The sequence below is a fragment of the Nicotiana sylvestris genome, chromosome 9 (assembly GCF_000393655.2).
Source record: "Nicotiana sylvestris chromosome 9, ASM39365v2, whole genome shotgun sequence".
NCBI classification, from domain to species: domain Eukaryota; kingdom Viridiplantae; phylum Streptophyta; class Magnoliopsida; order Solanales; family Solanaceae; genus Nicotiana; species Nicotiana sylvestris.
The window spans coordinates 144553389-144697567 of record NC_091065.1 but is presented as its reverse complement, the minus strand read 5'-3'; the positions used below and the strand labels follow the sequence as shown (position 1 = coordinate 144697567).

Genomic DNA, 144179 nt, shown 5'->3' with positions numbered 1-144179 from the left:
TCACCCACCACCAACTTAATAGTCATCAGCCTATCATTCACCTGCCTGACCTCTACCACGGACTCCCTAAGATGGCTATCTACCAGGATACCCATTCCATTCTTACCCCTCAGGACACCAGAGTACCACAACTTATACTCATCCACGTTTTTCGCCCTCGATCCGACCCACCTAGTCTCCTGGACACACGCTATATTAATCTTCCTCTTCTGCAGAATTTTCGCCAACTCTATGGATTTACTCGTTAGTGAACCTATGTTCCATGACCCGATTCTCAACCTATAGGCTCTCTTGCCCCCTCTACCTCCCCTGCTACCCGACCCACCCCCTGAACCCCACCCCACCCTCTGCCCCACCCGAGGACATGCCCTTATTCTATCATCCGAGACTGCAGCCACTACACCTACAACAATCTAGAGAACACTCGCTAGTGCACAACGTACACAAATCAAACTAGAAGGAAACACGTGGTAACTAGTATCCTATGTGAAAGGTTTAACTATTGCGAAGTAAAGTAACAGTAATTTAGCTAACACCAAAAGGGAAACAGTAAAACAGGAGGTACCAACTCCCGATAACAAAACCTGTGACTGATTTGCTGTTGAATAGGAGGTACTGTTGAATACTTTGCTTCCACGAAATGGAGGAAGTTTCGAGCCGAGTTACTGAGTCGAATCGGCGGTCTAGCTGAGAACGGAATTTTACACGGAGATCCAAAGTTGAACTGTTGAATCAGCTGAAAATCTGTCTTTGACTCCTTTCGTTGATCACACGTACGGTACTTTGAGAGAGCTCGACGCAGCACACTGCACAGTACTGTAAACTGCAGACAGAGAGATAGTGGAAAGAGGAGCTAGATCTGTGAGTCTGTAAACTGCAAACCAATTTGACTCTTAATTGGTTATCTTTAGCTAAGACTATATTAATTTCTCTAGTTTGTAGATGTTTTGGGACGACTTCCATGTAATTTTAGGTCTATATTAGGAAACTTTCTCTCATTTTATCATCAATGTGTGCGAATAAGAAAAAAAATTAGAAATTAGTTTCTCTAATTTTACTTTTGAGGCTACAAATTTTAGAAAATGATAATTAGCCAAGGAATTTTTATTTTTGTGGCTATTGTTATAGGTACTATCCACAATCTTCTTATCTGTAGTAGAGAATTTATAGTTATATACGCACAATGTTGTAGTGTATCATACAGTCATATTAATTCCCAAAGCTCAAACTACTACGTACTCTCTACATCCCTATTTATGGGACGTAAATTAACTCGTCAGAGGTCTAATAAACAAAGGAAGACTTCTAAATTTAATGGTATTTGGCATTTTATAACACCTGTAATACAAAGATATGTTTAATTTACTAAGTAATATAGATTACTTTGGTTTATTTCGGTAATAGTTTGATGTCTTATATAAAATGCAAGTATTGTTCTATGAGGTTATTGATGCAGTGCAATGTATTTATGGAAAAAAAGAATAGTACTGGATTTGATTAGGCTCAACAAAATTTGGTTAAGTCAATTATTTGAATTTGGTTCTGTCTATTGCCATGTATGTACGATGTCAGGTAATTGTTGTTAGTACACATTTTAGCTTTTCTTTTTCTCAAGTTCCGATCGCCTGTCAGCTTTCCTTTTCTAGTTTCTTCATTTCACGTGCTTTGCCTTTTCTCGGAGCTGTTGGCTTGGCTCCTTTCGGGGCAAATCATATCTTTCCTTGCTATGTTTAACTATGAATCAACTTAAAATAAATAAATGTCTCAAATTCTAGATGTGCTGCGGCATGCACTTCAGGTATATAACAAATCCATTGTGGTATAAATGCTGAGGCGTGCAAAAACGAAGAGAGAGAGTTCACTAAATTATTTTGTAATTAGTTTCATAATCACTGTAATATTCCTATAATTGTCCAATCAGCTATCTCGTTGGATAGTTGGCATCGCCCGTGTTTTTTTTTAGGCGTGTACATAGATCGGGTTGGTTCGGATTTTTACAATACCAAATCGAACCAATTATGTCGGGTTATTAAATCTAAAGACCAAACTAAACCAATAAAAGTCGGGTTTTTCAATCTTGGGTTTTTTCGGGTTTTTTCGGATTTTTTTCCAGTAAAATCTTCGTAGAACAAAATATATAACTTGTGCTCAAAATATTTCTTTAATCCTAGTAAGATACAACTATATAAAGTATTTTCCAAGAAAATAATACAAAATATGAGATGTGTCATGGCATTATCCTAAAATATTCAACAATAAAGACAATAAAATTATGTAATAAAAATATTTCTAATTAAAAAGTCATAATAAAAATAAACATAATCTAAAAGTATTAGGTCAAGCTAAAATAAGTAGACTAATTAGGGAGTATTAATTACATGACTAAAAGCTAAAGAAAAAATAAAAATAGGTTATGCATTTTTATCTAAATTATTGCAAAACAAAAAAAAGATATTCAATACATTCTCGTTCGTAGTATTGAATTGAATGTCTTTTGTTAGCATTAGTATTGTTTTGATTTTGGTTTTGGATTTTGTTAGCATTATTTAATATTATACTAATATTAATCGCTATAAAACTTATTGAAACATTCAAAAGTTCTAAGTCCAACCTTGAAATAATACCTTAAAAGATAAAATTATAAATACTTTTAAGAAATATTTAGAAATTACATCACAATAAGTATACTTTATATATTAAATATATCTAAAAAATTTATATATTTAATGTCGGGTTGGTTTGATTTCGGTTTGACTTTCTTTAGTTAAAACCAAATCAAACCATAATCGGGTTTTTTTTGTCGGTTTGACTCGAATTATCGGGTTGATGCGATTTGTCGGTTTCCTTTGTACACCCCTAATTTTTATGTGTGTTCCTTGGGCATTTACTCAATTGGACCGTTGCTTGGGAGCAACTACAATTATTGCGTTAATTAGCGTCATCCTACGCCATAACGTGATGCAATATTTGAAAATATATACCGTGAAATATTTATTTTGTAAAGTATATAAACACTCATTTTATTACAAAACAGGGAACTACATACCAAATCAATATCTATATATTTTTGTGTCAAATTTTGTAAATATTTATGCAAATACTGAATGAAACTCATGGTTCAAGACTTACGAAAAAAGAGATTGAGAATGCCTTCTTAAGACATGATTGTTTAAACAACACTACAAGAAAATGTCAGATTTCCGACCACCAAATCCATCGAAATTTCCTTTGGATTTCCGACGGATTTCGAGTGGTAAAAAAAATGATGGTCGTAAAATATTTGTGACTATATCGGTCAAAAACATCCAACCGTTTTGATCGCAAGAGGAAAATGTGCAATTGACCGTATAAAATTAAGGATTGCGACCGTTTTGGTCGGTAAATTTGCGACCAATTCTTTCGCACAATTAACAATAAATATGTAACGATCCGATCGGTGATTTTGAGCAATTGCACTTCGCATGGTTGTTTGAGGGAATGAGTAGCTCTGTAGGAAGTATTATGACTTATGTGAATCACCGATTTTGGTTTTCAGGTTATTCAGAATTGATTTGGAAGAACGATTCTCACCTACAAGCTTTAAATTTGAAAGGTTTGACCAAGTTTTGACTTTTTAGAATTTGACTTCGGATTGGATTTCTGATGGTTCCGTTAGCTCCATTGGGTGATTTTGGACTTAGGACCGAATCCGGAATATAATTTGGAGGTCCGTAGTAGAATTTGGTTTAAAATAGCGAAAGTTGGAATTTTGGAAAGTTTAATCGGGTGTGAACTTCTTGATATCAGGGTCGGATTCCGATTTCGAAAGTTGGAGCAGGTCCATAATGTCAAATGTGACTTGCGTGCAAAATTTGAGGTCAATCAGACATGATTTGATAGATTTCGGCATCGGTTGTGGAAGTTTGAAATTTCAAGTTCATTGATTTCGAATTGAGGTGTGATTCGTTGTTTCGATGTTGTTGTGTGTGTTTTGAGGCCTTAAGTAGGTCCATGTTATGATATGAGACTTGTTGGTAAGTTCGAATAGGGTCCCGAGGGGCTCGGGTGAGTTTCGGATAGGTTTGGGTTGTGTTGCGCTTGTTTTTTATGTTTCGACGTCGTTTTTCAAGCATAAATAGTACTATATTAAGCAAATGAGCTCCAATTTCTGTTTTTATTGAATCATTACATCCGAATCGTAACTACGGAGCTATAGCAAAAAGAATCGTCGCATTTGGACATCGTATGAGGATTTTATGGTCATTTTACTAATAATTGGGTTGTGAGATTTTTTTAGATTAATTACGAAATTGCCACTGAATTCGTATTTAAAGATCTGCACTATTTTCAAATATTAAAACCAACATATCTCCTTCAATATAAGGTCAAATGGAGTGATTCAAGAGCCTAACGTGAATAAAATTTCATAAGGAATCCATTGGACGCCTCCAAAGTGAGTTTCGGAATCTTGTGGCATGAGAATTGAGGCAGAATAGCTGGCAGAAAAATATATAAAATAAGGGTTTGTTCATTTGATCATTTTGAGTTGGGGAGTTCGCATTTGGGCGATTTTGGAGGCGATTTTCACCAAATGTATTGGGGTAAGTGTTCTCTACTCGATTTTGGTTATATTTCTTGAATCCATCTTCGTTTTTGGCATTTGATTGATGATTTCAAAGTGAAATTTGGGGACTTTTGCCTAAAGTTTCATAAAGTAAATTTTAAAGTTTTGAACATCGATTCAGAGTCGGAATTGGATTAAACTAGTATGGTTGGACTCATAATAGAATGAGTTGTTGGATTTTGTGAATTTTATCAGGTTCCGAGATGCGGGACCAAGTTAGGCTTTTTGGCCGATTTTGGCTTTTTCAATTGGGATTGGTTGCTTTAGCATTGTTTGATGTATTTGAGTTGTTTTTGGTTAGTTTTGAGACGTTTGAAGGTCGGAACGCGCGAGATAACATTTTTGGAGCATGGCTTGGCTCGCTCAGTATTGGAATTGGCTTGTTTGAGGTAAGTAATGATTGTAAATCTAGTCCTGAGGGTATGTAACCTCGGATTTCATATTACTTTACTATTCTGAGGTGACACATATGCTAGGTGACGGGCGTGTGGGCGTGCATCGTTAGGGATTGTGACTTGGTCCATCTCATAATAACTATAAAGTTGCGTATTTGACTTAAATTATATGATACTTATGTGTTCTAGAAAGAATTTCCTATAAATTGGGATAAATGCCATATTTGGGCCTTATGTGTGACGATCCGGCCAGTCGTCTCATGAGTTATCGCTCCGTTTCTCCCCCATTTCAGCTCTCTACGCTTCGGATTAGTTTGAGTTCGGAGATGATTTTGGTAAAAAATGAGACACTTAGTCTCTTTTAAGAAGGCTTAAGTTGGAAAAGTCAACCAGACGTTGACTTAGGTGTTAGAAGGCTCGGATGTGAGTTCCGATCATTCGGTTAGCTTCGGGAGGTGATTCGTGACTTAGGAGTGCGACCAGAATGAGTTTTGGAGTTGTAAAGAAGATTTAGGCTTGAATTGGCGAAGTTGATAGTTTGGCGATTTCCGGTTGATAGGCGAGATTTTGATATAGGGATCAGAAAGGAATTCCGAGAGTTGCAGTAGCTTCGTTGTATCATTTGGGATGTGTGTACAAAATTTTAGGCCATTCGAGTGAGATTTGATAGACTTTTGATCGAAAGCATAGTTTAAGTTTTCTTGGAGTTCTTAGACTTGAATCCCCTGTTAAATTAGTGATTTGATGTTGTTGTGAGCGTCTCGAGGTTTTGAACAAGTTTGAACGATGTCATGGGATGTGTTGGTGCAATTGGTTTGGAATTCCAGGATTTCCGGGTAGGTTCCGGGATGTTTTAGGCCAAAATCATAGCTGTAGCAGGTCCAGAAGGGTTGGAGGCCTCGGAACCCACCCGCGCGGACCGCACAAAAGGAAGTGCGGTCGCGGTATGTGCTATGCGGACCGCACAAAATGAAGTGCGACCGCGGTGGTTTTGTGCGGGACACGGTGGTTTTGTTCGGACCACGGTACTTTTGCGCGGACCGCGGAGGCTGAAATCTGAAGGGTACTCTATAAATACGAGGTTTTGGGTTTTATTTAATATTTTGACCTAGAGAGCTCGGATTTTGGCGATTTTTTGAAGGTTTTTCAAGAAATTCATCGAGGTAAGTGATTCTAACTCAGATTTGGCTAGAGTACATGAATCTATCATTAAATTTCATCATTTAATTCATGATTTGGGATGAAATTTGGGAAGAAAATTGTGAAACCTTTCAAAAATATAAAATGATGATTTGAAGGACCAAATGGTATCAGAATTGGATAATTTTGGTATGGTTAGACTTGTGAGGGTATGAGGATTCTGAAAATATAAATTTTACCCGATTCCGAGACGTGGGCCCGGGGTTCGGGTTTTGCTAAGTTCAAGATTTTTGATATTTTTCAAATGTTTTCGCTTGGGCTTTATTTCCTTAGCATATTGTGACGTATTCGTTCTGATTTTGGATAGATTCGACGCGCGTGGAGGCCAATTCGAGGGGCAAAGGCGTTGCGAGCTAGAGAATTAGCCGTGAGTAATGGTTGTAAATGATGTCTTGAGGGTTTGAGACCACGGATTGCACATCGTAGTGTTATATTGAGGTGAGACACGCACTGGATGATGAGCGTGGGGTCTTTTACTACTGGGGATTGTGACTTGGTCCGTCCCGATTGATGATTTTTACCGTGTATTTGACTGAAATTTTATTTGTTATCATCATGATTTGGGCTGATTGCCTTATTTGGGCTTCGTACCAACTATCTGAACCCTTCGGGGATTTTGACTGATTTTCCTCGCTATACTTGTTAAAAATCCTATCCTCAGTCATGTTTCTATTTGTTTTAAATGATTCGAGATGGTTTTATCATACTATTCCTAAATTAGTGGAATTTGTGGGCTGAGATCCCTATCTCATGTTATTATGCCCGAGAGGCTGTAAGGTTAATGACTGAGAGGGGTTGAGAACCCAATGGTGAGGATATTATATATGTTATGGATCGGGTTGCACGCCGCAGCAATACTTATATGGATCGGGCTACACACCACAGCAATATAGAGCTAGGGCTGTAGGAGACCCTCCGGAGTCTGCACACCCCCAGTGAGCGCAGTCGACTATCTATATGGATCGGGCTACATGCCGCAGCGATGTATGGATCGGGCTGCACGCTGCAACGGTTATTCTGATTACTGTTATTATGAGAGATACATGGGCCGAGAGCTTAGAATGAGCACTAGTGATCCTCCCAGTCCAGGCAGTGATTCGGAGACAACGAGGTATCTGTTGGCGTCCGCAGCCTCGTGCCTCCCTTATCTTATCATTTTCATATTCTTAGAACTATTGTATCAGATTTAGTGTTCAGTAGACTTGTATCCGGATTTCTTAGTTGCTCGTGACTTGTGATACCTCGGTTTGGGCTGTGTCGGAATGGTTCTTACTGAGGTTATCGTTAATTCCGCAAATTAGGGATATTATATCATGCTTTAGAACTATTTATGATATTTAACTGTTTAAAAGAGGTGTTCTGTTTGGTCTGGCTGGTCTTGTCTTCACGAGAGGCGCCATCACAACCGGGTTCGAGAATTGGGTCATGACAAGTTGGTATCAGAGCCTATGTTACATAGGTCTCATCAGTCATGAGCGGGTTTAGTAGAGTCTCACAGATCGGTACGGAGACGTCTGTATTTATCCTTTAGAGGCTGCAGAACCCTTTTAGGAAAAACTTCATATTCTTGAAATTCTTGTCGTGCGACGTTGTTGATCCGAGGACTAAACTTCTGTTATTTTATTCTCTCACAGATGGTAAGGACGCGAGCTACCGGACGAGGTGGACGTCCACCAGTGCCACCCACTGAGGCCACCGGAGGCCGTGGATGCGGTCGTGGTCGTGGTAGAGGCAGAGCAGCGAGGGCAGCGCCTGTTGATCCACCAGTTGCCCCAGCTCTAGATCAGGCTCCAGCAGCACTAGTTTAGGCACCAACTGTGCCCATCGTGATCGCGGGTCTACAAGAGGCCTTGGCACAAATCTTGACAGTTTGCACTAGCTTGGCTCAGGCAGTTTCAGCCACCCCAACATCAGCAGCTACTTCACAGGCCAGGGGAGGGAATTAGACCCCCGCTGCCCGCACACCTGAGTAGGTAGTGCAGGGACTACAGACACCGAGGGCACCTCCAGCCCAGCCGGTTGCGCCAGCTCAAGAGTTCGTAATACCAGTTATGCCAGAAGATGAGCAGCATCGTCTTGAGAGATTTGGTAGACTCCAGCATCCGTCATTTAGTGGTGCTGAGGGCAAGGATGCCCAGGGTTTTCTTGATAAGTGTCAACGGATTCTCCGTACAATAGGGATTCTTGAGACTAGTGGTATGGCATTTACCACCTTTCAGTTTACTGGGGCTGCCTTCACATGGTGGGAGGCGTATGAGAGGCGTAGGCGGGTTGCAGCAGCGCCCCTTACTTGGCAACAGTTCTCCACTCTCTTCTTGGAGAAGTATGTACTGCAGTCTCGCAGAGAGGAGCTGCGTAGACAGTTTGAGTGGTTGAGATAGGGGGATATGACTGTGTCACAGTATGAGTCAAGGTTTTCTGAGTTGTCTTGTCATGCCGTCTGGAAGGTTCTGACAGATCGTGAGAGGATCAGGAGATTTGTTGATGGCCTTAACTATCATCTCCGTATTCTTATGAGCCGAGAGACAGTGTAGGGTGCTACGTTCAAGGAGGTGGTTGATATCGCTCGTGCGATTGAGACGGTTCGCCATCAGGATCGAGAGGAGAGGGAGGCCAAGAAGCCTCGAGGATCGGACAGTTATAGTGGTGCTCCTTTGAGGGGCCAGTTCCAGCATGGTAGAGGTCATTCTTTCAGGCCTGCTCAGCCAGCCTGTCCAGAGTATCGCGGGGCATCTTCGGGTCATGGTCATTATGGATCTCAGCGGACCCAGTCATCAATCAGTGCCCTACCAGCCTAGAGCTTGTCACGTGCCCTATCAGTCCAGGGTTCTTCCATGCCAGGTCCTTCTACTGGTCATTCTGGTGCCAGGGGTTCCCTTCACTCCCCATCTCCAGCACCGCGTAGTTGTTATGAGTGCGGAGAGTTTGGACATATGAGGAGGCAGTGCCCTCAACTTCGTGATGGTCAGCTTCAGTAGAGGGGTCAGCCCTCGACTTCTGCACCAGTTACTTCACCACCTGCCCAGCTAGCTAGGGGTGAGGGTCAGGCAGCCAGGGTCACCCTAGAGGGGGAGGTCGATCAGGCGGTGGCCAAGCTCGTTTCTATGCACTTCCCGGTAGGCCAGATGCCATTGCTTTAGATGCTGTCATTACACGTATTGTTTCAGTCTGCCACAGAGATGCCTTTGTATTATTTGATCCCAGTTCTACCTTTTATTATGTGTCATCATATTTTGCTCATTATTTGGGTCTCCCCGTGAGTTTCTTGTTTTACCTGTTCATGTATCTATCCCGGTGGGCGATACTGTTATTGTAGATCATGTGTACCGGTCATGTGTGGTGACTATTGGGGGTCTGGAGACCCGAGTGGATCTATTGCTATTAAGCATGGTGTATTTTGATGTCATTTTTGGGCATGGACTAGCTATCTCCATGTCGTGCTATTCTAGACTGTCATGCTAAGACAGTCACTTTGGCTATGCCGGGGGTACCGTGGATCGAATGACGTGGTGTGACTGATTATACTCCTAGTAGGGTGATATCTTTCTTCAAGGCCCAGCGTATGGTTGGGAAGGGTTGCCTTTCATATTTAGCGTTTGTGAGGGATGTGGGAGCTGAGACTCTTAGCATTGATTCTGCTCCAGTTGTGAGGGATTTTCCTGATGTGTTTCCTGCAGACCTGCCGAGCATGCCACCGGACAGGGATATTGATTTTGGTATTGACCTGGTGCCGGGCACTCAGCCTATTTCTATTCCTCCGTATCATATGGCACCAGCAAAGTTGAAAGAATTGAAAGAACAGCTTCAGGAACTCCTAGATAAAGGGTTAATTCGGCCTAGTGTGTCACCTTGGGGTGTGCCCATTCTGTTTGTGAAGAAGAAGGATGACACAATGAGAATGTGCATCGATTATAGGCAATTGAACAATGTAACATTTAAGAACAAGTATCTTTTTCCTCGCATTGATGATTTATTTGACCAACTTCAGGGAGCGAGGTTGTTCTCCAAAATTGATCTCCGTTTGGGTTATCACCAGTTGAAGATCAGGGATTCAGATATTCTTAAAACTGCTTTCAGGACCAGATATGGTCATTATGAGTTCCTTGTTATGTCTTTCGGGCTGGCCAATGCCCCAGTAGCGTTCATGCATTTGATGAATAATGTGTTTCAGCCTTATCTTGATTCGTTCGTTATAGTATTCATTGATGAAATTCTAGTGTACTCGCGTAGACAGGAGGAGCACGCGGAGCATTTGAGAGTTGTATTGAAGATATTGAGGGAGGAGAAGCTTTATGAAAATTCCCCAAGTGTGAGTTTTGTCTTGGTTTAGTAGCTTTCTTGGGGCACGTGGTGTCCAACGAGGGTATTCAGGTGGATCCAAAGAAGATAGAGGCGGTTCAGAGTTGGCCTAGACCGTCCTCAGCCACAACGATTCGTAGCTTTCTCCAGCACCTAGGAGTTGCTATGAGTGTGGAGAGATGGGTCATATGTGGAGGCAGTGTCCTCGTTGTCTTGCAGGTTCATCTCAGCAGAGGAGTCAGCCATCGACTTTAGTGCTGGTTACTTCATGACCACCCACCCACCCAGCTAGGGGTGGAGGTTAGTCAGCTAGGGGTTGCACTAGAGGGGGAGGTCGATTATGTGCGGTCAGACCCATTTTTATGCATTTCCAACTAGACCCGATGCTATTGCTTCAGATGCTGTTATTACAGGTATTGTCTCAGTCTTCCACAGAGATGCCTCTGTATTATTTGATCTCAGTTCCACTTATTCTTATGTGGTATCATACTTTGCTCGTTATCTACTCCGGTGGGCGATACTATTATAGTAGACCGTGTGTACCGATCGTGTGTGGTGACAATTGGGGGTCTGGAGACCTGAGTGGATATTTTGTTGTTATGTATGGTGGATTTCAATGTTATACTGGGCATGGATTGGCTGTCTCCGTGTCGTGCTATTTTGGACTGTCATGCTAAGACAGTGACATTGGCTATACCGGGTGTGCCATAGATTGAGTGGTGAGGTTCGACTGATTATGTACCCAGTAGGGTAATTTCATTTTTGAAGGCTCAACGTATAGTTGGGAAGGGTTTTCTTTCGTATTTAGCCTTTGTGAGGGATGTCGGTACAAAGACTCCCAGTATTGATTTTGTTCCAATTGTGAGGGATTTTCCCGATATGTCTCTTGCAGATATGTCGGGCATGCCGCCGGATAGGGATATTGATTTTGGTATTAATCTGGTGTCGGGAACTCAGACTATTTCTATTCCGTCGTATTGTATGACACCAGTGGAGTTGAAGGAGTTAAAGGAGCAGCTTTAAGAACTCCTTGATAAGGGGTTTATTTGTCCTATTGTTTCTCCTTGGGGTGCGCTGGTTCTATTTGTGAAGAAGAAGGACGACACTATGAGGATGTGCGTTTATTATAGGAAGTTGAACAAAGTAACAGTTAAGAACAAATATCCTTTGCCTCGTATTGATGATTTATTCGACTATCTTCAGGGAGCGAGAGTGTTCTCCAAGATTGATCTCCATTCAGGTTATCACCAGTTGAAGATCAGGGGCTCGGATTTTTTTAAAACGGCTTTCAGGATCTGATATGGTCATTATAAGTTCTTGTGATGTCTTTTGGGGTGACCAATGCCCCAACAACGTTCATGCATTTGATGAATAGCGTGTTCCAGCCTTATCTCGACTTGTTTGTCATAGTCTTCATTGATGATATTCTAGTGTATTCACGTAGTTAGGAGGAGCACATGGAGCATTTGAGAGTTATGTTGCATAGATTGAGGGAGGAGAAGCTTTATGCAAAGTTCTCCAAGTGTGAGTTTTGGCTCAGTTCAGTGGCTTTCTTGGGGCACGTGGTGTACATCGAGGGTATTCAGGTCGATCCGAAGAAGATAGAGGCGATTCAGAGTTGGCCTAGACTGTCCTCAGCCACAGAGATTCACAGCTTTCTTAGTTTGGCGGGTTATTACCGCCGATTCGTTTAGGGATTCTTATCTATTGCATTTCTCTTGACCAAGTTGACTTAGAAGGGTGCTTCATTTGTATGGTCGGATGAGTGTGAGGAGAGCTTTTAGAAGCTCAAGACTGCCTTGACCATAACTCTAGTGTTAGTTTTGCCATCAGCTTCAGGTTCATATACCGTGTATTGTGATGCTTCAATAGTTGGTATTGGGTGTGTATTGATGCAGGAGGGTAGAGTCTTTTCTTATACTTCTCTTCAGTTGAAGCCCCATGAGAAGAACTACCCTGTCCATGATTTGGAGTTGGCTGCCATTTTTCACGCATTGAAGATTTGGAGGCATTATTTGTATGGTGTGTCTTGTGAGGTGTTTACTGATCATCGTAGCCTCTAGCATTTGTTCAAGCAGAAGGATCTCAATTTGAGGTAGCAGAGATGGTTGGAGTTGCTAAAGGATTATGATATTACTTTCTTGTACCATCTTGGGAAGGCCAATGTGGTAGCCGATGCCTTGAGTAGGAAGGCGGTGAGTATGGGGAGTTTGGCATATATTCTAGTTGGGGAGAGACCTCTTGCAGTTGATGTTTAGGCCTTGGCCAATCGGTTCGTGAGGTTAGATATTTCGGAGCCCAGTCGGGTATTGGCTTGTGTGATTTCTCGGTCTTCCTTATATGATCACATCAGAGAGCGCCAGTATGATGATCCTCATTTTCTTGTCCTTAAGGACAGAGTTCAGCACAATGATTCCAAAGATATAACTATTAGTGATGATGGGGTGTTGAGGATGCATGGCCGGATATGTGTGCCCAATGTGGATGGGCTTCAGGAGTTGATTTTGGAGGAGGCCCATAGCTCACGGTATTCTTTTCATCCGGGTGTCATAAAGATGTATCAGGATCTGAGACAACATTATTGGTGGATAAGAATGAAGAAGGACATTGTGGGATTTGTAGCTCGGTGTCTCAATTGTCAGCAGGTGAAATATGAGCATCAAAAACTGGGTGGCTTGCTTCAGCAGATGGATATTCTAGTGTAGAAGTGGGAGCGGATCACCATGGACTTTGTAGTTGGGCTCCCATGGACTTTGAAGAAGTTCGATGCTATTTGGGTGATTGTGGATCAGTTGACCAAGTCCGCGCACTTCATTCCTGTGTGTACTACCTATTCTTCCGAGCGGTTGGCAGAGATCTATATCCGGGGATTGTTTGTTTGTATGGTGTCCCAGTTTCCTTCATTTCAGATAGGGGCACTCAGTTTACTTCGTAGTTTTGGAGGTCTGTGCAGCGAGAGTTGGGTACTCAGGTTGAGTTGAGCATAGCTTTTCACCCTCAGACGGACGGGTAGTTCGAGCGCACCCTACAGATATTGGAGGACATGTTGCATGCCTGTGTCATTGATTTCAGAGGGTCATAGGATCAGTTTCTACCGCTTGCAGAGTTTGCTTATAACAACAGCTACCATTCGAGTATTCAGATGGCTCCATATGAGGCTTTGTATGAGAGACGGTGTAAATCTCCAGTTGGTTGGTTTGAGACGGGTGAGGCTAGGCTATTAGGAACAGACTTGGTATAAGATGCTTTAGAAAAGGTGAAGGTAATTCAGAAGAGTCTTCGTACAGCTCAGTAGAGACAGAACCGTTATGCAGACAGGAAGGTTCGGGATGTGTCTTACATGGTTGGTGAGAAGGTTTTGTTGAAGGTTTCATCCATGAAGGGTGTTATGAGATTTGGAAAGAAGGGTAAATTGAGTCCTCGGTTCTTTGGGCCTTTTGAGGTGCTTTGAAGGATTGGGGAGGTGACTTATGAGCTTGCTTTGCCACCCAGCTTGTCGAGTGTATATCCGGTATTTCATGTTTCTTTGCTCCGGAAGTATATTGGGTATCCGTCTCATGCTCTAGATTTCAGCACGGTTCAGTTAGATGGTGATTTGACTTATGATGTGGAGCTAGTAGCTATTTTGGGACGTTAGGTTCGAAAGTTGAGATTGAAAAATATAGCTTCAGTGAAAGTGCCGTGGATAGGTCGGCCCATGGAGGAGGCTACTTGGGAGACCGAGCGGGAGATGCAGAGCAGATATCCTCACCTGTTTGAGGCTTCAGGTATGTTTCTTGACTCGTTCAAGGACGAACGTTTGTTTAAGAGGGGGAGGATGTAACGACCCGACCGATCGTTTCATGAGTTACAGCTCTGTTTCCCCCATTTATGCTTTTTATTTCTTTGTTTAGCGGTTCTATTTGTGATCGGGTTGGTTGGCTCGGGATCAGAAATGTTTTGGTAAGGTTTGAGACACTTTGTCTCTTTTGAGGAAGCTTAAGTTGGAAAAGTCAACCGGATGTTGACTTATGTGTTAGAGGGCTCAGATGTGAGTTCTGATAGCTTTGGGAGGTTATTTGAGGATTAGGAGCATGATCGGAATGTGTTTTGGAGGTCTGGAGTAGATTTAGGCTTGAATTGGCGAAATTGAAATTTTGGCGTTTTTCGATTGATAGGTGAGATTTTGATATAGGGGTCGGAATGGAATTCCGAAAGTTGTAGTAGGTTCGTTGTGTCATTTGGGACGTGTGTGCAAAATTTCAGGTCATTCGGACGTGGTTTGGAAGAATTTTTGATGAAAAGCGTAATTCGGAAGATTTTGGAACCATAGGCTTGAATTCGATGTGTTTTGGTTTATTCGATGTTGTTTGAGGTGTTTCGAAGATTGGTATAAGTTTGGATGGTGGTATGCGACTTGTTTGTGCTTTTGGTTGAGGTCCCAGGGACCTCGGGGCATTTTCGGATGGTTGATGGAAAGATAGGAATTTGGAAATGGTAGCTGAAGTGTTGGGGATGCTGTCATAACCGCATATGCGGTTGGGAGGCCGCATGTGCGACCCCCGAAGATGCGAAAAGGAGTCACAAAAGCGGAAAGGGCCAATGAGAGCTGGAGCCGCAGAAGCGGTTGAGTTGGCGCACGTGCGATGGCACAGGTGCGGGGTATTCTTTTCAGATGCGGCGCCTGGAATTTTAAGTGGTGACCGCAAAAGCAGTGCTCGGACCACAGAAGAGATTGCGCAGGAGCGAGATGTGGTCTGCAGGTGCGAAAAGCCTTGGCCAGAAGGTATAAAAGAATTTCTTCGCGATTGTTGAGTTGTTCTTTACCATTTCAAGTCGGTTTTGGAGCTTTTTGGGAGATTTTGAAGAGGGATTCAACGGATATCGTTTGGAGATAAGATTTTTGAGCCTAATAATTGATCCTATGGCATTATTTCAATGATTTGGCCTAAGATTAATGGAAATTAAGGGTTAAAAATTGGGAAACTAGAGCTTGGTATTGGAAACCTTGACTTGAGGATTTGAGGGGTCATTTGTGGTTGGATTTTGGGACTTTTGATATGTATAAACTCGTGGGGAGATAAGAAATCTATTGATGTAAGTTTTATCGAATTCCGAGACGTGGGCCCGGGGGGGGGGTTTGGTTAATTTCAGGTTTTATGTTGTAAATTGATTATTTTCATACGGGCTTCGTTCCCTTAGCATATTTTGGCGTCGTGATTCTGATTTTGGATAGATTCGACGCGAGTGGATGCCAATTCGAGGGGCAATGGCATCGCGGGCTAGAGTTTGAACTGGATTGAGGTGAGTAATGATTTTAAATGTTGTCCTGAGAGTATGAAACCTCGGATTTCACATCGTTGTGCTATATTGAGGTGACACACATGCTAGATGACGAGCGCGGGGTCATGCACCATTGGGGATTGTGACTTAGTCCATCCCGAATGAGATTTTACCGCGTATTTGATTAAAAACTATTTGCTATGATCATGTTTTGGGCTGAATACCATATTTGGGCCTCGTGCCAACTATTTGGACCCTTAGGGGATTTTTACTGCTATTTCCTCACTATTTTGATTTTATATCTATACTTAGTCATGCAATATTATACTGTTTTTATAACTCAGCCATGTTTACTCTATTTTAATACTTTAAATGATATTTGGGGCTGAACATCATATTTTACTATGCCCGAGCGGCTTTTTGAGATTTCTAACTGAGTAAGGCCTAGGGACTATGTTGTGAGGATACTTTTGGGTCGGGCTGTACGCCGCAACAGTGATACTCTGATTTATAATTATGAGGCCGAGGGCCTGAGATTGTACGCCATGATGTGGCTTGTTAGTATGAGGCCGATGCCTATTGATTATGCCATGAGATGGCTTGATATTGCGCTTGGGCCGTAAGCGTTCCCTCCTGGAGTCTGTACATCTCTAGTGAGCGCGGGTACCCATTGTGATATGAGATATAGCTCGTGGGGCGGTTTTTATATGTTTATCTTTTCTACCTGCATGTCATTTACTTGTTTAACTATTCAAAAGGTATTTTAAAGAAGCTTAAACTGAACTAAGGTGTTTCATGAGATTTCACTGCTTTATTGCACTTTACTAGTGTTACTCTGCCTCTTTATATCATGTTGTTGTGTTTTTATGTGATATCTTAACACTCAATCTTCATTTATTATTGTTACTCACTGAGTTGGAGTACTCACTTTACTACCTACACCCTGTGTGCAGATTCAGGCGCTTCAGGTCCCGCTAGCGAGTGTTGATTTCTTCTAGCTCAGGCAGTTTCGGAGATTCACTAGGTAGTTGCTCGTCGTTTGCAGCCTAGTGCTTCTTCCCCTATCTTATTTTCTCTTGTTTTATGTCTATAATAGACTATGTAGACTCTTCCTATTTTTAATCGGTTAGTAGATATTCATGACTGGTGACACCCCAATGTCGGGCTATGTCTATTCCGCAAATTGTATTATTCACCTTTATTTTGGGATTATTATTATGTTAAAGTCTTAATTTGTATTATTTTAATTACTTAAAATGAATTGGGTGTGTGTCGGCTGGTCTTATCTTCACTAGAGGCGCCATCACAATCGGGTCTGGGTTTAGGGTCGTGACATCCAGGTATTTCTAAACCCAATAGCAGGTGTTGATTACTTAGTGGCAGGTCCAATAGAGTTAGTAAGGTAGCTGCCTGGCGATCGCAACCCTGTTTTTCTCCCCCCTTATCCTCCCTTAGTTGTATTCAGTTATTTCCAGGCTATGTTAGTCTTGATGTTGTTAGACGGTCATACTAGATGCTCATGAGTAGTGATACCCCAATGCCGGTCATATTAGTTTTGATTTAAACTCCTTATGCAGGTTTATTGTTAAATAGCTTTGGTTTTGTTTTAAAAATTAAAATATTGATTGGTTTTGGTAGTGTGTTGGCTTGCCTAGCACCACGTTAAGTGCCATCATGATAGGGTTAGTTTTGGGTCGTGACAAGTTGGTATCAGAGCATAGGTTACATATGTCTCACGAGTCATGAGAAGATTTAGTAGAGTCTCGCGGATCAGTACGGAGACATCTGTACTTATCTTTGAGAGGTTGCAGAACCTTTAGGAAATCCCATATTCTTGAATTCTTATCATGCGATATTGATTCAGCTTGAAATGTAGCTCTTGAAATTCCTTCCACATGTTCATATGCGCGCATGAACGCTCGATATCAGCTATGCATCCAAAACTTGTGATTCCATGATTAAGAGGCGAGATGTGTTTTCTGTGTGTTGATGTTGGGTCAGTCTGGAGGACTTGGAGCTGGGCTTTGCTTGTAGCTTGAGCACTGAGGTGTTGATTGTGTGAGCACGTGCTTTTGGATTTATATGTTCGGTAGTGTCCCTATTAGTGGAAGTGATGGCTACGTGATGAGTATGATGTGACTGTGAGATGTGTTCATATGATTTGGATGTGACGAGGACGGTTTACTTAAGGGTAGAATGAACTATTTGGTGCTTGATTTCCATCTTGATTTGACGTATAGCCCCGAGTTATGGGTGTGTTGAAGGATTTTTTCATGTTGTTTAGTTGGGGAATAAAGTAGATTTCATGTCGTGATATGAGTTCAGACTCAGGAAAATTAAGTGATTGCGTGATGTTTATGACGGTGGAAGGGTATAAAGAGATGGTAGTTTGAGACGAAGTAGGTAGGTTATCTCCTGCGGGGTGTCCTGAGGGCGTGTGATCCCTATGCTGTTTTGTAGCGAGTCCTCCTTTACCAGTGAATTATATGTGCTACAGATTGAGTTTGGATCGCGAATGAGAGTTGTCTTGACTGTTACGAGTGTGAATGCGAGATTTGCAGATGATTTGAAGTACTAGATGGTTTGTGTTGCACGAGCTTATGAAGGATTTAGTTCAATCTCACTATGGTATTATGACAGTAATAGAGTATGGGTATTGTGAGTTTTTGTGTGCTTTGATCTATGGTTTTAAGCCAAGTGGGGGAGTTTGCTATTGATAAGCTGATTGCACGACTAAGTGTCGTATTACTTTTAGTTTGAGGTATACTGGTGAATCAGTTATGACTTGCAGAGGTTGAGATCAAGGATGACTCGAGTAAAGGGAATTTCTAGATACGAGTTGTATTAGGTTTTATGAGTATATGAGAATCATGGAATGATTTGAGTTGTTATTGGTGAAGGATGTAATGTGCGTAGAGCAAAAATTTATCTGGTTGCATTAAGGTGGGGTTACATCCTTGGGTGTTGGAGTGGTAATGGGGCTCAGGTCGATCGGCCCATTTGGTCTGTCGAATTGAGATTTGAGTAGAGTGGATAACTCTCAAGAACAGATCTAATGAATTCAAGATTTATATGTGGAAATTAAGAATTTTTGCGTGTTCGTATGTGGCTAGAAGCTGAGAGTTACATTGGATGGTGTTGAGGTTCGCAGTATTTCTACATCGTTGTGGATTCTACATTTCAGTATCAGGAAAGTAAGATGAACAACTTGAAATTCATAGAAGGTCTCTTCGGAGTGGGTATCTCGATTGTGGTACTTTTGTGGTGCTTAAGAGAGCATTCAACTGTTTATGAGCCTTAGGGCAGTGTGGTTTATATTAGGGTATCGTGTTGTGGGTCTGGGTTGAGAATTGAGGAACTATGGCAAGGAGAAGTATCAATGTGAATGCAATTTAGAAGGAACTCGGACAGATAAGACAGCTTGGTAGTAGGTTGGAAGCATGGTAATGAGTATGATTAGTTCTTTGGGTGTTTATGAGGTAATGAGTTTCTACAGGTGTTTCGTGGTAATGCTCTTGAGTTTTGGTGACCTGCGTAGCTTGGTTGGGTTAAAAGGATTCAATCTTGATGGTTGGGTTTTGAGCTAATGGGATTCGGAGAGTTCTTGATGGTTTCTACCATGGTTAGAGAGGTATATCTTCTACTGGCGTGAGGAGCATGTGATGTATAGTGATCTTCTCCTAGATGGGGTCAAATGGAAAGTTCTTGGCTAGTTGAGTACTTATTGCTTGTGACTCGGAGTGGATTATGCAGTTCTCATATTTATCATGGGATGGCATGGTATATGCGGTATGTTGTGTAGGGTTGGGATTTGCATGTGTAAGGTCACAGTTCAGTTCTAAAAGGAAGGTCATAAATTCTTAGGCAGCATGGACAGTTTTTGACAACTAGGTAAATGATATTACTAAATGGTATGGCTTGATGAGAGCATACATTTTAGAAAAGGAAATGTGTACGGGTTATGGATACTTAATTGGTATTACGACACTCTCTTATTTAATCGACTGCTGGAGTTCAATTTTACTTTGTGGAACAGAAGAATTTTAGAAGTATTCCTCGTAGGGTGACTGTATAATTGGAGAAGTGTGGGCATTCAGGCGGTGGAGTTGATATCAGAGATGGTGATTCATATGTTCTATGGATTTAGAGACTGGGAGTTCTCGTGAGTAGATTGTTTCATGGTTGTGGAACGTAAAAAGTAGCCCAAGGTTAGTCAAAGGTTAGTATATGTTATGATTCAGTCATTGTAGACTTTCGGAGGGTTATTTATCTATCGTGGGGGAGTAGAGCTGATTTGGGGTTCATTGGTAGTCCCAACATGGAGGTGTATTCTATACTTGGTCGGATTTGTTGACTCCGAACTGCTATTGTTGAGGGATATGCCATTCGATTGTTGTTGAGCTTATTTGTGTTCCGGAGTGATCTATGAGCTACTCTTCTATGCTCGAGGGGTTATGATTTGTTTGTTCTGTGCACATATGGTGCTGTTCTATTGGGGTGTTATAGCGGAATTTGAGTGGGATGAGTATTGGATATTGCTTGGTGGATGGCGTATTGGTTATGCTCTTTCGGGTTTTGCGTGGTGTTATGTCATTTGCTTCTCCATGGTTATGGTAATGCACTTTGAGTACTTGATATCATTGCACATGGTTATTGATTTTGAGCAAGGTGGCTTGAGGTATAAGCCATGGATTAGTGTTTGAATGGGGCACATATTGCTACAAAATTACGTTAAGGTATGAACCTTTGTGTTAGATTCGTGTGATGGTCCTATGGGGTGTGATGGATTTTTAATATTTTGTTGTGGCAGTACTTGTTAAGCTTGCGGGACAGTCCTCTAGTTTGAGTCATTTTTTTCATGATTTTAGTACATTTGGGATGTGCTATTGGGTGCACGAGTTGCACAAGTTATGGCTTTGGATTGTATTGATGTGTCATATCATCAGAGTGGTCGTGTTTTATGAGATAAAGTCAGTGGACCTAGAATGAGTACTATGAGAATTGGTTACAGCATGGTTGGAAGGATAATATCCGAAGTCGACTTAGAAATCTGCTATAGTTCATGTCGGAGAAGAGGGAGCTCCATGACTTGTTGATCTGACGAATGGTTATGAGTTTCTACGTGTTTCTTTTATCATTGGCAGTATATGAAAGTGTTGGAACGAGGCTTTGTTTGTTAAGAGGTGTATTACCGGTATTGGGTTGTTTTGAGCAGCTACTATGATTAGGAGGTATCGCCATGAGTGTTTGAGTTATGTGATATATCATATGATTACATCTTGGGTTACATATATGATTTGATACAGCTTGTTCAGACTTATACAGTATGTAGATGCGAGGTTCTAATCTTATTGAAAATTCCGGATGTTGGAAATTGGGCCCTAAGACTTATGGACTAGCTTGGATTAAGAAATTTCAGTCATATTGCGTTATCAGACTTATATGGATAGGGTGACGTGGGATCACACCCGGGTATGTGCATAGTGAGATTACACAGTGAGTTGATGGCTTTTAAAACAACTCTAGACACGTTCGAATACGAAAGTATGTTTAAGTGGGGGAGGATGTAACGACCTAGCCGGTCATTTTGAGCAATTGCACTTCGCTCGGTTGTTTGAGGGCATGAGTAGCTCCGTAGGAAGTATTATGACTTATGTGAATCATCAGTTTTGGTTTTCAGGTTATTCGGAATTGATTTGGAAGAATGATTCTCAGCTAGAAGCTTTAAATTTGAAAGGTTTGACCAAGTTTTGAATTTTTAGAATTTGACCTCGGATTGGATTTCTATTGGTTCCGCTAGCTCCATTGGGTAATTTTGGACTTAGGAACGCACCCGGAATGTAATTTGTAGGTCCGTAGTAGAATTTGGTTTAAAATAGCGAAAGTTAGAATTTTGAAAAGTTTGATCGGGAGTGGACTTCTTGATATCAGAGTAGGATTCTGATTCCGGAAGTTGGAGCAAGTCCATAATGTCAAATGTGAGTTGCATGCAAAATTTGAGGTCAATCAAACATGATTTGATAGGTTTCAACATCGGTTGTGGAAGTTTGAAGTTTCAAGTTCATCAATTTCGAATTGAGGTGTGATTCTTCGTTTTGATGTTTTTATGTGTGTTTTGAGGCCTTAAGTAGGTCCATGTTATGATATGAGACTTGTTGGTATGTTCGAACAGGGTCCCGAGGGGCTTGGGTGAGTTTCAGATAGGTTTGGGTTGTATTGCGCTCGTTTTTTATGTTTCGACGTCGTTTATCAAGCATAAATGGTACTACATTAAGTAAATTAGCTCTGATTTCTATTTTTATTGAAGCATTAGATCCGTATTGTAACTACAGAGCCATAGCAAAAAGAATCGTCGAATTTGGACATCGTATGAGGATTTTGTGGTCATTTTGCTAAGAATTGAGTTGCTAGATTTTTCAAATTAATTACGAAATTGCTACTGAATTCTTATTTAAAAATCTGCACTATTTTCAAATATTAAAGGCCAAATACATATCCAGGCCCTTAAAGTTTTCACTATTTTTCATTTTGACACTTTAACTAGGGCTTGTTCCTATTGGACCCTCCAACTTTATTTAAAATGTACCAATTAAACAAAATTTCTTAGGCCAAGATAAAAATCAGGCACGTGTTTGTAAGGCTTTCCACCTGTAAAAGCCATGAAATAAAATTCTGACACTTGCTTTTTAACTCCACATATTTTAAATTTGCATTAAAACAAAAAATTATCTATTTTAGCGAAAAAGTCCTCACTTCCTTATTCCTTTCCTGTTATCTCAAATTTGAGAAGTGTGAGTAAGAGTCCCGCAACGGAGGTGAAAAGGTTTCGTCCACTTATTTCTCCCTTATACTCCATAGTCACCATTTTCTTATGGTAAAAGACCTTATTTCAGTTTGATTCTAAAAGTTACAACAACGAGAAATCTTCAAAGAAGAAGACACAGTTTCATTTTGATTCTAAAAATTATGCTCTCAACTTTGATAAAGGAGATGACTATGGAAATGACAAATTTTTGTAAATTTCTCATCTCAATTTGCTGGTCCTTTTAGGAGAAAATGAGATAATGAGAAGAAGATATAGGGAATGTTTGAATTGCTTGATTTTGAAGTGAAGAGTCGATATTGATTTTGGGTAGGTGAATTATGTGTTTTTCTTACTGGGTTTCTTTATATTTTCTTGAATTTGGTTTGTCTCTGAATCCTTAACCCAACTAGGTTGATGTCTATTTGCTTTTGAAAATTGCTTGCTTGATGTGTCAAATCTAATTGCAAGAAGAAACAGAGAACCGATTAAGGGGTCAAATTTGAAATCCTCAAATTTTAATGTTTATGTTACTAAAAATATATGATCTTTGAAATATCGGGGTTGTACTTTTATAGTTATGGTTAGTAATGGAATGAATATTAGGAAACCGGGAGGTAAAATTAGGAGGAAGAAAATATAGTGGGAGATGGTAATGATGGCAGAGAAAATGAAGGAGAAAGTAAAGAAAGAAAAGTTGTTTGAAAATAAGGGAAAAAGTATTATTCGGATCAGTTCACGCGCCTAAGGAAAGTGTGGAACACCTCTTTTGCCATGTCAGCTAATTGTGTTTAATTGGGATACTTTACATTGTATTGAAGTGTCTAATAGGAACAAAATCTAGTTAAAGTGCTAAAATAAAAAATTGGGACAAGTTTAGGGGTCTGCCTATGTATTCGGCCAATATTAAAACCAATATATCTCCTTTAATACAAGGTCAAATGGAGTGATTCAAGAGCCTAACTTGACTAAAATTTCACAAGAAATTCATTGGATGCATCAAATGTAAGTTTGGGAATTATTTGGCATAAGAATCGAGGCAGAATAAATGGAAGAAAAATATATATAATAAGGGTTTGTTTATTTTGTCATTTTGAGTTTGGGAGCTCGCATTTGGGCGATTTTGGAGGCGCTTTTCACCATATGTATTGGGGTAAGTGTTCTCTACTCGGGTTTGGTTATATTTCATGAATCCATCATTATTTTCGGCCTTTGTTTGATAAAGTGAAATTTGGGGATTTTTGCCTAAAGATTCATAAAGTGAATTTTTAAGTTTTGAACATCGATTCAGAGTTGGAATTGGATGAAACCAGTATGGTTGAACTCATAATTGAATGGGTTGTCGGATTTTGTGAGTTTTATCGTGTTTCGAGATGCGGGCACAGGTTGGCTTCTTGGCCGATTTTGCGGTTTTGACTAAAGATTTGACCTTTTTCAATTGGGATTGGTTGCTTTAGCATTGTTTGATGTATTTGAGTTGTTTTTGATTAGGTTCGAGCCGTTCGGAGGTTGGAACACGGGGGATGGCATTATTGAAGCATCGCTTGGCTTGCTTGGTATTGGAATTGGCTTGCTTGAGGTAAGTAATGATTGTAAATCTTGTCTGAGGGTATGAAACCTCGGATTTCACATTGCTTTACTATTTTGAGGTGACACACATGCTAGGTGATGGGCGTGCATCGTTAGGGATTGTGACTTGGTCCATCTTGTAATAATTATAAAGTTGTGTATTTGACTTAAATTATATGATACTTATGTGTTTTAGAAAGAATTTCCTATAAATTGGGTTGAATGCCATATTTAGGCCTTGTGCTAGAGCTGTTTAGACCCTTAGGGATTTTCCTTATTATCCTCTCACTGTTTTTGATTTAAGATCTATACTCAGTCATACTGTGTTTACTGATTTCATAACTGAGTCTTTATTACTCCGTTTTGATGCATAAAATGATATTTTTGGGCTGAACACCCTATTTTACTGATAGCCCAAGTGTCTTGAGAGGTTTCTAATTGAGTGAGGCCGAGGGCCTGTGTTGTGAGGATATTATGGGATCGGGCTGCACGCCGCATCATGTTATTGATTCATGATTTTTGTGAGGCCACATGCATTATTGATTTATGCCACGAGGTGGCTTGTTATAAGGCCGAGGGCCTGATTGATTTATGCCATGAGGTGGCTTGTTATAGTGCTTGGGCTGTAGGGGCCCCATGTGAGTGCGAGTACCCTGAGAGAGTGATATGATGTTTTGCCCGAGGGGTTGTTATTGATTTATATTGTGCCCGAGGGGCTGTTTACTAGCGATTGTAAGGTAATGCCTGAGGGGCTGTATATGTGTGACTGTGAGGTTTGCCCGATGGGCTGTTTATGATTCATGTTTGCCCGAGGGAGCTGTTCACGAGTGATGTTCGTGGAGGGGTTATTCTTGATTTACGTTGTCCGAGGGGCTGTATACGAGTGACTTTTGCTTGAGGGGCTATTTATGTTTTCATCATTTTTACTCACTGTTTCATCACATCGTTGAAAGATGTTTTAAATGGTTTTACTAAGCTAGATTTAAATGAGCTAAGTTGATTTAAAACCCTGATTTTAAAAGCCTGCTGTATTTTACTGAGATTTCATGATATGAACTATATATGTTTTATTGCTCGTCACTACTGCTCAGTCTCAATTTACTTTTATTACTTACTGAGTTGGCGTACTCACATTACTCCCTGCACTTTATGTGCAGATCCAGGTATTTCTAAACCCGGTAACGGGTGTTGATTACTCAGTGGCAGGTCCATCAGAGTTAATAAGGTAGCTACCTGGCGATCGCAACCCTTCTTTTCTTCATCCCTATCCTCCTTTAGTTGTATTCAGTTATTTTCAGGCTAAGTTAGTCTTGATGTTGTCAGACGGTTATAGTAGATGCTCCTGACTAGTGACACCCCGATGTCGGGCTTTCTTTCTACACTGTTGTTTTGATTTAAACTCCTTATGCAGGTTTATTGTTAAATATCTTTGGTTTTGTCTTAAAATGAACATATTGATTGGTTTTGGTAGTGTGTCAGCTTGCCTAGTACCACGTTAGGCGCCGTCATGACAGGGTTAGTTTTGGGTCATGACAAAATATTAAATAAATAATTAATTTTCCTACCGATTTGGTCGTACTTTATATAATTAGTTGTTATTTTATTCAAATGTTCCGACCAAATCGGTTGGAGCATAAAAAATTTTCAAAAATAATTAATTAAATATTCCGACCACTTTAGTCGCAACACTAGGAATTTTCAGCTACAATTTCCGACCAAAGTAGTTGGAAATCAGTCACGAATTTTAGTAATATACAACAACATTCTGATGTATTTTAAGCTACACCTCCTGCGAAATCAAACAATCAATATACTACAACCATTATCATAAATGCTCAATCAATTGAGCCGAAAACATAAGTATCAAACTAGTTTAAACACAACAAAATCATTTAAGAAGTGTAAATTCCATTAAACCACATCAAAATCTAAAGTTTTCAACCAAAATGACATGAAACCAAGTCTATAACGAACAAAGTTGAAATCAATCAAGTCTAAATGTCATATTACACATTCTAAATTACTATTGACCCTCATCGGTTTCAGTCTCCTCATTGTTATATTCTTCCATTGTACGTTGATTTCATATTTTTCCATGAATATCCGCATCATACTTATTGTTTCTTGAGTATTATTCTATTGTTGTGACAATTCATTGATTTGCGTCCGCATAGTCTCAATTTCTTCGGGTGAAGTAGAAGCACCACTAAATAATGCGCCGGAACGATCGGACGACGGCTGCACCCTAATTTTATAGATTCTACCTTTATTTATTTTCATGATAAATTTAAAAAATACAACTTGTGCAAAATAATATTAAAATGAGTTTTACTAAAAAAAATTATACCTTTATTACTCCACCGACTGCCTGTGTCCTTATCGAAGTCATATCTTCGGACGTCGGTTGAGAATCGGGCTGAGTTTCTTGACATTCTCCATTCTTCTTTGATACCTTTCCTGAAATATGGATGATAAACATTATATAAACGAATTAATTGTAACCAAGAATATATGTAGTGTTGCATTTAGAATCTTACATATGTATTTGATGCACACAGGTCGACTCATCCTTCTCCTGTAGCATGAGACACATTTCCCCATGTGACTTTTCTTGTACAAATTAAAAATATGAGTTTAATACTTGAATCTCATATAAGTAAAGCTAAGTAAAATTTTATAAATAAATTATCAATCTCAATCGATCATCGACAAAACTAATTGAACCTCCATTGTGCAATGAGCCACCCATACTGGAGGCTCTGTTTGCATTCCCTTTTTCACCCATCCGCTTCCATTCATCGGTGTTCCACTTCTCTAATAGTTGAAGCCATACATCTTGATGCAAGCATTCCGGCTTGCTGCCACCTTTTCGAGAAATAAAATGAGTATCTTTAATCCTTTTCTAATGTACTAACTCGATCGGTCGTTTTGTATATTTGCTTCTCGTTTCCTCTTTTGATGCTTCACACATGTGCATTTGTGGGTTTCTGACTTGCGGGGTTGGTTAGTTTTGTTTTGGGAAGATTTTAGTTTGATTTGAACACTTTAATTCTTGGCTTCGAAGCATAAGGTTATTATGTTGAGCAATGTTTCATTTTTGTGAAAATGACCCCGGAAGGGTGTTCTGATGGCTCCGACGGTTTCATATCATGATTTTGGACTTGGGCATATGCCCAAAATCAAAATTGAACGTTCTTAGGTTGATTTGTGTTGTTTTGCCGAAAATGGCAATTTGAGGTTTAGTAGTTTGACCGTAGGATAACATTTGGCTATGGGGTTCAGAATTTGGTTTTGGGACATGGAATAGGTCTTGATACTATTTAGAACTTGTCTTCAAAATTTGGTATCATTTGGAGTTGATTCTATAGTATTCGAATGCTCGGTTGCAATTCTAGAAGTTCTCAAAGTTTACATTGAAATTCATGCGTTTTAATGTTCGATTCGTATTTCTAGATGTTATTTTTGTATTTTGATCATGCGAGCGATTTTGTACTTTATTTTTATACTTGTGCGGATATTTGGTTTGGAGCTCCAAAGGTTCGAATGAATTTCGAACGTGTTTCAAAAGGATTGGGATTGCAAATGGGATCTTCTGGTGTGCTGGTGCTATGATGTCGAAATTGCGAGCCCCAACCTTGCAATTGCGAACATGGCAGGAGAGGGTCAAGTATCGCAGTTACGATGCCTTACTCGCAATTGGGAAGTATGGGCTTAGGTAGCATAGTTCGAATTTGTGAAGTTTTTATCGCATTTGTGAGGAGGACAAACTTCACATTTGCGAAATCTGTGCTGTTATTGTGACATTTCCTCAATATGTCAGCGTCTGCAATTGCGAGTCATTCTTTGGAATTGTGAACTTAGTGCCGCAAATGGGACACCTGCAATTAATTAAAAGGGCTGGGAGTCAAGATTTTATCTCATTTTCTCACGTCTTAGAATCCTCGACTCGGTAGGAGGCGATTTGGAGAGGGGATTTTCATCTACAAACATTGGGATAATTGATTCTAATCAATTTCAACTATATTTCATGATTTTATCTTAGATTTAACATTAAATATATGAGAATCAAATAGGAAAATTGGGAGATTTTGGGATGTTTTTGAAAATGAAGATTTGAGTTTTGAGAGTTGATTTGAACTTGAATTTTGAAACAAAATACATATATGGACTTGTGGGGTTATGGGTAGTCGAAATCTACTCTTGAACTTGGATTTTGATCTGACAAGCCCGAGGTTGACTTTTGTTGACTTTTTGAGAAATGTGTAAAGATCATAGCATTATCTATTGTAATTGGTTTCTCTTACATTGTTTGATTTATGAAGTCATCTTTGGTTAGGTTTGCGCTATGTAGACGCAAATTTAAGTGAAAAAGCTATTTTCAAGGGTTGATTTTGCCTATTTTTGAGAAACTTTCTTCGTTGAGTATTCCTCATTCATCTTGTTGTTATTGAGACTATTGTAACATTGTGCTTGAGCCATGTTCTATTTGTTGTGGAAACATTAGTATTGTTGACTTTTTGGCAAGTTGTGGCATATAGGAACTTGTGGTGTGCATTGTAATTATGTTGTGATATTGATACATATTCGGTTATATAAGTCTAGGGGTTGATATGCATGCAGTGAGATATGGTGAGTTTTATACGCGTGTTGCTAGTAGGGAAACTACTTGAAGACACACGGTGAGATTAGGTGGGCTAAAATACGTGAAGCTATTTCAAAAAAAAAGATTTTAAAACTAAACGTAAGGCTCACGCAGTGATATAATAAAAGATTGTGATTGAAATTGTGAAATCTGGACATGAGGGGATACCCAGTTGTGATTTTTTGTTATGCATTCTATGTTAAAAATGCTTGTTGGTTGAATAGTTTTAGTTGTTTCTTCCGCCTTACTTGAAATTACCCGCATTTTTTTCATTGTTGTTTCATCATGTGTTTACTCTTTATTTCCTTTACCGCTCAAACTTCCATTGTTAGCTTACATTAAAGAATTGTTTTATTGTCATTTACTTCTTCGTCCATGTGAACCTTGCAAGTGTTGCAACCATGGTTTTTGTATCCAGAATTTCTTATTGATTTGCATCTTGGTCTATGAATCCTTTCCCAGAAAAAATTCTTTGTAGATTAGTAGTGTTATTGATGTAGAGCAGCTCCTTCATATCTAGCCAGAATATCCCATGCAAATGAATGAACTACCCTCCCTCGACCATATGAATCTAGGCAATGATATACCTGTGGTCTCTTGTGCCCGGAATTGCAGCTTAATCCTTGACCCCAAGTGTGACTCCTCCTCAAGATGTCCTTTGCATATCAGTAGTGTTGTTGGTATGCAGCAACTACATTTTTTCCCGCTTGTACATCTTGTATATTCCATTGGATAGCCCTGCCTTATGCATAAAAATCTGGGCATTGACGGTGTCCTATGTCTTCTTGAATCCTTGATAGCTTATATCTTGTAAACAATTGCTGAGTTAATTACATTCATGGTTAACAAGGAACCATACACTTTGAAATTTTCATGACAAAATTCCTTTAGAAGCACATAATAACTCGGTGTCTTGATGGAAATCTCCATTGTCATGCTTGTGCCTGCCCCTGAATCCCTCCTATTAGAATGAGTACATAGTACTAATACCACTAGATGAAAATTGTTCAAATGATCAGGCATGGACACAATAGCATTCCCTACAAAAAAGAAAACTAGGTTAGTAGAAGAAATGATCACCATACTCTCTTCCATATGGACTTGAGCATGATGATCAAGTGTGTTCCCAGCCTTACATCTGCTCTTGCTACTGCCTATCTCCTCTCCTCTTAACTTCTTGTAACCTTAACTCTTAAATATGGGCATTGTAATTTATCACTATTCATAATTTTCCTCCCCTTCACATCTAAATCTCAGAAAGAGTGACATTCTATTGGTCTTGTATATATGATCTGCTAGTTGGTTGCCTTCTTTAAGTGAGTGTGAGAGCTTCAAATTGCACCTTTCCATTAGTTCCTTTATCTTCTCCTCTTCTTCTGCAATTGTCCATGGTATAGACCATACCCCTTGTAACACATTCTTGATCATCATCGTGTCTGTATGCATTTCGATGAGTATGTAGTCATTGTCCACACAATACTTTAAAGCTTTTAAAATGGCCCTCACTTCAACTTATGTATTTGTTCCTTCTTGGATATATTTTCCACATGCATAGACAATATTCCCTTCCTCATTTCTCAGAACATAGCCAAATTAACTCATCCCTGGGTTGCCTCTCGTTGCACCATCTGTATTAAATTTTATCCAGCCTTGCTTATGAAGTTCCCATAGTACTTTAGTATATTTTAACTTAGGAGTATATTGTTCCATCATGCTTACTAAATCTGGCCATTTGTGTGGGATATTCTGCATGCTTGGTTTCCTATATTTCACCGGTGATTGAAGAATTGTTGAGATCTGATATATCACCCTATTGACAGAACCTAGATCCTCGTGCTTATAACCATTTTTCCTTTTCTATACTTCCCAAATAATGATCGAAGGCAACGCTTGAAGTATTGGTTACATCCTTGGAATAGACTGTACATTCCAACATTTCACAATAGCTTGATGGAAAGTCAATCCTTCCATACCAATTCCTGCAGCTGCTAGAAAATAATGCCACACTTTTCTGGCAACATATGAAGTAAAAAATAAGTCTGACATTGTTTCTTCTTGCGGTAGCACACAATACCAGCACTTTTATGCCATTAGATATCCAAACCTTTCGAAGAAGTCATCCAAAGGAAATTTATTCTTCCAAACCTTCCACGTGAAGAATGATACTTTGAATGGCAGCCCTTTTTTCCTTATATTCCTATATGCAGTGCTTGGATCTTTTCATCTCCTCACATAGTCCCATGCAGACTTAACATTAAATTCACCTCTTCTTTCAAGCTTCCACACAGGTATATACTACATCCCAACATGAACTGGAGGCTTTAGATTATGTTGAATATACTCAGCCAAATCTGTAAGCAATAGTCAATTCAAAAGACTTGCATTCCACCTATTCACATGGACTACTTCATACACATTCTACATTGTTTCATCACAAAAAAAGTCTAGTGGAGTTACAAAGTATAGATCACCTAATCCTGTCCAATACTCGAACCAGAAAAGAGATGAACCCATCCTTGGTCGCCATGTTATTTGATACTCTATATAGTTTCTACACTCAATCTTCTTCCTCCACACATGCGACCCATTTCTCCTCAAAGAAACTACAGTAGCATTCAACTTTTTGCAGTATTTTTGACTCATGAAAGAAGTCCACAGAGAAGGATTAGTTCTAAAATTCCACTAAAGTTTGCAAAACAATGCTTTAGATACATCGTGTAATGATCTAAAACATATTCCTCCTTCTTTGTATGCTAAGTTATCCCACAAAGCCCAATGTCTGCTCTTTCCATCTGCAGAATTGCTCCAAAAAAATCTTGCCAAAAGCTTATGAATTCTATTGATCACAGATGCTGGAGCATTGATAGCAGACAATAAATGTATGGGCATATTTTGTAGGACATGAGAAATAAGTACTTCTCGAACTCCTATATACAATAGTTTCCCCTTCTATGATTGTATCTTATCTAGGATTTTGTTGATTAATCCTTGATAATATTCCCGTTTTCTTCTAGTATAAAAGATTTGGCATCCCAAATAGGTGAAAAGAAAGTCTTGTCTCCCTATTCCAATTACTATTTCTACTTTCCATATCACATATTCATCAGTTAGATTGTGCAAGTATACATATCATTTAGCTTTTTTAATCAGTTGTCCAGATGCTACTTCATAAGCTACTAAGACTTCCATTATCAAGCGTAATGAAATTTCATTAGAGGAAGAAAATTGTTACGCTTCGCAATATTACGATAATGTTACGTCCTGCAATATTATATTACGATGATGTTACACCTTGCAGTATTACATTACGGTGATATTACGATTCACAGTATTAAGTTACGACAATGTTGCACCCTGCGATATTACATTGCGGTGATGTTACGCTTCACATTATTAAGTTACGATGATGTTGCACCCTGTTGTATTGTACGTTGAATTTGTCGTAAGGTAATTGACATTAGTCCAAGGAAAAGATTATTTGAAGATTATAATGATTATAAGTGATGAGTAAATTCGTGAAGGTGAGAGGGGAAGCAAGTCGAAGAAACTGAATTTCATTGAAATTTGGCATTTTTGGATAAAATATGGCCTGAGCTAAAATCCCCGGTATTTATGGACTAGTACCATACAAGGTAGTACATAGCCATGATAGTATGGTATATAAGGTATGTAAAAAGTGAGTAATATTTTAAGTAAGTGGTAATAATTCTCAATTATGCGGGTAATTGGTTATTTATTGGGTAACAGGACATTACCCAGTTAACTAATAAGTGGATAAAAATTAATAAATTACCCCCCAAAATGTGGCAAGAAGCCACAAATCAAGAGAATGACTAAGTAGTTATATAGTCCTATGTAGCTACCTAGGAATTATTGGAATTTAACAATTAAAAGGGTCTGTTCCATTCATTTGCAGAAAACAAGACAAAAGATGCCAAAATCCTAAAGTAAGGCATATTCCATTTTTCCTAGTTCAAAGTCTTCAAGGATAAGAAACTTAATTTGTTCCAAAAAGCTTCAAAGAAGCAGAAGCTAATTTCGTTCAAAAATTTCAAAGAGCAGAAGCTTAGTTATCTCAAATTGCTTCAAAGAGTAGAAGCTTAATCCATTAAAGACTTCAAGAACATAAACAAAATTCAATCTGATTTTTAAGGTTCTAAGTTCAATCCTTGAAGGTTTCCAATGGAATATTATACAGAGTTTTTCGTACTCCAGGTATGTTAAGGCTATCCCTTCTTTCTTTTGGCATTATCCATACGATGCAAATGAAACGTGCAAATGCACAACTTCAATAAATGAATCTATTCATAGAAATGCTAGAGACGCTTATGCTCTTGATTCTCCATGTGTCATATTATTCTATCATCTGTTCAGGGGTCACCAAAAAAATGTAAGTTGAAAAAAAAAGGTTTACTTCATGATATTATTCAAAGACATAATGATCTTATGACACTCCAAGAGATTTTATTGACGTACTTTTTATGCATTGCATTCATGTTCATTGACCTATGACCAGATGGTGTTATATATGCGCATATATGTATGTATATTTATATATATCGGATATGTAAAAGGTTATGGCGTTATATACGCACCACCACCTGATCAACTGGTATACGTTGAAAATTTGCCCATAGTGGCCAAGATGATATGATGGGATGCCCTTAGAGGTTTGATGATGTTATGAACACATATACCTATGCACTATTTTACATTAATACACATATGAATGACACTATCAGTATTTCATGATTTACAGAGTTAACCAGACTTACAGGTTGAGTCATTTACTCTATATTTTTTCCATGTCTGTTATGTACTTATTTATGTGCCTTACCTACTCAGTACATTATTCGTACTGATGTCCCTTTTTCCCGAGGATGCTACGTTTAATACCTGCAGGTCCCGATAAAGTAGTTGAGAGCCCTCCAAGTAGGCTATCAGCTCAGCGGGAGATGTTGGTGTGCTCCATTTGTTTCGAAGTTACTTATTTCGTTAGTATGATTTAGACGTGTATTGTTTGGTATGGAAGGACTCTGTTCTGACCTTTATGAAAATTACATATTCTTAGAGGCTTGTAGACAGATGTCATGTACGTAGAAGATTGTATGACCTTGTCGGCCTATATTTAGTACACAAGTAATTACTTTGGCCTTATAGGCCCGTACTTCATATGTATAAGTTTGTATTCCCTCATGCTTTACTCTGGTTCATTTACCTATGATAGAATAATATGAAAGTTATGTTACGTTGGTACTCAGTTGAGTAAGTTACCGGCTGCCCGCCACGGCCCATCGATTTGGGTCGTGACAAAAGTGGTATCAGAGCAGTTCTGTCCTATGGAGTCTACAAGCCGTGTCTAATAGAGTCTTGTTTATAGGTGTGTCTTGCACCACACTTATAAGTAGGAGGCTACAGGGCATTTAGAATTGTCATTCTTTCTTCTTACTCTAGATTGTGTGGTAGAGCTCACTTATAAGGATTCAAATTCCGAAATTCTATTTTATTCGTAATAAGACGATACCTATATCCGAAAAGAAGGGTGGAAATAGAGATAGTTGTGGAAGAGATGAGTCAAAGGAATTCGATTTTTGTATGATGCCTATGATAAGTAAATGTCTTTAGCAGATCATGAGTGTACTGAATGGTGTAAGCTTCCTAATAAGAAGCCTTAAGGTAAGAACGTGTATCCACCTTTATGGTGAAAGACAATGAGAGATTAAGAAGATAAATACAAGTTTGAACAAGTAAAAGAAGAAATATGAAGAAGGGTACGAGGCGCCCAGTTAATGAAGGTTAACAGTGTTTATAATTCAGGCAGAGGAACATAAGTTTTTTGAGTTATATTCAATATTAACAGAGGTATGTACAATTGGCCACACATATTTCAGTTATGCCCTATGAGGGATAACAAGTATAGTTATGAGAAGGACGGGATGTCAAGATCCGGTTGGGGTTAGGGTAACCCAAATTGGTGAATGGATTGCTTGTGTTAGTTGACATTGCCGAAAGATATTGCAAATGTGCTAATAGATCTCCTTGTGAGACACCTAGATGGTGCACTCTAGAATATTACAATTAGATGTGAATATTAGCATGATCAAATTTTTTTTAGATGATAGGAACTGAAAGCCTGGAAGGGATAAATATTACCTTAGTTTGACTCTCGTCCCTAGTAGAGTGAGGACGTTGAGCAACCCGAAGAGCCAATGAATGAATCAAGGAGAGCTAAAAGCGAAAGAATGTCGTGTTGAAGTTTTCACAAGAAAAAGGATATGCAGAAATATTAGTAGAGTAATGAGAAGAGAGATAAGGAAGCATTATGAATAAGGTGTGATACATGGATAACGACGGTAAGAAAAAAAGGAAGAAACGACAGTATTACAAAGTCTAGTCAAGCGAATGAAGAGACGAGAGGTGACAGGCCTTAGGACAACAAAAGAGTATATGCCATAAAGTCATAACCTCATTTCAACGAATAAGTTCGTGATTCTAATGTGATTACCAGAAGGGAGAATTAAACCCCAGAATAATAGAAATCAGTATGGGCTGGTGAACAAGATAAATTAAACATGAATTAGGGACTGAGTGATTTGATAATGATCGGCATCATGAGAATTTCAGATTGCTTTCCGGCAATAATATAATGGACAACAGAAGAAGATTCATGAGAAACTCAGAGAATGGTCATTCAGGAAAACGCTTCCCTAAATCAGACAATGTGAGCAAAGTTAAGCTTAAGCGACTGTATGTGCCAGTTAAACTAAGTGTCACCATCGCGAGTGACGAATTTTGTTATCCTTGGTACAAAAGGATTACCACAAGTGAGTAAGGGTCATCGATGATGTGAAAGGAAGCCAAAGATGAACAAAAACAAATATCTATAGGTAGGTTGTCATAGCTCCAAGTCTTAGTACTCTCCTAAAGGGGGGAAATATGGAATGATAAAGGAAGAATGCGATAAAAATGAAAAAGGGATGAGATTGCACTTATCCAAATGCTACAGATATGATATGATTCTCGGACGTTATGTAGGCACAAAATCAAAAGGGGGGAGGGAGTAAGGGTTCCTGCCCGGGATGTTTTTGATAGATAAGGAGCCAGCACGTGAGGTAAGCTAGGATAACAAAATACCCCAAGAAGGATTACGCAGAATATGAATATGAGAATGGGCCTACGAATAATTAGTAGTTGATTGATGAACAACCTAGTCATGACTAGACAAGAAGTTATAGACAAATCAGCAGATCATGCAATATAAATGTAGTAAACCCCAACATGGATAATTTAGCCTCGTAGTAATGTCATTATAATAATTGAGATATATTCAAATAAGAGTCGGGGTAGTAAAGGTACAGTATGAGTGTTAAGGGGATAAACGAAAGTGACACTGGGAAGGCAATCAAAATATCAGTTCAGAAGAAATCCTACAAGCACAAGGGCACAAAGGTAAGCAACTATAGATAATTATAGGCAAGAAAGGACATTAAAAGGTCCATAATAAGCTCACAGTTTTACGAGGGTCAAGGATTCTCCCTAAGTACTACAACGAAAGACTAGCTGAGAAAATAAGGAAGAAGGCTTCAACTTAAGCACAATGACCTAAAGAGGAAATGGTCATGTAACAATAGTCTCACAACAATATTATAAGTACTCCAAAGGAAAGTGGCACCTACCGTGACTAATGAACGGGAAGTAAAATTAAAAGTAATGTTCGAGATCATATGAGTTGCACAAAAACTCTACATGTGTGTGCACCAAGATAAGATAAGTATGGAAGCAACAAGGGAGCAGAAAGACCAAGAAAAGTAATAGCTTACATTGAAAGAAAGCTAAAATGGAACGAACAAAATTATTCAATTAATGATCCAGAGTTGGTTATGTTATCAACGCATTTAAGGGTTCAGAGTTTTATACATACAACATATACAGCCGTAGAAGATTTTGGTATACGTTAAAATAAAGAATTAAGTTGGTTATTAAAGGATTATATCATGCTTATTTATCAACGCCAATGAAAGATGAAACAGGATAACTAATACCATGAACCACAGATCGGAAGATAGCATAAGCCTATATAAAGGTTGATCAAAGGAAAGAGGAAACTGAAGAGTTACATCAACTAAGTAATCAGGAGTCTGATTATTGGACCCAGAAAATTAGAAATGTCGTGATCGAGAACATTGCAGGATCTCCCTTAAAATAAAAGGTATGACAGAGATAGTACAACAACCGTAGTCCATAACGACTCTACGATAAAGCAAGTTAAAAAGTAACAGCCTCATAAGAAGTAAGTATAAAGCTCTCAATGAATCATGTAAAAAGGTGCAAGTATAATAGAGCTTCAAGTGGTGTGAATCATACCTATGTGGAAGGGAGGTTATGAAAGAGATAGAAGATATGAGCGAGATTTTAAGTAAGTAAGGTAAAAGTGAACAACGTACGAGATACTCAAATGTAGAAAGTTGTGAATAGTCCATAGTTCGGATAGAAGGCTAGAAGCGCAAGGATCTAATAACCGGGAATGATAGAGGCATCGTCAGCGGCATGTCTTCCAGCCTATGGTTTCTAAGTACTGAGAATTCTAGTTATGAGAGTAGAGAAGAGTTAGAGACGATGTGATGTCTCGCTTGACATTCCAGAATAACATAAGGAAATCTATGGTGAAAACAAGTTGAAGGAAAGTTGCGAGTAGTATAAATGAATATATATAGGTCGCAAGCGAAAGTATTGTAGAGCGACAAAGTTTTAGGAAAACATGAGTAAGGATAAGGAAAGGCAAGTGAAAAGGTGACGAGAATGGATGAGTCCTCGGGATTAAGTCCATGAATACAAGAGAGATAATGGTTTCTCTAAGTCATTGAATGTTCAGTATAACCTGAATGAACTCAAAGGAGTCAAAAATTAATAGCATTAAGAAAGAATGAAATACTGACCTAGTTATAAAATGAGGGTGTAATTGTGATAGATAAAGGATGATGTTTGGGCCTTTGTTTGAATAATGATTTGAAGAAAAAATAAAACAAAAGAGAAAGAAAATATTTCGCTAACGACACGAGATTAGGATACCCCCATAAGGTGAATCACATTGAGACACTATGAAATACGATTATGGAAATCAGTTCAAATATTCCTCAATTCAACGTAAGCCCTAGCTGCAATGTATTACATAAGAAGTTTCAAGCCTTCAAGTGGAGGATTGTAGATCAATGTTGAGGTGAATCAATAATGGACAGATACAAGTTACAAAGTATGACATGAGATTAGGCCATGATTCTTAAAACGAACAGTAATGAAGGAGCATTAAATGACTGAGATTTATACCTAAAGGATAGGCAACAAAAGTAACTAGGAGTTTGGTAAGCATACCTCAGTAACGATAAATTGAAGTAAAAATTATGGTATAGTATGACCCATGTAGATGCAGTAAAGTCATACGAACGACCATATTTGCAAGTTCTACAAAGTACTGAGTGAAGAACTTCAGTACACCTATAGATGCCCAGGGAGGAATTTTATTAAGCCTTGTATAAGATTACAAAGTAAGGCCTAGAGATTGACTAAAAGTTAAAAGGAAAAATGAAAGATGAATCGTATAAGCGCACTTACAAAGCCAGGGTCATACAGGCTGCATGACAGGAGGTAGCAGCAATTGCGAGATTAGAAAGATTTCGACCACAAGTCATGATATGAGCAAAAAGACTAGGGGGGAATACCCTAGAGTTTGTATTTATTCATAGAGCAACTGCTAAAATGACAAGGGGAGTATTAAGGTATTCACAAGAGCTATAAGTTATGAAAGTGATAAGAGCATCAGCCAACATTCGAGGACGAATGTTCCAAAGGGGGGAATTATGTTACACCCTGCAATATTACGATGATGTTACGTCCTGCAACATTATATTACGATGATGTTACACCTTGCAGTATTACATTACGGTGATATTACGCTTTGGTAAACCATAACCACAAAAGTATAGATTCAAATGAAGAGCATTCAATTCTCTTGACAATGTCTATGCTACAATGCTGAATAATGCAGGTAATAGTGTATCATCCTACTTAACTCCCCTTGTCGACTTGAAAAAACCATAAGGTTGCCCATTTAAAAGTACAGAATACCAGTTATTCGATATTGTCCCAAATACTAAACCAATGAATCTCTCATCAAAGCCCATCCTTCTCAGCACTTTTGTCAAGAATAGCCATGATAGTCGATTGTATACGGTGAAATCGGAGGGTAAAATTCCTCATCATTAAGGTGTTTCAGGAAGTCATCTCGAGATCTTGAGGCTGCGAGGTTGCGGTTGAGTTCTCTCCCTCGATTTCCATTTAGGCTCGACCCAATGACAATGCCAAGGACAGGGAGTTCCCAAGGCGTGCAGATAGCACTGACAGAGCCTAGTCTCACGTCTAGTCGTCCCATCTCCATATCTTTACAATTAATGCATTTTGTACTATGTTGGGATTCCCCTCCTATATAAAGGGGATCCTTGCCATTTTGTAAGGCTCCTGCTGTTGTTCCAAAAATTCTACATAAAATAAATAACAGCTTTCTCTCTTTCTTTTCTCCCCAACATATTCTCTCGATACTACTGCTATAGCTTATTACTTTCATACTTGTTCTTCGTTTATTTCTTGTCATTGGCCATAAAGAGACTCCCTTGATTATATCCTAACTATTAGCCCTTCCCCGATTGTCCTTGATAGCTCGAGCCCAAGCATCGACCTCGTGGCCCTTCATCGGTCGGTCTGAGGCCCGAATAGCTAACCCATCGGTTTCATTATAACTCTATTTTTTATTTCATATTTCGTCTTTAAACTTTATATACATAACATCAACTGCATAACAACTATCATAAAAATAGATCACGTATTTTTATAGTCCCATCAACAAATTTAATTGTTAATACCTTTTTTATGGTAAACAGTTTGGCGCCCACCGTGGGGCTAAAAAGAATAGTGATTATTTTCTTGCTGGTTTTGTTACACAACACAAGTTATCTTTCACAATTTTTCTTGTCCAAGATCTTTGATTTCAAGTCAAAATGTCTGTCTCAGTGAACAGAGTTGAGAACGACAACCATGAAAACCACGTAGAAAACAGTGTGGCTATTCCAACTATTGGCGCGCCACCATAGAACCCCAATAACGCACCCGGACCGATTCAGCGGACGCGGGTTCGCAGGACGCACAGTAGGTCGATGAAATCTCACACACCGACAGGAGCATACAACGTGGCGACTAACAAGAAGCCCAAAAAACCCCAGCTCGGGAAGAATAGGAAGTTAGTCTTCATGTTATTTTTGAAATGTTGTAGTCACAACAGCTGGCTATCGCTCAGCTGCAAAGCCACTCGAAGAGTCCCAACGTAGTAGTACAAGAAGCTACTCCCCCAGCCAAATAAGTACCGGAGAGGTCGAGCAACAACGGATCGGTAGCCGATCCTGCCATCATAAAAATACTCGAGGAATTTACCAAAAGGATCGGGTTGGACAAGAAAATGATAGCAACCAACGACAAGAAGGTCAAAACCTATAACTTCCAGATCGACCAAATCCCGGGTTCACCCCTAGTCCTGAAGGGCGTAGATTTGAAGAAGTTCGTACAATGGCCGTTCCCAGAGGAAGCGGTTCCAAAACCCATTCCAAAAAAGTTTAGAATGCCAGAACTCCCAAAATACAACGGAACCTCAGATCCTAACAAACATGTCACTGCCTACACGTGCATAGTAAATGGCAACAACATAAAAGACGATGAGATCAAGTCCTTCTTACTAAAGAAATTCGGAGAAACGCTCTCGAAGGGGGCCATGATATGGTATCACAACCTAGCTCCCAACTCCATAGATTCGTTTGCCATGCTAGCAGATTCCTTCATAAAGGCACACGCCGCTGCCATCAAAGTATCAACAAAGAAGTCCGACGTATTCAAGATTAAGTAGAGGGAGAATGAAATGCTGTGAGAATTCGTATCTCGCTTCCAAACAGAACGAATGGAACTACCCCCGGTCTCCGACGACTGGGCGGTACAGGCCTTCACTCAAGGACTGAATGAACGAAGCTCAGTGGGCTTAAGGCAGCTGAAAGAGAATTTGATCGAGTATCCCACCGTAACCTGGTCGGATGTCCACAACCGGTACCGGTCAAAGATCACGGTCGAGGATGACCAGCTGGGAGCCTCCTCGAGCCCAGTATATCCGAGTTGACTCCTGGCGAAGGAGTCAAAACCGAACAAAGAGAGGTATCAACTATACCCCAAAGATACGAGAAATGCCCCGAGACGCAATCTTCCTCGCAACAATCGATTGGTGAATTAAGGATAGAACCCTCGGGACTCATCAATAGAGGCGGATTCGAAGGGGACACGGGGCAAACAGGGGCACCTCGCCTATCAGAATACAACTTCAACATCGATGTATCAGACATCATTTTCGCCATCAGCAAAATCAGCGACGCCAAATGGCGCATGCCTATACTGTAGGATCCTTCACAAAGGAACTATAACTTGATATGTGAGTTTAAGAACTCTCACAAACATAGAATCAAGGATTGCCGGCAACTCTGAGAGGAAGTGGCCTACCTGCTCGATAACGGACACCTTCGGGAATTCCTCAGAGGCCGAGCTAAGAACAAGTCCTGAGAAAGAGAAACAACCAAAAAGAAAAAAGCAGACAAATCCCAACACATCATCCACAAGATCTTTTATGACACCCTCGGCTGTTTTCAAATAAAGGACCACAGCGTATCCGCCAAACAAACGCCGAAACTCAAGAGCGCCATCGCCACTAAGGTATAATCATCTCCTCCTTTTTTCTATTTTTTACTTTACAATAACTATTGAGCAGGACATCGACCAAAGCAGTCGAGATGCCGATCCAGCTCGAGACCTCGAGGTTCCGAAGCGTCCGTTCTACTATTTTCCTTCGACCGAGTTTTTATCCAAAAATGGGTTTTTACCGGCAAGGTTTTTAACGAGTCAACGTCCACGCGCTACCTAAGGAGGATCCAAAAAGCGTACGAGACTTCTTTTGCAATCAACCCTGAAGACTGGAGGGCACCCCCCTTGAGAGGTCATCCACTCGGAAGAACCAGGGAACGACAAACAATGTTCCAATAGGAAATGATGTACAAGGCCAAATGGTCACATGAACTGTGTCCGCATTTGCTGGGCTCATGGCAACGAAACAACATGTACTTATGCCAAAAAATTAAAGAATATCTTTCTCGAAAGCATCTCGTACTCCAAAGAAAATTCTGCATTTTCACAATAAGGATCCCTCCACCGAGAAGGCCCCAAAATACTCGGAGACTAGCGTCAATAACTTGGCATCTGCATAACCCAGGGTTGGAACTCTATACTCATAAGCCCTCAACAAGACAACACAGAAATCATGAAACATCTCCAAAAGGGAAAAATATCCCGAACACTCGGAGTCTAGCATCACAAACTCAGAAAGCATATGACCCCCGGGGTCGGAATCTCCAAGATCGTAAGCCATCAATGAGGCAATTCCGAGCTCACGAGTAACGGCCCCCGAGCCTAAGCAAACTCGATGACTTGAAGACTTTCTCCAATCACCATTAATTTAAAATCCCAAGGCCATAAGACCCCGAGCGGGCAGACTCGGTCTAGTAAGACCTATTCAAGGAAGCAAAGAAAACTGTAATACCTCAAGCAAGGCATGAATCATACTTGTACCAAGTATCAACCAAACTGTAAGACCTCAAGCAAGGCATGAATCATACTTGTACCAAGTATCAACAAAACTGTAAGACCTCAAGCAAGGCATGGATAATACTTATACCAAGTATCAACAAAACTGTAATACCTCAAGAAAGGCACGAATCATACTTGTATCAAGTATCAACAAAAATGTAAGACCACCAAAGGCATGAAAATTTTGTAAGACCTTACTATAGGCATAAACTCAATCCTGAAGTTTGGGCTATATGTCGCATTTGTAAGACTCCCGAAAGGGCATACCCTCGATGTAGATACCTAAACTACTACATTCGGGATCAAAAATGGCTACGGCAAACAAAAATGACTGCGGTCATACAGTTGTACCAGCCAAACTAACGCGACTCGGCGACGCCCGACCGTTGCTACAAAATCATAGGCCATTACTTCGAATCTACTTCGAAAAGAACTAGTTAACAGGCTACCCTCGACAGGCAAAAGAGCTTCGACCATGTCAGCTCCAAATAACATGGCTTTGAGCTACTCAACCTGCGAGCTAAACCTTCCGAGGTGCTCGAACATCACCACAAACAACTTGAAATCGAGGTTCTTCCCAAAATGACGACGGGTCAGGCAAAATTATTTCAAAAAGTCCTTAACGAGAGGAAAACAAAGCCTAAATATGCCTAAGGGCAAAGCATAAGAGCCATTGTCACCAGCCTAATGAGCCCTAGGGCCACACATACTAAAAGGTCTCAACAACCAAAAACGTAAGAGCCACTGTCGCCAGCTTAAAATTTGAAAGCTTGAGGGTCAAAATGAGCTCGAGTCGTAACCCGATTCGGAGACCGGACCCAAAATAGTTAACTATACATGCCTAAGGGCAAAGCATAAGAGCTATTGTTGATAGCTTAATGAGCGTCAGGGCTATACATATAGAAGGTCACTTCGACCCAAGGCATAAGCGCCATTTAAGCCAGCCTGCACAAATACAAAACTTGAGGGTCGATTGAGTTCGAGTCGAAACCGGACTCGGAAACTATACCCAAAATAGTTAAAATGCATATGCCCTAGGGCAAAAGGTAAGAGCCATTGTCACCAGCCTAAAGAGCCTCAAGGCTGTACCACGGATTTAAAGATTTCTACTAGCTCAAAGGTCGAATCAACCTGGTTGAAATCTTTACAAAGGAAAACACAAAAAACACAAATTGCGGGGTTCCCCCTTATACATACAGGTGATAAAATACAAGCTCCATTTACAACATGTTGTGAAAGCTATGTAGACAAGAACGAGGCAGGAAGTAAACGTGCCCCCTTTGTGACTATGGCCCGATGGCCCTTTCCTCACAATCTTTCAGCATCAGACAGAAGGAACTTGGCATCATACTCCTCCCCTTTGGCTTGCTCGATCTCTTTCGAGAGATCAAAGCCCTTGGCATGAATATCCTCGAGAACTTCCCTTCGAGATTTGCACCTCGCATACTCCTTGCTGCTGCTCGTACGATCAAGGGATCTCTTCAGTTCAGCGTTAGCAATGGAAACACTCTTCAAATAGGCCGTTGCTCATCACAACCTCGACGCGAACATTCACCACCTTGGCCTTCTCCATTGAAAGCTTGGATGAAAGCCTTGCAATCATATTCGCCCGTGCAGAATCATTCACACGAACGATCTTGATTTGCACCTCAAGACTAGAAATTATGGCTAGATAACTCTCTTTGGCTGCAAAATGGGTACTTACATGCGCCTGCAGCTCGTTGAATTCGTATTTGGCTCGACCAACCTCGCCCCAGAGCTATCCCAGCTCATCCGCCTTGTTCTCTAACTGAAATATCAAAACATCAAGCTGCCGAGATGAAAAGGGGAGTGCAAACTAGCATGGAATGCAGGGTACCTGTTTTTCTAGGCAGATCTCACGGCTCCTGCTCCGGTCCACCTCGCAACGCAGGGAAACCAGCTCTCTTTCCTTTTCCGCACAAAGAAGCTTAAAGGATTTTTCCCTACTCAAAGCCTCCCGCAATGGGGCCTCACAACGAAATAGCTCGGATTTGAGCTTGTCAAAGTCCCATGAAAGAAAACTAAATGAAAAAGAAAGGCACGGGATCGAAATAATCTTATAGCGATCAAAAACTCTCCATAAGGCTGAGCCGCTGAGCCTCACCAAAGGCCGAGCCAATATTCGATGGCTTACTACCTTCAGAAGATAGCCGATCGACTGAATCACTTCTTTTTAACTGTTGAGAACGAGTCACTCCACCGCAAGCTCCTCCACACTCCGGAGCATCTTTTTGTTTGTCATCGATCCTCGATCCCAAGGCCAATAATCTCTCCTCCTCCCTCGGAGTACACAACCTCATTTCAGAAAAATCTCTGATACCTGCATCGCTTGAGTTAATAAGCTGACAAGGAAAGTGCTATTTTTAGAAAATGAAACACCGGACACCTACTACGATGTTTTGCCTCCCATATCCCTTTGGATAGATTTCGCCACCGGTGCCTATCATAAATCGAGCAAGCTGCTAGCTTACGAGATAACTCGGCTAAAATAGTGACCTCGTTCGGTGACCAATGAGTTGCTACAAATATGGAACGAAAAGATATCATTACAGAGCCTGCCTCCGATCAAAACGATGATAGTTTAGATGATGCACTTACGTGTGAAGTCCCATTTCTCAGGAATTGGCAAAAATTCTTTAGGGATGACATCGGTCGTTCGAACCTGAATGAACCGATTCATCCATTCATGATCCTCGTCCTCTTCCTACCGATGACAAGAGCTCAGTGGATCAACGCTGGAGGGAAATCAAACCCCGATAACGCAGTGGCCGATATAACCTCACGAGATGGCTAAGGGTAAACTCTTTCCCGGCCTTATTAGCAAAATATCTCATTGTCTGTACTATTTTCCAAAAGGAAGGGGTGAGCATGCGCCAATGTAACCCGATATATCCGATAGAAATCAAGCACGACCCAGTCTAGGGGACCCGATGCAAAAATATGCATGTATACGCTCAAAACCTCCTCAACGTATATCATGATGCTATCCTCGGAAGAAGGTACTTGTAATACCGTGCCTTCTCTCCATCCACAATATTTTCTGATCATTTCGAGGTTTTCCTCTCCCACTGATGAGATGATCCCGACACATGCTCGCGGTGACTTGAAACATTAGGAGAATGATGTGAATTTGAGAATTTTTTTTGAGTTAAAGCAATGCTAACACAAAGCGCCAAGCTCTGCCGAAGAGGTAGTCTCCCAAATAAGCAGAATCACCATAGGAAAGGCAAGTGAATGAATATATAGAGGCAGAGCAACAACTGTCCGCCTACCCAAAAGGCCAATTAATTCTGGCTGCGTTAACATCACCCTCTCCTAGGGAAACACACTGATAGAATCGCCCCGGGGCCCCCTTTACCAGTCGAGCAAATGTTACAACCCAGCAGAATTCGAGAAACTATGGGGCCTTGGGGCTCCTTGGTATCGCCATCACTGGCCCATTAGAAGATGTCGATTTAACTCGGGGCATGGCCCAATTTGAGGGTCCCGGTCCCTCCAAGAATGGATTTCGAAAGGTTAATGTCAAAAGTCGAAAGTCTAAATCCGCGAAAGCAGAGGAACAAAAAAGAAAAACTAAAAAAATGAAAGAGGAAAAGACCCTCTTTTTACATTGCAAAAAAAATGTATCCACAAAAGACATCTTTACAAGATCCATCCCCCGGGGGCTGCATACAAAAGGAAAAAGAGAGGATGAAAAACGATGTGGGGACTACTCTTCATCACCACTATCTTCGCCCTCATCTAAGACAATTAAAAGAGCTAATTCTCTCTCCAATTCGCAGGCTTCCTCAAGATCAACTCACAGATCGACACCTCTGGCTTCGATCTCCTCCAGGGTCTCTCCCCTAGCCTCTGCCTTAACATGATTAATAGCTCGAGCTAGCTTCTACTCAACTGCTATCGATACTTCATGAGCTATTTTATGCACAGTGGCTGCATCATCCTAATAAGTGGCAGCATTTATTTAAACCTCGGACTTGGCCACGGCCAAGGCAGCAATCTCCTTGCGAGCATTCTTGAGAAGATATTGGGATGACGCTAACTCCTTATTTGTTACCTCATTTTGCTTCCTCAGCCCGAGGATCTCCATGTTTAGTCGGCTAATCTGCGAACCATTTTGCTCGAACTACAAAAGAGAGTTAAGCCAATTTGTGTTGAATATGGGAACAAAGGCCGGATACAAGCAGGGTGACATACCTGCACAGCGAGGTCAGCCTTTTCCCAGAGCGCTCTATCCAAAGCAGCTCGGAGCTCTCCTAATTCCTTCTCTCCTCTAACCGAGTAAGCCTCCAAATCCTTCAGCATCTAGGTAAGATTCTTACACTCCCCTTCACGGTAAAAAAGCTCCTCACAGAGCTGAAGGAGGGCATGATCATACATATCCTTGCACTGCAACATTGCGGAAAAGTTAGAAAGACGCCCAAGACTAAAATAAATATACGAAAGATAGCTATCACCTATTGCATGAATCTCTCTTCCTCCTTGACGGCACGAGAAACATCAAGACTGATGCTATGGCTAACACTATCAAAGATGTTGGCAAGGGGGACTTCCCCTTTGAGAGGAATCCCTGCTTTGACGGCATTCGCTTCTTGAGCATCCCTCAGTTCCCCTGACGAGACCTGAAAGCACGAGATAAAATCATTCATGTTACCAATTTCCCCAAAAGGCAACCCCTGCTCCTAAAAAGCTCCGGGTCCCGACCCTTCAGGTTCAATAGCAGCGGTCCCCCCAATGGAAACTGCGCCAAACCCGGTCATGCGATCTGAGGCCACATTAATACCCCCCTCAAGGGTCTCCGATCTACGGGAGTGACCTAAGTCGGCTATTCCAGACTCAGTAGCCTCCGATCAAGGCACCTGCAAGGCTCCCGCACTTGACCTCGTCTTATGGGCCAACTGGCACTCATCGTCATCCTCATCCTCGGTGCCGGGATTTGCCCCTTAAGTTGAAGCAGAGGTCCTAGCAGCAACTTGATGCTCGAGTGACCTAGATTTCTTTGCTGTAGGAAGGTCGAAAGGTGGTGCCTTGCCTTCTCTCTTCTTGCCCTTGCCTGGCTCCGAAGCCTCCGTCCCGCCACTAGGGGGCGGCCTCATCTACATATTCTTGCCAAGGCCTGCACAAATAACGATAACCATAATTTGTTAGCACAAGGGATGCAGAGAGAAATGCAAATCTAAGAGACAGCAAAGAAGCTCTACCATGATTCTTGGCCACCCATCGCTCCTTGGCCTGGTCGGTCTAAGACCGAACATGGTACGGGAATGCGATGTCCAACCGTTTGATCCACCCCAACAAATTCGAAACAGCCTCAGGGTACCAAGCAACGGCTGCGTAAAACGACAAAGAGGTCATCATTCCGGGGGAAATGGAAGAAATTACAAGACATGGTTAAGGGAAAATCGCTTACACTGTGTGTTCCATCTCTCCGGGAAAGGCATCCTCCAGGCCGGAATGATATCCGAGGTCCTTACCACGACGAACCTGCTCATCCATCCTCGATCCTTCCCCTCATCGATGCTCGAGAAAAATTATTTTCTGGATCGAATATGGAGCCTGATTAAACCTCGATAAAATCGAGGGCCATACAACCTAATCAAACGGCTGAGGGTAAAAGTCTCGCCCACAACCCTTAAGTAAAATGGCAGAACATTAACACTATCCTCCAGACATAAGGATAGATCTGACAGAGCGTCACTTGATATTTGTCACAAAAACCAAGGATAACCGGATCTATTTCCATGGGGGGAGGATTCAAAAGAATCATCAGGGCCCATGGAGAACGGGTAGGTATAGACATAAAGGAAGCCGACCTTGTAGTCTATTATATTTTCATCAGGCCTGGGAATTTCCACCTTCACTGCCTCGCCCCATCGGCAGTCTGTCTTCACTGTTTCAATATTTATCACGACACTAATGTCTCGGGACACATGTTCACATCGGCACGGTGTGGATGAAGTGGCATCGACGGTAAAGTCTTTTGATAGGTCAAGCTTGGAGGGAGTGCACTGTTCCAAGGTGGGTACCGCTTTTGCTTTCTTCTTGGACAATCGAGATGAATATGTAGCTTCATTCCGCCGAGGAACCATTCAAGAAGTCTTGGCCATAGAAATGGTAAAATTTCCTCTCAGACAGCAAGATGGAAGAGCGTAAAAGAAGATGGGTATGGACTCATGAATTTGAAGATGCTACGTGGATGAGGATTATCAAACAGTCGATGTATTTATAGGAACCGCTTGGGCAGCGGAAAGGATGAGTCAATAGCAGTTCGTGGGTTCCTCGATAATCGCATTTGACGGCGACCCTTGCACAGTTTTTTGGACATGGCATTTAATGCTCTTATAGGGTGATGTCATGGAAATGATGCGCTCGGAACGACGACTCAAAATCATTTCCTATTACTTCGTTCTAGGAAACGCGGAGACTATTTGTATACAGTGAAATTGGAGGGTCCAATTCCTTGTCTTTAAGGTGTTTCGGGAAGTCATCTCGAGATCTCGAGGCTGCGAGGTTACGGTCAATTTCTGCCTCGATTTCCATTTACACTCGACCCAACAATGATACCAAGTATGGGGAGTTACCAAGGCGAGCAGATAGTACTGGCAGAGCCTGGTGTCATGTCTAGTCGTCCTATCTCCATACCTTTACAATTAATGCATTTTGTACTATGTTGGGATTCCTCTCGTATATAAAGGGGATCCTTGCCATTTTGTAAGGCTCCTGCTATTGTTCCAACCATTCTACATAAAATAAATAACAACTCTCTCTCTCTCTCTCTTTTCTCCCCAACATATTCTCTCGGTACTACTTCTATATCTTATTACTTTCATACTTGTTCTTCGTTTATTGCTTGTCACTGGCCATAAGGAGCCTCCTTTGATTATATCCTAACTATTATCCCTTTCCCGATTGTACCGGATAGCTAGAGCCCGAGCATCGACCTCGAGGCCCCTCATCGATCGGTCTAAGGCCCAAATAGCTAACCCCTCGATTTGGTTATAACTCTACTTTAGTTTGTATTTCGTCTTTAAACATCACATACCTAGCATCAACTGCCTAACAACTAGCATAAAAATAGATCACGTATTTTTAGAGTCCCATCAACAAATTTAATTGTTATTATAATTTTCATGGTAAACATCGATCATATGCCTTTGTCATATCAACCTTGATAATTACATTAGGACTAGCCTTAGTTCTCAACCTAATGTTTGTGACTACTTCTTGTGTTAGCAGGACATTTTATACAATACTTCAACCTTTGACAAACCTGCTTGTTCATCTGAAATGAGGTTGGGAAGCAAACTAACTAGTCTTTCATGAATAACTCGAGAGAAGACCTTATTTATGAAGTTAATGGGGCTTATTGGCCGTGTATCTATAAAAGCTTTAATCTCCTTCTTCTAAGGTAACAATACTAAATTAGTATGTGTAATGAACCTAGGATGTTCCTGGCCAGAAAAGAATGCCTTCACCATTTCATCCACATCTTCACCAACTATATCCCAACATGTATAAAAGAAATGACTATTGAATCCATCCGGACCACCAACACTGCCAGCATTAAGTCCATACACTTCTTGCTTTACTTCGTCATCTGTAGGTGGTTTTGTTAAGCTCTGGTTCTGCTATATGCTGATCATGTGAGGTACATGATTAATTATTCCAAAATCAGTCGGAACCTTGTCTTCATGGAATTGATTTTGAAAAAATCTCACTGCTTCCTCTACCATTCCTGCAATATCTTCAATCCAGGTTCCCTCACTTATTTAAATTCTTTTCAATTGTAATCTCTTCCTTTGCCCATTGACATGTATACTGAAAAATTTGGTATTCCTTTCACCCTCCTTAAACGAAAGCATGCCAGATTTATGTTTCCAAAATTGCTTTTCCAAAGCTAAATATCTGAACTTCTCTGCTTGCACTTTCTGCAATCTTTCTCTATTTTGCAAAGTAGGACTGAGCTAAAATTGTGCCTCATGAACTCTTACCACCTCTTCTACACTTGAAATCTTTTGGAATATGTCTCCATATGTTGTCCTACTCCATATTGTTAAAGCCTTCTTCAAGTTCTTAAGTTTGTGATTGAAAAGAACAAAAGGATTAGCATAATAATTTGCTTGCCAACTCCTCTTTACCACAGTCTTGAATGATTCATGCTTGGTCGAGAAATATAGAAATCTGAAGCTTTTTTAATTTGGACACCATCTGGATTACATGTTATTAGTAAAGGACAGTGACCAGACCCAATCTTTAATAGGTGTTCAACTTCTACTCCTGGCCATATCTGTTGCAATTCAAAATTGGCAAAGCACCTGTCCAATCTCTTTAAAATACAGTCTTTTTCAGCTCTTCCATTCCACCAGGTATAGATCCTCCCTTTAAATCCTAGATCAATTAGGTTGCTGGTGTTCATACATTGTCTAAAGTAATCCACCTCATTCAGTGAAACTGGTAGTCCTCCAAATTTTTCTTCTTCATCCAATATAACATTGAAATCCCCCTACCATACATGGTATAGTCATGTTTGTTGCTAAATAATCCAAAGAATCCCATAGCTTGATTCTCTCTACTGCATCACACTTAGCATAAATAAGTGTAAGCATGAATTCTTTCTGCTCTTCTGTATCAAATAGCCTTAGAGTTAGTTGCTGCACTGAAATTATCTCCACTTTTACATCATATTTTCCATAAATGAAAGCCCAAATCTTATTAAAAGTGTTTACAAATGCTTGTTCACATCCAATCTGCCTCCTATACTTCTCTAGTTTTCTTGATTGTTGCATTGGCTCCATTACACCAATAAACTCAAAATGGTATTTTCTATGCATTGTGATGAGACTTTCAAAGATTCTTTGATTATTAATTGATCTAATATTCCATATTAGAGCATGCGTCTCTAATTAATGGATTTAGACACAGTCCTCCTTGTTTGGACCCCAGCTGGCTGGATACTAGGGATTCCTTCACTTGTTTTTTCCTGCCTCTACCAGCTGATTTACCCTTCTCCATAAACCTAGGAGATATGTCCCCTTGTATAGCAATATTTTTGAGTTTTGACAGGTAAATTCTACATCTAAATCTGTTCCTTTTCCTGCTGTATCATCCTCCATTTCCTTCTGCTAGTCAAGTTCTATAATCTGATTTATAGCTGGCTTAGTGATCACACTTTTGTCTACAGTTACCTTAATCATTTGTTCAACATTCTTTGTAGTTGCAATGCATTCAATATTTCTTAGTATTTCCAAACTATCATGAGCAGGATCTTCAATCACCTTAGCTGCACTTTACTGCTTCTCTCCTCCATCAAGATCACCAGTATCAATTGGTTCATCAATAGTTGGTTCAACAACAATTGTTTTTGGAATAGAAGAAGTATTGGTATTAATGGTGGAATTAGGGGTAAGATCATTTATTGGCCTGGGGCTAGTGGGTAGAATTTGAATTTTAGTATTTGAACCTCCAATCTCAACTGAAGCATCAGTTTGTTTTGTTGCCTTCTCACCTGTCTGCACATCATCTTTGTTAGTCCTCCCTTTACCACTGATTTCTTAACCTTGTGCCTCATCATCAGATTTTATTGTTGCATTATCTTCCTCCTTATACCCTTCATATAGATCACCTTCATCTGAATCTTCCTCCGTCTGATCATACCATAACCTTCCACTGACCAATTTATTTTTTGCTTCAAAAGTTCCTGCTCAGCAAGTGCTTCTTGATAAGGTGTCTGTGATGGTATTTCTTGACAAGACGGATTCATAGTGACATTGTTGCCTGCAAAAGCTCTGAATACCCATTGAGTTGTGGTTTCTTTCCTTGTTTCCTTTTCCTTCCCCACACCATAATTGCCTTCCTTTGTAACATTAACCTTTTGTATTGCATTAATAACAGGTAAACTAGGAGTGAATATAGGTGAAGCAAGGTTTAAACCTCTCACATTGCCATTAGTATTAAAATTTGGACTTTTTTGAACACTGTTGGTATTCATTAATGCTAGTAGATTATTCTCAGCTATCTCCCCTTCATCATTCTCCAGATCAACAAACTTGTCGGTAGTTTGAATTTGTTGAGTAGAAGCATCTGAACTAATCTCCCTCCCAACTGGTATAATTTCTTTACCAACAACATCTTGATTTTGTTGAGCATTAACAGAATCAACTGGTACTATTTCTTTACCAGTTAGACCTTGCACCTTAGACTATTTTGTGCCATTCCTCACACGTTCCCCTTACTTCTTTCCATTACTCTCCAACATCTCTAACCACTATCCCGCTAGATAGGATCATAAGTGGAGCGTTTGTATTGCTATTACCCTGATCACTAACAGTAGTATTTTGCTCATTTTTATCATAATCCACAAACAGTTCTAGATGTAATCTCCACATGTTTCTTCATTATGGCCTTGTAACTTACACTCCTTGCAATATTTAAGAATATAATCGTATTGAACTTTTACCCATTCAGTTTGAACACTGCCATTAGCTTCATCTACAATGTCCATTCTAACTCTTTTGGGCAGCTCATTCAACAAATCAATCTGGACCTTAACCCATGCACACTTTAGCCTCATCTTATTAACAGTAGCCAAACTTAGTATCATATATTAGCGGTCGCATCTGATGTTCATATCCCTCCTTAGCCTTTAAATAATACGTACCTTTAGAAGTAAGATTAGCATAGTCCTCCAATAGTGTTAACCTGATTAACACATGACGATCTCTAAGTAGATCAATATTATACTCTCCTTTTATTCCACATTGAGTTGGAAGAATACGATGAATCTCCTGCAAATCTGGCTAGACATATGAAAATTTACCAACTACTGCATATTGAAGTCCCTTGATAATATTCATTCTTTCCACTTCTGCTCCAGTCCACTTGATTAGAGGTTGTCCACGAAGGTATTAAACTGGTTTCATGGGAATTGGATCGACAGTTTTTGGAGTTGATGTAGTCACGTGCATGGCAATGTTTATTGTACTAGGTTTTAATATTTTTGAGTAATCGAAAGGTTGGGAATTGTTGTTTGTTTCCGTGGGAGGTTGGATGATGGTGGGGATGGCTGATCAGTCGGAAAAGATGGCTGGTCACGGGCCAAATTAGCCATGGCAGTGATCAACGTGAATATCACCGCTAGGGTTAAGGGTTTTGCTAGAGAGCCTTCAGCTACGACATACTTCGTCGATTTGTACTAACGTCTTAAAGCTTAATCATTTGACTATTCTATTGCATGAGAAAACCTCATGCTCGGTTCTCCTATTTTGACTGGGATCGAAGCTTTAGTTTCGTAAACAAGTGAGAAAAAAGTTTCTCCTGTACTTGTTTTTGATGTTGTTCGGTAATCCCATGTTGAGATGTACTAATACTACGCTTCTGCATACTTTTTTACAAATCCAGATATGTCTACTCATGCTAGAAAGTAGTGATTGATTGATTAGCTACCTTTCAGAGATTTCAAGGTATACTTGCTCGACGCCTCCAGGCCTCGTAGTTACCTTCTATTATCTTCTCATTATTGTTAGTTCCTTTATCAGATAATGTTGTAGTAGAGGTCTTTGAACATCCTACAACGCTTATGACTCAGTTGAATTGATTTTTGGAATTTTATTATTGATGTTCTATTTTTCAAATTAATATGAGCTTATTAGTTTTATTTTAGTATTGTAGATAAGTTATTTTTGTTAAACTATTATTGAATGTTAGGCTTACCTAGTCTTAAAGACTAGGTTCCAATAAGAAAGCAAGGTGGGAAATTGGGTCATGACAAGTTGGTATCAGAGCTCTAGATTCATAGGCGTTACGAGTCATAAGCAAGTTTAGTAGAGTCGTATGGATGGATAGGGAGACTTTTGTACTTATCATTGAGATGCTACAAAACTGTTAGGAAATTCCACTTCTTTGATTCCATATCGTGCGAATTGGTTGACTTTGAAATCATAATCTTTGTCTTTATATTCTCTCACAGAGGGTGAGAACACACACTATCGGATCCGACGATTAGGCACCCATACCCTATTCTAGATCCACGAGAGGCCGGGGTTGGGGTAGAGGCAGAGGAGGGGCACGTGGTATAGCTAAAGCACCTACCCCAACAACGACTGAGGAGCCACAAATAGCTCCAATTGGGGGACAGGCATCCGAGGCGCCTATTGTCATCCCTGCACATTAGGAGACCCTATCACAGTTTATGAGCATGTTAGGCGCTCTAGCTCAGGCGAGATTGATTCCCCTCGCACCAGCTACATCCTAGGTCGAGAGAGGATCCCAGACTCTCGCAACCCATACTCCAGAGCAACAAGTCAAGGTCGATCAGGTCTTGGGAGTTATGTCAGTGCATCATGTTGTTCCGATTCAGCCTGAGGTTAGGACAATGGTATTTGAGGAGGAGCAATTGAAACTTGAGAGGTTGAAGAAGTATCATCCTCCTATTTATAGTGGCCTAGCTACCGATGATGCGCAGGGTTTTCTAGAGAAATACCACCATATTCTTTGCACCATAGGTATTATGGAGACTAGCGAAGTTACCTTTACTACATTCCTGCTATCAAGAGTACCATATCAATGGCGACAGGCTTACGAGAAGGGTTGCCCAGCCGATGCAGTTTCACTCAGATGGACTCAGTTTTTAGTGATGTTTTTGAGAGAGATTGTTCCCTGGACCATTTGGGATGTATGGTGCACAGAGTTTGTGCAGTTGCACTAGGGTACTATGATAGCGTTAGAGTAAGCTATCAAATTTAGTGAGTTGTCCCAACATGCACCTACCTTGGTTTCCACAATTGAAGAGCGAGTCCACAAATTAATTTTTGGGATCAACTATGGTATTAGATTCAGCATGACTCGAGTGTTAGAGAAAGACACATCATATCAGCAGGTGATAGATATCGTGTGGAGGTTGGAGGGTATGTGGGGCCATGAGAGAGAGGACAGAGAGGCCAAGAGGCCTCGAGATTTCAGAGGATGTAGTGGTGCCCGGACCCCAGTTGCAGCTCGTCATGGTAGGGGCTATGTGAGCCTTCCAGTTCATTTAGCACTTCTACCTTCTAGTGGTGCCCCATCTTATTTGAGGTCTTAGGTTGCCCATTTTGCTCAGCCACTAGCCAGTGCACCTCCCACACCATGTTCCTTCAACGGTCAGCCTAGCCAACCAGGCCCGAGTCAGCTTCATCAGCCCGCCTACAAAGAGCTTGTTTTAAGTGTGGTGACACCAAACATATGGCGAGGAACTGCCCCAGACTTATGCACTTTCACAGACTACTCAAGCTCTCATGATTCCAGCTGGTCCACAGACTTCAGAGGCCATGGTTGCTACTCCAGTTGTCACTCCACCTATACTGCTAGCTAGGGGTGGAGGTCAGGCGGTTAGAGGTCGCCCTAGAGTGAGAGGACAGTCCATATTCTATATTTTTCTAGGTAGGTAGGAGGCAGTCTCATTAAACGCAGTAATCACCGGTGTGGTTCCGGTTTGTCATAGGGATGCATGAGTCTTATTTGATCTGGCATTTAGCTATTCATATATGTCATCTTACTTTACTCTGTATTTGGATATATCTCATGATTATTTGAGTTCTCCTGTATATGTGTCCACACATGTGGGAGATTCTATTGTTATGGATCGTATGTATCGGTCATCTTTACTTTTTATTGGTGGTTTTGAGACTAGAGTTGATCTATTATTACTCAATATGCTAGGCTTTGAAGTGATCCTAGGCATAGACTGGTTGTCGCCCTATCATGCTATTCTTGATTGTTATGCCAAGACTACGACACTAGCTACGCCAGGTTAGCCACTATTGGAGTGGAGGGGTACATTAGATCATATTCCTAGAAAGGTTATGTCCTTCCTTAAGGCACAATAGATGGTTGAGAAGGGGTGTGAGGTATATTTAGTCGTTATAGGGATGTGAGTACTTATACTCCTATCGTTGAGTTAGTTTTGGTAGTGAGAGATTTCCCTTATGTGTTTGTAGTAGACCTTCTGGGCATGCCGCCCGATAGAGATATCAATTTTGGCATTGACTTGTTGCAGGCATTCAGCCCATTTCTATTCTACCATATACTCCTATCGTTTCTTGATAAGTGTTTCATCCAGCCTAGTGTGTCACCTTAGGGTGCTCTGTAAAGAAGAAGGATAGCTTGATACGGATGTGTATTGATTATAGGTAGTTGAACACGGTGACAGTGAAGAACATGTATCCATTACCGCACATTGATGACTTATTCGACTAGCTTCAGGATGTCAGAGTGTTCTCAAAGATTGATCTACAGTTAGGGTATCACCAGCCAAAGATTCAAGACTAGATATCCTGAAGACTGCTTTGAGAACTTGGTATGGTTACTACGAGTTTCTTGTGATGTCATTTGGGTTGACCAATGCCCCAGCAACATTCATGCACTTAATGAATAATGTATTCAAGACATATCTTGACTCATTCGTCGTTTTGTTTATTGACCACATCTTGGTATATTCTTGTAGCTGGGAGGATTGTATACGGTAAACTCAGAGGGTCCAATTTCTCGTCATTAAAGAGTTTCGGGAAGTCATATCGAGACCTCGAGGATGTGGGGTTGCGGTCGAGTTCTCTCCCTCGATGTTCATTTACGCTCGATCCAATGACAGTGCAGAGGAAGGGGAATTCCCAAGGCGAGCGGGTAACACCGGCAGAGTCTGGTATCATGTCTGGCCATCCCATCTTTGTACCTTTACAATTAATGTATTCTGTACTATGTTGTATTTCCCCTCCTATATAAAGGGGATCGTCGTCACAATGTAAAGGGTTGTTGTTGCTCCAACTATTCTACACATGATCAATAACAATTCTCTCTCTCTTTTCTCTCTAACTTACTCGCTCGAGACTACCTCGTTCATTTATTGCTTTCACACTTGTTCTTCATTTATTGCCAGATATTAGCGTAAAGAGCCTCCTTTAATTATATTCTAACTGTTAGTTCCATCCCGATTATGCCCGATAGCTCGAGACCGAGCCCAGGCATCGACCTCGAGGCCCTTCATCCGTTAGCCCGAGGGCCGGACAGTTAACTCATCGGTTTGATTGTAACGCTGCTTTAGCTCGCATTTCACCTATATCTTCACATATCTAGCATCCACTGCTCTAACAACTAGCATAAAAATAGATCACGTATTTTTAGAGTCTTATCAACAAATTTAATTGTTATTACCATTTTCACGGTAAACAGTTTAGCGCCCACCGTGGGGCTAAAAACAATAGCGATTATTTTCTTGCTGATTTCGTTACACAATGCAAGTTATCTTTCACACTTTTTCTTATCCAAGATCTTCGATTGCAGGTCAAAATGTTTAGCTCGGTAAATAGAGTTGAGAACGACGACCTTGAAAACCACAGAGAAAACGGTGTGGCTGTTCTAGTTGTTGACATGCCACTGTAGAACCTCGATAACACACCTGGACCGATTCCAGCGGATGCAGATTCACAAGATGCGTAGTAGGTCGACGAAACCCCACACACCGATAGGAGCATACAATATGGCGACCAACAGGAAGCCCAAAAAACCCTAGCCTGGGAAGAACGAGAAGTTAGTTTTCAAGTTATTTTTGAAATGTCGCAGGAACAATAGTTGGCTATAGCTCAGTTGTAAAGCCAATCGAAGACTCCCAGCACAGCAGCACCGTAAACTACTCCTCGGGCCGAATAGGTACCGGAGAGAATGATAAACAACGGATCAGAAGCCGATCCTGCCATCTTAAAAATGCTGGAGGACCTCACCAAAAGAATCGAGTCAGGCAAGAAAATGATAGCAGCTAACGACAAGAAGGTCGAGCCTATAACTCTAGAGTCGACAAAATCCCGGGCGCACCCCCGGTCCTGAAGGGTGTAGATTCGAAGAAATTCATAGAACGGTCGTTCCTAGAGGAAGCAGCTCTAAAACCCATTCCAAAGAAGTTTAGAATGCAAGAACTCCCAATATACAACGGGACCTCTTATCCCAACGAACATGTCACTGCCTATACGTGCGCAGTAAAGGGCAATGACATAAAAGATGACGAGATTGAGTCCGTCTTACTGGAGAAGTTCGGAGAAACGCTCTCGAAGGGGGCCATGATGTGGTATCACAACCTAGCTCCCAACTCTATAGATTCATTTGCCATGCTAGAAGATTCCTTCATTAAGGCGCACGTCGGTGCGATCAAAGTAGCAACAAGGAAGTCCGACTTATTCAATATTAAGCAGAGGGAGAACGAAATGCTGCGAGAATTCGTATCTCGTTTCCAAACGGAATGAATGGAACTACCCCCAGTCTCCGACGACTAGGCGGTGCAGGCCTTTACTCAAGGCCTGAATGAACGAAGCTCGATGGCCTCAAGGCAACTGAAAGAGAATCTGATCGAATATCCTACTGCAACCTGGTCGCACGTCCACAATCGGTACCAGTCAAAGATCAGGGTCGAGGATGACTAGCTGGGAGCCCTCTCGGGCTCAGTATATCCGAGCAGACTTCTGGCGAAGGAGTCAAAATTAAATAAAGAGAGGTATCAGTCGTACCCCGATGATATGAGGAATGTCCCGAGACAATATCTGCCTCGCAACAATTGATTGGTGAACAGAGGACAGAACCCCCAGGGACCCATCAATAGAGGTGGATTTGAGGGCGACACGGGGCCATCGGGGGCACCTCGCCTATCAGAATATAACTTCAACATCGATATATCAGACATCGTGTTCACCATCAACAAAATTAGGGATGCCAAATGGCCTAGGCCTAAACACTTGGATCCTTCCCATAGGAACTATAACTTGATATGCGAGTTTCACAACTCGCACGGGCATAGAACCGAGGATGCAGGCAACTCCAGGTGGAAGTGGCCCGGCTACTCGATAATGGACACCTTCGGGAACTCCTTAGCGATCGAACTAAAAACCAGTCCCAACAAAGAGAAACAACCAAAAAGAACAAAGTAGACGAACCCCAAACATCATCCACACGATTTTTTAATACACATCCTTGGTTGTATTCAAATGAAGGACCACATCTCATCCGCTAAACAAACACCGAAACCCTAGAGCGCCATCGCCACTAAAGTATAATCATCTCTCACTTTTCTATCTTTTACTTCACGATAACTTTTGCGCAAGCCGTCGACCAAAGCAGTCGAGATGCTGATCCGGATCGAGGACCTCGAGGTTTCGAAGTGTCCGTTGCAGTCTTTTCCTTTGATCGAGTTTTTATCCCGAAATGGGTTTTTGCTGGCAAGGTTTTTAATGAGGCAAGATTCGCGCGCTACCTAAGGAGGACCCAGCAAGCTTACAAGTCTTCTTTTGCAATCAACCATGTACTAGGAAACGACAAACGAGGTTCCAATAGGAAATGATGCACCGGGCCAAACAGTCAAACGAACGGTGCCCGCATAAGTCGGGTTTACGACAACAAAACAACATGTATTTACACCAAACAATCAAAGAATATCTTTCACCAAAATCATCTCGTACTCTAAAGAAAATACAGCGTGTTCACAGCAAGGTTCCCTCCATTGAGTACGTCCCGAAATACTCGAAGACTAGCTTCAATAATTTGATACCTGCATGGCCTCAGGATCAGAATCCATGCCCATAAGCCATCAATGAGGAAATTCCGAGCTAACGAGTAACAGCCTCCGAGCCTAAGAAAACTCGATGACTCGGAGACTGACTCCAATCACCATTCACTTCAAAACCCGACGCCGTAAGACCCTGAGCGGGCAAAATCGGTCTAGCAAGATATATTTAATATAGCAACAAAAACTGTAAGACCTCAATAGGCATGACAAAACTATAAGTTCTCAATAGGCATAACAAAACTGTAAGACCTCAACATGCATGAAAAAACTGTAAGACCTCAACAGGCATGACAAAAATGTAAGACCTTAAGAGGCATAAAAAACTGTAAGACCTCAACAAGCATGAAAAAACTGTAGGACCTCAATAGGCGTGAAAATTTTGTAAGACCTTACTACATGCATAAAACTCGATCCCGAAGTTTAGGCTATATGTTGCATTTATAAGACTCCCAAAAGGGCATACCCTCGGTGTAGATGCCTAAACTACCGCACGCGGGGATCAAAAATGGCTCCGACAAAATATAAATGACTACGGTCAATACGACTGCACCAGCCAAATTAACGCGAATCGGGGACGCCCGACCATCACTATAAAATCACAGGCCATTACATAAAATCTACTTCGAAAAGAACCAGTTAAACAGGCTACCCTCGATAGGAAAAAGATCTTCGACCATGTCAGCTCCAAATCACAAGGCTTTGATCTACTCGCCCTAAGAGCTAAATCTTCCGAGGTGCTCGAACATAGCCGCAAACGACATGAAATCAAAGTTTTTCCTAAACTGACGACTGGTCAGGCAAAATCATTTCAAAAAGTCCTTAAGAGGAAAACAAAGCCTACATATGCCCAAGGGCAAAGCGTAAGAGCCATTGTGGCCAGCCAAATGAGCCTCAGGGCCACACATACAAAACGATCGCAACAACCAAAAGTGTAAGAGCCACTATCGCCATCTTAAAAATTTGAAAGCTTGAGGGTAAAGTGAGCTCGAGTCATAACCCGATTCGGAGACCGGATCCAAAAGAGTTAACTATATATGCCTAAGGTCAAAGCGTAAGAGCCATCGTTGCCAGCTTCATGAGCCTTAGGGCCACGCACATAAAAGGTCGCTTCGACCTAAGGCGTAAGAGCCATTCTTTCCAGCCCATGCAGATACAAAACTTGATGGTCGACTAAGCTCGAGTGGAAGCCCGACTCGGAGACTGAACCCAAAATAGTTAAAATGCGTATGCCCAAGGGCAAAAGGTAAAAGCCTCTATCGCTGGCCTAACAAACCTCAGGGCCGCACCACGAGTTCGAAGATTCTTACTAATTCAAAGGTCGAATCGACCCAATTGAGATCGTGACAAACAAAAACATAGAAGACACAAATTCTGGGGTTCCCCCTTTTTTACATACAGGTGGTGAAATACAAGCTCCATCTACAATATACTATGAAAGCTATGTACATAAGAACAAGGGGGAAATAAACGTCCCCCCTCGGTGACTATGCCTGGCGTCCCCCTCCTTGCCGTTTTCAGCATCGGATAGAAGGAATTTGGTATCATACTCCTCCCCTTTGGTTTGCTCGATCTCTTCTGAGAGATCAAATCCCCTGGCATGAATCTCCTCGAGAACTTCCCTCCGGGATTTGCACCTCGCATGCTCCTTGCTACTGCTTGCACGATCAAGGGCTCTCTTCAGTTCAGCATTAGCAATGGCAGCACTCTTCGAATAGGCTGTCACTTTCTGTCCCGCCCTGGTATTGCTCATTACAACCTCGGCCCGGACATTCATTACTTCGGTCTTCGCCTTTGAAAGCTCGAACGAGAGTCTTGCGATCATATTTGCCCGAGCAGAATCATTCACGCGAACGATCTAGATTTGCACCTCAGGAGCAGAAACCATGACCAGAGCACTCTCTTTGGCCACAAAATGGGCACTTACATGCACTTTCAGCCCGTTGAGTTCACGTTTAACTCGACCAACCTCACCCCAGAGCTGTCCCAGCTCCTCCGCCTTGTCCTCCAACTGAAATATCAAAACTTCAAGACGCCGAGGTAAATAGGGTGCGCAAGCCAGCATGAAATATAGGGCACCTATTTATCCCAGCAGATCTCACAGCTTCGGCTCTGGTCCACCTCGCGCTGTAAGGAAGCCAACTCGCTTTCCTTTTTCGTGCAAAGAAGCTTAAATCGGGGACCTCATTTTGCGACCAATGAGTTGCTACAAATATGGAACGGAAAGACATCATTACGGAACCTGCCTCAGGTCAAAACGGTGATAGTTCGAATGAGACACTTATGTGTGTAGTTCCATTTCTCAAGAAATGGAAAAAATTCCCTAGGAATGGCATCGATCGTTCGAATCCAAACGAACCGATTCATCCATTCACAGTCCTCGTCCTCATCGCTACCGACAATAGAAGCTCGAGTAGATCGACGCTGAAGAGTTATCAAATCCCGGTAATGCAGTGGCTGATATAACCTCACGAGATGGCTGAGGGTAAACTCTATCCCGACCTTATTGGCGAAATATCTCATCGTCTGCACTATTTTCCAAAGGAAGGGATGAGCCTGCGCTAGTGTAATCTGATATCTCCGTCAAAAATCAAGCACGACCCGGTCGGGGGAACCCGATGCAAAAACATGCGTGTATACACTCAAAAACCCCTCAACGTAAGTCATGACGCTCTCTTCGGGAGAAGGTACTTGTAATACCGCGCCTTCTCCCCATCCGCAGTCTTTTCTAATCATTTCGAGGTTTTCCTCTCCCACTAATGAGATGATCCTCGACACATGCTCCCAGTGACCCGGAATATTAGGAGGCCTCCCCAGCATGACGACTCACCTCTAGGAAAGGTACCCCAAGGCTCGCTCATCAGGAATCGGCGGTGAGTCGCTATCACTAACCAAATGCGGAGCCCAAGAAGAACTCCCCTCCACCCGACTACTGAACGTTGACGTAGAAGTCATAGCTACGATAGAATAGGAGGAGAAAGATGTGGACCTGAGCAAAAATTCTGAATTGGGTCAACGGAAGAACTAGCGCAAAACGCCAAGCTCTGCGGAAGAGATAGTTTATCAAAGCAACAGAATCACCATTGGAAAGGCAGAAGAATAAATATATAGGAGCAAAGCAGCAACTTCCCACCTACCCAAAAGGCCAATTAATTCTAGCCGCGTTAACGTTGCCCTCTCCTAGGGAAACATACTGGAAGAATCACCCCAGGACCTCTTTTACAAGATCAAGCGAATGTCGCTACCCCGCAGAACTCAAAAAACTATGAGGCCTTGAGGGCTCCACGATATCGCCAGCACCGGTCCAGTAAGAGCTGTCGATTCGACCCCGTGGCATGGCCAGTTTGAGGGTCCCGGTTGCTCCAAAAATGGATTTCTAAAGGTAAACGTCAAAAGTCGGAAGTCAACCCACAAAAGCAAAGGAACAAAGAAAAAAGAGACTGAAAAAACTAATAGGAGGAAAGTCCCTCTTTTTTACATTACCAATAACATACCCACAGGAGACATCTTTACAAAATCTATCCCCCGGGGCTGCATACAAAGGGAAAAAGAGGGGATGCAAAACGACTTGGAGACTACTCCTCATCACTACTATATTCACCCTCATCAGGGACAATTAAAAGTGCTAGTTCTCTCTATAATTCACAGGCTTCCTCGAGATTAGCTGACAGGTCGATGCCTCTAGCCCCGATCTCCTTCAGGGTCTCTCTCCTCGCCTCCGCCTTAGCATGATTAATAGCTCAGGCTAGTTTCGGCTCAGCTGCTACCGATATGTCACGAGCTATTTTGTGCGACGTGGTTGCATCCTCGAGATAAGTGGCAGCATTTCTTTCAACCTCGGACTTAGCTGCGGCCAAGGCAGCAACCTCCTCGCGAGCATTCCTAAGAAGATCATGGAATGTCACCAACTCCTCATTAGCTACTTCAATTTGCTTCCTCAGCCTAGAGATCTCCGTGTTCAGTTGGCTAATCTGTGAACCACTCTGCTCGACCAACAAAATAAAGGTAAGCCAATTTATGTTGAAACACGGGAGCAGAATTCATGTACAATCAAGGAAAAATACCTACGCAACAAGGTCGGCCTTTTCCCGGAGCGCCATCTCCAAAGCAGCTCGGAACTCTCATAGTTCTTTCCCTCCCCAGGCAGAGCGAGCCTCCGAATCCCGCAGCATCGTGATAAGTTTCTTACACTCCTTTTCATGGTAAGAAAGCTCCTCGTGGAGCCGAAGGAAGGCATGATCGTAGATATCTTTGCACTGCATCATAGAAAAAAAGTTAGAAAGACAGAGAACGAGGCCCGAGACTAAAAGAAATGCAGGACATTATCACCTACCATTAAATGTCTATCACCTACCGTATGAATTTCTCCGCCGCCTTGACGGCGTTGGGAACATCAAGACCGACATTATCACTAACACCGTCAAAGATGTTGGCAAGAGAGCCTCCCCCTTAGAGAGGAATCCCTGCTTTGACAATGACTGCTTCTTGAGCATCCCTCAGTTCCCCTGACGAGACCTGAAAATATGAGATGAAGTCGTTCATGTCGCCAACTTCCCCAAAAAGGCAACCCTTTGTCCAGAAAAGCTTCGGGCCTAGACCCTTCAGGATCGATGGCAGCGGTCCCCCCCCCCCTCAATGGAAATTGCACCAAACCTGGTTGTGCAATTTGAGGCCGTATTAACACACTCTTCAAGGGTCTCCAGTTTACGAGGCTGACCGGAGTTAGCCGTTCTGGACTCAGCAGCCTCCGATCGAGGTACCTGCGAGGCTCTCGCATTCAACCTCGTCCTCTGTGCTAGCTGGCACTCATCATCATCCTCTTCCTCGGTGTTGGGATTTGCCCCTGAAGTTGAAGCAGAGGCCCCAGCAGTGGATCGAGTCTCAAGTGACCTGGTTTTCTTTGACATAGGAAGGGCGACAGTCGCCTTGCCTTTTCTCTTCATGCCCTTGCCGAGCTACAAAGCCTCCACTTCGCCACCAGGGGTGGCCTCATCTGTATATTCTCGCAAGACCTGCACAAGCGCAGTAACCGCAAGATGTCATCACTAAGGGCGCAGATAGAAACACAAATATGAGGCGTAGGTGGTTAGGAAACTCTACCATGATTCTTGGCCCATCTATCCTTGGCCATGTCTGTCCAAGCCCAAACAAGATATGGGAATGCCTTTCCAACCACTCGATCCACCCCAACAAATCTGGAACCGCCTCGGGGTACCAAGCAACGGCTGTAGGAAGCGTAGAGAGGTCGTTATTTTAGAAGAAAAGTATTAAAAAGTGGTTAAGGGAATATTTCTTACGTTGCGTGTTCCATTTTTCAGGAAAGGGCATCCTCCAGGCCGAGATGATATCCGAGGTCTTCACCTGGACAAATTTGCTCCACCCTCGATCCTTTCCCTCGTTGATGCTCGAGAAAAATCATTTTTTGGACCGATGATGGAGCCTGATCAAACCTCGATAATATTGAGGGCTATACATCCTGATCAAATAATTGTGGGTAAAAGTTTCACCCCCAACCCCTTCGGTGAAGTGGAGGAGCATCAATACTATCCCCCTGAAAGAAGGATAGATCTGACCAAGCATCACTTAGTACTTGTCACAGAATTCAAGGATAACCGGGTCTATATCCGGGGGAGAGGATTCGGAAGAGTTATTAGGACCCAAGGTAAACGGGTAGGTATACACGTAATGAAAGCTAGCCTTATAGTCCATTATATTCTGATTAGGACCGGGAATCTCCACCCCTACTGTCTCGCTCCATCGGCAGTCTATCCTCACCGTTTGTATGTTGGTCATGACGCTAATGTATCAGGACACATGCTCACACTGGCCCGTTGTGGAAAAAGTGGTATCGATGTTGAAATTCTTTGACGTATTGAGATTAGGTGGAGTACACTGTAACAAGGATGGAATCGGTCTGGCTTTCTCTTTAGGCGACCGGGACGATGATGCAGCTTCGTTCCGTCGAGGAACCGTTCTAGAGGTCCTAGCCATATCAATGGTAAAAATTTCTCTAAAACAAGATGTAAGAATGTAAAAGGCGATGGGTTCTGACTTGCGAAGTTGAAGATGGGGTGAAAATAAGTAGTTTCAAACAGTCGATGCATTTATAGGAAGTGCATGGGCAGCGGAAAGGACGAGCCAATGGCAGTTCGTGGGTTCCTCAATTATCGCATTTGATAGCGACCTTGGCATGGTTTTCTGGAACATGGCATTTAATGCTCTTATCGGTTGATGTCACAGAAATGATGTCCTCAAAACGATGGCTTAAGATCGTTTCCTATTACTTCATTCCAGGAAACGCGAAGACTATCTGTATACGGTAAAATCAGAGGATCCAATTTCTCATCATTAAGGAGTTTCGGGAAGTCATATCGAGACCTCGAGGCTGTGGGGTTGCGGTAAAGTTCACTCCCTCGATGTTCATTTATGCTCGATCCAACGACAGTGCTAAGGAAGGGGAATTTCCAAGGCGAGCGGGAAACACCGACAGAGTCTGGTATCATGTCTAGCCATCCCATCTCCGTACCTTTACAATTAATGCATTATATACTATGTTGTATTTCCCCTCCTATATAAAAGGGATCCTCATCACTTTGTAAAGGGCTATTTTTGCTCCAACAATTCTACACAAGATCAATAACAACTCTCTCTTTCTTTTCTCTCTAACTTACTCGCTCGAGACTACCTCTTTCATTTATTTCTTTCACACTTGTTCTTCATTTATTGCTAGATATTGGCATAAAAAGCCTCTTTTAATTATATTCTAACTGTTAGTCCCTTCTCGTTACCCTCAATATCTCGAGCCTGAGCACAGACATCGACCTCGAGGCCCTTCATCGGTTAGCCCGAGGCCCGGATAATTAACTCATCGGTTTGATTGTAACATTGTTTTAGCTCGCATTTCACCTTTATTTTCACATATCTAGCATCCACTACTCTAATGACTAGCATAAAATAGATCATGTATTTTTAGAGTCCCATCAACAAATTTAATTTTTATTACCATTTTACGGTAAACAATGATCATGAGTAGCATTTGAGGATCGTGCTCCAGAACCTGAGAGAGAAGAAGTTATATGCAAAACTTTTTGTGTGAATTCTTGCTTGATTCGATGGTGTTTTTTGGGTCATGTGGTGTCGGCTGAGGGAAGCAAGGTGGAACCGAAGAAGATTGAAGCAGTTCAGAGTTGGCCCATACCGTCTTCAGTTACTGAGATTCAAAGTTTTCTTTGTTTGGCCGGGTATTATCACCGTTTTGTGGAGGGTTTCTCATCCATTTCTGCACCTATGACTACATTGTCCTAGAAGGGTGTTCTTTTCAGATGGTCTGAGGAGTTTTAGGAAAGCTTTTAAAATCTCAAAGATTGTTTGAGTACATCCCAAATGTTGGTGTTGCCTATAGGCTCGGGGTCTTACACTATGTATTGTGATGCATCGTGTATTGGGCTTGGCGTGGTGTTTATGAAGAATGATCAGAAGACTTCCTACACATCTCAGTAGTTGAAGGTTCATGAGAAGAATTATCCGGTCCATGACTTGGAATTGGCAGCTATTGTTCATATATTGAAGATTTAAGGGAATTATTTGTACGTTGTACCATGTGTGGTCTATACCGACCACTGGAGTCTCCAACATATGTTCAAGAAAAATGATCTTAACTTGCAACAGCGGAGATGGTTAGAGTTCCTTAAATATAATGATATCACTTTTCTATATTATCCAGAAAGGCCAATATGGTGGAAGATGCCTTGAGTAGTCAGGCGTAGAATTTGGGCAGTTTAGCATATCTACTAGTAGTAGAGAGGACACTAGACCTGGATGTTTAGGCCTTTGCTAGTTAGTTTACTAGATTGGATGTTGTGAAGCTCAGGATGGTTCTTGCCTATGTGGTTTATCGATCTTCTTTATATGAGTGTATTAGAGAGCGTCAGTATGATGACCCCCATTGTCATGTCCTTAAGGACATGGTACAACACGGTGATGCCAAGGAGGTTTCTATTGGAGATGACAGGGTGTTGCAGATGCAGGGCTGCTATATGTGCACAATGTGGATGGTTTACGTGAGTTGATTTCAAGGAGGCCCACAGTTTGCAGTGTTCCATTCATTCGAGAGCCGCTACAAAGTATTAGGATTTGAGCTAACACTGCCAGTGGAGGAGAATGAAGAAAGAAATAGTAGCATATGTGGCTTAGTGCCTAAACTATCAATAGGTCATATACAAGCAAGAGAGGCCGGGTGGTTTGCTTTAGAGACTTGAGATTCCCGAGTGGAAGTAGGAGCTTGTTACCATGGATTTCCTTTTTGGGCTCTCATGGACCTTGACGAAATTTGACGTAGTTTGGGTTATTGTGGATAGGTTGACCAAGTCGGCTCATTTCAACCCAGTGGTGGATACATATTCTTCATATCAGCTGGTTTAATTTTATATTTGTGAGATTATTCGTCTCCACAGCGTGTCGGTGTCCATTATCTCCGACCGAGGCACACAATTCACATCAGTTCTTGGAGGGCTGTGTAGGGTGAATTAGGCACACAGGTTGAGTTGACTACAATATTTTACCCTCAAATGGATGGACAATCCAAACGCACTATTAATATATTAGAGGATGTGTTTCATGCCTGTGCTATGGATTTCGGGAGTTCTTAGGATAAGTTCTTGCCGCTTGTGGTGTTCGTCTACAAAACCAACTATCAATCGGGTATTCAGATGGCTCCTTATAAGGCCATATATGGGAGATTACGTCGTTCTCCAATTGGTTGGTTTGAGCCAGGAGAGGCTAGGTTTTTGGCACATATTTTACTCGAGATGCCTTAGATAAAGTCAAGTTGATTCAGGATCGGCTTAGTACAACCCAGTCTAGACAAAAGAGTTATGCTGATCGAAAGGTTCGTGATGTAGCATTTAAGGTTTGAGATAGGTTTTGCTTTGGGTTTAACCCATGAAGGGTGTGATGAGGTTTGGAAAGAAGGGCAAGTTGATCCTTGGGTATATCAAACTTGTTGAGATCCTTGAGAATATTGGTAAGGTGGCCTACAAGTTGTCGCCCAGCCTATCGGCAATTCACTAGGTGTTCTATAATGACCCGACCGGTTGTTTTGAGCTTTTGCATTTTCTAGCTAGTTCTCGGGCATTACTTTCCCCATGTAATGTAATATGACTTATGTAAATCGTTAGTTTTGGTTTTCAGGATAATCGGAATAAACTTGGAAGAATACTTCCTAATTTGAAGCTTGAAATTTGAAAGGTTTGACCAATATTTGACTTGTTTGTATATGATCTCGGATTGGAATTTTTATTATTTGGTTAGCTCTGTTAGGTTATTTGGGACTTCGGAGCGTGATCGGAATGCATTTTGGAAGTCCGTGGAAGGTTTAGGCTTGAATTGGCGAAATTGAGATTTCGGCGTTTTCCGGTTGATAGGTGAGATTTTGATATAGAGGTCGGAATGGAATTCCAAGAAATGCAGTAGCTTCGTTGTATAATTTGGGATGTGTGTGTAAAATTTCAGATCATTCGGACGTGGTTTGGTTGGGTTTCTTATCTAAAGCGTAATCTAGAAGATTTTGGGATCCTTAGGCTTGAATCCGATGCAAATTTGTCATTTTGATGATGTTTGGTGTTTTCCGAAGGTTGAAACAAGTTTGAATGAGGTTATGGGATATGTTGGCATGTTTGGTTGAGGTCCCGAGGGCCTCGAGGTGATTTCGGATGATTAGGAAAGAAATTGGAATTTTGTTGCAGCAGCCGATATTGCTGCTTCTGGTATTTTCGCACCTGCGGTTTGGGGACCGCAGGTGCGGTGCCGCATATGCATTGGAATGGCCGCAGAAGTGGACGAGGAGGAATTTGGCAGGGACAGCAGAAGCGATCAGTATTGTCGCATCTGCGGAGTCGCAGATGCGGAGTTTTCATCGCAGATGCGGATTCTGGTCCCTTAAGTGATTTCCGTAGATGCGGAGGGTAGACCGCAAATGCGGTACCGCAGATGTGGTTAAAATGCCGCAGATGCAGAAAGGCCTCGGCAGAACATATAAGTCATTTTATTTCGTGAGTTTGAGTTATTCCACCATTTTTGACTTCGACTTGAGAGCTTTTGGACGATTTGGAAGAGGGATTTCAAGGAAACCTCGTTAAGGTAAGGATTTTTGGACCTAAAAAATATTTCTATGGTAGTATTTCATGGATTAAGGATGAAATTAAATGAATTAAAATGCTAAAAATGAAGGATTAGGGCTTGAGTTAAGAGGCCTTAAATTGAGGATTTGAGGGGTCATTTGAACTCCGATTTTTGTATTCTTGATATGCATAGACTCGTGGGAAGATGAGGAATCTATTGATGTAAAAATTTCTGAGTTTCGAGAAGTGGTCCCGGTACTCAGGTTTTGGTAATTTCGGGATTTGTGCCCTTTGTTGATTGTTTTCGCTTGGGCTTTGTTCCCGTAGCATATTTTGACGTACTCGTTCTGATTTTGGATAGATTTGACGCGCGTCGAGGTCGATTCGAGGGGAAAAGTCATTGTGAGATAGAGATTTAGCCGGTTCGAGGTGAGTAATGATTGTAAATGATGCTCTGAGTGTTTGAAACCCCGGATTGCACATCGTAGTGCCTTATTAAGGTGTGGCACACGCTTGATGACGAGTGTGGGGTCGTGTACTATTGAGGATTATGACTTGGTCCATCCCAATTGATGATTTTACCGCGTATTTTACTGAAAACTAATTGCTATCATCATTATTTGGGCTGAATGTCACATTTGGGCTTAGTGCCAGCTATTTGAACCCTTCGGGAATTGTTGTTGATATTTCCTCACTATATTGATTTTATACTTGAACTCAGTCATGTTATTTTCCACTGTTTTTAAAACTCAGCCAAGTTTATTTTGCTTTAACACTTGAAATGATATTTCAAATAACATTTTGGGCTGAGCATCATGTTTTACTGTTGCCCGATTGGATTACGTGATTTTTGACTGAGTAAGACCGAGGGCCTGTATTGTGAGGATACTTTTGGATCGGGCTACACGCCGCAGCAGTGAGATACTGATTTGATTATAAGGCTGAGGGCCTGAGATATGTACGCCACGAGTGGCTTGTTGATTGATATGAGGCCAAGGGCCTAGATTTGATGCCATGAGATGGCTTGAAATTGCGCTTGGGCCGTAAGGAGCCCCTCCGGAGACTGTACACCCCTAGTGAGCACGGGTACCCATTGTGATGTGAGATTGAGCCCGAGGGGCTGGTATTGTTCTGAGATTGAGCCCGAGGGGCTAGTACTGTTCTAAGACATTGCCCAAAGGGCGGATTTGATGACATTGTGCCCGAGGGGCAAACCTTATGTGCTTATCTTTTCTTATTTGCATGCCATTTACCTGTTTAAATTGTGTATTCGTGCCCGAGGGGCGGATTTATGTGCTTATCTGCACTAATGGTTCTGCATTCATTCGCATAACTGTTGAAAAAGTCATTTTCAAAGAAGTTTCAAACTGAGCTAAGATGTTTTAAGAGATTTTACAGCTTCACTGCTTTCTTACTGGATTTGAACTTCTTCTATACAGCATCCTGATATGCTTTACATGATTTGCTTTGGAGTACTCACTTTACTCCCTGCACCTTGTGTGCAGATTCAGGTATTTCTGAACTCAGTAGCGGGTATTGGCTGGTCAGATGCAGAATCATCAGAGGTTAGCAGGGTAGTTGCCGACGTTCGCAGCACCGCTTTTCTCTCTCTTCATTCCATTAGTCTGTATTTGTACACTTCAGATTTTCAGTTGTATTTATACCCTAGTAGATGCTCGTGACTTGTGACACCCCGGTTAGGGTTGTGTCGGGTTGTATTTCCGCTACCTATTATCATTAAATCATGCTTAGACTATTTTTATCTTGTTAAACTGTTTTAAAGAGTGAATTGGGTTTAATTGGCTGGCCTTGTCTTCACAAGAGGCGCCATCACGACCAGGTTCGGGGTTAGGGTCGTGACATGTTCCAAATTTCAATGCTCCGGAAGTATTATCATGATTCGTACCATGTAAAATATCTCATCTTAGTCCAATTGGACAAGTATATGACTTATGTTGAGGGTCCGGTGACCATCTTGGATAGGCAGGTCCGAAAGCTGAGGTCAAAGTATATTGCTTAAGTGAATGTCTAATGGAGCGGTCATACGGTCGAGGAGGAGACACGGGAGGCCGAGCACGACATGTGGAGTCATTATCCACACCTTTTCATCATTTCATGTATTTCATTATTCACGTTCAAGGATGAACATTTATTTTAAGAGGAGGAGAATGTAACGATCTGACCAGTCAATTTGTGTATTTGCGCCCCGTTTCCCCTTTTTATGCTTCACATATGTGCATTTGTGGTTTTATGATTTGCGGGTTGATTAGTTTCGTTATGAGAAGATTTTAGGTTGATTTGAACCCTTTGATTCTTGGATTATATGCCTAAGTTGATTATGTTAACCAATGCTTGATTTTAGTGAGAATAACCCTTATCGCATCCCATTTACTCGCGAAAGAAGAAGAGTCGCCACCTAACGATTTTAAAGATGTGTTAGGGCACATATTATGTAGATAACTCTTTTTTACTAGTCAACACCACTAAAGATCAGGTAAAGGCTCAAATTACCTCAAAGAGAAGGCGTTAGGCACTCTTTAAGGTCCACAAATGTGGGTCCCGGCCGAACTTAAGACGATGTGAATTATAATTAGGCAAGATGATCACATAAGCGAAGAAAATAAAAGGTCAAAGAGTTTTATTATAACAGAATGATAATTGATATAAAATCTTAAGGATTACAATGATATAACTATAACGGTCTATATTATATGACTAAGTGTATAAAGAAAGGGGGGCTCCGAAGTTTTTTAGCATAAAGGATCACCCCGTACAACATAAATTTTACTTTGCAACTCCCTTGGAATAGGGAGTTACTCATATTATTAAAAGGGCACAGACTATCATCTCCTGCTACCCCATTACTATGTTAAAGTTGTTTACCTAAAGGCACTCTAATTCAATTCTAAGTTGTACCCTATGCGTGCACTACCCGTCCTATGCCTATGGTCCAGGACGCTTGGGACCTCTATTTAGGTGGTTCTAGACTTTACTTAGGCTGCTCAAAATGATAAAACTAGGCGACATACAAAACAAATAGGACTTCATGTAAAGGCAGTTAAAGACTCAAGTTAAGCTCCACACTTAGACAACAAATGCACGCAAGCAGATTTTCCAATTAGATAGTATCAGAATTAAAGTCATAAAGCCTTATAGATATGGTTTCTATGTGATTTGATTTCAAGTGTACAAGTAGTTTCAGATTCGAGGCGTCACTTTAAACTTATAGAGATGGTTTCTAAACGACTGCACAGTTTAAGCGTATCTGGTACTGTTATGCTGATCGTTGAGATTACAGATTATAAGTTATCAAGACCTATAGACATGATCTCTAAGTGATTTACGCAATGGGGCAATGAAAAACCATTGGAATGATTTAGAATTACTCGTGTTTGTTCCTATTGGCATGATTTCTAAGTGAGTAGCAATACTTTATAGCTAGGTTCCAATAGTTGGCAGATTTATCGTTTGATTCCTATTGGCATATTTTCTAAGTGAATGACGTGATAAAAATAGCAACAATAATAGCCAATTAGTCAATTAAGGTCTTATAGACATGATATGTAGATGAATATTAATGTGATACTATAGTCATTGTCATACCCCAAACCTGGGGAGGTGTGGCTGGCACCCTGTGCTGTGCTGGCCCTAGCGAACTACTCTGTAACTTATGATCGTTCGACTAAAACAAGAACATACATAGTTTGAGTTAGATGGACTTATTCCTTTTGTAACTATCATGGGCCCACATGGCCACAACTCATGATGTACAACTGTACGTGAGAAAATACAATATCACTGAATAATTTTTCTTAAAACATGAATACATATGGGTCGTCAAGGCCTCTGACATACTATACAAGATTAACCTCTGTCTAGAAAGCCTATAAGATTATTTGATATCAAATAGGACAGGGTGCCAGCCTACCCATAAGTCTGTAGAAAACTTCTGACATGATGACTCATAGACTCGGCTGCACTACGAATGAGGTGGAGTCTTACCGATCCTTAACTAAAACCAATCTCATCTACTATGAAGGCTTGTCAGACTGATTATCAATACCTGCAGGCATGAATGCAGCATCCCCAACAAAAGGACGTCATTACGAATAATGTACAGAGTATGCAAGGCATGTAAATCAGTGTATAAAGGACATGGAAGAAACATGGAGTAAAGGACTTAACCTGTAAGTCTGGGTAGCTTTGTAAATTATGAAATACTTATATTGTCATGCATATGCATATGAATGTCATGTCGTGTATAGGTACATGTGTTCATAACATCATCAAGCCTCTATGGGCATCCCATCATATTATCTCGACCACTGTAGGCAAAATCATCAACGTATACTAGCTGATCAGGTGGTGGTGCATATATAACGCCATAACATTTTTCCATATCTTATATACATACATACATACATATATATATATATACATATATGTGTGTGTGTGTGTGTGTGGTATGTGTGTGTGTGTGTATAACGCCGTTTGAGTCGTGGGTAAATGCATATATATAAATGAATGCAATGCATAATGAAGTAAGACAATATGATCTTTTGGAATATTATGAGATCCTTGAATAGACAATATGGTAATAGAACATATGGGGAATCAGTACATATTTAGACATGCTTGAATATCACTTTATAGGAATAAATAATGTAGATATCCTTAACTTCTAAGAGTAGAACCACTTATGGAATAGCATTACATTTACGTATCGCTACTTGGGTCATGCCAAAGAGAAGTAAGGAATAGTCTTAAAATACCTCAATTCCATCTTTGGATGACTACGACTAGTAAATCCTTCTGATAAACATCTAACCTCAAATGCTTATACGAGCTCGTTCATGGTCATAAACATTGGATCAAACTTGGGTTGCATTCTTGATAGCTTCACATTAATTTACATCACTAAGAAGAAATACCCGATGCATTTTGCACTTCAACGCCAACACAATAACTTACTTGGATGTTGCAGCACATGTACATGAGAGCTTGCGAGAAAAATATCCTAAGTATCATCTTAAACTTGTTACTTATTTCTCAGATAGAATATAATTCGTCAATCCCATTAAACCCCACCACCAATTAAAAGTGATTCATGTAATTAAACTAATATATAAGCTTCTCGGTTTCACCAACTGCATGATCAGCTTATAAAACTTAAAATCTATAATTGTTCACTTGTGTATGAAGACCTTGAAACAAGACAGAAGCAACATCTTATTAAACTGGACTACTGGTATAGTCAGTGATCTAAAACTTTGGTAGGAGATTGCATTCATTTTTTTAGTGTCAGCCTCCAAGTTTTCGTAAGTGATGCCACTAGTAATTCAACTAATACATCATATATTTTGTATAAGCTTCTTTTAAAAAACTACAATCTCACAGCTAGCCTCAGTCATTCATATAGTATCCTCTATTAACATTCCATAAATCCTTTTTTGCCCATTTAGAAGAGTTGGGATAGGTGCAATAATAGACAATCATTTCCCTTGTTTATAAACAGAAGCCTTGGTTCTTAACATTGAACACAATTTTATTCATATCCATGCAATATTAAATGTTGCCACCTTATTAATTATAGTAATAGTCACAATATGGTCTTTAAATCAAGACACTTTGGGGCTGCCAGTTAGTTGATTTTAAATCTTTATACAAAGACCTTAGTCTTTATCCAAAGATAACCACTAACTATTAATTAACTAGGTAATATCTCATTACCTAATAATTAGCCAATTATCCACATAATTAAGAATTATTTTCACTTACTTAAAATACTACTCACTTTTAATACACTTTATACACCTTTCTATAATATACTTTACTATCATTGTCATGTGGTACCATATAAAATCAATACATATACTATTATTTCATTTAAACATCCATGTAAAAAAATGCACATATTTTCCCAACTTCTAATTTTCCTAATCCCATATAAAAAGTAAAAGATTTCGTACGCTTAATTCTTAAAATGGTAAAAAGATAACCTTATTTTTCTTGCGAGAAACTAATTTCCATCTTTACAATAAAGAAAATCTCATAAATTTTTTATATTATGAGTATAATTTACCATATTCGAAAATAGTAATAATGGTAACTATCCAAAATTATATTTATAAAACTTTTACGAAAATACTCCACTTAAAACAAAATACCACACTAACAAAATATTTAATGGTATTAAGATTGTTAAACTTATAGAGTCTTATAATAAAAATGTATCAAACCCTCCATAACCTAGTAATAGACATAATCCCTTCGAATTCATGTGGTTTTACTGCAGCACATCCTAATGCTAAGGTCACTTTTGTGACGACCCAAACCGATGGGCTTTATCACGGGCATCCGGTAACTTACTTAATCGAGTACCAACATAACATATCTTTCTTATTGTGATTTCATTGGCAAATGGGCCAAACGGGCCATCTTGGGCTAACCATAATAAACGTAGGGGAATACTCAATATAAGGCGATCCAACCTAATATAAAAACTTATACATGTGACATACGGGCCTATAAGGCCAATGTGATCCATTATATACTTTAGATATAAGCCGACAAGGCCATACAAATACTTGTATACATGATATCTGTCTACAAGCCTCTAAGAGTACATACTTATAATAAAGGTCAGGATATGGCCCCACCATACCAAACACTACACGTCTAAATCAAACTGACCAAACAAGCAACTCCGGAGCAAATAGAGTGCGCCAACATCTTCCATTGAGCTGATAGCCTGCTTGGATGACTCTCGAGCTGTCTATTGAGACCTACGGGCATGAAACCCAGCGTCCCCAAGAAAAAGGGACGTCAGTACAAATAATGTACCGAGTATGTAAGGAATAAAAATTAGTAAAATTAGAGACATGAGAGAAATATGGAGTAAAACACTCGACATGCAAGTCTGGATAACTCTACAAATCATGAAATACTTATAGTTCCATGCATATGCGTACGAATGTCATGTCGTGCATAGGTACATGTGCTCATAACATCATCAATCCTCTGAGGGCATCCCATCATATCATCTCGGCCACTATGGGAAAAATTATCAATGTATACCAACTGATCAGGTGGTGGTGCGTATATAACGCCATAACCTTTCTCATATCCCATATATATATACACATACATTTATATATACATACATATATATATATATATATATATATATATATATATATATATATATATATATATATATATATATATATATATATTATGCGTATATAATGCCATATGGTCATGGGTCAATGTGCATGTATAAATGCATGAAATGCATATGAAATACGTTAATAAAACCTCTCGGTACGTCATAAGACCATTATGCCTCTGATTAATATCATGAAATAAACTTTACTAACTTACGTATTTTTTAGACCCATGAATATATGATAGAATAATATGATACATAGGGATTCAAAAACATAGTCATCTCTAGTATTTCTATGAATAGAATCATTTATGGAAGTTGTGCATTTGCTCGTTTTGTTTGTATCGTATGGATCATGCCAAAAGGAAAGATGGGATAGCCTTAACATATCTGAACCGATTCTCTTGACAATCCCTCTAACATACATCAATTGCGATAAAAATGTAATGGAGGATCGAAGTAGGGGAATTTGTATGATATTTCTCAGAAAGATTGCATCGTACTCCCTTAGAACCGGAAAATCCCGTTGCTATTATGCTAAATAGTTTCGTATGAATTTTTTTTATTGAAGAAGTCACGTTACATGTATATAAATGTTCTTGTTGAAGCAAACTCACGTTACTTTATCTCACTTTGGAAAAGAGTCAAAATAAATCTTGTTTTTTGAATTCAATCTGTACTTAGCAAGCCAATCTATACCATTTCATATTGTAGGAAAAACCTTTAAGATCATGGGTTGTGGTCCCCATTTCTTTGGGATGACTTGGCCACAAAAATCCCTTAAAGTTTGCCACCTAATTACATGATATAAGAGTTATACTTTGGCTTTAATGAAGACTCATTTTGCTGCCACGTTGGTTAATGTTTATCTACCCAATAATTATCCACCAATCTCTTGATTATCTTGTTAATCTCCCACTAACCAATTACCCATATAATTAAGAATTATCTTAAATTACTTAAAATACTACTCACTTTTAACACACTTCATGCACTTTACTATCATGGTCATGTGATACCTTGTATAACACTAGTCCATAAAAACCGGGTATTTATAGCCCAGACCGTATTTTATCTCAAAATGCAAAAAATTGATGAAGTTCATTTTCATGGATTTGCTTACCCTCTCACCTTCATAAATTTACTTATCAGTTGCTTGAAATAATATAATACGTATAATCTTAAAATAATCTCATTCCCGAGCTTACGTCGATTAACTTACGACGAAACTTTAACATCTAAAAATGCGGGATGTAACATCATTCCCCCCATTGAAACATTCGTTGTTGAATGTTGACCGATGCATTTATCATTATCATAACCTATAGCTCTTGCGAATACTTTAGTACTCATCTTGCCATCTAGGAAACTGTTCTGTGAATAAGTCCAAAGGCTAGGGCATTCCCCCCTTAAGTCCTTTTTCTCATACTAAGACTTGGGGTCGAAACCTTTCCAATCTCGTAACTATTGCTACCTTCTGTCATGCAGCTTGTATGATACTGACCTTGTAAGTGCGCCTATGCGACTCTTCTTTCCTTTTTTTCCTCCAGCTTCTAGCCAATCTCTAGGCCTCACTTTGCAAACATATACAAAACTTGATAAAATATCCCTTTGGGCATTTGTAGGTGTACTAAGGTTCTTTGCTTGGTACTTTATTGAACTTATGAATATTTCTATATCTTGTCTCAAAGAACTGGTTATTTAACCGTGTGATTTTACTATATCTAGATAGGTCATACTATACCACAACTCTTACTTTGATTTATCGTTGCTAATGTCTACTACCAAATTCCATCTTACTCTTGTTGCTTGTCCCATATGTATAAATTTGAGCCCTTTAATGCTTCCTTATTATTGTTCATTTTAAGAATGACGACCTAATCTCATCTCATACTTTGTGACTTTTGTCCATCCATTATTGATTTGCCTTAATATTGATCTACAATATACCATTGGTAACTTGAAACATCTTATGTAATACCTTGCCACTATGGCTTACGTTGTATTGAGGAATATTTGAAGTGATTTCCATAATCGTATTTCATAGTATCTCAATGTGATTCACCTTATTGGGGGTATTCTAATCTCATGCCATCGGCGAAATATTTTCTCCGTCTCTTATTTTCTTCAAATCATTATTCAAACGAAGGCTCAAACGTCATCCTTTATCTGTCACAATTATACCCTCATTTTATTACCAGGTCAACATTCCATTTCGTCTAAATGCTAATAGTCTTAGACTCTTTTGAGCTCATTCAGGCTATAATGAGCTTTATATAATTTATAGAACCCATCAGCTCTCTCTCATTTTCATGGGGTTAATCCCGAGGGCTTATCCATTCTTGTCACCTTCTCACTCGCCTTTTTTTATCCTTACTCCTGTCTTCCAACAACCTTGTCGCTCTACCATACTTTAGCTTGCGACCCATACATATCCATTTATACTACTCGCAACCTTCCTTCAACTTGCTTGCACCATAGTTTTCTTTCTATTATTCTGGAACATCAAGAGAGACATCACATTGTCTCTAACTCTTTTTTACTCTCTTAACTAGATCCCTCGGTACCTAGAAACCATAGGCTGGATGATATGTCACTGACGACGCCACTAACATTCCTGGATACTGAATCCTAGTGTTTTTAGCCTTCTATTTAAAGTATGGACTATTCACAACATTCTACCTTTGAGTATCTCATACGTCGTTCACCTTTACTTTACTTACCTTAAAATATCGCATCAAATTGTTCTATCTCTTCCATATCATCCTTTCCATATAGGTATGATTCACATCCACAACTTGAAGCCCTATTATCGTACTTGCACCTCTAGTGCCTAAACGATCCGGTGGGAACTCCATACTGAATTCTTATGAGGCTGGTATTTTCTAACTAGCTTTATCGTAAACCTATTATAGAATATGGTTGTTGTACTCTCGTGCACCTCTGATATTAAGAGTGATTATGCTAAGTTCTCAATCATGATTCCTATAATTTCTTGGTCCAATAATTGGATTCTTGATTTACTTCGTCGATGTAACTCTTAGTTTCCTTCTTCTTCTGATTGTTCTTTATGTAGGCTTAAGTTATATCCCGATCAACAGTTCATGGTATTAATTATTCGGTTTAACCTTTTATGGGCACTAAGGAATATCCATGATACAATTTTTGAACAATTCAATCCTTCATCTATGACTTGGGCTCAATTCTTTCTGTTAACGTAACTAACTCTGGATCAATAATCGAATAATTCTTTTTGTTCCATCTTAGCTTTCTTCAAACGTAAACAACTACTTTTCATGGTCTTTTTGCCCCTTTTTTGCATTCATACTTAGCTTATCTTAGTGTCCACGCATATTGGAATTTCATACAACTCTTGTGACCTTGAACATCACTTCTGATTTTACTTCTCATTCATTAGCTAGGGTAGGTGCCATTTTCTTATGGAGTGCATGCAATGTTGTTATGAGACTGTTGTTACACGACCATTTCCTCTTTAGGTCATTGTTCTTAGGTTGAAGCCTTCTTCCTTATTTCCTCATCTAGTCTTTCGTTGTAGTACTTAGGGAGACCTTCTAGCTCATGTAAAGTTACAAGCTTGTTATATCGTTTACCCGACAGGATTTTTGATGTTTGTACTCACCTATAGTTGTCCTTAGTTACTTACCTTCACACTTATGTGCTCGTATGGTTGCTTCTGAATTGAAGTTTTGACTTCCTAGTGGAACTCTCTTTTATTTCCACAACACTCATATGGTATCGTTAACTACCCCAACTCTTATCTGAATATTTCTCAAGGTGACGATGTCATGTCTGCGAGACTGAATTCCCCATGTTGGGGTTCACTCTATTTATCTTGCACGATCTATTGATTTGTTTGTATCCTCTTTTCTATCCATAAGTAGGTCCTTCCTGAATAACCTACTAACTACTCGTTAGCCCATCCTCATAATAATATTCCGCGTAATCTTTTCTTGGATCATTTCCTTTGTCTTAACTTACGTCCCGCACTGGCTCCTTATCTATCAATAATGTCACGGGTAGGAATCCTTACTTTTTCTCTTTGATGTCGTGTTTAGATAATGTTCTTGAATGGTAGCATATCTGAAGGATTTGAATAAGTGCAATCTCATCCCTTTCTCATTTTTATCGCATTCCATAGTTACTAGAACCACTTAACTTTGACTTACTGCCACATCACTCCATATTCCCTCCTTTGGGGAGTACTAAGATTCAGTGCTACGACGATCTACCTATAGATGTTTTACCACTTCATCTTTGGTGTCTTTTCACATCATCGATGACCCTTACTCGCCTTGCGGTAATACTTCTGTACCAAGGATAACAAAATTCCATACTCACGAGGGTGAAACTTAGTATAACTGGCACTTACCATCCCTTAAGCTTAACTTTGCTCACATTGCTTGCTTTAGGAAAGTGACTTCATGAATGACCATTCTCTGAATTTCTCATGAATCTTCTTTTGTTGTCTATTATATTATCGCCGTAACGAAATATGAAATTCTTATGATGTCAACCATTATCAAATCACTCATCCCTAATTCATGCTTAGTTTATCTTGTTCACCAGCCCATATTGATTTCTATTATTTTGGTGTATAACTTTTTCCTATGGTATTCATGTTTGAGTCATGAACTTATTTCTCGAAATGTGGATGTGACTTTATGGCCTATCCTCTTTTGTTGTCTCAAGGCCTGTCACTTCTCGTCTTTTCCATCACATGACTATAAACTCTGTAATACTGCCATATTTTTGATCTACTGTTGTCATCCATGTATTACATCTTATCATAATGCTTCACTAACTCGATTCTCATTGCTATATTAGATAGACATGTTCGGAGATTGAGAACTAAAGACTTAGTTTCGGTGAATGTACTTTCGAGAAACAACAATGTGAAAGAAATGACTTGAGAGGCCGAAGAAGACATGAAATTTAGATCTCCCTACTTATTTCCTCCTCCAGAGAAGGGTCCAACTGAGACATCACAACCTTAAGATACATGTATGTAACGACCCAGACGGTTTGAGAATTAACACCCCGATCCCCTATTAAATTCTTTCCCCGGGTTTGTTCTACTATTGTGAATTGTCAGGAAGTTTCGTTTGAGTATCGGAGTGTTTGAAACACTTAGTCCCTAAATAAGAGCTTAAGATTTAGAATTTGAACCGTAGTTGGATCAATGTGAAGACGGCTTCATAATGGAATTCCGTCAATTTCGTTAGCTCCATTGGGTGATTTTGGGCTTAGGGGCATATTCGGATTGTGTTTTGGAGGTCCGTAGCTTATTTAGGCATGAAAGGACGAAAGTTGATTTTTTAAAGTTTCCGGATTGATAGTGAGATTTTGATATCGGGGTTGGAATCCGATTTTGAAAGTTAGAATAGTTCTGTAATGTTGAATGTGACTTGTGTACAAAATTTGAGGTCAATCAGACATGGATTGGTAGCTTTCGGCATTGGTTGTAGAATTCTTGAGATTTCAAGTTCATTAGGCTTGGATTGGAGGGTGATTCGTGGTTTTAGCTTTGTTTGATGTGATTTGAGAGTTGGAATTTGTTTGTATGATGTTTTAGGATTGGTTGGCATGTTTGATTGAGGTCCCGGGGGCCTCGAGTGAGTTTTGGATGCTTAACGAAAGTTGAATTGGACTTAGGAATTTCTGAATGTTGCTGAACCTGTTGGTTTCGCACCAGCGGAGCATGGACTGCAGGTGCGGCGCTGCAGAAGTGGTTACGATACCGTATGTGTGTTCTAAGGCATAAAGGGAGTGGATGCAGATGCGGCCCATGGACCACATAAGTGGAACCGTATCTGCGTGTAAAGGACCGCATATGCGATATCTTGAAAATTAATGAAATTTCATAAGTGTGGTGTATTTACCACAGAAACGGGACCGCAGGTGTGGTAGGACCCTCGCAAATGCGGAAATCGCTGGGCAGAAATATGCAAAATCGAGGGTTTGAGTTTATAAATTGAAAATCAAATTGGAGCTCGGGGGAAGGCGATTATGTGGGGATTTTGAAGAAAAAACCATTGTATTTGGGCCACTAAGAGTTGGATACTCGTGGCAAGATCATGATTTCGGACTGATTTTGAGCTTGTTCGAGGTAAGTGGCTTACCTAACCTTGTGGGGGGGAACTCTATTTAGAATTGGTATTGTTGTTATATAAAGGCCGTGTACGGGAGGTGACCAGTGCGTACACATGCTAATTGTTGGAAATCCCTATTTTAATCAAGTAAATATCTGTGTTTCCTTTTTGTGGAACACTACTTGTATTTTTAAAGCCTAATGTTTAGCTTAGGAAAGCATGCTTAATTGATGTAGTTGTTCTATCTACTTAAACTGTGTACTTGAATTCTATGCAGCATGTTTAGGACAGAAATCTCTGTTTTCTTGGTATGAACTTGAAAAGAATTGCAGACTCTTTTCTTGAGACTATTGTGTGTTTACTTAGGGACTACAGATAGGTATTCCTGGAGATCCCCTGCACATTTATATTTAGGACTACGGGACGACATCCCGGGAGATTCCCATGTACTGGATATTTACTTTAGGATAATGGATTGTCATTCCGGGAGATTCCCCTGCATATTTACGATTCAGACTACGGGACAATATCCCGGTAGATCCTCTACACATTTACATTTGGGACTATGGGACGATATCCCCGGAGATCCTCTGCATATTTACGTTTGGGACTACGGGACGATATCCTGGGAGATCCCCTGTTGCTATCTCTGTGTACTGAGTTATATTCTGTCTGTGATTTTACTCTTTATCGACTGTTAGTATTTTTAATTATACTATCGCACTTCATATAGTTTTACCTTGTTTTACATATATATAACTAGTATGGCCCTGACATTCCTCGTCACTACTCGATCGAGGTTAGGCTTGGCACTTACTGGGTACCGCTGTGATGTACTCATGCCCTTTCCTGCACATGTTTTTTGTGTGCAAATTCAGGTTCTTCTACTCAATCGTTCTATCAGTGAGGCGGGCGATATCAGAGACTTCGAGGTATATCTGTCATTTCCTCAGACCTAGAAGTCCCTCTCTATTCTCCCCTCTAGCTTTAGATTTCCTGTATTTACTTTTGATTAGACATTCTGATGATAGAACACTGTGTAGTTTTCTATAGCTTGTGATTTCATAAAATTCCAAGTTTTAGGAATTTGATTCAGTTTTTAGACTGTGTATTGTATATGCCGAGCGGCATTTTTTACTCTTTTATTATGTTTTACCCGCAATTTGCCAGTTTCTTATTTCATTTCATTTTTCTACAAATTGTTAGGCTTACCTAGTCGTAGGGACTAGGTGCCCTCACTACAGTTCATGGAGGGAGAACTTGGGTCGTGGCAAGTTGGTATCAGAGCTCTAGGTTCATAGGAGTCATGAATCACAAGCCCGTTTATTGGAATCTCACAAATCGGTATGAAGACGTCTGTACTTATCTATGAGAGGCAATGTAATTGTTAGGAAAATTCCACTTCATTTGATTTCCTTGTTGTGCGAGATTTTGATATCAAAATTCTAAACTTCTATCTTCTCTAATCTTATAGATGGTTAGGACACGTGCTACCGGAGATAACGAGGTACTCGTGCCCCCTACTAGAGCCGTCAAAGGTGGGGGCTAGGGTAGAGGCCGAGGAGCGCACGTGGTACAACCAGAGCACTCACGCGAGCGGCCACAGAGGAGCCACCAGCAGCTCCAACCGGAAATTAGACACCTGATACGCCTACTGCAACTACTACTCCAACTCTTCGGGAGACATTTGCACAGTTCATGAGCATGTACACCACCCCTTTCTGCAGCCACATCTTAGGCTGGGAGGGAGCACAAACTCCTACCGCCCGCACTCCTAAGCAGTGGGTTCAGGTTGACCAGCTCCCAGAGGTTATACCGGTACCACCTGTAGCCTCAGTTCAGACCGAGGACAGGGCAGCAGCTTCAGAGTATGAGCAGCGGAGGCTTGAAAGGTTCAAGAAGTACAAGCCTCCTATATTCAGTGGTCTAGCATCAAACGGTGCTCTGGGATTTCTGGAGGAGTGCTATCATATCCTCTGCACTATGGGTATATCAGGATCGATTGGGATTTCTTTCACTGCCTTCCATCTTCGAGGAGCAGTCTATCAGTGGTGGTATACTTCGAGGGAGTATGTTCCTCAAAGTTTCAAGGATGCATGGTACGAAGAGTTTGAGCATTTGCGCTAGGGTATTATGATCGTTTCGTAGTATGTTGTTCGTTTTACTGATTTGGCTAGGCATGCACCGGCCTTGATTTCTAAGGTTCGTGAGAGTGTTTGCTGGTTTATTGAGGGGCTTATTCCCAGCATCAAGTCCAGTAAGGCTCGAGAGTTGGAGATGGCTATCTCTTATCAGCAGGTGGTGAGCATTGCTAGAAGAGTAGAGTACATACATGCTCGGATATAGAGGAGAGAGAGGCCAAGAGGTCTCTAGAGTCGGGCCATTACTCTGGTGCACGTGCCCCACTTGTAGTTCATCATGGTAGGGGTTATATGAGCCACCTAGTTCATTCAGCTCTTCTAGCAGCCAATGGTATTCCAGCTCCTCATATACCTCTGGAGCCTTATTATTCACTTCCAGTACCTAGAGGTGCTTTTAGTGGAAAGTCCAGCAGACCTGGCCTGAGCCAGTCATAGCCCCCACGTCCCCCTAGAGCTTGTTTTGAGTGTGGCGACACACGTGATATGGTGAGAGACTGCCACAGACTTAGGAGGGGTGCACCTCCACAGACTTCTTAGCCATACACTAACGCTCTCGGATACGATCAAACAAGGAAGACCGAGAAATCACACAAGCAAGGACCCGACTGGGCTCCGAAATATCGAATAACACAAACTGACTGGATAAGGCCTGAACATCCATCGCTATAGGCCTCTCAGTTGCCAGTAGATAAGCAAAACTCCCCAAACTCTCCGCGGGGCGACTCAAAACATCGACACCACATTGGCCTTGCCCGGGTGATATAAGATAGTGGTATCATAGTCCTTCAGCAGCTCTAACCACCTCTTCTCACGTAAATTAAGGTCCTTCTGGTTAAACATATGCTCCAAACTCCGGTGATCAGTATAGATCTCACAAAGAACACTTTACAAATAATGACTTTAGATCTTCAAGGCATGAATAATAATAGCTAACTCGAGATCATGGAAAGGATAATTCTTCTCATGCACCTTCAGCTGTTTGGACGCGTAGGGAATCACCCTACCGTCCTGACCAATACTGCTCTAAGGCCAATCCTCGAGGCAGCAAAATAGACTATATAAGACCCCGAACCTGTAGGTAATATCAATATTGGGGCTGTAGTCAAAGATGTCTTGAGCCTCTTGAAGTTCTCCTCACACTCTTCCGTCCACTTGAATGGAGCACCCTTGTGGATCATCCTGGTCATAGGTGCTGCAATAGATGAAAATCCCTTAACAAATCGACGGTAATAACCTGCCAAGCCAAGAAAACTATGGATCTCTGTAGATGAGGATGGTTTTCGCCAACTCTGCACTACTTACACTTTCTTTGAATCCACCTTGATCCCTTTACTCGATACCAAGTGACCCAAGAATGCCACAGAATCTAACCAGAACTCATATTTCGAGAACTTTGCATATAACTTCTTTTCTATCAAAGTCTAAAGTACTGTCCTCAGGTGGTGCTCATGATCTTCCCAACTCCAGGAGTATACTAGAGTGTCATATATAAAGACAATAATGAATGAGTCAAGATATGACCGAAATAAATTATGCATCAAATGCATAAAGGTCGCTGGGGCGTTGGTCAACCCAAATGTCATAACAAGGAACACGCAATGACAATACCGAGTCCTAAAGGCAGTCTTCGGGATATTCGAATCCCGAATCTTCAATTGATGATAACTTGAATGTAAGTCAATCTTAGAAAACACACGAGCACCATATAACTGATCAAACAGGTCATCAATACGAGGTAGAGGATATCAGTTCTTCATCATAACTTTGTTCAACTTACGATAATCAATGCACATACGCATAGAACCCCAAGGTGATACACTGGGCCGAATAAAACCCTTATCAAGTAATTCCGATAACTGCTCCTTCAACTTCTTCAATTCGGGAGGAGCCATAAGATAAGGAGGAATAGAAATGGGCTGAGTGCCCGGCAACAGATCAATGCAAAAATAAATAGCTCTGTCGGGCAGCATGCCCAGAAGATCAACTGGAAACACATCAGAGAAATACCCTACTACTATGACTGAATCAACTGTAGGGGTATCAATACTAAGATCTCTCACATAAGCTAGATACGCGTCACACCCCTTCTCAACCATTCGTTGAGCCTTAAGGAATTAAATAACTCTACTGGGAGTGTGATCTACGGTACCCCTCCACTCTACTCATGGTACACCTTGTATAACCAGCATCACAGTTTTGGCAAGACAATCAAGAATATAATAATGGGGCAACAACAAGTCTATGCCCAAGATAACATCAAAATCTACCATGCTAAGCAATAATAAATCGGCTCTGGTCTCAAAATCACTAAGAGATATCAAACACGACCGATAAACGCGGTACACAAACAAGAGAATCTCCCGCAGGAGTAGAAACATAAACAGGGGAACTCAAAGAATCTCGAGATACGCCCAAATGCGAGGAAAAATAAGAGGACACATAAGAATAAGTGGATCCTGGATCGAATAGAACTGATGTATCTCTATGAAAAACTAGGATAATACCTGTGATGAAAGAATCAGAGGCAACAGCCTCAGTACGGGCAGGAAAAGCATAATATCTGGCCTGGCCTCTCCTTCTAGGGCAACCTCTACCTCCTCGACCTTAGAGATGTTACCAATGGTGATGATGGGGTATTGAGGATGCAGGGTCGGGTATGTGTACCCAATGTTGACAGTCTTCAAAAGTTGATTTTAGAGGAGGCCCACAGTTCGCGAAATTCCATCCATCCGGGTGTCGTTGATATGTACCAGGATTTGAGGTAGCACTATTTTTCGAGGCAGATGAAGTAAGATTTAGTTGGGTTTGTAGCATGGTGCCTCAATTGTCAGCAAGTTAAGTATGAGCAATAGAGACTAGGTGGCTTTCTTCAGCAGATAGAGATTCCAGGGTGGAAGTGGGAGCGGATTACCATGGACTTTGTAGTTGGACTCCTACGGACTTTGAAGAAGTTCGATGCCATTTTGGTGATTGTGGATCGGCTGACCAAGTCCGTGCACTTCATTCCTGTGTGTACTACCTATTTTTCGGAGCGGTTGACAGAGATTTATGTTCGGGAGATTGTTCGTCTGTATGGTATTCCAGTTTCTATCATTTCAGTTAGAGGTACTCAGTTCATATCACAGTTTTGGAGGGGGGTACAGCATGAGTTGGGAACTCGGGTAGAGATCACCCCCAGACGGACGGACAATCTGAGTGCACTATTCAAATTCTTGAGGATATGTTTCATGCATGTGTGATGGAGTTTAGAGGTTCTTAGGATCAGTTCTTGCCACTGGCAGAGTTTGCCTACAACAACAGTTACCAGTCCATCATTCAGATGGCACCGTACGAGCTTTTGTATGGTAGGAAGTGAAGATCCCCAGTGGGTTGGTTTGAACGGGGTGAGGCTAGATTATTGGTCACAAACTTGGTTCAGGACGCCTTGGAGAAGGTTAAGGTGATTCAGGATAGACTCTGCACAGCCCAATCTAGATAGAAGAGTTATGCGGACCAGAAGGTTCGTGATGTTTCCTATATGGTTGGAGAGCGGGTCTTGCTTCGAGTTTCACCTATGAAGGGCATTATAAGATTTGGGAAGATGGGGAAATTGAGTCCGGGGTTTATTGGTCCTTTTGAGATATTGTATCGTGTTGGGGAGGTTGCTTAAGAGCTTGTCTTACCTCCCAGCTTGGCAGGAGTTCATCCGGTATTTTATGTTTTGATGCTTTAGAGGTATCAAGGTTATCCGTCGCACGTGTTGGATTTCAGTTCAGTCCAGTTGGACAAGGATCTATCTTATATTGAGGAGGCAGTGGCTATATTGGATAGGCAAGTTCGGAAGCTGAGGTTAAAGAGAATTGCATTAGTGAAGGTTCAGTGGCGGGGTTAGTCGGCTGAGCAGGCGACGTAGGAGACTAACCAGGATATGCACAGCTGTTACCCTCATCTTTTCACCACTTCAAGTACGTCTCTATCCTTATTCGACGACGAACAAATATTTTAAGAGGGGGAGTATGTAATGACCCGGCCAGTCATTTTGAGAATTAACACCCAGATCCCCTATTAACTACTTTCCCCATGTTTGTTTCTACTATTGTGAATTGCTGGAAGTTTCGTTTGAGTTTTGGAGTATTTTGGGAAACTTAGTCCCTAAATAAGAGATTAAGCTTTAGAATTCGGGCTGTAGTTAGAACGGTGTGAAGATGGCTTTAGAATGGAATTACATCAATTTTTTTAGCTGCGTTGGGTGATTTCGGGCTTACGGGCTTGTTCAGATTATTTTGGAGATCCGTAGCTTATTTAGGCTTGAAATGCCGAAAGCTGAATGTTTGAAGTTTCCAGATTGATAGTGAGATTTTTATATCGGGGTTGGAATCCAATTCCGTAAGTTTGAATAGTTCTGTAGTGTTGAATATGACTTGTGTGTAAAATTTGGGGTCAATAGGACATGGTTTGGTTGGTTTCGGCATCAATTGTAGAATTCTTGAGATTTCAAGTTCATTAGGCTTGGATTGGAGGGTGATTCGTGGTTTTAGTATTGTTTTATGTTATTTGAGAGTTGTATTGAGTCCGTATGATGCTTTAGGATTGGTTGGCATGTTTGGTTGGGGTTCTGAGGCCCTCTGGTGAGTTTCGAATGCTTAACGGATGTTGAATTGGACCTAGGACTTTCTGAACTTTGCTGAACCTGTTGGTTTCGCACTTGCAGAGCACGGACCGCAGGTGCGGTCTAAGTCATAAAGGGAGTGTACGCAGATGCGGCCCATGGACCGCAGAAGAGGAATTGCATCTACGTGTAAAGGACCGCATGTGCGGTATCTGTAGAGTTAATGAAATTTCGCAGGTGCGGTGTATTGACTGTAGAAGAGGGACTGCAGGTGCGGTAGGACCCTCGCAGATGCAGAAATCGCTGGGCAGAAATATGAAAAATCGAGGGTTTGAGTTCATAACTTAGAAAATCAAATTGGATCCCGGGGGAAGGCGATTCTGTGGGGATTTTGAAGAGAAGACCATTGGATTTGGGCCACTCGAAATTGGGTACTCGTGCCAAGAGCGTGATTTCGAATTTATTTTGAGCTGGTTCGAGGTATGTGGATTGCCTAACCTTGTGTGGGGGAACTCCCCTTAGGATTCGGTATTGTTGTTATATAAATGTCGTGTACATGAGGTCACGAGTGCATACACGTTCTAATTGTTGGAAAACCCCATTTTCATTAAGTAAATATCTGTGTTTCCTTTTTGTTGAACACTACTTGTATTTTTAAAGTCTACTGTTTAGCTTAGGAAAGCATGCTTAAGTGATGTAGTTGTTCTATCTGCTTATAATGTTTACTTGAATTATGTGCAGCATGTTTAGGACAGAAATCTCTGTTTTCTTGGTATGAACTTGAAAAGAACAATAAACTCTTTTTTTGAGACTGTTGTGTGTTTACTTTGGGACTTTGGGACGATATCCCGGGAGATCCCCCTACATGTTTACTCTGGGAATACGGATCGGTATTCCGGGAGATCCCCCTACACATTTATATTTGGGACTATAGGACGACATCCCAGAAGATTCCCCTATACTGGATATTTACTTTGGGACTACGGATTGGCATTACAGGAGATTCCCCTGCATATTTATGATTCGGACTATGGAATGATATCTCGGTAGATCCTCTGCACATTTACGTTTGGGACTACCGGACAATATCCCGGGAGATCCTTTGTACATTTACGTCTGGGACTACGGGACGATATCCTGCGAGATCTGCTATTGCTATCTCTGTGTACTGAGTTATATTCTGTTTGTGATTTTACTCTTTATTGACTGTTAGTATTTTTAATTATACTGTCGCAATTCATACTGTTTTACCTTGTTTTATTATATATATATATATATATATATAACCAGTAGGGCCCTAACCTTTCTCATCACTACTTGACCGAGGTTAGGCTGAGCACTTACTAGGTACCGTTGTGGTGTACTCATGCCCTTTCCTTCACATGTTTTTCGTGTGCATGTCCAGGTTCTTCTGATCAGCCGTTCTATCGGTGAGGCGGGCGATACCAGTGTTTTCGAGGTATATCTGCTGCGTCCACTAACCTAGAAGTCCCTCTTTATTCTCCCCTCTAGCTTTAGACTTCGTGTATTTACTTTTAATTAGACATTCTAGAATTAGAACACTGTGTAGTTTTCTATAGCTTGTGATTTCATGAGATTCCGAGCTTTGGAAATTTGATTCAGTTTTGAGAGTGTGTATTGTATATGCCGAGCGGCATTTTAAACTCTTTTATTATGTTTTACCCTTAATATTCAGGTTTCGTATTTCATTTCCTTTTTCCGCAATTTGTTAGGCTTACGTAGTCGTAGAGACTAGGTGTCGTCACGATAATTCATGGAGGGAGAACTTGGGTCATAATAGTGTATGGATACTTCTTGTATACGGTAAAACCGAAGGGTCCAATTTTCCATCGTTATGACACCTCGAAGGCTCGAAATCATGGTCGAGTTTCATCCCTCGAGGGTCATCAACACTCGACCTCGGGACTGTATGATTTCGACGGTTACGGGAAGAAAATGGGGAGTTCCCAAGGCGTGAAGCTAGAATCGACAAAATCCGTTAGGCTAATCTGAGCCTCGTATCGTGGCATTAGTTAGGTGTCCCATCTCCATATCTTTGTAATAAATGTACTTGTACTATGTTGGGATTCCCCCTCTTATATAAAGGAGATCCTTCTCATTTGTAAACATATGTTGCTCCATACTAAATATACAAGAATATTCTCTTTGCTCTCTAACATATTCTCTTGATCTTATTACTTTATTTATTGCTCGTATTTATTGTGATCTATTCATTGTTCTTCATTTATTGCTTGTTATTGGCCATAAAGAGCCTCCTTTGATCTATTTGTAACTGTTATTCATCATCGACTGCCTTCGATAAGCTCCCTGCCGAGCTTCAGACTCGACCCCGAGGCCCTCAAATAAGCATGAGGCACCAATTGACAGAGATTCGATTTGATTAACACCTCACTCTTAAGCTCTTATTTCGTTTATAAGTCTTTCATTTAGCATCAACTTCCTAATAACTAGCATAAAAATAGATCACGTATTTTTAGATTCACTAAATCAAATTTAATTGTTATTACCATTTTTACGGTAAACAGTTTGACACCCACCGTGAGGCTAAAAATAATAGTGATTATTTTCTTACTGGTTTAACTACATAATGCAAGTTATCTTTCACACTTTTTCTTGCCCAAGACCATTGATTTCAGGTCAAAATATCCAACTCAGTGAACAACAATCTTGAGAACCATGGAGAAAATGGTGTAGATGTTCCAGGTGCTGGTGTACCACCACGAAACCCTGAGAACACACAAGAACCGATCTCTTTGGACGTGGTCTCACGCGATGCTCAACACATCGATGTAAGCTCCCACACTAATAGGAGCGTGAACCAAGGAGACCAACAAGAAGCCCAGGAAAGCCCGGCTAGGGAAGTACGGGAGGTTAGCCTTCATGTTATTTTTGAAATGTTGCAGGAACAACAGCTAGCAATTGCTTAGCAGCAAAGTCACCAGAAAACTCCCAACAGGGTAGCGCCGGGGACGGCTCCCAGGGCCGAGACGGTACTGGAGAGGTCAAGCCACAATAGGTTGGTAACCGACCCCGCCATCATAAAGATGCTCGAGGACCTCACAAAGAGGATCTAATCGGGCGAGAGGAAGATAGAAGCCAAAGACAAAAAGGTAGAGAACTACAACTCCAGGGTCGACCAAATTCCGATTGCACCCTCGATCCTGAAAGGTGTGGATTTGAAGAAGTTCATACAAAGGCCACTCCCAGAGGAAGCAGCTCCAAAACCCATTCCAAAGATGCTCAGAATGCCAGACCTTCCAAAATAGAACGGGACCTCAGACATCAATGAGCATGTTACTGCTTACACTTGCACAGTAAAGGGCAATGACATAAAGGACGACGAGATCGAGTCCGTCTTACTAAAGAAGTTTGGGGAAACACTCTCAAAGGGGCCATGATGTGGTATCACAACCTAAATCTTAACTCCATTGACTCATTTGCCATGTTAGCAGATTCTTTTATAAAGGCACATGTCGGTGCCATCAAAGTAGCGACGAGGAAGTCTGACGTTTTCAATATCAAGTAAAGGGAGAATGAGATGTTATGAGAGTTTGTGTCTCGCTTTCAAATGGAACGGATGGAACTACCAACAATCTCCGATGACTGGGCAGTACAGGCCTTCACTCAAGGTCTGAATAAGCGAAGCTCAGTGGCTTCGATGCAACCGAAACTGAACCTGGTCGTATATCCTGCCGTGACCTGGTCGGACATTCAAAATCGATATCAATCAAAAATTAGGGCCGAGGACGACAAACTAGGGGCCCCCTCGGGCTCGGTATACCCGAGTAGGCTTTTGGCGAAAGAGCCAAAACCAAACAAGGAAATGTATTAGCCATACACCGACGACAGGAGAAATGCCCCGAGGCGTAACATACCTCGCAATGACTGAAGGATGGACTGAGGCCAAAATCATCGAGGACTCGTCAACTGAGCTGGATTCGATAGAAACACGGGGCCAACAGAGGCACCTTGCTTGTCGGAATACAACTTCAATATAGATGTATCAGACATCTTGTTCTCCATTAGTAAAATCAGACACGCCAGGTAGCCCAAGCCTATGCAATCAGATCCTTCGCAAAGAAATCATAACTTAGTTTGTGAGTTTCACAACACGCACGGCCACAGGACCGAGGATTGCCACCAGCTCCGAGAGGAAGTGGCCAGACTACTCATTAAAGGTCACCTCCGAGAATTCCTCAATGATCGGGCGAAATACCAGTTCCGGAAAAAGAAGCGTTCAAGAAGAACGAAGCGAATGTGCCACAACACGCCATCCACATGATCCTGGGAGGCATCGATGACCCACAAGAGCCCATGATGAGAAGAACAAAAATATCCATCACCAGAGAAAAGCGAATTCGGGATTACATACCCGAGGATGCCCTCACATTCAGTGATGAGGACATCGAGACCTTCTCTCAACCCCACAACGACGCACTGGTATTCTCTTTTCTTGTAAATACATTTCAGATTAAACATGTACTTATGGATCCAGGTAGCTCGACCAATAATATCAGGTCGAGGGAGGTAGAGCAGCTCAGACTGCTTGACTAAATCGTACCCGCCTCCCGAGTCCTCAAAAGATTCAACATGGCGAGCGAAATAACAAAAGGGGAAATCACCCTTCCAGTCAACGTGACCGGCATAATATAAAATGTCAAATTCCATGTCATCGAGGGAGACATGAGATACAACGCCTTGCTCGCAAGGTCGTGGATATACTTCATGAGAGCAGTACCATCCACCCTCCATCAAATGATGAAATTCCCCACGAAGGATGGGATTAAGACCGTCTACGGGGAACAGCATGCTGCGAAAGAAATGTTCGCGATACACGATGTGGCCCCGACACCGGCACCTCCACCTTCGAAGGAGCCAAAGGATAAGCAAAAAGTAAAATAGTAATAACAAACTACACTCCTGGCTATCCCCGACTAAGCAAAGCGGGGAACCGTACCGCGCCCTCATCATAGGCGGCTGAAACGTATCGAGGCCCGAAACATCGCCGACACACTCTATGCTAAGGTATGATCGTATTATCTCACTTTCAATTATATTCTACGATGATCTAAGTGCAGGTATCTGATCGGAATGGCCGAAGAACTCTCCAGCTCGAAGGCCTTAAGGATTTAAAGCATCCGTTGCACTCTTTTCCTTCGACTGTGTTTTTATCCAAAAAGGTGTTTTACAGGCAAGTTTTTTAATGAGGCAACACCTACATGTTACCTAAGGAAGATCCAACAAGTATTCAAGGCTTCCTTTGCAACCATCTTCAAATACTGAGGGACATCCCCCCTGGAAGGTCACCTACTCGGGGAAGCCAAGATACGCCAAAAGGGGGCTTAATAGGAAAGTAATGTACTGGGCCAAACGATCGAACCAACTGTGTCCGTATAGAACAATCGAGCCCGCAACAGCAAAAACACGTATACTTGTTCCAAGTAATCAAAGAATACTTCCTAAAAGCATTTTTTCATTTCAAGGAAGCTCGACATTTTTGCACAAAACGGCCTCAAAGCCGAAAGGAGCCTCGAACACTCGGGGACTGGCACCAACAACTTAAAACAATGCGACCTCCGGGTCAGAGCTCCTAACTTATAAGCCCACGATAAGGCGACATCAAGATCACAAAGTGCCTCCAGATCCAAAACATCCCAAATACTCGGGGGCTGGCGTGAAAAACTCAAGGCTACATGACCTCCGGGTCAGAAACTCCAAAATTATAAACCCCCGATGAGGCAATACCAAGTTCGCAAGCAATGGCTCTCGAGCCAAGAAACCCTCAACCACTCGAGGACTGTCGTCAATCTCCATCTCCATTGACTTATCAAAACCCGAGGCCATAAGACCACATGCGGGCAGCCTCGATCTCGTAAGACCTACATAAGGTATCTGCAACATCTGTAAGACCTCAAGTAAGGTATGAAAAATACTTGTACCAAGTATCCAAAATTGTAAGACCTCAAAGGCATGAAAAACTTGTAAGACCTTACTAAAGGCATAAACTCGATCTCAAAGTTTCGGCTATATATCGAACTTGTAAGACCCATAAAAAGGCATACCCTCGATATAGATGCCAAAACTACTTTACTCGGGACATAAAGGCCCCGGCCAAACACAAATAACTCTGGTCACAAGGTTGCACCAGCCAAACTAAAGTGACTTGGGGATGCCCGACCGTCGCTATAAATCATAGGCCTTCAATTACTCCGAATATACTTCGAAAAGAACCGGTTAAACAGGCTACCCTCGATATAGGCAAAAGAGCTTCGACCATGTCAGCTCCTGAACATTGGCTTCGAGATAATCAGCCTCCGAGCCAAACCTTCTGAGGTGCTCGATCATCGCCATATAACGACTCACAATCGAGGTTTTTTAAACCATCAAAGAGTAAGGAAAACATTATTTCAAAAAACCCTTATCGAGGGAAAAATAAAGCCTACATAAAAGGTCTCGACCCAAGGCGTAAGAGTCACTGTCGCCAGCCCACATATATAAAAGGTCATACTGACCCAACGCGTAAGAGCCTAAGGGCCAGCTTGAAATTCAAAAACTTGAGGGTCGAATGAGCTCGAGTTGTAACCCACTTCGAAGACTAAATCCAAAACAGTTAACTAAATATGCCTATGGTAAAAAGCATAAGAGCCATTATTTCCATCCCACATACACTGAAAGGTCGCATCGACCAAAAGTGTAAGAGCCACTTTTGCCAGCCTAAAATTCGACAACTTGAGGGTCAAATAAGCTCGAGTCGATGCCCAACTCGGGGACTAAGCCCAAAATAGTTGGCCTAAATGTGCCTAAGAGCAAAAGCACGTAAGAGCCTACGGGCCAGCCCAATGATACTCAAGGCCATACCATGAATCTAAGGATTCCCCTTGGCTTAATGACCAGTTCGTCTGGCTAAAATTAAGGCAAAGGAAAATGCAAGAGAAACAAAACCGCAAGGTTTCTTCTTTATACATACATGGGGATTTACAAACGCGCTTTGAGAATACTATATGCAGAATCGAAACGAAATCCATATACCCCCTGGGGGCTACGGCTCGTCAGTCTCATCTCCGCTATCCTCGGTATCGGACAGGAGTAACCGAACAACATGCTCGTCCGCCCTCGCCTGCGTCAACTCTTCCGAGAGGTCAAATCCCCTACCACGAATGTCCTCGAGGGTTTTCCTTCGAGACATACACCGAACATATTCTTTTCTCCTATCTTCACGGTCAAGGATCTTTCTCAACTTAGCTTGAGCATTAGTGACATCTTTCAAATAGACCACCACTTTTTGATCAGCTTTAGTTCGGCGCATTACAGCTTCAGATTAGGCATCCACAATATCGGCCCTTATCTTCGAGAGCTCAGTCTTGAACTTGGAAATAGTATATTTTCGGACCAAGATATTATCACGAGCTAAGCGAAGTTGAACCTCAAGGGCAAAAGCCTTAGCCAGAGCACCCTCCTCTGTCGAAGACTGAGCATCCGCATAAGCATTCAAATCATAATACTTGCGCTTGGCTCGGCCAACGTCATCTCGAACCCACTCAAAGCCCTCTGCCTTTTTCTACAACTGAAGTAAACAAAATGTTAACTTCGGGAGCTAGAAGGAGGAACGCCTACTCGTGCGGAATAAAATTTCCTGCTCCTTCAAGTAGCTCTCATAATTTGAGCTCCGACTCTCCTTATACCTTAAGTATGCCAATTCGACTTCCCTTTCATCGCAAAGGAGCCTCAAATATTTCTCCTCATCCAGAGCTTTCCGCAGCCTGGCCTCACGGCGCGAAAGAAAACTCAGTAAGGAAGGGAAGGCGCGAAACTCGAAATTCCTGTGCCAAAAACTCACCACAGAGTGATGTCAATATTCTTCCTCAAAGGTCGAGTGCACATCTGCTAACCTAGTTCCCTCAGCTCTGAAAAGTCAACCCCGGCCGATGCACGATTGCTTCGTGCATATGATCCTGGGTTTCGAGTATCCCTCAAAGTACCTCCAATGGAAAAAGAAGGTGACAATGGAGGATAAACTGCCTCCCCAAAACCATAAATCACGAGTACGGTAGGCTCAATCAATACTCCCACTCTGGGCGCCCGGCCTAGGTTCTCCTTGCCCTGATCGCCATCACCTTGCAAAGGTATCTCTTGCTTACTATTATCATTCTTTAACCCGGAATCTAGCGATCATTCTTACCCCTCCCCCAAGGGGACATGGCCTTGCCTCGGAAGGGTCCTCGATGCCTACAATAACAGGGTTAGCACGTAGAAAGAGAAAGTGTTTTTCAACTAAAAGAAGGGAATAGATCACACAACACATACTATGGTATTTTGCCTCCCACCTATCCTTAGATAAAGCTCACGACTTATGATCATTGTGAGGCGAGTGGGTCACCAACATCTGAACCCAATCTGAGGGATCGGGAACCTCTCCTAGCATCCATGAAATTGCTGCAGAAAAAGAAATGAAGGCATACTTACGGAACACCCCTTCGCCGTAATTGAAGAGCTGTGAAGGCACAAGTGTACCACTTACGTGTATAATTTCATTCCTCAGGGAATGACATAAACTCCATGGGGATAATATCTGCAATTCGTACTCGGACGAATCGACTCATCTACTCCCGACCTTGGTCTTCTTCATCATCGACAATGTAATGCGTAGTCGACCGTCATCGTAAGGTTAGCAGACCTCAATGTTGAAAGGGTCGGTATAGTCTAATAAGATGGCTAAGCATAAATTCAAGCCTTTCCTTCTCCACAAAAAACCTCACCATCAACACTATCCGCCAAAATGACGGGTGAATCTGGGCCAAGGTAACCTGATACATTCGACAAAAGTCAAGCACAATCCTATAAAGGGAGCCCAACATGAAGGGATATGTGAACACATTCAGGAATCCCTCGGCACAGTTTGTAATACTTGTCGCGCCCCCTTTTTTCCTCTTTGCATCGGAAAATTGTTTGTATGACATTATGTGTATAAGACAACTCATTTCTTTTGGAAACTGGGTTTTGCTTTTGAAGAGTTGCCACCTAATGATTTAAGGTGCATTAGAACACCTATATTGTTCATTTCTAAGTTTGCTTGATAACTATAGATAGGGTAAGGGCTTGAAATTATCCTAAAGGGAAGGTGTTAGGCACCCTTCAGGATCTAATAGTGTGGTTCCTCACCAGATAGTTTTGTGAATTTGTATAGTTAGCAAATAGACAAGTATAGGCTCAAATAGTAGGGGATTCAGGTTTAAACACATAAGAGTTTGAAAGAACAATTAAAGGCGATCTTTGGAAAAAGGAGTCACATTTTTACAGATAGTTGGGAATATAAAAGGAAAGGAAAAGGGGAGGGGTCCTAGGTTTATTTATAATATGGATCACATCAATGCAATAACCAGTATGACACTCCTTATAATAGGGGATACACGTGGTATTAGCGCACCGGTCATCATATCCATATCTACCCTTCCCACCCCGTCGAGGCATTAAAGCGCAGATTAGTCTCGACCATTATTGCATGCTATTACCCGTCCCACTCCTATCAGTCCCGGAGGAACTTAGGACTACTATTCCTAAATGGGAGGGATGTTAGGCTACTTTTAGGTTTCAAAAGTTGAAAAAAGCTAAGGCGACATACAAAAACACATAGGACTACATATTAGGGGAAACATGTAAACAACTAAAAGGCTCATATATACCTCCTCAAACAAAGCACATAAATAGCATGACTTAAACATAGTTAGGGTCTGAATTTAAAGTACTAAGGCAAGGAGAATTTTAATTGTTGAGGCAGACCAATTTATTACATAACTCAGATAAGAAGTCTGAATCAGGCCTGCCTGCTGGTTGTAGCAGTTACTGATTAACAAAAGCAGGTTCAATTTTTATTGTCGTTATCACCTAAGGCTTGCCTAAATGTTTGGATGAGATCCTATAAACATGATATCTATTACTGATTCAGGACGTGGCAAAGAAGTAATAACTCTAAAACAAACGACTTGAGATCCTATATACATGCTTTCTAAACCGTGTTAAATAAAGGAGTCAGGCTATTTAAAACTAATTCAGAACAATATGAGTTAGGCTGATTTTAAACTAGACTGGTTTCAGATTCTATAAATATTGATATCTATTATTGCTAATTTTAATTCATATAGACATGATATCTTGTCGAACGTGAAATGAATCATGCAGTATTTACTTGAATCCTATAGGCATGATTTCTATAAAGGTACTGATTTTAATGATGTCAGATTGTAACCACTTAGATCCTAAGAGCATGGTGTCTAAGTGTGGTAATAAACATGCAGAATTGAAGACAAACCATATAGGCATGTTATCTAAATGTAGAGTTAGACATACAGAGTTTTAAGAAAACAAATCTCATAGGCATGATATCTAAATATAGAGTTAAACATACAAAACAACAGATCTTGTAGGCATAATATCTAAATGTAGAGTTAAACGTGCAGAACAACAGATCTTGTAGGCATGACATCTAAATGCAGAGTTAAATATGCAGAATTTAAAACAACAGACCTTAAGCATTCATAATTACCCAGCTTTTTTCACTACCCAACCCCAATGTTTATTACAAATTATTACAAACTGAATAATGAATTGCATCAGAAAAGTGTAAAAGAAGAAGTTACAACCAGAGAAAGCCTGATCCTTGACTTCCTCTCTGAGTTATGGAATAAACCACCTCAAATGCTATTTGTTCCAAAGCCTTTCTCATACTTGAGTGTGTCAAAGTTCCCTAAGGGTCTCAAGGTACCCCGGGCAGTGCTTACACCCAAGTTTGCATAACTAGATAGAGATGAGTGTAGTGTGGAAGGGCCAGCCCTTATGTGTCCAAGTTCAGAGGGAGCTCATGGGTCCCAAGACAAGGCTCACACAAGAGGGGCAGAACCTAAGTCTAACAGTATAGTGGAAGTGCAAGAGTAGAGATTTTGTTTGAAAATTGGGTTGAAAATAGTAAGGTAAAGGGTAATTTGAAAACAATATTAGTAAAGCTAATCCTACACAGAATTAGCATTTTTTTATACAGTGGGGTCAGGGGTTTGGGAATACATTGCATGGAGCATATGACCCTAAGAGGGGTCGGGTTTGGACATGCACAACAATAGCTGGTGCTGGCATGCCCATAAACCAGCCAGAGAACACAACACATAGAGGGGTTATGAAGCATATGACCATAGGAAGGGTCAGGTTTGGGTCATGCCCAGCAATGTCTCATGCTAACATGCCCTCAAACCAACCAAAGAATACAAACACATAGGGGATATAGAGGTTTGGTATTCACAAGTCACAATAAGTGACTGAAAGAGTTCATACATAAGAAAACTATATTAATTCAGAAGAGGAAGGGACAGATTACAGCATGCTTGGTAATGTAACTAGATTAAACACAAGCAGAAAACAGGCAAGAGTGAAGGAAATAGTAAAGAAACATGTTGTTGTTGATGCTGGAAGATTAATTAGAACATACCAGTAAAGAGACAAATGCAGAAAGAAAAGTAAGCAAATTTCCACAGCCTAGCCTTGGCTTTCAACTGGCTAGACAAGGCAGCAACACAAGTAGTAACAGAGAAAAGAGAGATAGCTTTGAGTGAAGTGTGTGTCTGAACTCAAGTGGTTCGAGTCTGTTCGAAAGAAGAGAAAGTGCAGGGTATTTATAGCTTCTGAAAACGAGTGATAAGTAAGGTAACAAGTAAAGTTTTAATACAAATATAGAAATAATCAACAGTCATAATCAATTACACAAGTGACTACCTTTAATAAAAGAGTCACTGTTTAAAGGGTAATGACAGATTCAAAATAAGGAAAGGAGATCAATTTAGAGACAAACTGATTATTGCCATAAAAGGAGTAGTAAAAGTATTGAGTAAGTAATCAAGCCTAAGTACAGAAATATGCTTATTTTGGGTAAAGATTCAGTAAGGCAAAATAAGGAAAGGAATCAATTAACTTTAACAAGCGAGTGAAATTAGAGTTTATAAAAGAAAGTTTTTGAAATCAGTCACACGATTGAGATCAATCAAAGAAGAAACATGATTCTGCACTTCAGTATATAAATAAAGTGAACAGGGTCATCAGACATGCAAGGCCAAGTACATTGGCAAAAGAGATAATCACAAGCATGCAGTAGTGGTAGAAATAAGCTAGGGTTCAGTAGTAAAGAAAATATTCGAAGCATAGTAATCAAGTAGGTCAAGTCACATTGAATCAATAGTGAAGAAAATAGAGTATCAGAAACATGCAAAGGTCTCACAGTGGCAGGTGAGGAAACATTTTGAAAAGTTAGGGTTTCAACCATAGTCGAGTTGAAAGATAGTGAAAATCAGGTAAGTCACATAAAGAAAAGAGAGTCTGAAATAAGAACTTTCCATAAAATATTCAAACAAACAATTTTAGACCCAAAGACCTAGGATTTTCAACAACAATCGAGTTCAAATGATGGTAAATAGATAAGTCAATCAAGGATTTTAAACAAACAAGCTCACATCTAACAAATAGCTTCAGAACTCGATTGAGACCTAAAAGAAATTAGGGTTTTAACATGCTGACTCAAGTAGAAGGAAAGCATAACAAACAGTTCTAACATAGTAAAGTCATAAAATAACATCGGGAATGAGAGAAAAGGTTTTTGAAATAACTTAAAGGAAACTCCTAATCAGAACAATGAAGAGTCGTTTTGAAAACAATGTTGAAGAACCTTCGAGAAAAAATGCTTAAAAGTTCATGGCAAGCATAGATCTAAGGTTGATTTGAAAGAAATCGAAAGATCTTAGAGATTCGGGTTTCAAAAAACCCAAAAGAAACGAGAAAGATCTCGAAATTTAACGATCTAACCAGAAAAGGTCAAGGACCCGCCTTGAAAGGCCATGAATGGTCGGGAAAGGTCGTGGATGGTCGGAGAAAGGCCATGAACACCAGTCGAGCAAGGATTAGACCAAACTCCTTCAAAGTCTGGTCGTGAAACGATAGAACCAAACACATAGAAGCCATGGAAGGCTGGTACAGGTCTCATATGACTACGGAAGGCCATGGATTAGGCAGGTATTAGGGTGGATTAGGGTGTAGTTTGATGGCAGCGGCAAGGGCAGCGGTAGGTGAGAAATGAATTAGGTTTGGGGGTCTTTTGGGTTTAATTAGGAAAGGGCAGTCGGTGGCCGTTGATCTAAATGACCAACGACTGGGATTAAAGGGGTTAAGTAGGGATCCGGGTTGGGTCGTGTGAATTGGGTTAGGGGGTCGGGTTTGAGTTGCAATTGGGTTAGGGAATTGGGTCTTGATTTGGGCTCAATTTTAGGCTATAATTGAAATAAAATCTGGCTATATTTTAAATACCCATTTTTCCAAATTATTTTATAAAAAAAATAGCAAGTTAATTTTAGAAAAGAAATTGAAAGTACTAAAATATTTTATAACATATAATTATCAATTTAAAAATACTGGACTTAAATTTTATAAATGTAAACATAATTAAATCCTAAAAGAGGCTAATATTGCCATTATATGCAATTTAGCTTTAAAAATACTAAATAAATTTGTACAAAATATTCAAAAATCATCTTGGCTATATTTTAACAAAAATGTGAAAGTCTAATAATTGAATTACCAAAAATAAAATTTTGGAAATAACAATTGGGTTTTTATGGATAAAATATGGAAATAAATTGATTTAAAAACCTTTAAAAATTAAGGAAAAAATACTAAAACATTTGGACATACTTATATATGCATACATATGCTATTTTGAAGGTATTTGCGTATTGAACAATATATAGGAAAAAATTAGGTATCAACAATACTCTCATCCGGGGAAGGTACCTGCAGTATTTCCTTCTCCCCCTATCCACAGTCTTTCCTCACCGATCCAAGGTGTCCCTCTCCTATCAAAGAAGTAAACTTTAAGATATGCTCCCGTTGATCCTGAGCATCGGGGCACTTTTCTGATGAAAAGTCCCCTCTCGAAGAAAAATGTCCCTAGGCAACAAGGCGAGAATTGAAGGCGGAACTCTCTCCTCCATGCCGAACGGGTCCTGATGTAGTAGTCATGGCTATAGCTAAATTAGAGAACTAGAGTAGGAATTTAGGCAAGGGCAATAATGCTGAAATAGCGAAAGGCCTAACACAGTAAAAAGAAGAGAAACTACTCGGAATGGTGGAATCTCCAAAAGGGGGGAAGCATCCCTATATATGGAAAAAGCGGCAAAGATCTGCCCGCCCCAGAGGCCGATTAAAAGGTTGGCAAAAATTGCTTTGGGAAGATGTGCCGGTGGGACCACCTTGGTCATTTTACAGCCATGTCACCTATTTGATAAGCACCGTGTGACGTTTCGGGGTCGGAGACCCCCGCACCAAATAAGTCCCGAGGTGGTACCCAATCTCGAGAACCTCTATCAAAAAGAAAAAAGGCTCCGAGAAGCCATTAATATCACTACAAGTCCTGAGGTGGTACCCGACCTTGAGGACCTCCATCAAGAAGAAGAAAGGCTCCAAGAAGCCATTAATATCTCTACAAGTCCCGAGGTGGTACCCGACCTCGAGGACCTCCATCAAAAAGAAAAAAGGCTCTGAGAAGCCATTAATATCACTACATGTCCCGAGATGGTACCCGATTTCGAGGACCTCCACCAAAAAAACGTTAGGCTCTATGAAGCCTTTTGCATCATCGCCATACCCGAGATGGGACCCGATTCGGGGGATCTCTCCAAGGGGTCATCGACGTCATTACAAGACTCGATATGGTACCCGGTTTTGAAGGCTCTTATCAAGGAGAAAAATAAGCACTTAAAACTCTATTCGTATGGGCTTGGCCTCGGGATACCATCTAAACCCATGTAGTCCCTTATCGGGATCCTTCAACAATGCCTTAAGGCTATATACACTAAGTTCAAGATGAGTTTCCATACGGCCCGAGTTAACCTTCACTCGGGGACTGCTCTCGAAATCCTAAAGGCAGTCTCCATTCTCGAGCTTCCGGGGGAATCCCCCCTTGAAGATTATCGCCGGGTCTAAAGGCTAAATCTCAATTTGAGGGTCCAAACCTCCACTCTCATTCAACTCAAAGTCGGGGTCCCGATGATCCGAGTCTATCAGTCCAACCCGGGCTCAATATTTGCACCAACCGATGGGGTCATGCACTTAGATTTTTTCTACACCAGCATTGATAAAGGTAATATAGTATGAGTCAGAGACAAATTAAAGAAACATTTTTCATTCATAAACATTCCATTGCAAAATCCCATAAGGGGTCCTTACACAGAAACAATGAAGCAAAAAGGTACACATATGGTAAAAGCCTATAGCCTAGCCTATTATCGAGGAGGCATCCTCGGTGGCAGTATCTTCAAGCACCTCTCCCCGGGAATCTCATCTCGATCCTCCAGAATGATATCTCCGAGGGCAAAGATTAAGAAGAGGAGAGTGGTTGAGAATAGCAAAGTGACGCAGAAGAAGCAGAAAGGAACGAAGAAGTGGATGGTAGAAAAATCTGGCTAGTATGGATTTTTCCAGCGCTACTATTGTAAAGCCACTTCTCGAGACGTTGCCCCGGTGCGGGATGCAACAGTTAGTAGATAGTACCACCTCACTCCATGAAAAGAAAAGGGAGTGAGGCTCCGCACCGGGTAATCAGGGGAGGTGAGTGTGAGCACGTGATTTTTGCCCTATATGAATTTCTCCCATAAATTCAAAACAAAATAATTTCTTTTCATTATTTGCAATTTTGTGAATTTTGTGGCATTTTCTATTAATTATTTGCATTTGTCTGTGCATTTCATTTTTGTATAATTAATGAAAAATACAAAAATATGCTGCATTTTCATTTAGGATTTCATTTTTGCATTTTTGAAATTAATTAGTAATTTAGTGTTTTATAAAAATGGAAAACACACAAAATAGTTCATTTTGGCACTTTAATTTTAATTTTTCGAATTTTGGTAGTTTTTCTTTAATTTGGCATTTAATTAGTGGTGGTAATTATAATTAATTCAATTTGATCAGATAATTTGATTAGGAATTAATTTAGGTTTTATTTTTAATTTTATTTAAAAGAAATTAAAAGGAAAAATTGAAATAAAAAAGAAAAGAGAAAACAAAGGTGTGGATCAGATTTTGGGCTGAGTTATATTTCAATTCTTAGTCCCAAATTGGATCTTCCATTAATACCCGCCCAATCCAGACCCATCTCCACCCCTGACCCGCCCCAAATCGCCCCTAAACCCGACCCACGTCCTAAATAAACGCACAAGAGATACACGGAGAGCCCCATGCCCTAAATCCCAAACGAACGTTGTTCCTCCATCGTTCTCACTCGAACTAAGCCCCAAATTCAGTCTAGATTCAGGCGAGTGAATCCCAAATCCTTAACCCACGCGTCCCTCCTTCTCTCATCTTGTTGTTGTTAACGGTTTCTGATGCAAGATTCTCCTCCCCTCTCACTCGCTCGAATTTGAGTTTTATCGCACGATTGGAAGGTTTTGGAGACGAGATATTGGATAAGTGTGAGGCGTTGGATTGATTTTACTCCATCCGAGCCCCACATTCATCAAGGATTGGTCTTCAAAAGAAGCCTTATCTGATTTTGTGAAGGGGGACTGGAAAAATTCTTTTTTTGGAAAAAGGTTGAAAGACGTCTTGAACTGATGGTTTTCAGGGTTGATTTTCTTCTTTGAATAGTCCTTTCAAAGTTTAAGAGAAGCATATATACAAAGTTTTCTTATTTTCAGAATCCGGATTTGAGTTCCAAAGAGATAAAAATTGAAGTTCAGGCTTGGTTTTCTACTGTTGTCTTATTGATTCGCTGCTGAACCTCGCTAGGATTTGGAGTCAAAAAGGTGTATTGTTGAGTCTATAATTGTTAAAAAAAGTTTGAAACTTCAGGTTCAATTTCTTTCTCTCATGTAACTCTATTTTTTTAGCTGTTCTTGAGCTATGGAATTTTTGAGTTTGCATCTCTTTGTTGCTGTCATGTAAGCTTGTGTGGGATTGAATCAATGAATTCGAGTTTAGTTTCTTACTTTGCATCAAATTGTTCCTTTGTTTCATGTCGAAGTGCATTCTGATCTTCACGCTGTAAGAATTATGCATTAGCTGTATTCATGAAGTAGTTTCCTTGGAATTCTTGTCTGTTTTCTAGAGGCAATGCTGAAATATGCTATTTAAATCCTAAAGCTCAGTCTTGGTAATTCTGCTTGTGTTCTTAGGGTAGCAATAGTGTATGGGCTGAATCTTAATGATCCATGTAGTATCCTGTTATGTTCGATTTTAAAACCTGGCGCAAAGCTACATTGGCTCATGGTCTAAAGTGGTTTGAAGATTAATTGTTCTACTGATTGTACATGTTCAGATTGCTCCATTTTCCTGCTCTTGTTCGAGAATGTATATACCTTGTTTCTGCTATAAGACTTCTGCTCTTTCGAGCTGTTGAAGAAGTCAATTTGAGCAGTTGTTCCGAACTTTGACGAATTGAGTTAGCCTGCCCTATTTTGCACTGTCTAGGCAGCTTATCTGCATGGCTTTGAATGAAAATTCTGCACTGTTTGGCTGCAGCGGCTCTGATTTACTAGTAGTTTATGTGTCTATCTGAGTTCTACTTGGTTTTGCAATTGCTAATCAGCCAAAGGAAATCATCAGCAAGGCTACTGTGTTGTCTGCCTATCTGGTAAGTCTGGTAGCCATGAAATCTTGCAGAAGCCTCCTTGCGCATAAGTTTGGTTGAATTTTGTTGGCTTTCCATATTTGTGCTCATGAACCTTCTATCCCCTCATTCAGGGAAGACAATTGCCTATGTTACTACTTCCCTCACTTGAGATTACCTTATGGGGTATGCCAACTTTAACAGTTCAGTCATATAGGATCTGAAATGGAAATCTGTTACTGTCTCTCTTCGGCCTAATGAATCTCATTGATGTTTGTTGGCTTTGTTTGAAAGAACATTGTACCATGTTGGATTGAATATCTTGGTTTACTTAAAGATCTGGTGTGAATCTGGATCATTGTGAGAATCTTATAGTAATCACGTCTCCAAGTCTAGAGTAAATTGAGAGTAGCTTCTTAAGGTATATGTTTACTACTGTTGGTGTATTTCTCTTTAAGAAGGCATGAACAAGATTATCGGTCCCTGTATATAGTAGAGTGAGGATTTAACCATGTGCGTAAACTTCTGATTGCTCTGCATACAGTCTAAATAGTGGTTAAGGTACTGTCTTTCGTTATGGTTTTTCATTAACCCATAGTTTTTTGCACTGATTATCCATGTTTGGTATTTTTCTTGGTTTTGCTATGGGGTTTCCTTGACAATAAACAAATGAGCTCTTTCTTAAGAGCTCAGAATTGGTTGTACTTTATTATACGATTTCGAGGCTATTTTGAGTTATATATGTGGGCAGACATATGTTATAGGTATACTTCACTTGTTATGTAAAATAATTTATCAAATTCAGCTCCTCCCTCAGAGTCGTAGTTTCATGGTTCAAGTATGCTTTTCTGGTGTTAAGTGATCAACAAGTTCTGTTTCCATTCCATTTTGTTTCGTATCTATGCCATCTCTGATCTGATCGATTTGGCTCAAAATATTACCAAGCAGCTTATCCTTCTTTTGAACAGATTTGAATAGTCTGCTTCAGGCATGTAATTAGTTTATCATGGCCACGGGTACGGTTCCCGTGACGTAGTTGTGGTACTAAATTTCGAAGTGGCTTTAAATATGAGTATCCGTAGTTATAAAATCAGTTGAATAGATTTGAGGTGCGCCGTGCCAAATAAAATCTCAAAATGCACGGCCCTCGCTTAATTAATATCTTAATTTCTTTAGAAATCGAGGCGTGCCATTTAGTGAATTTCCTTCGCCCTCACAAATTCGAAAGTGCGTAGTTGCTTTAGGCGCGCTATTTTAAAATTACCTTCTTAAACTCGGACGTGCATTTCATGTGACACAAATCCAAATCTCAACAACGCTAAATAAAATGTGTTGTGGACCAGGGTACATTTCATGTGGCGTGGTTCAAGACGTGTTTTAGATGGCGTTGAAATCTTCCTTAAAGTAATTAAAAGCGGCTTAAAGTTAAAATGCACATAGGTATGAAAGTATTTTAAAATCAAATAATAGGCCAATTGTAACAGTTAAGCGACCGTGCTAGAACCACGGAACTCAGGAATGCCTAACACCTTCTCTCGGGTTAATAGAATTCCTTACCCGGACTTTTGGTTCGCGGACTGTAAAACAGAGTCAATCTTTTCCTCGATTCGGGATTCGAACCGGTGACGTGGGACACCATAAACTATCCCAAGTGGCGACGCTGAATCTTTAAATAAATTAATCCCGTTTCGATTGTCACTTTAAGTTGGAAAAAACTCCCTTATATGCATCTCTTCGGGGTGTAGTGAAAAAGGAGGTGTGACAGCTCTGGCGACTCTGGTGGGGATCGAACCCAGAATCTCTGATTCAGGGTTTAGAATTCGAGCTTAGATGAATTGTTATAGTTGGCTTTATTTATTATCTGATTTTGTTACATGTTTGGGCCTAATGTGCTAAGTGTTGCTTTTACTGCTTTGATATTCTGTGAACTATATATGAACTGCTACGAAACCCTTCTTCTTTCTGAGTCTTCTAAATCATGGAGGAGTGTGCACTTCGTGTGACTTCTCTTATGTATATAGTCTTATCTAATTTTAGAACGAGGTTCGGACAAGTTGCAAAGCCGGTGAAGCTTCTGTATTCTCGGTACGCTCCCCCCCCCCCGGCTCGAGCTGTCCGCTCGGGTAAGCCAGGTATAGAACAATAAACCTAAGTTTTCAAACCAAGTATAACATAGCCTCATGTCAGATCCCTAGTAGGAACGCTTGTTTGCATCATGTGCATTTTAACTTTGGGGACTCAACACAGGGGTTGGGTCCGTCTAGGACAGGTGTACCCAAAATAACTGACCATCTTGGTGCATCATATGTGCTACATGTTGCATTTTTTTCAAGGGTAAAAGGGTCATTTGGTGGACTAATGATAGTTGAGGGAAAATGGAAAAAAGAAAAAAATGAGAAAGAAAAGAGGTTGAAGTATAAAAATTGAAGCAAGTGGGGCCCAGTTAAAATTTTCTTGCACACATTTTCAAAAAACCAAAAAAATTAAAAATGAAAAAAAAATCCAAAAAAAGAGTTTGCATTTTCCCTGTCATTTTTTTTAAAAAAGGAAAAAATATAGAAAAGAAAACCCAAAAAGATGTTTACATGTTTCATCAGTTTTTTCAAAACAAAAGACCAAAAAGATATATTTTTTTCCTCTGAATTAGTTGTTATTTTTATTTTTCGCCCCTGTCCAATCTGCCCGAACTACGCATACCTGATTCTCGTCTTTCGGGGCGTGATACGTAGGCAACCCACATAGGGTCCGGTCTTCCTAGTGAGTTTAGGTTCTTGGCTTCGCGGGGTCTTAGCCAAATCTTACATTTTTAGCCACATAGGTTAATTTCAGAAAAATAGTCACAATCATGTCTTGAATATGTCCAACTGGTTGATGGTCAACTCAAATTGGAAGCTGAAAAGGATGATGGGTTGAATAATTGTGCCTTTGGTTTGAGATATGCATTTCGAAGGCTCATTCGTGGCCTTTCTTCATCGAGAGAGTGTGCAAGGCAAGGATTTGCATTAGGCCTGGCAGTATTGGTTAGTGCATTTCCATGCATAAAAATGGATGCACTATTCAAGTTAGTTGTCGACTTGTTGGAGGATCAGGACAAAGATTGCCTATTCGGATGCTTGTTTACTTCTGGGGCTATTGCAATATCAGGGAAATTAACTTTAGAGTGGACTGCTGATAATAAGATTCCTTATATTAAAGAGTTTGTTGGTTCTCTACTCTCGCTGGCAATAAAGAAGTTGTACTTACAAGAGCTTGCTGTCTCAATTGTTGTAGAGGTAATTGACAAGTTACTTGTCGAAGCTTCCTTGAAACATATACTTGAAGCTCCTGGACTTAAAGAGTGGTTTGAAGGTGCAACAGAAGTTGGAAATCCCGATGTTTTGCTTCTTGCCCTTACTATACATGAAAAACTAGTGTAGATGATAAAAGTTTGGGAAGCATCTCCCTTTTCCTTATAGCCCGGACATGCTATTTACTGTGGAACATCTTTCCTTGCTTTCAAATTGCTTAAAGAAGTCCATCTTTTGTCACCCACGAACTGATAGTGTATGGTATTCCTTGGTAAATACTCTCTTACTTGAACATGTTCCACATGATTTTGATCCCTCAGAAGCTTTAAGTTCAATGAAAAAGCATAAAAAAGCAGGAAGGGTTGCTCAGCAGAAGAAGATACTGTGAAAAATCTTAAAAACTTTTGTGAAGTTATCATTGAAGGATCACTTCTTTCATCATCTCATGATCGCAAGAACCTGGCATTTAATTTTCTTCTACTTCTCCTTCCAAAATTACGTGCTTCGTGGGTTTGCAACATCCTTTCTTTCAAAGTTGTACATTGCTTAATGGATATACTTTCCACAAAACATGCTTGGCTATTCAAAACCAGTCAATACTTTTTTAGAGAATTATCTAACTAGGTCAAGCATGATGATGTTAGAAGAGTGGCAGTTATCGTGGCTTTACAAAAACATAGTAATGGGAAATTCGACTGCATCACTAGGTCAAAAACAGTAAAAGAATTGATGGCTGAGTTTAACACTGAGTCCGGATGCATGCTTCGCATTGAGAACTTGGTTGATGTGTTCCTTGATGAAGGCCCTGCTACAGAGGAGCCTTCAGATTAGAGTCAAACAGCAAATGACAACTCAGACATTGGTTCCATAGAAGATAAGGATTCTGTTGGATCGATAGGAACCTCAGATTTTTTTCAAAAGATGGGTTATAGAGTCACTTCCCAACAGCTTGAAGCATCTACCTCTGGATACAAATGCAAGGTTCAGGGTGCAGAGAGAAATTCTCAAATTTCTTGCCATTCAGGGTTTATTCTCTTCAACTCTTGGAACTGAGGTGACATCTTTGAATTGGAGGAGAAGTTTAGGTGGCCAAAGTTTGCCATTTCAAGTGATCTTTGTAAGATGTGCATTGAGCAGGTGCAATCACTGCTGTCAAATGCCCAAAAAGGAGAAGACCTCATGTTGTGGCAAGTGGTTATGAAGCTTATGATCTTGGAGTTTATTTCATGCGATTTCTTTCCACATTGCGAAACATTCCTTGTGTTTCACTGTCAGGTCCTTGAGCGATGATGATGAAGAAACATTCCAAAATTGGCAGGCTATGGAGTCCCAGCTCTCAAGACTGGAGAGGAACTTGGGCCCATGTGTTGACGCAAAAATTTCATTCCATGAGGTATCTGCTGATACAATTGTTGCTTCAAGTCCTACTTCGACCTGAGGAATTTTCTGAAGCTGCCTGCGAATTGGTTATTTGCTGTACAAATGCTTTTCGATCTTATGATATTCTTGCTTCATCGGTAGAAGGTGAAGGAAATGGAGATGGCACGCCTGAATTGATGAATGTTCTAGTGGACACCATGTTTTTTATTGCCACAGTCATCAACTCCAATGCGGACTGTTGTTGAGCAGGTTTTCAAATGCTTTTGCCATGATGACACGGATGACGGGTTACTTCGGATGTTACGGGTTATAAAGAAAAATCTCAAACCAGCCAGACGGCCCAGGACTACCCAGTCAGGATCGCTTATTCAAGAGTTGCTTAAGAAGATTTTTATTTTTATTTTTATTTTTTATGTTTTGAGTTTGTTTTCCTTTTTATGTCGTCTTTTACCTTCTAGTTTTGTACAGTAATGTCGATTTTTTTTTTGTTGTTATTGTAATTTCTATTTTGTATTGGAAAAGTGTGTTATAACTCAAAATTCCAAAAAAAAAAAGATTTTGCGTTTTATATTTCCGTTAAAATTTTCTTTAGAAATACTACTCCTAGAAATTAAAAAAAATGAAATTTTGAGGTATTTTTTCCTTAGGAAATTAATATCTAGAACTCAAAAAAAAATATTGAAAAAAAAAATTTTGTTTTTCTATTTCCCTTAGGATACTAGGATTAAAAACTGAAAAAACAAAAATGGATTCTTCTTTCGGAAATTAATAAAATAAAAAAATTCTTTCTATTTTCACTAGAACTTTAGGACATTGTACTTAGCAGGAAAAAAATATATTTTATCTTTGGTTTATCATTAGTAATTCTTCTTTAGGTAATCAAAATTTGAAATTCAAAAAAAAAATATTATCTTGTTCATTTCTCGTTTCAAAATCTTTCTTCACGGATATCAAATGAAAATTCAAAATATTTTTCTTTGGTTTATTGTTTAGATTTCCTCCCTAAAACAAATCAAAAAAAATATATTTTTCTCTTGTAGGTTTTTTTTCCTTAATAATTTCCCATAGAGTGTTTGTTTCAAAAAGAAAAAAATACATGCCCGTTAAGTTTGAGTTTAGAATAGGTTATAGAACATTAAGTCTAGGAAATTCAAAAAAAAGACTTGCTTCTTTTGTTTCTCTTTTTTCATCGGAATAGTCATTAAGGTAAAAAGAAAAAGAAAAAGAAAAATAAACAGAGAATGTCAGTTTGTTTCCTTTATTCCTGATCTTCCAGAACTACGCAAAAATCTGATTCATGCGGGGCCATGATACGTAGACAACCTACATAGAGTTCGATCGAATCATTTTTTACAGTTAAAAGAAAAGAAAAAAAAAGAAAAAAAGAGAAAAAAAAAAGAGATGAAATTGTGGGATGTGAGAAATGTGAGGAAAGAAAAGAGTGAAATTAGAAAAGAGGAAGGAAAATGATCAAGCAAGTGCTAGAAAAAAACAAAGAAAAGAGAGGTTGAAATGAATAAATTGGGATGATGCCAAATGACCTTCATACCCTCGAAGTCATTTTAGAACCGATAATTGTGGCTAGGTGCATTGCATATAAAGTGAGATTATCTTATGTTAAATGCCCTAACGCTAACGTGATGGCTTCATTTTGTTATATCTTCATATTGGAAAGGTGGTTGGTTTGTGGTCCTCGAAGCAGTAACTCCTCTCCACAACATAAAGTCAAAAGGCAATGGCAGACAACAACAAAACTGAGTTGGTTGATACAGGTGCCCAAAAGCAATTGGTTGAACAGGGAAATGAGTTGGTTAAAGAGGTGAGGATATTAAGACAACACATGGCGGACATGTATCAGGCCTGGATGACTGAGAAGGCACCACCCCCCGCCACCACCTAGCTTCCTAAATACTACTCTTACCCAAACATCGGTCACAATGCCAGATGATCCCCCATACTCTCCAGATCCACCCGCTTATCATGGCTTTCCCAACCACCCTAGTAGCTCCGTCACTCATCTTCCAATTACCTTTCCCAAAAATTGTCCTCCTATTTTATCCACCATCCCCAACAATGAACACCCACACAAAGCTCACGATGCCCAATATTACCCCTCAAAGGTTGCCCACAAGGTTCCTAACTTATACAAGCAGGGCCCGCGGGATGAACCTCATGTTGAAAATGAAAAGTTCACAAGAAGAAAAGGGCGAGATGGGATACCCAGGAGGCCGAAAGGCATAGAACAGTCCTTAAAGAACAAGCAAGGAATTGGAGACCAGGGTAGCATGTCTTACAAAGAATTGTCTATGTCCCCTGACGTTTGTCTGCCTGCGGAGTTTAAAGTGCCAAAGTTTAACTTGTATGATGGGTGTGGGGATCCGGTAGCCCATTTGAGGGATTATTGCAGTAAAATGAGAAATGTTGGCGAGAAAGATGATTTGTTTATGGCGTACTTCAGTGAGAGCCTGACTGGGGCAGCTTTGGAATGGCATAATCGTCAAGATGTTGGTAAGTGGCCGACATTGGGTGACATGGCTCAAGATTTTGTTCGATACTTTCAATACAGATCGGGTGTTGTCCCAGACCGCTCCTCCCTATCTCAAATAGAAAAGAAACCCAAGAAAAGTTTTAGGGATTTTTGGCTCAGATGGAACGAACAAATTGCCCGGGATAGTCCTCCCATTGATAGAAAAGATGTTGGTGAGCCCCACCGACGATAGGGTCCAGTGGTCGTTCTTGCTAAACGCTTTCAGCCTCAATGTCGACCTCGTGGATATGCTTGTGATCCCCCCAATGCTACTTCTCCCCACAGAACTCCCAAAGTCGTAGATCACTTTCCCAGTACCCTGTCCACAATGCACCACCATATGCTCCACACCTACAAAGCCCGCGATGGCCCACACCACTTCCCCAAATGTCTTACCCGCCCCCACGAGCCTATCGAAAACCCCCTGGATCAGGTTTTCGGCCTAATCAAGCATTTAAGAATGAGAGGTTGCTGAAAAAAGAAAAGGCTTTCACCCTTATTGGAGAATCATATGCCAGTTTGTTCCAAAAATTGAAGCAATTGGACATGTTGAAGCCGATTCATATAAAAATGCCAAACCCTCTGTCAAAGAAGTTTGATTTTTCTCAAAGGTGCGCATATTGCTCAGATGCCCTGGGGCATGACATAGAGAAGTGTTGGAATCTGAAGAAAGCAATTCATAAGCTTATTGATGCAGGCGACATTGTCGTGCAAAATCTAGATGCAGCAGACACTAGCCAAAGTCCATTGCCTGTGCATAATGAGGCGCATATGATGGGTATGGTTTATTTTGGAAAGGAATGTGAGAATTCATCTGGAAGCCTTGGAGGTCCACGTGCTACTAAGTTTTCAGCTCTATCAGGGGTTGATCTTAAGAACGAGCCAACAAAAGGAACCTAAAAGCAATTTGTTAAGAACAATGTGATGAAGACTTGTGGAGGTCCTAGTATTGCTGATGCAGAATTCAGTGGCTAAGATACCGCGCTTGGTAATTGGAAAGACGCTCCATTTCTTGGTCAGTCGGAGAGGAGCTTGGAGGTTTAGTTTGTTGTCATTTATGTTGTCCGGGTTATTGCAGGGTTGTAATCCGGATATTGTCTTGTGACTCAAACCCTTCTATCCTTATATTTTGTTTAGTTTGTTTAGTCATAATAGCCCGTTTAGTGTTGCCTAGGTTTGTTCTAGGTTTGTAACCCCAGTTTAGTTTGTTTGTTTTGTTGTCTAAACCCTTTCACCATATGTCTAATGTCATTTTCTGTTTTCTATGATTTCTAGTCATTTTCGTTTAGTTCTCTTTTCTTTTTATAGTTCTTTTCCTGTTGACTCTAGTGACATGATATGCACGTGTAATTCTCAGCCTGGTTTTAAAAGTCAGTTTAATCACGAAGCAGTGAAACAATGTTGAAGATGTAAGGACATTTGAAGGAAATAGGTAAAGGCATTTTGAGATCACTTCAAGCCCGAATTGTGTGAAACTGGGGCAGATAGAGCATAAAGAAACCCTATTGAAATGCATCATGCCGCATCATGTTGAAGCTAACGGCAAGTTTTCCCAAATTGACAGGGGCCGTTCGTGGTAGTGAGAGTGAGGGTGTTGTCCAATGGTGCTTTGTAGTTAACAAATGTAGAAAGTGAATGCATGGATATGGCTATCAAGTCTGGTACAATCAAAAGATGATACAAATGTTTTCCTTGGTTTGTCAATTGTGTAGTTTGCACTTGGCATGTTTTGGAGATTGGAATGACGAAGGCATTTTGTTCTGCTATCTAAATACTTTATCCTTCGTTACCCCTTTGAGCCTTATTTATTTTCTTTCATACCCCTCTTTCACAATCAGTAGCAAAGATCAGAAATGCAAGCGTGAAAGATAAGTAAAGGAAAAAGAAGAAGAAAAAGCAAAAAAGAAGAAAAAGAGAAGAAAAAGAAAAAAACAACAAAACAACAAAAAGAGAAAAAGAAGAAAGAAAAGAAAAGAAAAGAAGAGAAAAAGGAAGAAAAAGGAAAGAAAAATCACAACAACAAAGTAATTCCTATGTCATGAACTCCGTTCGACCTGATTCCTTTTAAGGATACGTAGGCAGCCTCACGATTCGGTCCCATCAAAATAAAAATCCCAAAGTCCCCAAGCAAGAAACTGGGGCAGAAGTTGTGGTTGTTGTAAGAAATCTGATTCTGAAAGTTGTAATTTTGAACCCATGTGAATTGTTTTGAGCCTTTGATATCCTTTCTTTTTAACCCTATCCAAAACCCCATGTTACGGTCCAAAGATAGACCTTCTGATTAGTCTTCAAGAGATTCCAAGTCAAGAAAGGTAAGGTAATTCATATCAGGGGCAACACTCTGGTCCAAGCAAAAAAATAATGAAAATGAGAGAGTCTTGTTGGTGAAAACCCTCACAGGAATCGTAAGGCGACGGGAGCTGAGAGAAATCAAAAATGAGAGAGTCTTATTAGTGAACGGATCAAAGGTATTTTCGGTGAAACACGATGGTTTGGTACATATCAATTCATGAACAATGCAACAAGATGGAGGGTGTTGGGTGAACGGATCAAAGGTATTTTCTGTGGTAAGATTGACAAAAGGTGTTAAATCAGTGACAAGCGAGGTCTTACGAGCAGAAATCAAAGTTATCGTGGCAAGTGAAGGAGCAACAGACCTCAAGGCCAGGGCCAGTGGTTTAAGGCAAGAAAGAACAACATACGTACTGAGTGGGTGGCAATTGACGTACTTTGGGATTTATGTGAGACACAAAGGTCTGGTAAATGTCAGTTCATGAGCAATGCAACAGATAGAGGGTATTGAGTCTGAACGGAGAAAAGGTATTTTCTGTGAGAAGGATGACAGAAAAAATGGTTAATCAATAAACAAGCAAGGTCGTCGAGTGGAAATCAATTATCATGGGAAGTGAAGGAGCAATCGCCTTCAAAGTCAAGACCGCAAACCAACCACCTCATTTAAACTGACAAAAGTTTTCTTTGATTGAAACAGGGGCAGCAAATTTCGGATGTTTCGGAGAACAGGGGCAGCAAAACAGGGGCAGCAAAGTCAAGGAGCAATCGCCTTCTTTGATTGAGTTAGCTTGCCCTATTTTGCACTGTCTAGGCAGCCTATCTGCATGACTTTGAATGAAAATTCTGCATTGTTTGGCTGCAGCGGCTCTGATTTACTAGTAGTTTATGTGTCTATCTGAGTTCTGCTTGGTTTTGCGATTGCTAATCAGCCAAAGGAAATCATCAGCAAGGCTACTGTGTTGTCTGCCTATCTGGTAAGTCTGGTAGCCATGAAATCTTGCAAAAGCCTCCTTGCGCATAAGTTTGGTTGAATTTTGTTGGCTTTCCATATCTGTGCTCATGAACCTTCTATCCCCTCATTCAGGGAAGACAATTGCTTATGTTACTACTTCCCTCACTTGAGATTACCTTATGGGGTATGCCAACTTTAACAGTTCAGTCATATAGGATCTGAAATGGAAATCTGTTGTTGTCACTCTTAGGCATAATGAATCTCATTGATGTTTGTTGGATTTGTTTGAAAGAACACTATACCATGTTGGATTGAATATCTTGGTTTACTTAAAGATCTGGTGTGAATCTGGATCATTGTGAGAATCTTATAGTAATCACGTCTTCAAGTCCAGAGTAAACTGAGAGTAGCTTCTTAAGGTATATGTGTACTCCTGTTGGTGTATTGCTCTTTAAGAAGGCATGAACAAGATTATCGGTCCCTGTATATAGTATAGTGAGGATTTAACCATGTGCGTAAACTTCTGATTGCTCTGCATACAGTCTAAATAGTGGTTAAGGTACTGTCTTTCATTATGGTTTGCGATTAACCCAGATTTTCTTACACTTATTATCCATGTTTGGTATTTTGCTTGGTTTTGCTATGGGGTTTCCTTGACAATAAATAAATGAGTTCTTTCTTAAGAGCTCAGAATTGGTTGTACTTTATTATACGATTTCGAGGCTATTTTGAGTTATATATGTAGGCAGACATATGTTATAGATATATTCACCTGTTATGTAAAATAATATATCAAATTCAGCTCCTCCCTCAGAGTCGTAGTTTCATGGTTCAAGTATGCTTTTCTGGTGTTAAGTGGTCAACAAGTTCTGTTTCCATTCCATTTTGTTTCGTATCTATGCCATCTCTGATCTGATCGATTTGGCTCAAAATATTACCAAGCAGCTTATCCTTCTTTTGAACAGATTTGAATAGTCTGCTTCAGCCATGTAATTAGTTTATCATGACCACGGGTACGGTTCCCATGACGTAGTTGTGGTACTAAAGTTCAAAGTGGCTTTAAATATGAGTATCCATAGATATAAAATCAGTTGAATAGATTTGAGGTGCTCCATGCCAAATAAAATCTCAAAATGCACGGCCCTCGCTTAATTAATATCTTAATTTCTTTAGAAATCGAGGCGTGCCATTTAGTGAATTTCCTTGGCCCTCACAAATTCGAAAGTGCGTAGTTGCTTTAGGCGGGCTATTTTAAAATTACCTTCTTAAACTCGGGTGTGCATTTCATGTGACCCAAATCCAAATCTCAACAACGCTAAATAAAATGTGTCGTGGACCGCGGGTACATTTCATATGGCATGGTTCAAGACGTGTTTTAGATGGCGTTGAAATCTTCCTTAAAGTAATTAAAAGCGATTTAAAGATAAATGCACATAGGTTCGAAAGTATTTTAAAATCAAATAATAGGCCAATTGTAACAGTTAAGCGACCGTGCTAGAACTACGGAACTCGGGAATGCCTAACACCTTCTCCCGGGTTAATAAAATTCCTTACCCGGATTTTTGGTTCGCGGACTGTAAAACAGAGTCAATATTTTCCTCGATTCGGGATTCGAACCGGTGACTTGGGACACCATAAACTATCCCAAGTGGCGACTCTAAATCTTTAAATAAATTAATCCCATTTCGATTGTCACTTTAAGTTGAAAAAAACTCCCTTATATACATCTCTTCGGGGTGTAGTGAAAAAGGAGGTGTAAAAGTGAGTAGCGCTGTATAGTCTGAACTCCCTCGTGAGCAGAGGTGTAGAGTCCAAATATTTTTCTGAGACGGGAGAAATCACTCCCCCTATCCCCTCATCTTGTGCCTACGATGACAGCAGTAATAGCGACAATAACAAGAACAACAAGAAGAAGAAGTTGGTATAGTCTCGCTTGATGGGGAAGAGCCTCGGGAAAAAATCATGGGATAACTGATGAGAACGCCACTAGACAGCCTTGAGGGCACAGGCCTCAAACATGGGAAATGACAATAGATGAGGATGGAGAGAACAAATGGGAGAAAGGTTGATTGAAAAGCACTTGAACAAAAAGTTGGTTCCAGGAGGCCCCCATTTATAGGAGGGGTGACAGTGTAACCGACAGTGCCATTATTTTCTTTGAAAGACGTAACAGCAGGCGCATTTAATGCATCCTTGGGAGCTGAACCGGTGGAGACATTACTACTTTGAAGAAGAAGAAATGGTAATACTTTGAATGATTCTGGAAAGTTGAAACGACGGGACAACTCGGTTGTCATGGAGGCTTGCGCCATCAGTATGACATCATCGCAAGAAATTCAAAAAGATGGTTATCAAAGTCATTTCTTGTCGTTCTACTCTAAGAATTGCGGGACTATCTATATACGGTAAAAACAACGGGTCCATTTTCCCATCGTTATGACACCTCGAAGGCTCGAAATCACGGTCGAGTTTCATCCCTTGAGGTTCATCGACGCTCGATCTCGAGACTGTATGAGGCCGATGGTTACAGGAAGAAAATGGGGAGTTCCCAAGGCGTGAAGCTAGAGCCGACAAAATCTGTTAGGCTAATCTGAGCCCATATTGTGGCATTAGTTAGGTGTCCCATATCTATATCTTTGTAATAAATGCATGTGTACTATGTTGGGATTCTCCCTCTTATATAAAGGGGATTCTTGTCATTTTGTAAACATCTGTTTCTCCGTACTAAATAGACAAGAACATTCTCTCTACTCTCTAACATATTATTTTGATCTTATTACTTCATTTATTGATCGTATTTATTGTGTTCTATTCATTGTTCTTCATTTATTTCTTGTTATTGGCCATAAAAAGCCACCTTTGATATATTTGTAACTGTTATTCATCAACGACTGCCTTCGATAAGCTCCATGCGGAGCTTCAGACTCGACCCCGAGGCCCTCGAATAGGCAATCTCGAGGCCCCGTTTGACAGTGATTCGTTTTGATTAACACCTCGCTCTTAAGCTCTTATTTCATTTCTAAGTCTTTCATATAGCATCAACTACCTAACAACTAGCATAAAAATAGATTACGTATTTTTAGAACCACTAAATCAAATTTAATTGTTATTACCATTTTCACGGTAAACACTCGTGTTAGTTATTATCTTTGGTCGTGTGAGGCCATTTTCTTTATTGATGATTATGGTCCTATGTGGCGTTGAATTATTGAGTTTCTACCTGAAGAGTTGGTAGTAGTATTGATACAAAGGTGAATCTTCCAAATTTATATAGATCCGGGGGAGTTAAACTTTCGAGGATGAATGTTTTTAAGGGTGGAAGGATATTACATCTCGCGTTTTCAGACGTTGAAGTTTCGTCTTTAGTTAATCGACATAGACGTGGGGATGAGATTATCTTGAGGTTAACGTATTTATGCTATTTATAACAAGCGATAAGTAAGTGTCATGAAGGGCAAAGGATACACCAATTAAAGAAAATGAGTTTCGTAGAAAGTTGTCGATTTTGGATAAAATACGGTCCATGTTATAATACCCGATATTTATGGTCTAGTACTTATGAGGTACCATATGACCACGATAGTATGATTTATAAAATATATTAAAAATAAGTAGAATTTTAAGTAATTTGAGACAATTCGTAATTATGCGGGTAATTGGTTAATTATAGGTAACGGAACATTACCTAATTAATTAATAAGTTGGATAATGATTAAAAATTTCCCTCCCAACCCCCACGTGGCAGCAAGGCACCTAACCAAACAAATGAATCTTGGTCATTTGTGGTTAGGTGGCAACATACCATAATAATTTCAAAACACCTCATTTTATTTATACTTTGTATACAATCACTACATTCAAAATATTAGCCATTCCTACAATCAAAACATTAGATATTCTTACACTCAAAAATGTTAGCTTGTACTTGATACTTAAAAAGCACTACAATTCAGACATGAGCTTTGCATTAGTAATGTGAATCCTGACAAACTCCTACAAAAGAACACTACAATCAAAATCCACACCACAGGACTGTCCAAACCTAGATAATCAATTCATTGCATTTTATCTTTTTGTAAGTTTCACTGTAAAAGGGAGTAGTACTCTTCTACTTAATTTTTTGCAAAAGTTTTGGTGACACTAACTGTGCAGAGGAGTCATCCTTCTTAATTATAACGTGGCATTTCTGCTTCAACGAGAATTCGAGCAAGAATATCATATGGATTTTTCCCTACTCCATGTATATTTGGGCTAAGCCCTCCCTTCTTTTGGCATGATCCATAGATATAAACGAAACGAACAAATGCACAACTTCCATAAATGACTATATTCATAGGAGTATAGTGGTGCCTATGTTCTTGAATTCTCATGTATCTTATTATCACATCTTCTATTCAAGGGCCCCAGAAAAATACGTAGTTGATAAAGTTTATCGGAAAGGTATATTGAGCTTAGTAACATATTTTTATGTATTTCATTCATTTATACATATACATTGACCCATGACAAGATAATGTATATACGCATATATATATATGTACTTATATGTATATGGGATATGGGAAAAGGTTACTGTGTTATATACGCACCACCACCTGATCAATTGTTATATGTTGATGATGTTGCCCACAGTGGCCAAGACGATATGATGGGATGCCTTCAGAGGCTTGATGATGTTATGTACACCTATACCTACGCATGACATGATATTTATATGCACATTCATGACATTATAAATGTTTCAGAATTTACAAAGTTATTCAGATTTACAGATGGATTTCTTTATTCCATGTTTCATCTATGTATTTCATGTACTGATTTTCATGCCTTACATACTTAGCACATTATTCGTACTGACGCCCTATTTCCCGGGGCATGCGTTTCATGCCTGCATGTGCAGGTAGGAAAGCCGACGGTCCCTCTTCTTAGGATCCTTGATTAGCGAGAGTTAGCGTGCTCCACTTGATCCGGAGCTGCTTTTGATTTTGGTACGATATGCTCGTGTATATATATATATATATATATATATATATATATATATATATATATATATATATATATATATATAATGTGACTCAATCCCGTCTTTGTACAGTCATATTTCTATTAGAGGTTTGTAAGAAGTTATGTATAGTTGGATAGTATATGGCATTGTCGGCTTTCGGTTTTGAGTATATAGTTGTCTATAGTAGCCTTGCCGGCTTGCCCACTATATTTCGTATATATATGTACATATGTCTTTTGGATAGATTTTCTTCACGTATGTTATTCACGTTTATATCTTAAACACATGCTTAAGGATGTTCAACATGTAGGATTCGGGCACCCGTCGCGGCCCATCGATTTGGGTCGTGAAAAAAGTGGTATTAGAGCGGGTCGTGTCCTAGGGAGTCTACAAAGCTGTGCCTAGTAGAATATCACTTATAGATATGTTGTGCACCACATTTATAATTGAGAGGCTATAGGGCATTCAGAAAATGTTACCCTTATTTTGTTTCCAAATCGTGCCATAGAGTTGAGTCGTAAGAAATCTGTATAATGATTTTGCCAGATTTGGTATACACTAGAAGTGATATCACAATAGTGATTTAAGGCGTATATGTAATTTCTACTTAGGTGGAAGTGAAGTTATGCAAGAAACAGAAGACACGAGGCGAGATTGAAAGGTAAGTAAGGTAAAAGTGAAGAAAATACGAGATATTCAACTACAAAAGGTTGTGAATGGTCGGGACTTCATATATAGTTTGGGTTTTAGTTTAGTTCACAGAGGAGACCCTAGCGAAAGTTTTGAAAATCTCAAAGAGTTAACAATCGAGGAAGAATGTTTCTAAAGGAGGGAAAGATGCTACATTCCGTACCTTAGCATTAGGATGTGCAGTAGTAAATTTACATAAATTCGAAGGGATTATGTCTATTAGGAGGTTATAGAGGTTTTATGACATTATTATAATAAGACCCCGTAAGTTTAACAATCTTGATATTACATATTATGTTAGTGTTGTATTTTATTTTAAGTGGAGTATTTTAGTAAAAATTTTGTAAGTATAATTTTGGATAGTTACCTTTAGTACTATTTTTGGATATGGTATAAGAAAGTTTATGAGATTTTTTTTATTGTAAAGATGGAAACTATTTTCGCAAGAAAAATAAAATTATCTTTTTACCATTTTAAGAATTAAGCGTACGAAAAGTTTTACATTTTATATGAGATTAGGAAAATTAGAAGTTGGGAAAATATGTGCATTTTTTAAATGGTTGTTTTAATGAAATAATAGTGTATGTATTGATTTTATATGGTACCACGTGACCATAATAGTAAAGTATATTATAGTAATCTGTGTAAACTGTATAAAAAGTGAGTAGTATTTTAAGTAAGTCGAGATAATTCTTAATTATATGGGGAATTGACTAATTATTGGGTAAAGGGACATTACCTAGTTAATTAATAATGTCACAACTCCAGTTCGCCCTCCGTGAACTGTTGATACCCAATTGTTTCCTATATATATTGAATATGCAAAATACCTTCAAAATAGCATATGTATGCATATATAAGCATGTACAAGGGTTTTATTATTTTTTCATATTTTTAATTGATTTATTTCCCCTTTTTTATCCATAAAATCCCAATAATTATTTCCAAAATTATTATTTTTGATAATTCTTCTATTGGATTTTATATTTATGCAAAAATATTGCTAAAGTAATTTTTACATATTTTTACTATTTCATTTAGTATTTTTTAAAGCTAAATTGCACATAATTGTAATATTAGCCATTTTAAAGTTTAATTATGTTTTAGACACGTAAAATGGATCTTATATTTTTGAATTATTAATTATATATTATAAATTATTTTAGCCTTTTAAATTAATTTTCAAAAACTATTTAACTATTGTTTATAAATTAAAAGTGAAAAAGTGGCTATTTAACTCGTAGCCACATTTGGCTTTCAAACCTAACCCAAATCAAACCCCCAATTCCCCGGACCAATTTCGATTTAAACCAGACCCATACCCTTTTAAAACCTACCCGAACCCGGATACCCACCTACCCCATTCAATTTGGACTATTGATCATACTGATCAACGGTCCCCATTTCACATTTCCTAAAATAAACCCAAACGACCCCCTTAACCTAATTCATTTCCACCAACCCGCCGACCTTGAATCCCCTTCCTCTCCAATTCTCTCTGTAGCCTCACCCAAACCCTAGCTGCCGCCACCCAAACTAACCTTAATCCCCTTCGATCCTCACCTAATCCATGGACTCCCATAGCTGTTTGAGACATGTACTCGTCTCATACATCTCCTGGTGGCCCGCTTTTGTGGTTTTGTGGAAAGATCTCGAAGAGATCTAGTCCAGTCCTTGCTCAACTTCTATCCATGGTCCTTTTCCGGCCATCCATGGTCGTTCAGGTCAGATCCATGGCTTTTCCGGTTAGATCGGTAACTTTTAGAAGTTTTCTCACTTTTTCTAGGTTCTCTGAAACCCTAGCCTTAAGAACTTTCCAATTTTCTTTCAGATCTGTCTTAGATCTGTGCATGTTATGAAACTCTGAGTGTTTTCTTAAAAGTTTTAGGGTATGGCATGCAAAAATCAATTAGAATCAGTTTTAGGGTAAATCCAGGAAACCCTAGTTTAGACGAGGAACAAAAATGGAAAACATCTCACTGAATCGAAGCCATAGGGTCTGATAGTGAGTGTATCAGGTCAAAAACTTGAAGATGGTACAGAATTGGAGTCGAACGAACACCAACGACTCAGCGTCCATAGATAATAAAGTACCACGTACTTGTAACGTTCAAAAGATGGTAAGTATCTCTATGTGTGCAAAGAAGGAAAGAAATCATGGACAATTTTCATGTGAAATCGGATTGGGGCTGGGATTGAGTGAGGCAGCTAGGGTTTAAGCTTGAGAGAAGAGAGCGTGTGAGGGCGATTGGGGAAAGGGAATGGTCTCTAGGGTTTTGGGGTAGGGATATAAGTAGAGTAAGGGTTTTAATTCGGGTCGTTGATCATTTGAGATCAATGGCCAATATTAAAAGGAAGGTGGGGCGGGTCATTACAAAAGGGTTATGCCCGTATTTTTTAAGGGTCGGTTGATTGGGTTGCTGAAGAGGAGGGTGAATGGGCTGAATGTTTGGGCTAAACATTGGTCCTAAAATTTGGCCCCTTTTTTAAAATAAAAGATTAAAGGGGAAATAATTAAATAAAAAAAGTTAAATAAATATAAAAAAATTCTATTTATGCAAGTTACTACTTTCAAATAATAGTAGAAGATTAAAAAATGTAAAATATTATTTTTACCTTAAATAAAATGACAAATGCAATAAATTGCACAATATAGGCCATTATTGCAAGATTGTGTAAATAACTTAAAAATACTTAAGTAATTATATAAAATGAAGTAAAAGTATTAGAAACATGTATTATGGATTCAAATAATAATTTTATATGATTAAGTCATCAGAAAATAATTTGAAGGAGTAATTAATAAAGATTTAATTAATTTAAATGCAAGAAAATTAATTTTAAAGCTCTAAAAAAATAAATTATAGAAAATGTTTGTAGAGATTTTGTAAACTAAATGATGATTCTAAAATGATGTTTTGAAAGTATATATACTATTTGAGAAAATATAAGGGCAAAATTGGCTATCAACAACCCCGGAACGGTGTTTTGATGGCTTCGATAGATTTGTATGTGATTTTGAATTTGGTAGGTTAAATTTTAGCTATCAGGTTTGGAATTTGGTTTTGGCACTTTGAATAGGTCTATTATGCTAATTAGAACTTTCTGCAAAAATTGGTGTCAGATGGAGTTGATTTGATAGTATTCAGATGCTCGGTTGCAATTCTAGAAGCTCTTGAAGTTCAAATTGAAATTGATCTGTTTTGATGTCCGATGCGTAGTTCTAGATGATATTTTGGTGTTTTGATCATGTAAGCAAGTTCGTAGGATGTTTTTAGACTTGTGTGGATGTTTGGTTTGGAGCTCCAAGGGCTCAGATGAGTTTCACAAGGATTGGGACTGCAAATGGGATTTTCTAGTGTGTTGTTGCTCTGATGTCGCAATTGCAAGCACCAACCTCGCGATTGCGAACATGGCAGGGGAGGGTCAGGTATCACAATAGTGATGCCTTGTTCGCAATTGCAGAGTATGGGCTTGGGTTTCATAGTTCGAATTTGCTATGTTTTTCTCGCATTTGCAGGAGGACAGACTTCGCATTTGCAAAATTTGTGCCGCACTTGCGACATTTCCTTAGTGTTTAGTGTCCACAATTGCTAGCCTTTAATCAGAATTGTGAACCCAATGTCGCAAATGCGACACCAGCAACTGATCAAAAGGGCCGAGAGTTGGGATTTTACCTTATTTGCTAACATATTAGAAACCTAGACCCGGTAGGAGGCGATTTGGAGAGGGATTTTTTAGCTACAAGCATTAGGGTAACTGCTTCTAATCTATTTTCAAGTATATTTCATGATTTTAGCTTAGATTTGAACATTAAATTTATGAATCAAAGAGGAAAATTGAGAGATTTTCTGAAGTTTTTAAAAAATGAAGATTTGAGTTTTGAGAGTTGACTTGGACTCGAATTTGGAAATAAAATACATATATGGACTCGTGGGGTTATGGTTAGTCGGAATCTACCCTTGGACGGGCTCGAGGTTGACTTTTGTTGACTTTTTGGGAAAAGTGTGAAGATCATAGCTTTATCTATTGTAATTGGATTTTCTTACATTGTTTGATGTTATTAAGTCGTCTTTGGTTAGATTTGAGCTATGTGGAGGAGAATTTAAGGGGAAAAGCTATTTTTATTTGGACTAGTTGAGGTAAGTATTTTGTCTAACTTTGTGTGGGGCAAACTACCCCGTTAGGATTTAGGTTGTTTGTACTATTTGTGTTTTGTCGATGACTTGTACAGGAGGTGATAAGTGTGTACACAGGCTATATGTGGTATTTGAACGATTTTGGTTATTTAGACTACTTCCATGCCTTAATTTGAATTGACTTAACATGATACCTCTTTCATTGATAGTTTACTATTACATGTGTTAATCCACTCTTACATGTCTTATTAGACATTGTTAGCATTTGTTCTACCTCTTACTTGCTATATTTGCTCTCATACATTTTAGTTGAAGTTGTTAATTTCCTTATTGTCTTGTTACCTCTTTATTGTTGAATTACTCTTACTTGAATTTGTTAATTGTGGAATATCGTCTTGTTGAGTTATTGATATTGAAATTGTAAAAACCGTTATTATTTTGAGGTGAAGTTGTTAATTGTTGAGGATCTTTACTTGTTGAGTATTCCTTATTTGTCTTGTTGTTATTGAGACTATTGTAATATTGTGATTGAGACATAGGCTATTTGTTGTGGAAACATTGATTGTTGATTTTTTGGCAAGTTGTGGCATATGGGCAGTGGTACGAGTTGAGATTGTGTTGTGATATTGATACGCATGCAGGGGTATAAGTCTAGGGATCGATACATATGCGGTAAGATAAGGTGGGATTGATACGCGTGTTGCTAGTAGGGGAACTACTTGAAGCCACGCGGTGAGATAAGTTGGGCTATAACGTGTGTAGCTATTTCGTGAAAAATGATTTTTCAAACCTAAACGTAAGGCTCACGCGCTGATATAAGGAAAGATTGTGATTGAAATTATGAAATGTGAAAATGAGGGAGTACCTCGGTTGTGATTTTTTGTTGTACACTCTATGTTGAAAAGGCTTGTTTGTTGAATAGTTCTTGTCGTTTTTTTTTTTTTTGGCAATCCGCTAGGCAAGTGCCTAGGGCTAGTTTTTTATTAATAAAAGAAAGGAAAAATACAACAATTAAAAAAAGTACAAATAAGGGGGATACTAGCATCGGTTTTATTACCCATATGCCTTGGCTATATAATCACTCCTCTGCGCCTCACATTGCCTCATGATTGCAGCCTCATGTAGAGGATTCATGGTGTAGCTGCGGGCAAAAGTCTCACGAGGGCATATAATCTCATAGCCGTGTGGATATTTTTCCAAAAGCATAGGTGCAAGGCAACACAAATCGGACTAAACCTTACCTCACTAATTCTTGTCATTTCTTCATTTCCTTGCTTGAAATTACTCGTATTTGTTTTATTGTTGTTTCATCATGTGTTTACTCTTAGTTTCCTTTACTGCTCAAACTTCCATTGTTAGCTTACATTATTGAGCTGTTTTTAGGTACGTCTGCCTGACTGGAGGCTGGTGATTTATTGATTAGCTGCCTTCCGGAGACTTCAAGGTATACCTTTCCGATGTCTGCAGGCCTCGGAGTCACCGTTATTACTGTTATTTTCTTTATCAAGCAGTATTGTAATAGAGGCTTTTGAATATTTTGTAGAGCTTATGAATCAGTTCAACCGGTTTTGGTAACTTTGTTATTGAAGTTCTATTTTTGGAATTAATATGAGCTTAATGGGTTTACTTTAGTATCGCATATTGGTTTTTTCTATTAAGCTATTATTAAATGTTAGGTTTACCTAATCTTAGAGACTAGGTATCATCACGACATCCTAAGGTGAAAAATTAGGGTCGTGACATCTGAGCTCTCTTCTCGTAATTAGCATTCACCTGAATTTCATGCTAAGGTTTCCATACATACTTAGTTTTTAATTAAAACAAAATTTAGATGAACATAAAAAATATTATATAAATTATATTTTTTCCTACCTTAAATTGAAGCCATAAATTCACTCTGATCTGGTATTGCATTGCTCTCCAGGAATTCCACGGCTCATAAAAAAATGGCTTCATAGATTCCACAACCATGTGTGTGGCCAAAAAGGATTTCGAAAACCAGCATTATATGTAAGATAAACATTCGTTAAATATATGTAGAACTTTATTCTAACAATTAAAAATAAAAAATTAATTGCATACCTTTCCCCATAGGGTACGATAATCAACTAATGCAAATAATCATACTCTACAGTCCCACCAACATAGTGTCTCCGTGAAGGAGCAATTGCAGAAGTACTAGTCGATGGTGATGCAGCCGTGTGAGAGCCTAAAATATCCAGTCTAGATATACTAGGAGTAGATGATGATAGAGATGATAATGGAGTGGATGATGATAGAGGCACAAAAGACAAACCATCATGCTGACACTTATGGCCGTCTGGGGGTGGAATCAATGATGACCCACCATGCTAATTAGAGGGACACGTTAACTCAAAGGTGGAAAAGTAGGCGTGGGCATGGAATAATACTATACTGTGCTAGACAGATGGGGAGGGGGAGACTCTGAAAAACTCAGGTTGTAATGAAGTAGAACTGAGAAGGACGAGGAAAACTAGGAGGAGGACTCATACTAGGAATATGTGAAGCAATGTGATCACTTGTAGATGGCAAAGTATTTTTTTCCTCTTAGATTATTTCGGTTCTTTACCCTTAGAAGCCATATGTGCAATTTAAGTAAAACAAATATAATAATAACAAAATCAACATGTATTAATATAAAGTAGTTTTTCTTCATATTATAACGATTAAAGAGAGAACATATAAAAAGTCCAACAAGATATAAAAATAAAACAATAACATAAGAAATAACATAAGAAATCAAACAAGTCATAAAACACACAAACAACTCAATCCTCATCGCTTTCATCATTTTGATCACATTCATTTTCATCATCACTTTTTAAATTTTCATCATATAATTCTTTATCCTTTCTTGCTTTATATTCATCACTTGAATCTTTGTCCTCGTTTGTCATGTATGTTTCTTCCTCATACTCACTTTGATTTGATCTAAGGACTGAAGGATCGAATTCTTCGTAAAGGCCTTCACTATCCTACAATTCACCTCCTAGTTCATCATCCACCATTACTTCAACACTTGAAATATCATTCTGGTATGCTACATCTAATGCATCCTTGACCTCGACTTTACCCACGAGCTTTGTTTTTATCACTACCCGCCATGCAACATTCTTCTTGCCCAAAGGATAAGGTGCATAATACACCTGTTTCAAATTTTTTGCAATAATAAATGGGTCATAAAGTCTATACCTCCCCGTGTGCTTTATTTTAACTATTTTATACAGAGGATGCACCTTTGTACCTCTAGTAGGTGTTGGATCAGAAGACTTACACTGAAAGAGTACCAACTTTTTCTTCAGCTAACAAACATTATACTTGAGTTCTAATATCTTTTGAAGCATACCATAATAATCAACATCACCATCAACTTTCACACACACGCCACTATTATTGGTTTTTTACCCTTAGACCATTCTTCTGTATGAAACTTGTACCCATGGACAGAGTACTTAGACATCATTCTGACTTTACGGTTAGGTCCCCAAGCAACGTCACGCAAAAATGGATCATTTACGCTATTATTTGTATTTTGAACCTAGAGCGAACCCAATAATAGTTAGAATTTAAAAATTACATACAATTGACAATAATTTCCATTGAATCAAACTTTGCTAATACTTGCAAAGTATTTTAAACCATTCTGCAAACCTAAGATAAACATGCTCATGCCTATATATACCCAAAAATCAATTGTCCGATGGATTTGAAACTTACATTAGTTAAAATGATTGATAATTGATCTTGAATGTAAGTTGGAAATATAAATGTACACTTATGTATAATAAGGTTAGACCTTGGGAAAATTCAGTAGAACATGTGTTGTAGCTGACTTTAGCTCCATCTCAATCATAAATCATGCTGGACTACGTTTTGGACCACCTTTTCCAAGTTGATCGACTATGGAAAGAGGTGATGCCAATGGATTGGTATTGCCTCCATCATCATGATGATCCAGTCTATTTCATAAACAAGGGACATCATGTTCAAAATAATTTAAACAGTAATAAGATGTTTCTCTAGCCAGATATGCCTTTTATATCGATCCTTCAATCCTTGATCTATTTTTAACGGTCCGCGTACATTTGCCAATCATCCTGCATAGCACGATTTTACGATAAAATAATGTTTAACTAATACATATAAGGATAATTGATTAAAGATAATTACCTCTCGAAGGGATACATCCGTCTACATTGAAGTGGACCTCCTAGTCGTGCCTCTTGCACAAGGTGAATTGGAAGATATTCCATGACATCAAAAAAACCAAGCGAGAAAATATTCGCCAACTTGTTTAAAGGTAAGCGAATGTTACTGTCCATATAAGGTAGGTTCCCCGCCCAAAATTGAAAAATAAGCATATCTCTATGATGGACTTCCCTATTCTATCAGATAAAGCATTGAATGCAATAGGCATTAAAGGTTCCATGTAAATGTGATGATATAACGATCCGGCCGGTGATTTTATATATTGTAGCTTCTTTCACCAATTTACTGCTTCCTCTATGTTAAATTGTAGCTATGTGACTTGCCAAGGTGGTTGGTTTGGTTTCGAGTGAGTTTTAGAGTGAAATAGGATACTTAGTCACAGAGTTGGAAGCTTAAGTTGAAAGTTTTGAGTGGAGTTTGACTTTTATCTAGATGACTCCGGAATAAAGTTTTGATGGTTTCGATAGCTGTGTATGGTAATTTTTGTTTTAGGCATATTTCCAGATATTGATTTGGAAGTCCGTAGGTCGTTTTTGATTGAATTACAGAAATTGAAAAGTTGAAGGTTTAGAAGGTTGAGAGTTTTGACCGAGAGTTGAATTTATTGATATTGGGATCAGATTTTTATTCTGGAAGTTGGAATAGGTATGTGGTGTCATTTATGACTTGTGTGCAAAATTTGAGGTCAATCAGAACTGGTTTGGTATGTTTCGGCATTTGTTTTAGAAGTTGAAAGTTCAATAGTTCATTAGGCTTGAATTGGGGTGTGATTCATGATTTTGATGTTGTTTGATGTGATTTGAGGTTTCGACTAAGTTCACATCATGTTTTAGGACATGTTGGTATGTTTGTCCTTGGGGCCTCGGGTGTGTTTCGGATCATGTTTGGACTTTGTTGGACTACTGTTTTTCAGGCATCTGGTTTCCTCTTTTGCGATCGTGAGAAAAGGGACACGATTGCGAACAGTTAACTCTTGTAGGTGGTAATTTGTTCAATAAGTTTGAGTGGTTAATGATGCGTTCACGAATCTTTGAGTGGTTGTTCAGCGAAAACACGGGTGTGAGGGAGCGTTCGCGAAAGAAGGAATGAGAGGCATGGGGGATTCCACATGTTTGTTCACTAGATCGCGAGTAGCAGTACGCGATCGCATAGTTATGGGTGAATGGTCATCGCGTTCGCGACTTGGATAACGCATCGCGTATAAGGTTTTTTCCACTAGAGGTTTTTGCTTTTCGCGATCGCGAAGGACTTTCCGCAATCGCAAAGTATAATAACTCGGCAGCAAAATTAAAAAAAAACCAAATCAAGGGTTAGACTCTGATTGGCCTATTTTTCATGAATCCATCATTGTTTTTATCATTTAATTAGTGTTTTGAGTTGGAAAAATGGAAAATTTTGAGAAAACTTCCTAAACTATAAATTGAGGATTCGAAGGTCGATCTGAGGTTAGAATTGGATAATTTTTGTATGGTTAGACTCGTTATTGAATGGGGAAATTTTCTAAGTTTGGTCGGGCTCCAAGGTGCATGTCCGGGGTTGACATTTTTAGTTGACTTTTTGATTTTCTTTAAAGATTGCAACTTTATTATCTGGAATAGTTTCTTAAGGTTTGTATTTACGGTAAAGGGCCAAATATATCCCTGTACTTTTGAAAATGGTCTAAGAATATCCCCCATTATACTATTGGGTTATCTATACCCCTGCCGTCATACTTTTGAACAAAAATACCCTTATTTTTTATGGAGTGCCACGTGGCTGTCACACCTCCTTTTTGCGCTCCCCACCCCGAAGGGTTAAATGCGCGGGTGGAGTTTTTCCAATTAAAGTGACAATATTCGAAATGGGATTATTTATTTGATTCAGAGTCGCCACTTGGGAAAGGTTTGGCTTTTGGTGTCCCAAGTCACCGGTTTATCTTGAATCCCAAATCGAGGAAATTTTCGACTTTTCCAAATGAAGTCTGCGAACCAGAAATTCTAAGTAAGGAATTCTGTTGACCCGAGGGAAGGTGTTAGGCACCCTCGAATCCCGTGGTTCTAGCACGGTCGCTTAAATTGTTATAATGGCTAAATATCTGATTTAAATACATGTTGTGACTTATGTGCTTTTATTAAGTTTAAACCGCTTTTATCATTATCATTTATTTTTATAGAATTGCAACGTCGTGAAGATGCGTCTCGAACCACGTCGCAATCAATGCACCCATTATCGTCAACACATTTTGACTTCGTTGAGATTTGGATTTGGGTCACATCAATGTGCACCCGAATTTTAGAATGTAATTTGATTAAGTTGGTAAGGTCGAGGGGGCGGTGACGGGCCTGTTTGGTGTTGGTGTTTGGACGTGAGGAGATGGTGGTTTTGACGGGAGGTTAGGTTGTTGCTGTTGGTCGTGGTGCTGGGGGAAGGTGACGGGCCTGTTTGGTTGTGACAGTAGGTCGACGGAGGGAAGGTGACGGAGTGGTCGTTTGGTCGTTGGTTGGACAGTGACGACGAGGGGGGGAAGCTGGAGGTTGATGGTGGTTTTGGGTGTAGGACTGGTTGTTTTCGTGGTGGTTTTGGGTTAAGGTTGAGGGTGTAACGATGGTGGCGATGGAGGAAACCGGGCTGGTTTCAATGGAGGGAGCGTTAGGGTTTTTCTTTGCTTTCGTTCTTCTTCCCTTTTTAAGAAGAAGATTGTACAGTCGTCCCCCACTTTCTTTCCCCAGTTCCCTTTTTAAAAATCCCCCCGCGTGCCTTTGTAGCTTTGGCCAAGACAACGGACCCCACGTGTGTAGGGGTCCAAGATTCATGTCCCCCATGCGCGGTGGGGTTCCCCGTGTATGGGATTCCGTCCGTGCTCCCCACGCGTGTCCCCTCATGTGTGGTGGACTCGGATTATTATGGGCTAGGTCCGAAATTAGGCCTAAAAGCGGGTAATTTGAACCCGAATATTATCCTTTTGCCCGGACCCGATTAAGAACACAACGTTGTTCGACTAATCCTATGTAAGCAAAATAACTACAAAAAATAAGACTAATATTTAAACAAAACTATATCTTTTTTTAATACATTTTTTCAAGATTTAAAATAGCTACAAAATATTAATAAAACTATTTTTTTGTAATTTTCGTTTTTATATAAGGATAAAAATATAAAGTAATATTTTTTTGTATTTTTCAAAAATTAAAATGACTACAAAACAATAATAGAACTATATTTTTGGTTATTTTCGAAATTATATAAAGTACAAAAATAGAGTGCAATTTTCGTATTTTTCGAGTTTATGAGAAATACATAACCTAAAATTTATACATATATATTTTGTAATTTTTCTTTTTGCAACGAAATAAAGTAAAAATAGTTAAAATGGCTATATTAGACCCAATTTCACATATTCACGCTAAAAATGTGAAAATTCTCGGGGAGGGTCAAAAATCAGGTGTCTACATAGTTTTTAAATTTTTTTTTTTGTAAAAAGATTTTGAAAACTATTTTCATTTTTTAAAAAACCAATGCACCTGTAGTTCTTTAGGAAAGTCTTTTTTTTTTCAGTTTTTACAAAAAAAAAAATTCATTTTTTTCAAAGCATTTCTTTTTTTGTTATAAAAACTAAAAAAATAACTTTCCTAAAGCAGTGGACTACAGGTGCATTAGTTTAAAAAACGAAAATATTTTGTTGAATTTTTTTTTCAGTTTTTACAAAAAAAATGTTTTAGAACAAAAGATGCTAAGTTTAGCCTTGGGTGAAAATTAGGTCGGGTGGTAGGTTTTTTAAAACAGATCGGGTAAAAAAAAAGAAATGGGTCATTTTCATCTGGTGCTACCACATGGCAGTCCATCCAAAATAAGGGTATTTTATTCAAAAGTATGACGATAGGGGTATAGATAACCCAATAGTATAACGAGGGGTATTCTTACACAATTTTCAAAAGTATAGGGGTGTATTTGGCCCTTTGCCGTTGTATTTATGATATTAAGTTATTTCGGCAAGATTAGAGCCGTCCGAAGTTGGATATTCACGTGAAAGGTTTACTAGTGAGTTGAGTTAGTTTGTTTGAGGTAAGTATTTTGCCTAACTTTGTGTGAGAAAAATTACCCCTTAGGATTTGGGTTGATTTTGCTATTTGTGTTATGTGAAAGTCGTGTACGCAAAGTTACGAGTAGGTACACAGGCTATATGTTATATTGGACCGATTTAGACTATTTACACTTTTTTCTATGTCTTTAGTTGAATTGTTATAATATGTCACCCCCTTCGTTGTTAATCCACTCAAACATTTTTTATCTACTCTCACATGGTTATTTGACGTTGTATCACTTGTTCCAACTCTTGTTATTTCGTTCTTATATGCTTTAGTTGAAGTTATTGTTTTCCTTATTGTCTTGTTACTTCATTAATTGTTCAACTACCATACTTGAAGTTGTTGTTTCCTGGAATATATTCTTGTTGAGTTATTGGTATTGAAGTTGTAATAGTTATTATCACATTGAGGAAAAGTCGTTAATTGTTGAGAAATCTTTCTTGTTGAACTATTCACTTTTATTTTGTTATTGTTGAGATTCTTATACACATTGTGGCTGAGCCATTGAGGTAAAGTTGTTAAAAGATAATACGCATGTGGTAGTATAAGACTAGGGGTTGAAACGCATGCGGTGAGACAAGGTGGGCATGATACATGTGTTGCTAGTAGGGGAACTACTTGAAGCCACGTGGTGTCATAAGGTGGGATAAAATGCGGGTAGCTATTTCAGGAAAAAATGATTAAATGCAAGGCTCCCCCAGTAATATAGGGAAAGATTGTGATTAAGATTGAGAAATGTGAATACAAGGCGGGTACCTCGGTTGTGATTCTTGTTATGCATTTCATATTGAAAATAGTTATTGGTTGAATAGTTCTTGTTGCTTTTATTTTCCTTTATCTTACTATATTTGTCTATATTTGATTAATTGTGGTTTCCCTTATTTGCTCCCTACTTGTTGACTTTATGCTTACAAATTCTGTTATTTGTTTACATTGTTAAGCTATTTTGTTATAATTCATTTCTCCGCTTTTGTTTACTTCTAGTTATTATATTTTTTTTCAATTTATCTTATCCTAATAGGTGTCTTGACCTGGCCTCCTCACTACTCCACCGAGGTTAGTCTTGATAGTTACTGGATACCGTTGTGGTGTATTCATACTATACTTCTACACGTCTTTTGTGCAAAACCATGTACATATGCCCGTGCGAGACACTAGCGATTGATTTTCTATCCTTGGAGACTTCAAGGTACACCTTCCCAACGTCCGCAGGGCTAGGAGTTACCCTATGCTATATCTTATTAATGTTTATCCTTATTCAGACAGTGATGCATATTGATATTTTGTACTTTTTGTAGAGCTTATAACCCAGTCTCATCGGGTTTTGGGAGCACTGTAGCTGTGATTTAGGTTTGAGTTATTTAAGAGACTTATTAGTTTATATCTTAATTTCAGTCTTTATTCTTGTCATTTCTCTTGTTTGTTAGGCTTACCTAGTCTTGGAGACTAGGTGTCATCATGACATCCAAAGAATGGGAAACTGGGTTTGTGACAGACAATCGTGGATTTTTATAGACATCAACTTTCCTTATTTCATGTCAACACACCTAGATAATTTTGATGCATATTTATCAGGCATCCTCAAATTAATAATCCAATCGCAAATCTCTCTTCTCTTATCGAAAGTGAATGTGTAATTGGTCTTAGGCTTCTGAATGTTATTGTTCAAGTATGTCAAGTACCGCTCACTTCGCCTACAATATTCTTTCAAATCCATCCTGGTCTTCAAATTATCTTTTTTTTATTGCGGACGTCTTCTACATTATTAAACAAGTTATTAAAAAATTTCTTCTCGATAAGCATGACATCAACATTATGCCGAAGAAGATTGTGCTTCCAATAAGGTAACTCCCAAAATATGTTTGTTTTGTTCAGTTGTGTGGTACACCATACCTCGGTATCTTATTAACCAATGGATACTTTGTAACCTTAGCTAGATTCCTAACTCTGTTCCAAATCTTTTCAGGTGACAAGACATGCAGTGGCTCCTTATAATAAATTTTATTCTTCCTAAATACACTTGTAATTCTCCTAAACTCATCATCCTAGGCAAAAGGCGCAATGACAGTCAAACCATGTGTTCTTGGATCCATGTTTCAAAGTAAATGCATTTGCGTCTTCCATACAAGTCGGGCAAGCTATCTTTCCGATAGTTGACTACCCAGACATCATTTCATAAGCAGGAAAATAATTTATAGTCCACATCAAAGCAGCACGGAGTCTGAAGTTTTGTTTAGTCGATACATCATATGTTTCCAAACCTTGATGCCACAATAACTACAACTCGTCAACTAGGGGCTGCATGTATACATTAATCAAATGTATTAGGTTTCGTGGACCTTGAACAATACAAGTTTGAAACAAATATTGACTTGTTATACACAATTCAGGTGTAGATTTTACGGCATAAAAAACACTGGCCAACATGAATATGGTGCAACAAACACTGCAAATAGAGTGAATCCATCAGCACATAATCCCAACCTAATATTTCTCGTTTCTATAACGACCCGGCTAGTTGTTTTGAGAATTAATGCCTCGATCCTCTATTAATTGCTTTCTATTTGTTATTGCTATTGCGAGTTGCCGGGAAGATTCGATTTGAGTTTCGAAGTGTATTGGGACACTTAGTCGGAGCAGTATGAAGATGGCCTCGAAATGGAATTCCGTCAATAACGTTAGCTTCGTTGAGTGATTTCGGGATTAGGGGCGTGTTCGGATTGTGTTTTGGAGATCTGTAACTTATTTAGGCTTGAAATGCTGAAAGTTGAATTTTTGAAGTTTCCTGATCGATAGTGATATTTTGCTATTAGTGTCGGAATCCAATTCCGAAAGTTGGAATAGCTCCGTAGAATTGAATGTGATTAGTGTGCAAAATTTGGGATCAATCGGACATGGTTTGGTTGGTTTCGGCATCGGTTGTAGAATTCTTGAGATTTCAAGTTCATTAGGTTTGGAGTGGAGGGTGAATCATGGTTTTAGCATTTGTTGATGTGATACGAGGGTTGGACTAAGTTCGTATGATATTTTAGGAATGGTTGTCATGTTTGGTCGAGGTCCCGAGGGCCTCGGTTCAGTCTCGGGTGTTTAACGAAATTGGATTTGGACTTAGGCATTTTCTAATATTGCTGAAACTGTCATGACTGCACCTGTGTATGTGGGACCGTAGGTGCGTCCCCCCTGACCGCAGATGCGGTAATCACTCGGCAGATATAGAAATTTCGAGGGTTTGAAGTTCATAACATCAAATTTGATTTTTAGCTCGGGAGAAGGCGATTGTTTGAGAGGGTTTTGAAGAGGAAATCAGTGGGTAATGATTCCTAACCCTATTTCGTTTATATTTCATCAATCTATTGTTGTTTTACACATTTTATCTAAGAATTTGAGTGGAAGAATGGGGATTTGGGAGACAAGTTCCCCAATTGAAAATCCGAGTTTTGAGTAAGATTTTGGAGTCGGATTTTGATGATTTTTGTTCGAGTGTGCTCGTGAGTGAATGAATGTTCATAATTTGTGACTTTTACCCGATTCCGAAATGTGGGCCAGGGGAGGATTTTCGGGTATTTTCTATTTTCTTACCTTAGCTTCGATTCCTTTAGCTAAATTCGTTGTTTGTAGTTATAATTACATTAGGAAATTTATTTGATTAGATTTGGGCCACTCGGAGCTGGATACTCATGGAAAGAGCGTGATTTCGGATTGATTTTGACCTGGTTCGAGGTAAGTGGCTTGCCTAACCTTGTGTGGGGGAAATCCCCTTAGGATTCTTGTACTGTTGTTATATGAGTGTCGTGTACGTGAGGTGACGAGTGCGTACACGTGCTAATTGTTGAAAACCCCCATTTTCATTAAGTAAAGATCTATGTTTTCTTGTAATTGAGCAATACTGTACTTGAAGCCTCTTGTTTAGTTTAGGAAAAGCATGCTTATGTTATTTAATTGTCTTACCTACTTTAACGACATACTTGTATTCTGTGCAACATGTTTAGAGTAGAATTCATGTTTATTTTCGAATAGAACTGTAGATTCTTTCTTGAAACTGTTGTGTGTTTACTTTGGGACTACATGACGATATTGTTTGACTCAAAAGATATCAGAATCATTTTGAATAAATCAATCAAAGAAAATGAAGGAGTAAATCTTAGCTAAGTGTCACACCTCCTTTTTACCTACACCCCCGAGAAGGGTATAAGGGAGTTTTTTTCAATTTAAGTGACAATCGAAACGGGATCATTTTATTAAAAATTCAGAGTCGCCACTTGGGATAATTTTATGATGTCCCAAGTCACCGGTTCAAATCCCGAATCGAGGGAAAGATTGACTCTGTTTTACAGTCCGCAAGCACAGAAATCCGGGTAAGGAATTCTGTTAACCCGGGAGAAGGTGTTAGACATTCCCGAGTTCCGTGGTTCTAGCACGGTCGTTCAACTGTTATAATTGGCCTATTATCTGATTTTAAATTTTTTTAGCCTATGGTTCAATTTTAACTTTAAACCGCTTTGAATTATTTTAAGGAAGATTTCAACGTTAGCCACAACACGTCTTTTGACCGCGACACATGAAATGCACCCGCAGTCTGAGACATGTTCTATTTGACGTTGTTAAGATTTGGATTTGGGTCACATGAAAAGCGCACCCGAGTTTAGGAATGTAATATTATTAAAATAACGTGCCTAAAGCAACTACGCGTTAGTGAATATTAATGGCTTAAGCATACTACTAACAGCGAAAGCCATAAAACAAGAATAGAAGTAACAAAACATTTAAAACCCAATTTGATTACATGTTCAATGTCACCCCTATGACCCCATCAAACAACTGATTTTTATTTCTAGCAACATACCAAATCTATACGACAAGCTTGATCCAGTAACACCACGAAGGCATAATATTAAACAACGGATAATGAAGAAATTGAGTTAAGCAGAAGAAGTGGATTTCAAATGACAAAGTTGAAGCTCCTAAAGCATATTGTTATGGAAGTAGTTCTCAAAATCAATCAACTCTAAAGGATGAAAACATAGTTGCCTTTCTTTCCTGCCTCTATGATGACACGTCCAAAAAGAAGGAAGAAAAGGAAATCTTAAAATGGACCAAAGACAACTTCTCAAATATTTATATCAAACTTTGAAGGATCTTTCCAAATGCAAATTTAGAACTTATACTCTCAGGTATATCAAATAGAAGTCTAAACCTAGTTAGTGACAAATATATTAGTGGACTCCTAATTAATAAACTTAGAATCTGCTTCAAAACACTTGTTCAAATAGAAAATCTACACAGTAGCTCGTAGTTCTTCAATAAACATATAAAATCTCATTCCTTTAGCAATCTAAGAAATTGAAGAAAACCCATTAAAGGTCTATTTATCTACTCAAGATGAGCATGAAGTATACTGTATGTCAACTATAATACTTTCAAAACTCAAAAATTAGATTCAACACAAAAGCCATAAAGCTACAAGTTCATACATGTGTTGAACTCAACCAAACAAGCAGAAATATTCATGAAAGTTGCGAGCAACCATATGACGATCACACACTCTTATTAACAATCGCGAAACAGATCCGAGTTTCATTTGTTAATCTCAAAAATAGTAGCGGATCAAACAATCTATAAGCCAATCAAACCCCGGCTCTCATCATGCTTTAAATCAGCACCAAAACATAAGGGAGTTTTTTCCAATTTAAGTGACAATCGAAACGGGATCATTTTATGAAAAATTCAGAGTCGCCACTTGGGATAATTTTATGGTGTCCCATGTCACCGGTTCAAATCCCGGATTGAGGAAAAGATTGACTCTGTTTTACAGTCCGCGAGCACAGAAATCCGGGTAAGGAATTTTGTTACCCCGGAAAAAGGTGTTAGGCATTCCCGAGTTCCGTGGTTCTAGCACAGTCGTTAAACTGTTATAATTGACCTATTATCTGATTTTAAAATGTTTTAGTCTATGGTTCAATTTTAACTTTAAACCGCTTTGAATTATTTTAAGGAAGATTTCAACGTTAGCCAAAACACGTCTTTTGACCGCGCCACATGAAATGCACCCGCAGTCTGAGACATGTTCTATTTGACGTTGTTAAGATTTGGATTTGGGTCACATGAAATGCGCACCCGAGTTTAGGAATGTAATATTATTAAAATAACGCGCCTAAAGCAACTATGTGTTAGTGAATATTAACGGCTTAAACATACTACTAACAGCGAAAGCCATAAAACTAGAATAGAAGTAACAAAACATTTAAAACCCAATTTGTTTACATGTTCAATGTCACCCCTATGACCCCTTCAAACAACTGATTTTTATTTCTAGCAACATACCAAATCTATACGACAAGCTCGATCCAGTAACACCACGAAGGCATAATATTAAACAACGGATAATGAAGAAATTGAGTTAAACAGAAGAAGTGGATTTCAAATGACAAAGTTGAAGCTCCTAAAGCATATTGTTATGGAAGTAGTTCTCAAAACCAATCAACTCTAAAGGATGAAAACATAGTTGCGTTTCTTTCCTGCCTCTATGATGGCACGTCCAAAAAGAAGTAAGAAATGGAAATCTTAAAATGGACCAAAGACAACTTCTCAAATATTTATATCAAACTTTGAAGGATCTCTCCAAACGCAAATTTAGAACTTATACTCTCAGGTATATCAAATAGAAGTCTAAACCTAGTTAGTGACAAAAATATTAGTGGACTCCTAATTAATAAACATAGAATCTACTTCAAAACACTTGTTCAAATAGAAAATCTACACAGTAGCTCGTAGTTCTTCAATAAACATATAAAATCTCATTCCTTTAGCAATCTAAGAAATTGAAGAAAACCCATTAAAGATCTATTTATCTACTCAAGATGAGCATGAAGTATACTGTATGTCAGCTATAAAACTTTCAAAACTCAAAAATTAGATTCAACACAAAAGCCATAAAGCTACAAGTTCATACATGTGTTGAACTCAACCAAACAAGCAGAAATATTCATGAAAGTTGAGCAACCATATGACGATCACACACTATCATTAACAGTCGCAAAACAGATCCAAGTTTCATTTGTTAATCTCAAAAATAGCAGCGGATCAAACAATCTATAAGCCAATCAAACCCCGGCTCTCATCGTGCGTTAAATCAGCACCAAAACAAAAGTGGAAAGGGAAAGAGATGAGCCTGAACAGGAATTGTCGGATAAATTCGACTTCGAATGTACAAGCGAGGAAAATTCAGCGTCGTATTGGAATGGAACTAATGCAGCGGCTAAACTAGACAAAGGATCCGGAACTTGAACCTCGATCGACACCTCAAAACTCGAGCCTGAACACCGTAAGCAACTTCCAATTTGCAATCAAAATTGATATTGAAAAGAAGAGACAGAGATCTATTTTTGAATTTTTTCCTTCTGAAACACGATTCCACACTACCACAAGAATATAACCCCCAATTTCCGTCGAGTTTTTCTCTTAAGATTCTGTCTCCATTACATTCTATTCCCTTTGTTCTCCGTCCATATGTGTGTGTGTGTGATGCTGCCGATTTTAGAGGGGTGGTGAAGGTTGGCTATGGTGATCAGGTGGGGGGCTGTTTAGGGTATGTATGGAGAAGAAGATCGAAGGGTTCCAAAAGGAGAAGCTAAGGGTCGTTGGCTCTGTTCAATCGAGAGAGAGAGACGGTCCCCGTATGTGTAACGACTGCTTCAGCTCTTTGTAATTTTTTTTTGCTCCTCATTTCTGTTCAAGAAGAAGCTGATGGGTCT

The 144179-nt window shown here is 39.8% G+C and overlaps 1 pseudogene; it reads left to right on the top strand.

Annotated features, from left to right (window-relative positions):
* Nucleotides 1–67955: 67955 nt before the first annotated feature.
* On the top strand, nt 67956–115956 carry LOC104234976 (rDNA transcriptional regulator pol5-like; annotated as a pseudogene).
* The last annotated feature ends 28223 nt before the right edge of the window (nt 115957–144179 follow it).